This window comes from Lathamus discolor, chromosome 4, assembly GCF_037157495.1.
Source record: "Lathamus discolor isolate bLatDis1 chromosome 4, bLatDis1.hap1, whole genome shotgun sequence".
Taxonomy (NCBI): Eukaryota; Metazoa; Chordata; class Aves; order Psittaciformes; family Psittacidae; genus Lathamus; species Lathamus discolor.
Window position 1 is genome coordinate 15,267,419 of NC_088887.1, and position 144,179 is coordinate 15,411,597.

The 144,179-nt window shown below is 39.9% G+C and overlaps 2 long non-coding RNA genes across 2 annotated transcripts; one reads left to right on the forward strand and one right to left on the reverse strand.

Annotated features, from left to right (window-relative positions):
• Positions 1-46,016: 46,016 nt before the first annotated feature.
• LOC136012571 (uncharacterized) lies at positions 46,017-71,354 on the forward strand. The gene is made up of 3 exons (XR_010611826.1): positions 46,017-46,050; positions 62,833-62,920; positions 71,316-71,354. It is a non-coding gene; the product is annotated as an uncharacterized LOC136012571 (long non-coding RNA).
• Positions 46,669-85,345, reverse strand: LOC136012569 (uncharacterized). Its single transcript, XR_010611825.1, has 3 exons — positions 85,275-85,345; positions 48,046-48,120; positions 46,669-46,807 (listed from the first exon to the last, which is right to left on the reverse strand). It is a non-coding gene; the product is annotated as an uncharacterized LOC136012569 (long non-coding RNA).
• Positions 85,346-144,179: the final 58,834 nt, after the last annotated feature.

Below are 144,179 nucleotides of genomic sequence, written 5' to 3' on the forward strand. Positions count from 1 at the left end.
GATTTTCAGACCATATGCAATTGCTTACTGGTGAGAAAGGTTTTTATACTTTCCACATAGATATTATGCAATATAACATTTTAAGAGGGCATATTAGTACAAGCTGTGAGCTATTCAAATCAGACACATGCAGTGTTATAAAGTCAAACACTTTCCATTTCTAATTTAAAATTGTATTCTCATAGAATAAATAATATTTTACCCTTGAAGGGTTTTCTTCCTATGATTTGTGGAAAGACCAGATGGCTCTCACAGGTCATTCACAGTTATGAGAGAAACAACAATAACAAAACAAATCTCTTTTCAGAGGTGAGATCTTGTATTCTTTGCTGGAAAACAAATTATTTACTTGGATGAAAACCTTTTGTATTCCAGTGTAATTTCTAATATCTATGGGGTGTCCTGGAAAATGAGATGCTTTGCATCAAAGAGTTGTAACTTATCCCTGTGCATAAAATCTAAATAAATAAATTGAAGCAGACCTTAAGTATCATGCAGGAAGGCTATATAGGAATACAGCTGTGAAATCAGTGGAAAACCTCAAGTGATAACAAGTGGACAAGATAAAATTAGCTCACAGTGGGACTGATGTGGCTAGATGTTGGGGTTTTGTTATTGTTAAAAGACACAAGGGGAGAGACGTTTTCTCTGGACATTATATTTTATAAAGAATCTTAAACTACTTCCTGCTGTCACAATAAAAATAAATGCTATTGGAAGAGTTAATCAAGGATGGGTTATTTGTGTCAGCCTTCAAAGATTCTCCTGATTAGTTTTCTAAAATTAAAAATGTTGTTATTTTACATACATCAGAAGACTGTATGACCAAAAATATTAGTCTCATCAAGAACATTAAATGTTTCATTTAGGATGAAGGGGTGAATTCTTCCCCCACCCCAAAAGTCTCAGTAAGCCACTTATGGCCATGGTGAAAACATGACTGAAAGAAGTACATTTACATATTTTTTCAGGAATATTAGGAAAGCTCAGCAAGACTTGTCTGAGAACTAGCTTACACTTTCTTCTAACAGAGTATGTAATGCATGCGATTGATCAAGCTACCAGAATTCATGAATATTACCAGAAAACAGGTTTGGAGAATGGACCTCTGCTGTCACTGACTTCGGTGCTTTTATCTATGCAAAACTCATTTTCTTCAGAGAATGAAGGCGCATAGGAACATTGTCATTAGCATAAGACATGGGAACCACTGTTAGTGTTACAAGACTGATTTCATCAGCCTCGGCACAGGCCTGTGCAATACATAGAATCATAGAATAGTTAGGGTTGTAAAGGATCTCAAGATCATCTAGTTCCAACCCCCCTGCCATGGGCAGGGACACCTCACACTAAACCATCCCATACAAGGCTTCATCCAACCTGGCCTTGAACATCGCCAGGGATGGAGCACTCAGAACCTCCCTGGGCAACCCATTCCAGTGCCTCACCACCCTAACAGGAAAGAATTTCCTCCTTATATCCAATCTAAACTTCCCCTGTTTAAGTTTTAACCCGTTACCCCTTGTCCTGTCACTACAGTCCCTGATGAAGAGTCCCTCCCCAGCATCCCTATAGGCCCCCTTCAGGTACTGGAAGGCTGCTATGAGGTCTCCATGCAGCCTTCTCTTCTCCAGGCTGAACAGCCCCAACTTCCTCAGTCTGTCTTCACACGGGAGGTGCTCCAGTCCTCTGATCATCCTTGTGGCCCTCCTCTGGACTTGTTCCAGCAGTTCCATGTCCTTTTTATGTTGAGGACACCAGAACCGCACACAATGCTCCAGGTGAGGTCTCACAAGAGCAGAGTAGAGGGGCAGGATCACCTCCTTTGACCTGCTGGTCACGCTCCTTTTGATGCAGCCCAGGATATGGTTGGCTTTCTGGGCTGCGAGTGCACACTCGCTCGTGTTCATTTTCTCATTGACCAGAACCCCCAAGTCCTTCTCTGCAGGGCTGCTCTGAATCTCTTCTCTGCCCAGTCTGTAGCTGTGCCTGGGATTGCTCCAACCCAGGTGTAGGACCTTGCACTTGTCGTGGTTGAACTTCATAAGGTTGGCATCAGCCCCCCTTACAAGCGTGTCAAGGTCCGTCTGGATGGCATCCCTTCCCTCCAGCATATCAACCGGACCACACAGCTTGGTGTCAATACAAACTTCTGCAGATCAGAGAACAAGAACTCAGAACAAGCCAAACCTCATGCTCAGGACCACACCTCCCAAACTATGCATCTACTTTGAAACTACATGAATGGTGCCACAGAAGTATCTACTTCAGCCTATCACCTGCTATAAATTAAATCTACCTTCTTACACGTGTCTACATTCCAGATAATGCATTGATCAGATGAAACCCACACATGGTGGGATTCTCAGAGATGCAGAATAAGAAAATGTAAGAAAGAAGGGTAAGAGGAGCTTAGAGACCACCACCTACTACAAAAATAGATGAAAAGTTTAATGTGACAGATGTTGGACAGATGAGGAAGGAGCAAGAAATTATCTTTTGAATGTAGAAAAGAAGAACAAATCCCACAGGAATTTTGACCCAACTTTTGACAAAATTGAGAAGGCAGAAAAAGAGGTGATTTAGCTTCAAATATGTACATACAGCAATGTATATGATTCTTCAGGGATTCAAAAGTTCATGGTGTTCTGCAGGGATTTTGTCTTTTATTTCCACTTACTTTCACATAGTTTCTAGTGATTAGTACAAGTTAAGCTCAGGCTAGTGATGCCAAACATGCATTACTATCTCCTGCATTTCAGTAAGCTTATTGAAATTCACTGCTGTTCTTACCAGAGCCACAAAATTTCAATTTTTGGCTTGGGAGGACAAGCTTATATCTGGTAATACTGTGGTCAGAAACTTCACAGCACTTTACAAAGTGCTTTTCACATTTGATGCCACTGTACACATTTCAAAATAGTCTAGATATTTACACAACTGATACTTAACCTTTTTTTTTCTTTTTTTCCTGCATAAGCATCTTCTATTTTTTTCAAGCCTGTAAAATAAGTCCTAACTTGGATATAACAATTATGCTGACCTTCACTGACAGATTTCACCAGTTAGATATTCAAAATAGTCAAGATGACTGCGTAAAGCAAACACTGTGGTCAATCCAGTAAGGGCTCAGTAGTCAAGAGGCAAACATGTGTTTGTTACTCTGCAGCATATTAAAGAGATGACTTAATATTTAGAAACATTAACTACCCTGCATGCTGCATCTGGGAGATTACAGGATAGGATAAAGATGATTTTAATAATTTCCTCCAATACACATTTTGCTCCTTCAATTCTCTCATTTTCAAAATGCCACTGCTATAAATATACTTTGGTTGCTGCAATAATACTTGTATAAAACTTTTCACATACAGTTCACTTAAAATTTTCCAAAAGAAACTAACTGTCTATGGATTAGATCCAAAGCCCATTGATGTCAAAGTCTTCTGTGGGTTTTGCCTCAGGACTTAAGTGCATGGAAAAGCTCATGACAGTATCTGTCAAGAATAATTTGAAAGAAAGATTAATATTTGTAGGCTAGAAGCAACAACTGAGAACCAGTAGTTTGACCTCCTTCTATTGAACCTCACTCAGACATTGTCTGTATCAAACCCAGAACCTTGTGGTTAAAATTATAAAATACCTTTTGGAAGCTATCCAATCATCATGTAAAGTTTGTACAGTATGAAGAGTGCATGACCTCACTTGATATATTACTTTAATCATTAATTGTCCTTGCTGTTAATTGCTTAAAATTTAAAAAAGGTACAAGTTGCACCTTATTTTCCATTTCAATTTGTCTAGCTTCAGTACTGGAAATTAATCTAGCAGAAAAAAATATTTAGTAAAGAGCCCTCTACTGTCAAAACCATCCTTCCTCTGTAGGCATTTGGAGGACATGATTGAATTACCTTTTGCCTTTCTCTACAATAGGTTAAATGTATTGCAGAGTGAAGAGGATGTCCTTGTTACAGAAGGAGGAATGAAAGCATTTTGCACAAATAATTTGTACCAGAACACCTGGGAGGCTTATCAGCTTACCCTTACCTCTCAAGACAGCACACAAGCTCCTCTGAACCAACCCAGGATCACATGCAGTCACTCAAAAGGGAATTCTAGGAGCAATTGCGATGAATTTTTTTCAAGTGGCTACAAACCGCAAGGAGTAAAGGAGTAAACCCACAGAAACTAAACGTATTGAGGCCTTCCACTTTGACAACATTTGAGATGGAAAATAGCAGTAAAATATCCATTTACGCATATATATGTGTACATGCCTAGATATGTATATGTATCCTCAGATATATAAAAATCAGTTTTCATTACAAAGTAGAGCAGGTAGTTTTCATTACCAGAGTAGAGCAGATAGAAAAATTCTCTGTGTGAACATTTCAACACTAAAGTTATTTTTATACATGAAGGAAAGCAAAAGTCAGTTTTGATATAATAATCTGCATCACAAATATCTTTCTTGGTTCTATAATAATACTAGTACACATTGAAGTAACAATTGCAATATAATATGTCATAGTGTTTATCATCTTATAAGCAGAGTATTTTTTTAAAGAAGCTAGACATTTTTAGAGACATAGCATCACTGAGGACATTTTTATCTCTTAACATTAGAACTATATTTAATGTAGTGCATACGTTGTATGTCAAAGAATAAAAATATTCTTGGACTAAGAACATGACTGTAATTAGATTTTATTCCTAAGGACAAAGGGAGTTTTTGTAAGAAGGAAACATTCACTCTTGTTTTACCAGTGCAATGTTACTTCCAATATATTTATATTCCAAGAATAAGCAGAATAGAATAATTTAGCGAAAAGTATTATCTTTATCTTGGTGTTAAGAAAACCAAAATATGCTAATTGCTTTTTTAACACCAATGGTAACAGCAGCTATGGTGATAATATTTTAACAGAATTCTTATGTTTTATGTTAATATCAACATACCATAATAAATACTTAGAAAATAAATACTTATCACCCAAGCATCTTTGCTTAGATCATCAAACACTAATTTCTATTAATTTACAAGTCACAAAAATAAATAAATAAAAAATTTCAATTTTGAAAGAAAACCAGCCGTTTAATCATAAAACAGCTAACATGGTGTTATTGGAGTAATTTACCTAATTGATTTATGAAAGTATTGAAGAGTGCTTATTATTTAACTAAAAAATATAAGAGAAATTACAGTTAAAATTTAGGTCATGAATGCACTTTTCAATCTCTTCTATAAATTTTGATAAATGGATAGGTAGATTTACCACTAAAACATGTCTGCTCTGGGATTTTTGTTTGGTTGACAGTTGTGGGGATGGGGAGAGGAAAAGAGGTGGTGTACATCTTTATTTTGTGTCAAGTAAACATGAAGGAATATTAAAGAAGTTTGCTAAAGTACTCCTGATTAGCCTTTTTCCTTTCTGATAAATGGAAAAACCTCTAGAAGAAAGAATAAGTAATTTATGTCAATGGGAATTGAGCACTAAGAATTCAGCTCAATCAATTATCCATGAGGCTTTAAAAATGGACTCTACCCAATGTACATTTGCTGTACCAGCGAAACAGAGATGTGTTTTCTATATAAACTGAATTTTTCCTCACTGTTTCTACGGGAAATTGTCTCCAGGATAGAAACAGAAGGGTATCAATTAGTGTTAGAAAAGACATTTAAAGCAAGAGGAACCCTTCCTCCAGCTCTTTCTTTGATTGCTCGTACACAGATTTTAAACATCTTGAACAAATCATATGTAAAAATGTGTATCATAACCTCATGTTCTTTGACTATGAATTTAACTGCTAAGATTAATTGAAATGGCATTTTCATGTGAGCTATATATTAAAGTGTTGAATCTACTTATAATGCAAGCATCAAATTAACTATATGTCAATTGTTTTAAATAAATATTTTTGAGATAATTTAAAAATAATCTAATGGCTTGCTACTTTATTATTTTCACATTGCATAGACCCAAAGAAACTAACTGTTCAATGTTATGCTTTGCTAGATTATTACAAGTCCTGATAAATACAAATACTATTTAAAAATTAGTATGATGTGAAAGAGTTTTTAGAACACAGTAGCAGCATGGACTTGCAGTTCATTAGTCCAGAAACAAGGAAAATATTGCAAATTTAAAGCCACTGCTGAATTTTTTCTCTAAGATGAATAGATGTGGTATAAATTTATTATTTTATTTATGTTTCTTATGGTTTGACTGAGAAAGACAAAAGTTCATCTTAATATTTGGGGCATGAAGGATGGTTTTCATTACTTATGATTCCCCCACATCCCCATCACCTCTTCTTACAAATTAGTTTTGTACACCTCCATTCTAAAAACAGCTAATTATTTTGGTTTTACAGTCTGAATATAATACTAGTATGTAAGAAGGTCACTGTCACCTTAGCTCTACGTTTGGTCAGGGTGAAATACAGCTTTGGTCAAAATTCATGAAGAAAGCCAAAGCATCATCTAGCATCTATCTATCTAAAACTACTATTGTGGACATAATTACGCATTTATATAATATCAACGTCATGCAGACATGAAATAGAGAGACACACTTCATTTATAACTGTTCAAGAGATGCACAACATAGTTATACTGCTGTGATCATCTTCCTTGTAACATGTCTTGTTTTCAGTACCACAAAGCATGGCCAAAGGTAAGATAGGCAAATTGTAAGTTTCTGGTCTTCCTTTGTACTGATTCTATACATCTTTCAGGAGTAAACACTACAAATTTTGCTAATTACCTGAACAAAAGAAATACAGGTTGTGAGAAGAACTGGCAGACTGACTGTCAGCTGTTTGGAAAAGTCTCCTTCCCAATATGTGTGTTACCTAATATCATTTAGTCCAAGAATTTATTCACCAGCTCCCTTCCTCTTTCAGAGATGTGAATTTAAGAGGAAGATTACCCCTGTAGCAAGTTGCTTTTCAGCATAAAGTTTACTTTATTATACCCCAAATTCTCCTGCTTTTGGATATTGCTTCTTAGACCACTTGTTGGTATAAAAACTCACAGAGGGTCAACAAAACTTCTTTACCACATTAAGTTGAAAAGAATAGTTTGTATCTAGTTGGATACTAACAGACGTATCTGTAAAGCATCATCAAACAAAACTTCCACATACCACTGAAATCAATTATGCATTATATGTGGGACACACTCTCTTCAAAAAACACACCCATAGGTTCAAAAGTGTTATTTAGAGAAAAATACCCATTCACTCAAACTACTTTTTGAGATGTGGTCTGTATCCCTGCCAGAGACACTGTCATCATGAGGCCACCACACAGTGTAAGAAAGTTATCAGAGAGGAAAGCATTAAAATCCTGAACATCTTCCTAGAGCAGAGTTTTGCATTAAAATCCTGAACATCTTCCTAGAGCAAAGTTTTGAATTCTCAACAGATGTCACTAATGTACCTGATTTACAGTAACATGCACTTTTACATTTTGTCATTTATATTGACTTTCCATTTGACACTCTCTAATGGATAATCAAGGTCAACCAAAGCATAATCAATTAGTCTGCATTAATTGGTGGCCAGAACTACAATTTTCTTGTGATTTCCTATGTATCCGTGTACTGTACATCTTCCAACTTTCCCTGGGGTCCCTCTCAAGCATGTTGCTTTCAGAGCAATTAGAATGAGTTAGAATGTCTTTGTTCAATGATATTCCAGCAGATTATTCTCCAGGAGCACCAAACAGAAAGCAATTTTTCCTTAATATATTCCACACTCATTTCAAAAATATAATTTGCTCTTTTAGTGGCATTTTGACAGTAATGACATAAAAGATACCTTTACAATCAGAATGGCAGGTAGAAGACAGGCAGAAAACTCCCATCTCAGGAAATGCTACTAAATGGGGGAAAGGAGGCAGAAAGACAAGAGGAAATATTTTTGCTACAGCCTTAGCGGGTGCTCCTTTCATATACACCTGGGAAGGGCAGACTATCTGTAACTGAATCAGGACATGAATAACAAAAATTTGCTCAATCCTGCCTTACAAAGGTGTGCAAAAAGGAAAAGCATTTATACTTAAAAGATACATGATGGTCTTTAGTCAGAGTAAATCTCTCTTGGATAAGCCTGTTTACAATTCACATCTTTGGCTCTTCCATGCCGTTTCCTCTCTTCCCTTACCTACCTTCACCGACTAACCTACTCTTATCTTATCTGTAGTTAGTCCTAGCGTTCCTATTAATTTCAGAAGCATTGTGAATTTCTCTTTGAACATTATGAGAATCACAACTAAATTTAATTTGATCCTGAGAAAACATACATTCCTAATTTGGACTCTTTACAGAGTCAAGAAAACCTTCTGGTCTTCATTCTGAGTCCTCTGAAAATACAAGAGAAAGACATCTACATGTCTAACTTGTCACTGCCTTATTTTTTCCTGGACAGACAGACTAGGATACACAGTCCTGCTGCTACATTCCGTATATTCTGACCCTTCTCTCATAACAGCGATAGATATAACCAGAAACTTACTTCAGTTAAGAGGAGGTAGCCTTGTCCTCCGGTATACTGAATGATCATCTCATTTTGGTATTATCCACAGACTCTGAGCAGGCATTTTGTGTCATTTTCAAAATCATTAATGCAAATGCTAACTGTGATTTACCCATTTAGCAGTCATTAGGATGTATCTGAGAGATACCAGTAGAAACTAACTGCCAGCTGGAGTTTGTCCCATTGACTATAACTCCTCGAGCACAGTGGTCCACCCAATTTTCCACCCACCTATTCATCCATATAAATAGTCTATACCTCAGCAATCTGTCTCTAAGGATGCAATGGCAAAGTCTGTCAAGAGCTATGCTGAAGTCAAGGTAAACAATATTCACTTCTTTCCTTGCCTACACAACACAGATCTCATTATAAAAAGCAACTGGCACAGTTGGCTATAATTTGCCTCTATTAGTAGATTTGTGCTGACTGTCCCCAGGGACCTTGTCCTTTGTGTGCCTGGACACGGCTCTTGTCAGATGCTTTTTCGAAGATGACTGTGAGGTTTACCTAATTCCAGCAACAGGGAATCTCTCCCCTAATACCACTTTTCAAAAGTGACAGGGACCAGCCTTCGATGACATTATCCATCTTCTCAGCACCCTTGAAGGAATCCCAATGGTCTGCAGGCTAGGCTCAGAGACTTGGAAGACATGGGCATTACACTACCAGTAGAATCCACGGCAGTTACATCAATACCTCAGGCTTTGCAGTGTTGTCACTATGTCTACTGTACCATTAAGACCACAGGTTCCTAAGTCTTTCCTTTGCTGTCAGTTCTCAGGAATATCTTCATTTTAGTGGTGTTCCCTTTTAACTCAGTAAAGCACTATTGGCTTGTGTAGACAGCAGTAACAACTTGGGAACAACCAGCAGTCACTTTCCTAAAAATCTCACTCTACAAGTGCAGAAATAGCATGCTAACTTGGGACCTCTCAAAGAAAGCATGCAACTAATGGCCTCTGCAACCTCGTCACTCAAAGGTAGTCTAAGGTTCTAATTTAAGGGCTTCATACAAACAGAACAATTATTTATGTTGCTGCCATGGCAATACATACTGCTGAATGACTGATGACAGATATCATGAAGCTAATGAAAGTTTCCATGAAAAGATATTAACTTGACTGCTTTGATGACATGGGTCAGAGCATTTTGATTTTTGCCACCCATGGATATTCACATCAGATGTTCCAACCTATGCCCCAAATGGCTTTTTAGTAGGCTGTAGACCCTAATGCAGTGACATTTGTCAACAATTATCTTTGCGGGTTAATCCCCTTCCTTCTACTTCCACCACCAATATATACCATGCTTACGTTCCCTGAATTGAAATGTGTTCACATACAAAACCACTTAATGTCAGCATGTTTAAACACAGAGCACAGTAGGAGCAAGGCAATCTGGAAGTTACTTTGTTTAAAGCATTGTGTTTTGTTTACTGCTTGCTATTTTACCATCAACACTGCACTCCTAGGCCAGCAGCACTCTGTGAGGGTAGAGGATGACAGTCTTTGCAGATCTTGTCCACCCTCCCCTCTGTCAATTTGAACAAATGCTTTCTTTGCTTCTTAGCTATTTCAAAGTAATATCTTCCAGCTGAAAGACTGAGGAAGTTCATTATCATTTATTTAACTGTCCCCTAAAGCAGACACATAAACAGCTTAAAATGACAGACTTTACTGAACATACAGTCCCATCTGAGACATCCATCACCTTAACATCTCAAAATTAAGAGCAGGTGTCCTATTCACAGAAAGATAACGTGTGAAATCATGAGATATTTCCAACCCTCACTAAGAACAAGAGACTATGGGGTTCATATTTCCAGACTGAGGAAAAGAAGGATTTTAATTTGCTTGATTTGATCACCATAGCAACAATGACTGTTCACGGTTTTCTGCTGCTTCGAGTCTCTTATTCTGACATACAATACTGTGGTAGGTTGACCTCGGCTGGATGCAAAGTGCCCACCAGGCTGCTCTATCTCTCCCCTCCTTAGCAGGACAGGTCAGGGAGAAAATAAGATGGGGAAAAACCCTCATGGCTCCAGAAAAAGAACAGCTGAATAAAGCAAAAGCAAAGGCCTTGTGCAGAAGGAAAGGGAAACAAAATACTGAATCTCTACTTCCCATACGTGGACGATGTCCAACCACTTTCCAGGAAGTAGAGTTTTAGTACATGGAGTGATTGCTCTAGAAGACAAACATCGCAATAATAAATTCCAGTTGTCCCACTTTCTCCCTTCCTTTCTCTGAGCTTTTACTGCTGAGTACATATAAAGTTATGGCATATCTCTTTTCATCAGTTCAAGCGAGCCTGCTAGGTGTCCTCCCAAGGTCATGACCACCCCCAGCCTTCCCTCTGCACACAGCTACTCCACTGCAAAACCCAGATGAAAGCTTCTTCAAATAGTATTCTACACCAGAAGGAAAAGTTACTGCATGGACCACTCAAAGTGCCGAGAAAGACAAGTTTTATCATCACAGGACAGGGAGAAAACAATGACAACACATCTGGCCCCTGACTGTGACTATACAGTAACCTTTACTGCTCTCATTAAGGCATAGGAGAGCGAGCTTTTAAATCTTTCACAGATTAAAGCATTGTTATCTTCTTACTCATAGTTAGAGCTCCTGTCTAGCTACAACTTCTTTCCCTGGCAGCAGGAAGGAAGGGGAACCACAGAGCTTGGGAACTCAGTCAGTATTAATGTTCAGAGTCACCTGGACAGAAAGGTGTTGTATGAAGCTGCTCTACAAATAATTTCTCTTTTGACCATTTTTCAAGTGTCTGCTGTGAAAAAGTGCCAGCTTTGCTAGTTTACGAGTTAGGCCTAAAAACATTTACATAGGTGTGTCGCTTGTTCAATACCTGCCTATATGCTTCTCACAACAATGTTCAAGTTCACACTGTTCTGTTGTGCAATTTAGAGCTGAAAGCACTTAGGCAAAGCTTTCTTCAGATCACTTGAATAGGAAAAGGGAGCAAGTCTCTATCTGTCTTTGCGGCAGTAAAACTGTTTTTACACCAGAGTTGTTATTCAAGTCGAAGTTTGGTATTTGCACTTAAAGACGATGAAATAAAACAATTCCACAACAAATAGAAATATAGCAAGAAGGTAAGGAAGTGTTGGACCTGATCTGTACAAAAGTTACTGGTTTTATGAAACACTAAAACATCATTATATGACAAACAAAATTCCACCAATAAATTCACTGCTTAGAGACAAACTAGAACAAACTAGAATGATTAATTTTTAAGAAACTGGGGAAGGAAATGAAGTTGCTGTGTACACTAGCTGCATTAAGGTTCCCAAATCCAATAAAAGAAGCCATATAGTGAAGTGTTCAAGGCTGCATGCTCAAAGTTTTGGGCATCTTACTCCTGAGAAATAAAGCTACATTTAATAAAATCAGTTAATTTGTGGCATTAGGTCACACTGTGTAGACGACCTTTGCAAACAGGTTGAAAAGAATACAGGAAGATATGCTACATTTCCATAGTGCTGAATAGAAGAATGAATACCAGATCTGAGCTCCTTATTTTAAATGGAACGTGACTAAGGAGTTCATAACTTTGAAGGAGCTACTTGCCCATATATCGAATAAACCCAATATTTTGTACTCCATCTTTCAGATAATAGATTAAAACAGCAAAAAAACTTCCTGCAAGGTATGTTTCCTATGACAACAAGCTAAAAGAACCACCAAAGAACTACAATGGTGTTGGGGTATATTCATCTACATTATTTAAATACAGAGATCTTTCTGCAGCCATCTTTAAAATGGATCACATCATGAACAGTTCGTCGAAATGCATTTAAATTCTGCAGCTGAGAGTTAGGAACCACTTCTTGGCCTCTCCAGAAGATTGTGAAATTTTGTTTGAAGATGTCAGACCGAAAAGCATTTGATTGCTAGGCAGAGCAGAAGCGCCAACCAAAAGGAGAAGGATTGCTACATCAAGTTAATTTGTTCATTTAAAAGTGGAAGGCTTAATTCAGCAACAAGGAAAACAGTACTGAGCTTGTAGTGGCTTCATGTTCTTTTATATTATCAGTTTACCAAATGCTTGTGTGCACTGGTGTAAGAAAGCAGAAGGATGCACAAGAAAAGGTGAAACTCATTCCACTAAGCCTAAAAGATTGGATTGGGATTTAGAATTATAGAGGGGGATTTTCTGGGGGGGGGATGTTCTTTATTTTTAATCACTAAAGTTTCAGTATGATATTTTTCCTTAGAGAAATCTGTAAACTTCCAACAGCTTTACATCATCAACACAGAAACTGTCTAAAATGCAACTGTTCATTTTCAAAATAGTGTTCTTGCACAGTTCTTCGATTTCTTTTCTGTTACAACAACCAAATTCTATGGCAAGATTTTATTTTGAGTGATGGTTCCAGGCTGAAACTCCACATGTGGAGATAGCATACTTTGATGCATCACAGAAGAGAGACTGAAGATAGAACACGATTCCCATGTTAGAAGCAATCTGAATTATCAGAGTGCCACTTTGAATTACAGCATCCCTATTTTGAGGCAATCTGGCTTTTGGACAGAATGTTGGAGAGATTTTTCTAAGATGCTGGTTTTGTGAAAAATGTATCACTTCTTTGGGGTGTGGTTGAGGGGAAATTATTATTTCTTGGTCCTACCTAAAAGTTACATCTACCTACACTAATGCAACTGAGGAATAAGTAGATATATTATACACAGTAGTACTGGCTACAGAGATTAAGATGTGACAAGACTGCTCAAGTTATTACAAACAGGCATCTAGCAAACTGCTAAAGCTATTATCTGTACTGGCTAGCTTGCAACAGCAAAGGCATGGGTTTTCATTCTGCAGTCATAATACACAATTAACCATGTGGACAATGAATTTAACCTGAGGAATTTTGCAACCCCACCTCCAGTAAAAAAGACAATGTCTTTGTTCTCAGACATATACAAAACCCCATCATTATGCCGGAGCGTGCGCAAACAAAAAAATGAGTTACTCACCTTGAGACCAGTCAGGAATCAGAAGACAAAAGATGAAGCCCAGTATCTGCCAAATGGTAAAAGATAAAGTGCTGATCTTACCCTTTAAAATAGACTGTGCTTGAAAATAGGACAGAAAAAAAGCTTTTAAAACTCTGTCTCCCAAGAAAGCATCTATCATTCTTTCCTTTCCAAAGGGATTACCTTCAAAATGTAAGACATCTTTGATAGAGCTTGTTCTCATTTACTGAAAACAAATGAAAAAGGAAGCAACAAGGGAGAGGAACACAGATGCCCTACATTACATACAACTGATATTCTTTCCTAGCATAAGTTTAACTGAAAAATACTTTCTTTTCATGCTTTTTTCCCCAAGAGAATGTTCCTGATATGGAAAGAATAGCAACTGAAGATGTGTCAGCTACCAACCACCTGCAACTTGAAGTTCTTTAGAGAATACTGGCAATGAACAGATAATTACCTACTTCTGTGTGTCTGCAAATGCATATGTCTGTACTTACATCCCCTCCCGCCCTTAGTCTGTACACCTCTCATGAAGTTATCAGATCTACCCAGACAATCCTAAGCACTGTTTTCTTCTCATTTTTAGTGTGACACTGCACAATTGCCAAGCAAACGTCCATCCAGACTGATTTTCTAACTTGTATATCATACAATATTTCTGAAAGTGGCACATTTCGTGTTTATGGTATAGTTTTATTCCTATGGTTGCAATTTTTTTCATTCTCATGGAAAGGAAAAAAGTTCATGCTGAAGTTGACTTAGCACTAGTCACCTCACTCAGGTTTATTTCTATTGCTGCAGCTAATAAGGTAACTCTCCCCTTTAAGAGAAGTCTAGGATGCAGTTACATCTTGTTCTATATTTTCCTACACAGCTTGTGAAAACCTGATGAAGACAAAAATTTAGATAATTGAATTAAGTTTTAGAAAAATCTCAAGGCAAAGACTTGGGAACAGAAGAGTACAGCTACATCTACATCTACATCTACATATACATCTACGTATACATATATTGTGTGCATTATCCTTTTGTCTTACAGCAATGAAAATGTCAGACAGAAAACAACAGAAAGCCCAGCTACTCTGGAAGAAGATAAGCAAGTCAGGGCAGTTTATGTGACCCAGGGGAGAAATGGGGGATCAGCCCCCTCATCTCTGAATCAGAGCAGACTCTCCTATCTTGTCTTCTAATATAAGAAAAGCTATCATATGTCAAAGAAATTATGAAGAAGGGGGAGTTCCACCCTTTTATAAACATCTACATTTAAGAAAACAGTGAAAGTAAAACCTAGCCTTACTTCAGGTATTTAAAATGGATGAGTAAGTGTGAGAACCAAAACCAGCAAGTATTTGCCGGATCATCTCAGTTTGCACATATGTTAAGGATTTGTGATTTTGCTGATTTGGCAACAAAATGTGACTGTTCCAGAGTAAATAGGTGCTTGGTTTACTTGCATAATAGCCATAACATGAGACCTCCCTAATGCCACAAGTTCTTCCTTCTAACTTTCATTAATTTGTAAATTCTACCAGAAATGTGTCATTAACTACCATTTATAAACTATACAGATCAGGATTAGGAACAAAGTAAGTCATCTTCAAGCAGAAAATGCAGTAACATAGGAAAAATAAAAGGGAAACAAACGAAGTGCAACTGAGAATTTCAATATACCTGAAGCATTCTAGAACTGCAGAACTGGAAGCCATTCAAGTCACAATTCAGCCTTTTCATAAGCCAAAGTTTTAATAATGTCGTTACAATCAAATTACCAGATAATCACAGAAGTGTTTCCGAGTAAGTTTCCCACATGTGGTTCCCAGAAGACCTGTCCCAAACACGCAGGAATAAGAGCAAGGTGCAGGAAATATTTCAATTAGGCTGCTACTCTATTAACACAACCATTTTGGGAAATACTAGCAGTAACTTATTTAGTGTAAATTGTCATTCTTTAATTGTTTCAGCTAGTAAAGGACTGTCATCAGCCCCCAGCCTTTCATAGCTGCCCTACAACCTGTGGGGTGCCAACCTGTCCCTCCTTTCAAGTAGGTTAAAGGGCTGTGGAAGAGGAGCTGACTCCTCAAAGCTCTAGCGCTGTTGCTCACTTCCTTAGTGCATTCCTAAGCACTCGTTCGTATGTCACTGATATGACCTAACTTCCCAACATCATACTGAATCTCTGAGCTGCTAGGGAGGAAAGACTATAAGGACTGGATTAAGGGCAGGAGAAGGAAGAAAGAATATTTATCCGAGTTCACTACAAATGAAAGTGTTGTGCCGGGTGCTCTTTCACCAAAAAAATGATCATCAGAATGAGCAGAAAAGACAAAAATTATCTGACACTCAAACCACTGAAATCTCTCTGGCCAGAGGGGCAAGGATCCCTGAATACACCAATGCAGCGTTACTAGGAAACAGTTAATTACTAAACACTTGCCATTCACCAGTTCAAGCATTTATAAAACACTATCAGTCTATAGAAGAGCTTTGCTACCCCTCCTTGTCAATATGCACACAGATAGGTTAATAGAAATGAAACAAGAGACAAACACAAAACAAGCTCCTGGATATGTGTGTTTGTGTGTACAATAAGAACATATATTTATTATGGAGAGGTTTAAAGAACAAATCAAACATCTCAGCACACAAGGCAGGAGTCATCAGTATTCTCCCAGCAGCAGCAGCAACACACTGCAGGGTAGGAGCCTGAATTCCCTCAAGCAGTTGACAGCACAGTAGCACATATGCAAAGTCTTAAGAGGTATAAGCCTTGTTTTGAAGTTAAGAGCATACATTGCAGCTTAAGAAAATATACCCAGTTTATTGGAAATTATCATTGTATTAATGTTAAAAGTCTGTATAGGTACCCGCCTGTCTCCCAGAAAGCCGAATAGCATCAAGTTAGCAAACTTTAGCAGACCTCTTCCAACATCCATTATATGTGAAAATGCAGCAGTATTAAGGTAACTTTTAAATCAGTAAGTAAGTGCTGTGGCTTAGTATGGAAGAAGTGCAGGGAAGGTATCTGTTGTTTTCTAATCAACTACCTGTGATCTCTAAGATCTAAGGAGAATTGGACTGCAGAAATTAAAGGCTTAATCCAACTGTGAGGCTTTGATCTGCTAAAAAGACATTTTAGACCTGAATCTGAAAAGAATTAGGGTTTCAGTCTGCTGTTCTTTGTTCATCCTTGTTCTGTTGCCTAACAAAACACATACCTTGTAGCCTTGTGATGGATTTGACTGAAAAGCCTTTCTTTTACCAAACGTTTCTAACCTGCTACCTTGGATGGAAAACTGTTATACAAAACATTTTTATATAACAAATCCTGACATCTTCAGCACTCTAAGTTTTCTTATTCTATACTTGCAGAACAAAGAAGATGACATATAAAAGAAGGAATTAGCAGTAATATTTCAGTTAGTTGTTTTATTTCTCTCTTCCCTCTTTGGCTGCACTAGAGTCTGAAGTGGTTTGCTACTTTAAGTCACCAACAGATTGCAAATAAAATTGCTAAAGAGTCCTGTGTGTTACAATCACTTTCAATCTGCTGCTTTTTTTCCTTTTTCTCCCCCCAGAATGGAGCTTCTTTAATAGACACAGAGTACAGACTGTCAAATGATCTAGGAATACTTAGTATCCTTATATTCAAGCTACACTGAAGCTACTATAAACCTCTTGATTTGCCTACTTGAAATATCTTTTTTAAACAAACAAGCAAGCAAGCAAGCAAACCAGGGTTATCACATGCTTGTGACAATATACTGCTTCTGGAGATGAAGTGGTAATTAAAAGGTCATCTAGCTTGCTAACATGTTCTGACCCTTAAAATACTGTGTTTAAATAGATGTAGAAAAATAGTAAGTGTTCTACTGCTACTAGAAGACTTCAAATCACTGCACACTATCAACATTAATTTCCTGAAAAACTGATCCAGAAGGATTTCTTGACATTTAAAAAGACTTCATAGCCTAGACAGTTTAGTGGTCAACATGCAAAGCTGATAGATTTCCAAATAGCAAAAGAGAGGCTCAGAAGAGTTTTATTTCATGGAGGTAAACCTATGAGAGCAAGGCTTATGCAGGACAGTAGGGCAATACAGAATTAAAAGCAGACAACTGCAGCTGCTGCAGATGGAGGAGGAGGGAAATCCTGAATCTTCAGGTTCCAAAACAAGACAGATCACTGAAGGGGAAATGGATCAGAAAACAGCAACAGAACAATGCAAGGACTGAACCCTGTTGTTAAAAGGTAGTGAATTTGTAGGTTTTGTATAATATCCTTTAGAAACATGCCTTTGGTTTTGTACTGAAGTGTGACACCCTACAATGGGAAATAAAACTAATCTGAAGGCATGTTCCATCAGACAAATGCCTACTACAACAGGCATAACTAGCTGGCCATGTAAAGCACACATTTCCTTTCCTTGGTGGACAATCTAATTGTTAGTTTCAAGCTTCCTCTAACTGCCGCAAAGCTGTCCCTGCCTCTCTTCCCTCCTAAACTGTAACCAACCCATGTCATTAGCTGCTCAGTACTATATCCATTTGTATTTGCTGTCATTCCATAGCTTTCCTTGCATCTGTATAATTCACTCCCATTTTCATCTCTCTCCTCTCCTGCCAAGTTCTCAGACTAATACTACTCTTATAATTAAGGGATCTGCCCAGACATCTAACTTTAGTTAACATTAGCAACAAATTCTCAGGTTCTATTTGTATTTCAGCATTCTCTTTTTTTTTAAACAGTTGCTATGTGTCTCATTGAAAGTAATTAAAATTAAAAAGCCCCAGAAGTTAAAGGGCAATAACGAGCCAGGAAAGGATCATCATTAGCTTTATACCTAAAGAGAAGCCAGAGAAGAAGGAGGAGCAGATAAAATTTGAAGTGACTAAACATTATTTCAATGAATTAATAAGGACAATAAGAAGCTGCTCTTAAAATAGTACAGAAGTGCCTGGAAACCTTTCAGCAGTCTTTTCAGCTTCAAGGAATGGTAAAGATCAGAGAATACAGAATGAGACAATCCTACAGTAAGCACAGAAGCAAACACAGACTTAAAAATCTTGGGTATGTTACCATTTTACTAACTTAATTCTGTAACCTGTTCACACTTACCAGGGACAGCAGATAACTGCAGAAGAGGGTTAAAATCCTCAGATTACCTCTCCATATTCCTGCTGCCTTTCTAAACTCTCTCCCTAATCAAATATATATAGATGAATAAGTATCTCAGCATCCCAACTAGATACCATGTACTGCAGCTTAAATTATTGAAGGAGTATAAAGCCTTTATTGCTTGATTAAAATGAATGTCAATTACATCAAATGTAACTCCAAGGATACAGTCCTTGAGGAAGAGAGGAAACAAGACAACGAAAGAGGAAAAGAAAAATCTGTTGATTGACATTCCTCAGCAAAACCTCAGACCTTCTTACAGAAAGTTGATACCATAGGAAATCACTGTAGATATCGTTCAGCCTTGTGGGAGAAGTCATGCAGCACACCACAGACTGTCAGATGGACAGCAGGGGGCAAGTTCCAATCATCTTCCTTCCCTGGAACCTCCAGTGGAGGCTGAATGGAACTGGAGGGTTAAGCTATAAAACTTTGTTGATGCTTTACACAGATAAAGCACGTCTAGCTTTTCACACACTAGTTCACTGACAGGAATAAAGGTATAGAGAAATTATGTAATTGTTTTGGGGTGATCCTATGTTGAGGAATCTAACTTGAGACAACCATGGTACTGAGCTTATAGAAGTTCATTACAACCCAGAACCCCTGCAGCTCCAGCACTGATAAAAAGGAACTGCCAAGTACCAGCAGGTGCTTTTTGTTTGGGGTTTGTTGGTTGGTTTGTTTGTTTAGGGCTTTTTCGTCTGATTGCACATTCAATTGAATGAAAAAAAAATAAAATGAGAAGTACTGTAAGAGGTACAGTTCCAACTTGTTAAGGCTCCAGTGCACCTTAGTGTCTTCATTATACAAAAGTGTACAGGCTCAGGTCGGAAAGTTGATTTTTCTATACACTTACTATACAATGCAGGCCCACACATCATAATTTCAGATGGAAGAGGGGAATTTTTCAACAACATTTGTTTAGAATTTTTCTTAAATGTATGAATTAGTCAAAGTGTTATGGAGCCAAATAAAAAGGCATCTGTTGAAAGAAATGTGCGTCAATCATTTGGGTAACCTCCTAAAACGCTGGGGCTTCTCTAGAAGAATAAAGTAAATGAAACCCAGTGCCATCAAAAACTTGCCCAAATTCGATACATGTTATCTCACACAAACTGCTCTAGAGGAAAAGTATAGTTACGTATATGGTTTTAAGATCTCACAAGATGCCATGTATACCATCTCATAATGCTACACACTGCATTAAAGGGCTCTTTTTTAAGATCAGTAAAAATCAGAAGTTTCTATTCTGAACAGCTGTGCTTTAAAATCTTTGTAAAAAGTCTTATAGATGTCTGAATGTGTGAAGTTTAAGTGTGACTTATTTTATTCCCTCTACAGTTTAGCCACAACACAACTAGTTGCGGTGGGCAACAAATACTTAATATGCTGCTTTATCAGAGCCTTGCCATGGGAAATAAAGTAATTTATTTAATAAGATTGCCATGATAGCCAATAACATTTCAACAGGAAGGTTGCTCTTTGGACTAATTAAAACTAAAGCTTTTGAGACCTTCGCGCTCTTCCCCTCTCCCCTTCTGATGTGCCTTCAAAGTATGAGACATGAAGAATCTTTCTGAGGTTGTTTACTAAAGGTAATTTGATAGAGTTTTGAGCTCTACTAATGAGCTCATGTGTCTTGCATATTAAAATGATATGACAGAATAACTCTGGGAATACAGAGTCCTTGGTGTTGTGGTTTAAACCGATCCACACAGCTCTTCCACTCACACACACCCTCCAACCCTCCCCACTCCCTGAGGGATGGGGAGGAGAATCAAGAGAATGTAACTCCCACAGGTTGAGATAAGAACAGCCCAGTAACTAAGGTACAACACAAATCACTGCTGCTACCACCAATGATAATATTGATAAGAGAAAATAACAAGAGAATATGATACCACCGCCAAACAAGTTCGACCCCCCCGAAGAGAGACCGTGCCCTTCCAGGTAACTCCCAGTTACCTCCCTGGGCATGATGTGCTGTGGTATGGAATACCTCTTTGGCTAGCGTGGGTCAGGTGTCCTGTCTCTGCTTCCTCCCGGCCTCCCCTCATCCCCGGCAGAGCATGAGACTCACAAAGTCCTTGGCCAGAATAAACATTACTTAACAACAATTAAAAACAATTGGTGTTATCAGCTCTCTGCCCAGGCTGGAAGTCAAAACACAGAGCTTGGACCAGTTACTAAGAAGGAGCAAAATGGCTCCTGGTAAACCCAGGACACTTGGTTATTGGACCACATAAAGAACTGATGTCATAAAGGTCCCAACACTCCATTTATGCATTGTGACTTTGTTTATATTCCTACTATTTTTTCCTAACCACAAGTTTGGCCATTCTAGATGTGGCAGCAAGATTTAGCAAAGTGTGTTCCCTTTAATAAGTGTGTTTTACTATAGCTCTAGTACAGAACATTTGCATTAAGATGCAAGTATGGCCTTTACTTTTGTTTCTATTTGTGCCTAAAAATTAGAAGTTTGCAACAGTCATCAACAGCTTTCAGGCCAAAAAGATCTGGTTCCAAAATGTTCTTATGGTTGTTTTCCTAACTTGAGTGAACACAAAACACATTCTGCCCCTCTGCTCTCATGAGACCCCACCTGCAGTACTGTTTTCAGATCTGGGGCCCCCAGCACAAGAGTGACATGGACCCATTAGAGTAAGTCCAGAGGAGGACCAAAAAGATGCTGTGAGAGCTGGAGCACTTTTATGAAGACAGGATGAGACAGCTGGGCTTGTTCAGCCTGTAGAAGAAAGAGAAGGCTCCTTAAGGGGAGACCTTAGAGCAACTCCCAGTACCTAAAGGGGTGTCCTGGGTTTACCAGGAGCTGTTTTGCTCCTTCTTAGTAGCTGGTGCAAGCTCTGTGTTTTGACTTCCAGCCTGGGCAGAGAGCTGATAACACCGATTGTTTTTAATTGTTGCTAAGTAATGTTTATTCTGGCCAAGGACTTTGTGAGTCTCATGCTCTGCTGGGGACGAGGGGAGGCCGGGAGGAAGCAGAGACAGGACACCTGACCCAAACTAGCCAAAGAGGTATTCCATACCACAGCACGTCATGCCCGGAGAGGTAACTGGGAGTTACCCAGAAGGGCAGGCTCTCTCTTTGGGGGGATCGAACCTGTTTGGCAGTGGTATCGTATTCTCCCGTTATTTTCCCTTATCATTATTACTATCATTGGTGGTAGCAGCAGTGATTTGTGTTATACCTTAGTTACTGGGCTGTTCTTATCTCAACCTGTGGGAGTTACATTCTCTTGATTCTTCTCCCCATCCCTCCGGGAGCAGGGAGGGGCAGGGGGAGGGGGGGCGGGGGGGGGGGTGTGTGTGAGTGGAAGAGCTGTGTGGATCGGTTTAAACCACAACAAGGGGCTAGAAGGAACCTGGAGAGAGGCTTTTGACAAGGGCCTGTAGGGACAGGACAAGGAGGGGTGGCTTTAAACCTGACAGAGGGGAGATGTACATTAGATAGAAGGAAAAAATCCTTCCCTGTGAGGGTCTCGATCCACCTCACTACTTGATCGTCAAGCCCACACTTCCTCAGCTTATCTATGAGGATGCTGTGGGAGACAGTATCAAATGCCTTACTAAAATCAAGAAAAACCACATCTACCGCTCTACCATCATCCCTCCACCTAGTCACTTCCTCATAGAAGGCTATAAGGTTGGTCATACATGACTTCCCCCTCATAAAACCATGTTGGCTGTTCTTAATGACCCCCTCATCCTTGATATGCCTAGTGATGGAGTCAAGAATAAGTTGTTCCATCATTTTTCCAGGGATGGAGGTAAGGCTGACCGGTCTATAATTACCCGGGTCCTCCTTCTTGCCCTTCTTATAGATTGGTGTGACCTTTGCCATCCGCCAATCCTCAGGCACCTCGCCCGTTTCCCACGACTTACCAAAGATGATGGAAAGTGGCCTAGCAATGACCTCCGCCAGCTCCCTCAGCACCCGTGGGTGCATTCCATCCGGACCCATCGATTTACAGATGTCCAGTTTGCATAGCTGATCCCTAACCCAATCCTCATCTACCAAAGCAAACTCCTCCTTTGTCCTGACTCCTTCTGGGGCTATAGAAATCCGGGGCCCTCGGGGAGAGGCTGCAGGAGTAAAGACAGAGGCAAAGAAGGCATTCAGCACCTCTGCCTTCTTTATATCCTCTGTCTCCAGGGTACCCACTTCGTTCAGCAGTGGGCCTATATTGCCTCTTGTTTTAGTTTTATTTGCTATGTATTTGAAGAAGCCCTTTCTATTGTCTTTAACCCGACTAGCAAGATTGAGTTCCAAGGAGGCCTTAGCTGTCCTAATTGCCTCCCTACATCCTCTAACAACTGTCCTATATTCCTCCCAAGCGGCCAGCCCCTCCTTCCATAATCCATAGATTCTCCTTTTCCACTTGAGTTTGCCCAGCAGCTCCTTGTTTAACCACGCCGGTCTCCTAGATCCCTTACTTGACTTCCTACTCATTGGGACGCTCCGATCCTGAGCTTGGAAGAAGCGGTCCTTGAATGCTAACCAACTATCTTGAGCCCCTTTACCGCCTAGTACACTTTCCCATGAGACTTCCCTTAGCAGTTGACTGAAGAGGCCAAAGTTGGCCCTTCGGAAATCCAGAACTGTGGCTTTGCTAGGTATTCTATTCCTCCCACACAGGATCCTAAACTCCACCATCTCATGGTCACTGCAGCCAAGGCTGCCATTGACCGTCACCACTTCGACCAAACCCTCCTTGTTGGCGAGTACTAAATCTAGCAGCGCTGCTCCCCTAGTTGGTACGTCCACCATTTGCATTGAGAAATTATCATCAATGCACTCGAGGAACCTCCTAGACTGTGAATGACTGGCTGTGTGAGTCTTCCAGCAAATATCGGGGTAATTAAAGTCCCCCACGACGACTAAGGCATGTAGTCGCGAGGCTACTTCCAGTTGCCTGTAGAAAGCCTCATCAACTCCTTCGTGCTGATCAGGAGGTCTGTAATAGACCCCCACAACTGTATCACCCGTGCCAGTCAGCCCCTTGATTCGTACCCACAGACATTCCACTTGCTCCTCATCCGACCCCGGACAGAACTCAATACATTCTAGTTGCTCTCTCACGTATAGAGCAACTCCACCACCTCGCTTCGCTGACCTATCTTTCCTAAAAAGGACATAGCCATCCATGACCACATTCCAGTCATGTGAACTGTCCCACCATGTCTCTGTAATCGCCACTAGATCATAACCTTTAGCCCGCACACAGACTTCTAACTCCTCCTGTTTATTCCCCATGCTGCGTGCATTGGTGTACAGGCATTTCAGGGAGCCAGTCCTAATACCCTTTTTCCCCTGCGGGACAGGGTCTAAAGAGCTATCCTTTCCCACAAGTGAAACAAGAGATTGATAGTCCTCCTTAGCCCGCCATCCTTCAATCCCTAGCATGTTCCTCTTGGGCTTGTCCCCAACAGGCCCAGTTAAATCCCCTCCCCCCTTCCTAACTAGTTTAAAGCCCTGTCAATAAGCCCTGCTAACTCCTGCCCCAAAACCCTTTTTTTTCTCTGGGACTGGTGTATCCCGCCTGTCACCAGCAAACCAGGTGTCCCATACAGCAGCCCGTGACTGAAAAACCCAAACCCCTGCCTTTGGCACCAGTCACGTAGCCATACATTAACCTGCAGAGTCTTCTTATATATCCCTTCACCCTCGCTTGCAACAGGTATGGAGGCAAACACCACTTGCGCTCCAGACCCTTTAACCAGCCGTCCCAGGGCCCTGTAGTCTCTCTTCATTGCCCTTACGTTCCTCGTAATAATATCGTCACTGCCAACCTGAAAAACCAGCAGTGGGTAGTAGTCAGACGGCTGCACCAGTTCAGAGAGCTTCTTTTTAACATCTCTAATCCGAGCCCCAGGCAGGCAGCAGACCTCCCTGTGTGGTGGATCCAGTCGACAAATGGGCCCTTCTGTTCCCCTCAGAAGGGAGTCACCCACCACAATTACTCTTCTTTTCTTCTTGGTTGGGGAAGTTCTGAGGCATGTGGGTGAGTGACTAGCCCTGGGTGACTCACTAGATAGATTTGCCTCACCATCTCCATTCACCTGGCCCTGAATTTCCAAGACCTCGTACCTGTTATTCAAGGGCAACTGGGAGGGAGGAAGGGATTGTGAGGGTTTTCGCTTACCTCTCCGAGGAGGAACCTCCCTCCATCCATCCTTGTCCATTAAGCTCTCTCCTTCTGTCTGATGGTAGGAGGGAAGGGGATCCATAACTTGTTGAACCACTTCCCTCTGCCCTTGCCTTAGGGTGTGGTTCCACCAATCTATTTCACTTTCACACTCTCTAATGGCTCTCAACCTTTCTACCTCCTCCCTCAGTTCAGCCACCTGCCTGAGCAGGTCATTTATTTGCTCACAGCGAACACAAGCAGTGTCACTGGCTCCCTCCAATACAAGTGCCAGGCTCAGGCATTCGCTGCAGCCAGAGACCTGCACAGCTGCATGTCTGCAGGAAGGCTCAGTCTGGATACCCACATTAGTACTCACTACAGCTTTCGATCGTGTTGTAACCATGATCTATCTGGTCAATCAATCCGTCTACCTCCCTCAGCACTCCTTCCCCCTCCTGTACTCCAGGCGAGTCCTCTCGATGAGGCAGATGGAACGCTTCCCTGCCCGCTCGCCTGCCCGCTCGCCTGCCCGCGCAAACTGCCGCGCAAACTGCCTCGACCCTCTGCCTCGACGCTCTCTGTTTGCCGGCTCTGGTCGCCGCGCTCCCTGGGAAGGTTTTTAGCCACTCCCAGCTGGTGCCACTCCTCTTGGCTCCGCCCCCTGTGAGTCAGCCCCTCGCGGGAGCGGAGCTTCCGAGTCCTGGGCAAGTCCTGTTGAGGACTTGAGGCTCCCTCCTCAGTGGCTCTTGTCGCTCTGAGGTGAGGCTCCTGGACGCTGATCTCTCCCCTCTCCGCTCCGGTGTTGCAGGCGTCCTCTCTCAAGCTACTCACCTCAGCAACTGATCGAGAGTGGCCCTTGATGGCCGGTTTGAATCTGGAATATTGCGTCCAGTTCTGGGCCCCTCTGTTCAAGAAGGACAGGGAATTGCTTGAAGGAGTCCAGCGCAGAGCCACAAAGATGATTAAGGGAGTGGAACATCTCCCTTATGAGGAGAGGCTGAGGGAGCTGGGTCTCTTTAGCTTGCAAAAGAGGAGACTGAGGGGTGACCTCATCAATGTTTACAAATATGTGAAGGGTAGGTGTCAGGATGATGGAGCTAGGCTTTTTTCAGTGATATCCAGTGATAGGACAAGGGGCAATGGGTGTAAACTGGAACATAGGAAGTTCCACGTTAACATCAGGAAGAACTTCTTTACTGTAAGAGTGACAGAGCACTGGAACAGGCTGCCCAGGGGGGTTGTGGAGTCTCCTACACTGGAGATATTCAAGGCCCGCCTGGACAAGTTCCTGTGTGATGTACTGTAGGTTACCCTGCTCTTGCAGGGGGGTTGGACTAGATGATCTTTTTAGGTCCCTTCCAACCCTTGGGATTCTGTGATTCTGTGATTCTGCTAAGGCGCTGGCACAGGGTGCCCAGAGAAGCTGTGACTGCCCTATCCCTGGCAGTGTTCAAGGCCAGGTTGGATGGGCTTTTGAGCAACCTGCTCTAGTGGAAGGTGTCCCTGCCCATGGCAGGGGGTTGGAGCTGGATGAGCTTTAAGGTGCCTTCCAAACCAAACTATTCTATGATATCTGAAAACTGTAATGTACTTAAACAGGGAATTAGAGAAATATATTTGCCTTGTCACTCAGAAAAATGTTCTGTTATAAAAATTATATGAAGGGAAAAGGCAGCACAACTTAAAAAATAAGTAAAAAAAATAAATATAAACAAACAACAAACCAAAAAAAAAAAAAAAAAAAAAACCAAAACCAAACCAAAATCAACCAACCAACCAAAAAAAAAAACAAACCCAAAAACCCCAAACAAAATAACTTCAAACTTACTCCAGGGAAAATTCATAAATTGGTATATTTATGCTTGATTCCTTATATGCACATTCAGTATATTTACGACATTCATATTTTGAAACAAGGCAATGAAGAAAAGGTAAGAACTTAACTAAAGGCTTGACTCATTATGTCAGAAGGTACACAGCAGGCAGCTTCCTAATATGCGTTCTAGAATGAAATATATACTGCATGGAAATTTTCCAGAGGAAAAATATACCTTGCTGTGACTAGTTGTGATTCCTAAAGTTCTGAAATAATTTGTGTGTCATGTGGGACATAAACTACCTCTGATTTTACACTTTACTTGTAAGAACTACTCTGGTATACCAAATCATAAAGCAGAATGTGGTTTGTAAACATCTACCAGCATTTCAGAAATCCACAGAATTTAAATTGCCCGAAACCATCCTTCGGCAAATGCCTGGTTGAAACTCTAAGTGCCTATAACATCTGAGCAATAAAGGGGGATGGGAAGGAATGAGTATTTCAATGAAGAATGTTAGAAAACTTACACATTGTACCTACCGCAAATCTCACATTCCTGTTTGGACAGACAAATCCTCCCAATTTCCGTACTAGCTAAGAACCATCTGTTCACACCTCCTGCACAAGTCCCCTCTCACCTCAACCCCCCTTAAAACCAACCACCTAATCCCCCCCCCCCCAAAAAAAAAATCCCCATCAAAACCCATCCATAAAACAAACACGAAGCAAAACAACAACAACAACAAAAAAAAACCCCACAGAACTTCAATTTCAGCCAAATGTCTGAGGCTTCGCGTATATGATTAGCACAAGCTAAGAGTAGCAGAAAGCATATTATTCATTGCACATCTGACAAAGCATGAGCAACAGACATTCATAAATGACCAAAATCAGTTCTTGGATAACATTCAATTGAATGCATTATGGACACAATAAAAGTTCAGGATCTGGTGCGGGCAAACACATGGTCCAGCTGCAAGTGGCAGCTAGCTCTCATAATCCTGTTTCACAAATCTTTATTGCCTCAAGCATTACTATCTGTTCAGTCTCAACCAGAAAGTGTAGTTTCTACAGATTGTTTTGTAGTAGGAGTGAGGAACTCATGCTCCGCTTTGGACAACACGGAAGGTCATTCACCAGAAAGAGAAATAAATCAAGGAAACTTGACTTTTCCTGAAGTCTAAATTCAATCTTAATAAAGTCCTGTTTCTTTCTGCCACGCATCTAGAGTAGAATCTAAATAAGCTGTGTCTGCTCATAGTGTAAGAGGTAAAAAAATGAGGAGTTATTTTCTCCATTCACAGGGAGAGCTAACTTGTCCATTCCTATAGTATAGAGGGTGCGTCATCTATGCCATTTCCTATTTTAGTGGGCTTCAGTAGGAATGTCTGTGCTGAACTGATAAATAGCTGATAAGTTTGTCCAGACAACTGCAGCTGAATTTCTACATTCTTCTGTGTCTGCTACATAAAAATAAAGGACTTGGTGTAGCATTTATTAGTAATGATATATCCTTAAGTTACATGGGATATTAGCTTGCTTGAGTGTTTCTAGTTCAATCAAAAGAAGAAAACCATAGGAAATAAAAAAGCAAGAAGAATGTGATCTTGATAAACTGGGAATTTATTAATTTAGAAGTTTCAGGTTATTTTATAAGCTTTCTCTGTTACCTTTTCTCAAGCCGCTCTAACCATGACAAGAATGTTGATATATTAATGTGTGTATATGTATATTCATTAACATTCTAGCAAATAAAATATAAAAATAACTGATGTATTCTACAAAACAAAGTTTTGTCTGAATATTGAGAAAAGGAAAATTTACACAGCATGCATTTCAAATGACAGATTATGAGTATACTCATGGGAGACCTGATTTTAGAAGATATGACGCAATCAGACAGCAGATAGCTGTTGCATGCTCATTGATAGCATATGCAAAGCAAATTACAAGAACCAGATCGAGAATTAATCACAGAAACTGAAGTATATTCACAAAAGCATATATCAAATCACTCTGGGTAAACACATAATTAAAAATAAAGAAGAAACTATTATAAAAGAGGGAGCAGTTTGCGTGTGCAGAAACAAAGGTCATCCAAGGAATTATTTGTCAGCTTTAGCTGGAAATTCCATCTTTGCTTACAATGTAGTAAACTTGATCCAAATTTGTGTATTTTGAAGACTATTTCTGTAACTATTGCGTTATGCAGTTAAAGTGAGTAAATGCTGAATGAACACAGTAGATAAAAGAATGCTTTTTCAGAAGGTGATTAACAGTTGGGCTTCCGTATCATGGATGTAACGGACATGAGACATTGCAAAAGGCAGTTTGTCCAATCACTTTGTATGAAGTTTATCACAATAAACTTTATTGGTTTGTCAAATATCACATTGCCATGCCAAAGTCTACTAAAGAAAGAAAAGCAAAATGTCTCTCCATTAGTCACTTACCTTGCTTTCACAGACTTCTGAGAAGGAAGGTCAAGGAAAACAAACACCACCACACACCCCCCCCCAAACCCACACCAACATCATCTTACTCTTCTGAACAACTGCACTGACTAGTTGCTCAGAGCACCTCCTCCCCCATTACCAGGATATACAAGTAAGAAAATAATTACTTTTTTCTCCTCCCTTTTTTATTTGTGTGTGATGGCAGATAAGCATTGGCTTTTTACCTCATGTAATGCATGCTCCAGGGAAGTACGGTGCCTAGTTTCAGTTTTACCCCCCTCAGACTGAGAAGATTCAAACCCATTTCTCTATTTTATTCTCTATTACCTTTTTAAAAAGCTTTGAAATATCACTTTCCAGAATGCACTTCTGATCCAGACCTACAGCAACTCTTTTGCATATATGCCCCGCTCTCCAAATATACATGTGGTATCCAGCTTTTCATTTCAAAATGTATTCAGGAGAATAATCATACATGTACTTTCAGCAACTTACTCAGGTTTCTCTTCTGCCTTCTTATTGTTTTCAATTTCTGACTTCCCAGTTAATTTCAGAAAGAACAACATTTTTCCAAGCTTTTACTAGCCGAAAGTGCCTGCATTACCACAGTGTTAAACAGTGTGCGTAAAACTTTTAGAGCTTCTTTGTGAAATTCCCAGGCAGGAACATGTTATGGTTTGGCACTATAGTGGAGAAAAGCATGGAGCACTGCAGAAAATTCTCAGGTGCCAGGAAAGAACTAGGGATCAGTAGGAGGACATAACACACAAAGTCATTGCCCAATTGAAAGACTGGTGATACTCAGCTGCTGCTTTCTACAGCATCAGAGAAAGCCAGGTTCTTTCACTTTATGTACATAATTGACATTGACTGTCAGTTAAAGCCATGGCAGATATAGAAAAAAATAAAATAAAAAAAAAGCCAACAAAACCTGAAAACATTTATATGTTCGGGTTTTTTTTTTTTTCCCCCTGTTTTTCTTCCCACAAGGGAAAGGCTAGAATGATTCTGAATGATGAGTTAGCCTAAGAATTTCCTAAGTATACCTAAGTTGCTCACAGTTTTATCTTGTGTTTAATACACAGTCCATATTTGCATTGCTGATTTATTTCACTATTAGAATTTACTAAGTAGGGAAGCTAGACTGTCTAACTTTTACTGTATACTTCAAGCTATGGTTGTATGCAGCCGAACCCTGTGAAGCTGTCAAAAGAAGGAAAACCTTACAAGCTTATTTTCTGTTTAGTGAACTGTAAGCAACAGAAATATTAAAACAGACTGTGCACCTTAAATATATTATGAACAAAAAGATTCAAAACACTGAAATAGAAGCCAATCAGCACAATAGCTTTAAATATAACAGGACTTTTTTGTTTTCTGTAAATAAATTCTTTTCTTTAAATCAAACTAAGAAAAGACATTATAAAATTCTTAAGTAATCAAAATGAAACTCAGTTTAAGAGATCTTTTGTTGATATTTCATGTTACCTTCAAAGAATAACTTATAGGTATTTTTACAGGTCATCGTGTGAGCAGACAAACCATAAGACGTTTGCAAATCACCAACAGCAGAACAAAGAACGCTTGACATTAAAATGCCAAACCCAGTTACAAAATATCAATCTCTCAGAGAAGGACTCAGAAGAGAAAGAAAAAATAAAAATCAACTTTCACTAGAAATCTTTGAAATCATCTACTTAAGTCCCAGAAATTCCAGGCGGTTAAATATTCTGTAGAGATTTACTGTGGCATTTATTTATATAAAAACAAAGTTAAATAATTTTAGAAAGTCAGATTGGAATTCCAGATGCAAGTCTCCAATAGAGGGAGAGATTTTAGTGTGTTAAGTAAGTAGCCATATCTTTTAAGCTACTCTGACCCTTTTTGATTTGAAGTTTCTTTTACTGCCAGCTATTATATCATCCAGGTTGGAAAATGTTCTTGTATAGGCAGTGGCCAGAATGCTGATGATGTAATTCATGGTTATGTAAATGGAGGTTATACTTGCTGACTTTTAAAAATAACACTAGCTAATTCCCCCATGACCTATTCAAGCCAGTGGAAGCTGCTGAAGGAGATATCTTCACAGTTAGAGTAATTAGGAAGCTTGGGAATATTAATTTCTCTGTAGGGTTACCTTCATTTTATATTGTGCTATTTATACTGCAAGTCTTAATGCAACTAATAATTCCTTTTTTATACATCATGATATATCAGCTATTAGATTGCCTTGAGGAGAGAGAAAAAGAGGGGGAAAAAAAAAAGCAAGTGGACTGGAAAGTGTGGACCACCAGGACACAGTGAGACTAAATCTTCCCCTATTATGATCCAGGAAGAGAGTTTTTAGCAAGTTACAACTCCCAGCATGGCACCAAACCAAGTCAATAAACAAACTGATTAATAAAATACTGTATTTTTTGGTGCTCTCTATAAGCTAGAAGGTAAGAGTTCATTGTAATGAGGAAAGCAAAGGGTCACTGGTAAAAGTGTAATAGCAGTGAAATGGATAAAAGCCCCTATGGACTTTCCAAGAGACTTTTTCATCAGTGTTTCACCTTCAGTCATGTTGCTACCTCCATAATATTATCATCAGTTCATATTCCTTTGTGGAGTAGCCAGTAGTGCCTGAACCAAAGTGAGTTAACAGAAATGTGAGCCTTCCTCAGGTGATATTAGGATGATACAATTCTAATTATTAATTAAACCTATGCTGAAGTAACCCGCAGCAGTGAAATAAATATAGATGGACTGAGACCTGATTTATCCCATGCTCTTTCAAAATACCTTTTCTATTCCACAAGAAATACCCTTCTAAAGGATAGCTTCATGATCTTTTTCTAAACACTGTGTATAAGGTCATTTAAGGCTTGGAGCAAAGTGATTTTTTGGGTCATCAAGTCAAGCCCCGTCTTATGATGGGCATCAAATCATAAAACACCTTCACTAAAAGCACTGTGGTTCACCAAATGTGACTAGCTAGGGTTTTTGAGCATGTGTGGGTTTTTGTCTGTTTCTTTGGGGATTTTTAGGGCTTCTCTATTCCTTTTTGGAAAATTCTTTCATCAAGTCACTTGTGATTGTTTGAAAATAAGCAGTTTCCCAGCCTGAATCTGGGTTTGGTACCAAATTACTCCTACCTGCGCTAATGCAAACGTGTTCCTTAAGTTCTCTCTTAGATTCCCATACAGCTGTTAACTCATGTAGGTAGGCAGGGACAATCTTAAGAAGAAGGATGTCAGAGTATGTAGAAAACTCTTTATTTTCTTACAACCACCTTAGTTCTTAAATGAGATAAAAGCTCTAATAAGTCAGCATGGGGGTCTCTGCCATTAACTATGGAAGCCGAGAAAGAGTAAAGTATCTCAGAACCTAACAGATATTAGAGACCAGGTAGTTCAGATAGTGTCAGTTTCACATTCCAGATCTTTCTCCCATCTGTGTGGTAGTCAAAGAAATCCAGCCCTGAGGTGCTAACACAGGCTTTCTATTCTCACAGAATAGCTCCCCAAATTATTTTCTCAAGATATCATATGATAAGAGATGTCTGCCTTTCTATTATATAGGTCTTAAGAAGCAATCTATCTTTCCTTTCCTCCTTACCCCATGCTGTCTTTAAAAGAAATCTATTTTTGAAAGCATTCTATTTAGAAGTTTGATGTTTCAAAATTAAAGGGAGAACTCTGGGAGAGCAGTGAGGAGTTCACAAGGCAAACACCAGAGTTTCGGAGTATTTATAACAAACTCCTTAGAAGGCTTTTTTTTTTATTCTCCTTAGATATCCCTGAGTTTGATATCACAGTATATAATCAGAGGACAGTGTTTCTGGAAATTAGAAACTGCAAATAATCACTTGAAACATGTAAGACAGAGCAAATGCAAACTATGCTAGCAGAAAACTCATGGTTTTCTGTATCTGCCCACATCTGGACAGTGAATAACAAATACATGGTGCCACACAGCCACTTGTGTGCAGAGTCAGGCAGCACATAGGTGGAAAACACATTCTGCTGAAAAAACAACCAACCAGTGGTCTTAACCTCATTGGTAAGCGGTTCTCAAAGGGAAACTGCCACAGGAATAAGGGATAACCTAAAGTTAGGCATCAGTAAAATCCAGTCATAAAAAAAAACATCATCTCAAGAATTATGTGGAGCTTCCTATCAGCATCTCTTTGAAAAATTTCCTTTCATCCTCATGGCACAAACAAGACTCCAGAGATGCTTGTGAGCTAACTCTAAGGCACAAGCTATAGGGACTGAATGCCTTTAGTCTGATGCTTCCAGTATATACATGCTATTCTGAGGATGAAGAGAAGGTCTTTAGCTAGTGTAACATAGCTGTAGTTTTCTACACTCACTGAAGAGTTTGCCTTCTCTATATAATAGCTTGAAATGCAAGTTCAGTTAAACACCTACAGCCCATACCACACACAAACAATTTGACAATAAATACCAGGTTACATCAATAACACCTAAACAGCAGGCTCTGCTCATGGCTAAAATAAACAGCTGAGATGCAAATGGAAGTACTTTCAATGTACTGGAGAACCCAAGTGCCACACTCATTTTCACATTTGGTCTGATACATTAGAGAACGTCAACATATCAAATGACAAGATAATAATCTGTATCCAGAACTTGGATAGAAAATTCAGATTGGGGGATGAGGGAGAGGAAACCCTGCAATAGCAATAGCTAGAAGTTCAGAAGTTTCATACAAGGTTTCAAAAAAGGAGAGGTTTGTGACACTAGCCTGTTTCTTATAGGGACCTAAACAAACAAGTTAAGGCTACTTATTGTCTCCAGAGAAGTGTGCTAACTTAAGCTTCAGTGATGACAAATACAAAATATACTGCTCATATTTTTAATTTACCATAATACAGCTGTCTAGAATTATGTCAGAAATTACAGTGCAGATAAGTTTGGCCATCATATTATTTGCTGCACTCTTAGCCCTGGCAATACTTCAAGGTCTTCCTTCAGAGCGCAGCGAAAAATAGAGTTGAAGATTTTGCTAATAACCTCCAACTTCTTTACATACTTTCACACCATCAGTAAGAAGCTTTCTTTCCTCAACAAAAGAAAAAGAACAGAATCACCTAGTCCACTAAACATTTTCTAGAACAGTTTCATTTAAAAAGGGAAGGCATACTCTTGCATATATATACTATCAGTCAACACTCATGTTCATCTACTGTAATCTAATTATAATTTTTTTTTGTTAACAGAGATACCTACAAGAATTAAAATTAACCAGTTATTTTCCATCTCTATCTGCTTGTGTACACTGTACATAGCCACAAAAAAGAGTAAGTGAAGCAGAACTTTTGTTACAGAACAGGTTTGTAGTAAAATGAATATTTAACTTGTCAAAGTCAAGGTAAACAGCATCCACTGCTTTCCCCTCGCCTACACAGCCCATGATCTCATCACATAAGGTAAATACTTTGGACAGTCACAATTTGCCCAGGGTGAATCCATAAAATCTCACTGTACGTGAGCACATCCAAGTTGGTAGCAGTGTTAAGTTCTGCCAACAGACTCAAGAAAATGAAGGTAACAAGTCATGTCCAGGGACCGCCCTGGACACCAACTCAGGAATAGCAGGAAATGACGCAGGAGCAGCCACTAATATGTCCATGAACCAGCCAAGAGACAGGACTAGAACCAGGAAAAGACAACTCACAGCATAGGTCTGAGATCTGTACAGTCAGCAACTCAAGACAGCAGGGAACAGGACTGAAGATAGCCATCTACATGTGACACAGCTCAGAGGAAGACTTGTCTCCTGAGCCTGTGAGCATTTTAGGTGGGGTGTCACAAATGATGCTATTCAGAGCTCATTGGTGCACTCAAGGCCCTGAGAATTGATCAATTGACTCATTAAGCTGTGCTTTTCTTACTGTTTTTGCTTCTAGAAGCACTTCTTGCTTGCTACTTACAGAAGTACTCCTATTACCCATCACATCCCTCTGTTTCAAATTCACCTGAGCTTTTCGTAATCTTGTCCATGCACGTTGAGACAATGTGCCTGCAATTCTCCTGGGTAGCCTCTCCCTTCTTGCACCTTCTATGTACTGCCTTTCTGTATAGGAATCCAATCAGGAGGTGCCTATTCTTCAATGCAGGCTGCCTTCTACACGTGCACTGTGGAATCAACCATGCTTGTGGTTTGTGGAGGTCGTCCTACAAGATTAGCCAGGTCTTCTCTGCCCCTTGGCCTTCCAGAACCCTGTCAGAGTCCTCACATTCTTAAGACATGCAAAAGATTATCCTGCTCTCAACCCACCTAACTCTATAAACTTTTTATTATTTGAACTCCTTGGGTGATAATACTGGCCTCTTAACAACAATATGTAGCTTCTAGAGAAAATCTTTGCCGTTTTCAGGCTGGTTTCAGACTTTTGTCTGATACTGTTATGGTTTGGTAGCTCTACTCTGTCCATCATCTGGAGCAGACTGGCTACCAGTGTGACCTTGGAGCAAAAAAACCAGACATCCATGTAGGATATTGCTGAACTTGGCATACATAATGTTTTCTGGCTGATGTTGAGCTTGCCATCAATCATTCCTTTCAAAATAGTCCTAAAAATTAATGATAGACAACGTTTGTACCCTAAGCACGTCATTCCAAGAACAAACGAGATCTTTCAGGGTTCAGTGCTATCACAACTCTTAGTTCAGACAATGCACATGTAAAGTTTTGAAACTAAGATATGTGGTTTGCGGCATAGCTCCTTATAAATTTCTGGCCACTGAGGATACCAGTGAGCATATCAAAGAGATGGGTTTGGATGAAAACTGGGAGATACATAGTAAAACCCAGGTAGGACAGGAGAAATGCAAGATATAATACTGTTTGTTTGTTAGCTGAAAGTATTTATAAATCTCAAAACATTTCAATTTTTAAATTCTGTTTTAACTCTTCAGAAGAAGCAGCAAGCAAGTACGTTATACGGGACTTCTACCACTACACAAGTTCTTAATATCAATCAAATCCATTTTAAGGATTTTCATTGTGATACATGGACTTGATTACATAGATTCTGATAACTTTGTTTTGTCATCTGGCTTTGTTGAGATGGTAAACTGATACTCTGTGTTGTCAAAATGTTCCTGGTTTAGAAATAAGTTGTATTTCAATACTTGAACAGTACTTAGATGCTATAATGACACATGTAATATAAATATTGCATACAGAAATGACAGATGCCAGAGCCTGATGTGTATTTTCTATAAGACATGTTATGGTGTTCCTTTCCAGTTAAAGTATCACTACAGCCAGTGAGTTCTTGTCAAATATATTTTTTTTACAGCAATACCAGAAAGGTCTTAAATAATGCAATAATCTTCTTCAAACATGGTAGATCTTCTTAGCCTTGTTTCTCATCTGCCCCACAGAAAACTTAAGTCTTTAAATCCCCCATCAATAGCTAACTTGCTGCCACCTGCCAAGCCACCACAAATATAATCTAATACACTACTCCATTTAGGGAATCTTTTGATTTTTTAATTCTTACAAACTCTAGCAGTTTGTAGTTTAAATAGTCTGATGGAGAGTGACAATACAGGGTCCAGGTCATGAAAACACTGTTGCTGTTACTTACGGACACAAAAGAAGAGTCTAAAGGATAACTGAACACCCTTTTAAATATCACCACCAGCTAAGGGGTTTCAGCTGTTTTCCAGAACTTTCCAATTGTGGTGGTTCTTTTTCTGTTGTTTAAAGTCTCACATTTTGGTGGTGCTTTTTTTTCCCTTGACACCATTGATATTGCCTCTTTGAAAACTGCAGACAAAGTGAGATGAATGTCCTGAAAGTGTACATACCAAGTGAATAGTTTATCAAGAAGCTATGGCCATGCGTAGCTCTCAGGACTTTCCTCTGTCGTAGGAGATCTAATAATAATTTGCCTAATAAGTAGAAAAAATCAGATGCAAACTACTACATCTATCTGGACTCATTTGAGAAAAACACTGAGAAATAAATCCAAAGCAATATCAGTGAATCAGCAGGTCCACTACTTACTATGAGCTAACAAAATTTTCCAGAGTGCAATATCCTTCTGTGTTGCCCTAAGATGAAAAATAAGGAATAAGATATTATAAATGGTAAAGAAGGACATCATTTTCTGTCTTATTTTCATTTATCAGATATTAAGCGTCCTTCATGTTTTTTTCTTTTTCATTTTATGAGCAGGAGGTTGGTTTTTCTTTCAATAGAAAATGTCAGAACTTATGAATAAAGTAATTTTATTGTTAAACATAACTTTCTTTTACACTTTATTTATCAAAAAGCTTTTCTATGCTTTTTTGTATATCTGGCAAGTTTGAGCATATTGCTTATAATGTAATCAAATATGTGGTTATTATCCATATGGTAATGAACAAGGAAGAGCATATTACTTTGTTCTTCACCACTGCCAAGTCTAGATAATATAGAATCACAGAATAGTTAGGGTTGGAAAGGACCTTAAGATCATCAAATTCCAACCACCCTGCCATGAGCAGGGACACCTCACACTAAACCATGTCACCCAAGGCTTTGTCCAACCTGGCCTTGAACATCACCAGGAATGGAGTATTCACAACTTCCTTGGGCAACCCATTCCAGTGCCTCACCACCCTTACAGTAAAGAACTTCTTCCTTATATCTAAACTGTTTAAGTTTTAACCCGTTACCCATTATCCTATCACTACAGTCCCTCCCCAGCCTCCTTATAAGCCCCCTTCAGATAAAGGAAGGCTGCTATGAGGTCTCCACACAGCCTTTTCTTCTCCAGGCTGAACAGCCACAACTTTCTCAGCCTATCTTCATACGGGAGGTGCTCCAGTCCCCTGATCATCCTCATGGCCCTCCTCTGGACTTGTTCCAGCAGTTCCATGTCCTTTTGATGTTGAGGACACCAGAACTACACACAATACTCCAAGTGAGGTCTCACAAGAGCAGAGGGGCAGGATCACCTCATTCAACCTGCTGGTCATGCTCCTTTTGATGCAGCCCAGGATACGGTTGGCTTTCTGGGCTGCGAGCGCACACTGCTGGCTCATGTTCATTTTCTCATCGACCAGCACCCCCAAGTCCTTCTCTGCACGGCTGCTCTGAATCTCTTCTTTGCCCAGCCTGTAGCTGTGCCTGGGATTGCTCTGACCCAGGTGTAGGACCTTGCACTTAGCGTGGTTGAACTTCATAAGGTTGGCATCAGCCCACCTCACAAGCGTGTCAAGGTCCCTCTGGATGGCATCCCTTCCCTCCAGCGTACCAACTGAACCACACAGCTTGGTGTCATCGGCAAACTTGCTGAGGTGAACTCAATCCCACTGTCCATGTCACCGACAAAGATGTTGAACAAGATCAGTCCCAACACCGATCCCTGAGGGACACCACTCGTTACTGGTTTCCAGACAGACATTGAGCCATTGACCACAACTATTTGTGTGTGGCCATCCAGCCAGTTCTTTATCCACCAAGTGGTCCATCCATGAAATTGGTGTCTCTCCAATTTAGAGACAAGGATGTCGTGTGGGACAGTGTTGAACACTTTGCACAAGTCCAGGTAGATGACGTCAACTGCTCTACCCCTGTCCATCAGTTCCGTAGCCCTGTCATAGGCGGCCACCAAATTGATCAGGCAAGATTTCCCTTGGTGAAGCCATGCTGGCTGTCACCCAGCACCTTGTTGTTTTTCATGCGCCTTAGCATGCCTTCCAGGAGATTCTGCTCCAAGATTTTGCCAGGCACAGAGTTGAGACTGACTGGTCTGTATTTCCACAGGTCATCCATTTTCCACTTCTTGAAAATGGGGGTTATATTACTCTTTTTTTTTTGGCCATTGGGAACCTCACCTTACTCCCATGATTTTTTATGTATGAAGGACAGTGGCTTTGTTTAAAATCATTAACCAAAGGAGCCTAGCATGGGTCATTCTGCAGTAACATGCGAACCCTAGTGTTGAGGCCTTTTTAACAAACAGTGGGCATGTGAGCTATCCAGGACTCTTGCCATTGGTTAGAGTCTGTAGTAAGGATTAATGGCCTAGTTCAGGTTACTTCAGGGCAAAGTTGTGGCCACGTATGCGGAAGTATGCAGGAGGGAAACAACTCCCGGATGCTGAAGAAGGAACCAATCAGCTAGTGTTGCTCCCGGATGCTGAAGAAGGAACCAACCAGCTGTCTTTGCATTGTGTGTAGAAACCAATCATTCTAAAGCTTAAGCGTGGGACCAAGCTTGGAAGCTATAAAAGGCAGTGCTCTGAAGTGAATAAAGGTTAGTTTCTGATTATATTAATCAGCGTGCTCTCCGTTGGTCTTCCGCAAAAGGCACCAGAACAGGGACCCTCTTGCTGTTGCTTGACTGAGCAGAGAAGACAGCTGGAATATGAGGGGAGCAGAAAAGCTGACCAAAGGGGTTGCTGTCCCGGCAGCTGAAAAAGCAGAGTGCACTCTGAGGTATCCACATGGAAAGGGAAGCATGACGAGAGAGGGAATCTCACCCTGATCATGTGAGCGGTTGGGGAGGAGATGGGAGTCTCACTGTCGAAAGAAGAGGCGGCAGTAGTAAAGCTCCTCCAACATATCCTTTCTAAGAGATGACTAACATATGATGATGGTACCTTAAAAGCCCTTTTAAAATGGGCCAAGGACTGGGAGCTAATTTTGGGAGTGGGTGCAGCTTTTGAGCTAGGAACTAGATTGGATCTGCTTTATGGGAAGAAATTAGTAAGGGATCCAAGGAGGTTCAAAAATTAGCTACCTTGTGGCGACTGATTAAAGAGACTTCAGAAGAACTGAAAAGTGAAAGGGCAGCCACTGCGTCTGCGTTTGCTGCGCTTTCGCTGAATTCCTCTGGGACAGAATCTGCTTCAAATGAACTATTTTCCCCGATATCAGTGCCTGGACCCATGTCGGTACAAGCCTTAATCGTAAAGCCCCTTCAACCATCACAATCAACAGCTCCTGAAGTGAAAAATAAATAAATAAAAAAAAAATCATGGAACTCATTGTCCCCCCACCCCCCTACCCCCAACCCCCGAACCTCTGCCAGTAGCCTCCATGGCTGTGAAGACTGAGGACAGAGATGAAGATGATCCTTTTGACCTGGAGCCTATTCATCCAGAAAGGAGTCTGATTTATATCCCACAGATCCTCATGATAAATGGGCAGCTGTAGAGGGAGAAGCAAGATGGGTGGAGGATGCAGATGTATTGTGTGCTTTCCCTGTGATGTATGTGCTGGATCAAGACCCACGGTGGGAAGGTCTCTCGTATGCTCTTATCAGGGGTATCGGGCGTACTGTGGCGGACCGTGGACTTGGGGCCCCATATACAACTCATTTGATACAGTCTCTCTGTGATACTCATGTACTAGAAGTTGGCAAATATGTCTATGTTTCTATTGACACTTGGAGAACTTTATAGATATTGTTGGCCACTTCTTCTGACGTAAGCTGGCCACCTGTGTCGGAATGAGTGTGCATTTTGGTCAGTATAAAAGCCCAAGCCTCATGCAATGTGGGGGAGGCAGAGCCTCTGGGGGGACACTTGCTAAGGTTGAGCCTGCGATGATGCTTCTTGGAGCTGGTTTCCTGATAGTCTTCAGAGGGTCCTTGTGCCACATTCTGTACGTGGGACCATGTAGTGGGAGTAATGATCGCCTGGATTTTGTGTTTCAAATATTGTAGTTGTGTGGAGTGTGCTTGTGGGATCCTATATGTGTCTGTGTGTGCTAAGGGCAGATGGTGTTCTATGCATTTTTTTGTTGTCGGTTTCATGTAAAAGTTTTTAACAGGTAGCAGTTTAACATTTCAGGCAAGAAAGGGTTAATGCAAAAGTGCAGTTGCTGGCAGGTGTTTATGGTTGTTGCTGAAGCAGCCAGGCAGCTGTAACTGCTGTGGAGTAGGCAGGCATTTATAGCTGCTGCCGAGCAGGCCGGTGTTTGTACCCATGAAAAGCAGGGTGAAAAACTTTGGAAAAAAAACCAAAAAACCAAACCAAAACAAAACAAAACAAAAAAAAATACAACCCAAGAAACAAAAACCAAACCTCTCCATCTATTGAAGTATTGAGGCAGTTTGTAGAGACACCACAGACAAAGCCTAAAGAGTGCCTGCAACACAGCAGACGCATGGTAGGAGCCTTGCTTAGTGTGTTTAAAGTAACCTGGGGGTGAATCCAACACTTGGAGGAACAGATCACTTGAAACAAGAACTGCTAACTGGAAAAGCGAGAGGGGTAGTGCAACCCCAAGCTTTATCAGCCGTCACCTAAGCAGCATCAGGGTGCCAGAGAAAGGAAAAAAAAAAAGGGTAATGATGCAGCAAACTTCTTGACTGTTAAAAATGTGCAGTTTACTTCTGCAGCTGCTTTACATTCCTTTTGCATCAGAATGCCTCTCCTTTAAGGAAACACTTTAACCTGTCTACTTTTCAAAAACTGATAACCTGGAAGAGGGAGTATATTTGTGTCCTCCTACCTACAGGTCCATGGCAGCTGCCTGCAAAGCTTGTCAAGCCGTGCCATGAGTTGGACAGATGAGTGGAAAAACCCAATGCCTCAGCTACAGGAGCCGACCGTGAATACCCCAAGCAGAATGAGATAGAGGAAGAGAAAAATGAACTATTGCAAAACATCACTTGGAGGCAACTGAAAATTAACAACTTGAATAAGTGTACTTGTAAAGTAGCTATAATTAGAGGCTGTGATTTTGTGTATAAAAGCACCTGTATTTACTAGCCAGTTGCTAATAAGAAACTACACCTTGTATTGTGTGGATTTGTCACTTGCAAAAGAGATGTTAAAGCATGCAAATTTGCAGCAGCTGCTAGAAAATGCTAAGGCAAAAGCTAGAAAGATTCTAATATGACAGTACTGTTATAAAGCAGGTAATGGAACAAATTAAGAGGGTGGGAGAACTCTACTGGTAAAAAATTTCTTTGGCTAGTCCCTCGCTGCCATCAGCATCTTCAACATGCTGCTGCACCCTGTAATAGTTACTCTGCTAATGTAAATCTGTATGTGCTTTGCCATAGTAGTGACTTGTTACTGGATGAAGCAGGTGAAACTGCATTGACAACAAGGTGCAAGGACTGAGGTTGGCCAAATGCCCGCTACCACAGTCAAGGGCAAGACTGGTTTGGTCTCTGTGTTTGCCAACAAGAAGAACCTTTAGCTCCACTGTTGGCTGCAACCCAGCAGGCGTGGAGCGGTGGGGACACATGCCATGCCAGACCCTGATGTGAGGGATGGCCTCCCCTGGTATCAGAGAGCCATCCAGGAGAAAAAGGGCAGGCCCAGCACCCTGTGGCTGGCATATGTTGGAGGTATGATCTAGTCCAAAGCCCCTGCTCAAGTAGGGTCATCTAAAAGATATAGAAAACAAAAACAAAACAAACCAAACAAACAAACAAAAAAAAAAAAAAAACAAAAAAAAGGGGGGAATGCAAGGATTTTCTCCACGTGATGAACAATTCCTTGCCCAATCCACTGGTTCTATATAAAGACCTACACGATAACAAGGGGAAAGGACCAGTGCCATTGCTGACATGGAGTCAAGGATATGGCTGTGTACAGCTATTGACAGGACCATACTGGCTGCCAGCGAAATGTATAATGCCCCAGAACTCAATAACATAAAGAAATGGCAATGACAGAAATCTTTGTGATATCTGTTCTATTATGTGTGACCATGGGTAATGGACAAGTATACTGGGCACATTTGTTAAATCCCCATTATTAAGACCGGTTACATGGTGTGTAGGATTCACTGGTATGCCTCATGTTATAAAGATTCAAGTGACTTCAAATCAGACTAATCTTACTGAAATAAAAGGAATTGTAAACTCTCATCCTGCATGTCAACACGCAGGCTTTGGCCTTGGTATTGGAGTAAATCCTTGAGGCATTTTACCACTACAACTTTGGCAAATGGATGTCACTCATGTTCCAGAATTTGGATGTCAAAAATACGCTCATGTCTCGGTCAACACCTTTTCCATGGCAATTTGGGCCATCGCTCAAACTGGAGAAACTTCTCACCATGTTGTGAAACACTTTCATGCCTCCTTTGCCATTTTAGGTGTACCCCTATCTCTTAAAACAGACAATGCTCCAGCCTCTACTTCTGCTAGGTTTCACTGCTTTTTCTCTCTTTGGGGTGTGAAACATCTCACCGGAATCCCTAATTCACCCACTGGACAAGCAATTGTTGAGCGGGCTCACCAATCCCTTAAAAGCCTCTTACTTAAACAAAAAACGGGGGAGAGCGGTGTAGGACCTATTGAACGCTTGGCAAAAGCATTATATGCGTTAAATTATTTACGCCTGGCAGGAGAAAGGGAAGAACCTCCCATGGTAATTCACGGTAGTGCCTTAAAATCAGGGTTAACAAAAAAGGAAAAGATTTTTGTTCAATACAGAGGTCTCAAACCGGGAGAATGGAAGGGGCCAGTTGAGGTTTGTATGACTGGTCGAGGTTATACGTGTTTGATTACAGGAGAAGGCCCTTGTTGCATTCCAGCGCGATGGGTAAAACCTTGGAAATCACCGATCGAGGGAACCTCAGAATAGCCTCAATTATGAGTTTGTGGATGTTGGCTATGACTTTAGGTCAAGCATTACATACCATAGAACCCCGAGAGAACATGTGGATCACCTGGGCAAACCAAACGAACCAGTCATCCGTCTGTCTCTCCATGGCCACTCCTGGGGACCCTTTTCGTACTTGTTTAATCGGTGTCCCTTACCTGTGCCTGGCGGACTGGACCAATTGGATAAATAACAGGACGGTTTTAAATGGCTCTTTCATTAACCAGACATGTCATAGAATTTATGATTGTACTGTTCCAGAAAACAAACCAGCCTGCTGTTATGGGAAAGCGAATCAAACAGGGAAGGCTGGAGCAATGATCATTAATGCCTTAAATGCCACAATGCCTTTGGACCCTCAGGAGTTAGATCTCTGGGGATCCTTAGCAGGCAATGGGTCATGTTTTTATTTTGGGGGATCAGCACCTATAGGGATAAACTTTTATAGGAAATATATTTGGACACAATGGACCAATATGTCGAGTAATTATGATTATAAAAATTATAGAAAAACGGATATTGTAATGGAGCAATAGGTGCTGAGACCCTAGGTAGTAAATTTTCTATTTGGAATAATTTGACAAAACAATTTCCTAAGGGATATATTTTAATCTGTGGACATAGAGCTTGGCAAGGGGTACAAAAAAATGTTCAGGGAGGGCCAGGTTACATAGGGAAGTTGACTATGTTTGCTCCCAGCATGAGGGATATGCTATCATTTTATAAAAGTAAAACCGAGCAACGATAAAGAAGATCAATAGAACAACTAGGACCAAACTGTAATGATAATGTTAATATGTTAGGTAAAGTCGGAAGAGTTTTTATGTCCATTTTTATTCCTGGGGCAACGGCTGGGAGGGCACTAAAAGACATAGAGCGTTTAGCTTACTGGACTGCAAACCAGATTAGTATCACATCTAATGTCTTATCAGAATTATTAGAAGATTTAGGCATGCAGTTTTACAAAATCGTGCAGCCATTGATTTTTTGCTTTTAGCACAGGGCCATGGTTGTGCAGATTTTGAAGGAATGTATTGTATGAATCTATCTGACTATTCTAGTTCAATTCATCAACAACTATCCCAATTAAAAGATAACACAAAGAAATTAATGACCAATCATGTTTTGGATGGTTGGCTCCAAAATTTAGGTATTACTGGGTGGTTTGCAGATTTGTTTAGATCAGGCATTATGATATTATTAAGCATTATAGTCTTTGTTGTTATTATTAGTATAGTATGGCGTTGCTTAATGTCTGTAGTATCACTAATGATTAAAGGGGTCTGGATCGCTCAAAATAAAGAAGGTGGATTTGTTGAGGGCTTTTTAACAAACAATGGGCATGTGAGCTATCCAGGACTCTTGCCATTGGTTAGAGTTTGTAGTAAGGATTAACGGCCTAGTTCAGGTTACTTCAGGGCAAAGTTGTGGCCACGTATGCGGAAGTATGCAGGAGGGAAACAACTCCCGGATGCTGAAGAAGGAACCAATCAGCTAGTGTTGCTCCCGGATGCTGAAGAAGGAACCAACCAGCTGTCTTTGCATTGTGTGTAGAAACCAATCATTCTAAAGCTTAAGCGTGGGACCAAGCTTGGAAGCTATAAAAGGCAGTGCTCTGAAGTGAATAAAGGTCAGTTTCTGATTATATTAATCAGTGTGCTGTCCGTTGAACTTCTGCACCGTAGCATCTATTTGTAATGTGTAATCTACCACTTCCCTCACTGTGATTCATACAGGTAAGAAGAAATTAGTTTCTTTTAGAGAATTTTGAATATCAAAATTATAAGTTTAAAAAATTTTCTTTCCTGAATCACAGACCTAAAATGAAATCTGATAGCAGAGGAGTATCAAGTTATTTTGTGCCAACATGCATGCATTGACTTTATCTCATTAAGACGGAGAACTGCTATTTTGTACTATTGAATTTTAGGTTCTCTTTTATTACTTTTATTGGCCTGATACTGTCTTATCCTTCATATTATTTGGTTTTTAAAAAAAGCTTGCATTCTGGGCTCTGGTTCAAGCCAACCTGCCTACTAATCATCAGTCATCTTGTGCTACTGTTAGTGAGATGGAAAATACAGCTTTTAAAAGAAGAAAGTTTATATCTGACCCAATATTTGCAACTCAGAGAATTCTTCATATTTTTCAGAGCTTAGAAGACATCTCAGAACAATTGTCTCCTCAACTAGTTTTCTCTCCATGCCTTATAACTCCCTCCCACCCATTGCAAAATATCCCTGAAGCAACTAACAAGACTACTGCTAATGAATTGTTACCATTGTCAACATTGTCGTCAACTGTTCAATGTATTTTAAGCTAAGGTAAGATATAGAATCATGATGTCATTCACTCAACAGCTCTCTCTATCATGTGATATCACTATGCTACCCAATTTTATTCAACTCAAGAATCAAAACTATGATGGGCAGTATAAAGAACCAAAAAAAAAAAAAATCCCTAAAAGTAGGTATTTAAATTTATCCTTGATGCCAAGAGAGGATCCACAGAAACAGTGAAGAAGAAACATGAGGAGTCAAGATGTGGGCTGTGAAAGTAAAATTTCTGCATTAGTTTAAATACGGTCCTGACTTGAAAGTAGCCTGTTAAGAAGCTTTTAATTAGCTATGTAAGAATCGATAAGACATAAGGAATAGAGCAATTTAGTATAGGTCAGTCACCTTAGATATTTTGGTTAATCTTTTAAATATGAAGTACACAAACCAGCAGGTAAGTAGTGGGGTGATGAGGCTGGCCTTGTGAGAGAAAACTGGAAACATAGGAAGAGGACGGGGAAGAAGGCTGAGAAACAGGAAGGGAATGATAAATGATATGACATATGGAAGACAAAGGACAAAAATGTGCTGGTAAGGACAAAAATGTGCTGATAAAGACCAAGGAGAAGATAGCAAGGCTCAATGAGACAATACCTTCAGCCAGAAAATACGTAGCTTGGTATTTCGAAACATCCTCCAAAGTTTTTTGAATTCACATCCACTGGTGCCAGCTTGGAATTCCTCTAAAGGGAAAAACATTCTCCCACTCTTTGTTTTCAGGCAATTCTTTGCTTTCTTTATGCTGCTGGAAGATTGACAGGATGCATAAAGTTATTGTTAATTTTTCAATTGTGTATTAATATCACTGACTTCACAAGTTTTCTTTGTAGAGTTTTTTAGTGCTCCTTTGTGCTGCATCTGTAGGTTATGTTGTGGGTTGTCACTACAGCACACATACGTTCTGCACAGCATCCTGCCGCGCTTACCTCACTGCTATCATCTGGCTGACAACTTTATTGTAAGACATCAACAGAAAAGATGTAATTGCATACTTTTGGCTCCCCAAACAGGCCACATTATGTTAGGCTGTAAAATAAATACATGACATTCTTTGCTTTCCAAATTCAGGATTATCCGGCCTGTGCCTATGGCACTAACGCTACATCTGCTGGTGATATGCATGACAGCAAGAACAGAGGCTGAGAAGCAGTCTCAGAAGCTATCAAAGCTAGCAGCACTGAAAACACAGTAATTATATCAATTGGGCAATGCCTCTACAGCACAAGCTTTAGCTTTGCCTTAGCATTTAATAACTTATATTTGCTATGTCAAATACTAAGAAAAGTCTGAAAGTACTCCTTAATGTCTTGGCTTCACAGTAGGTACACTCTGAAGCAATCCAAGGTGGTAAAAAGGAGTGTTTTCTTGTCAGAAGACATCATTTCACCAAAATAAAAACATTCCGTAAAAATGCTCTGATTTTGACAATTCCAATTCAGTAAAAACATATTTGTGTTTTGACATCATTAGGAGGCATTAAGGCTTTTGTTTGAACATAATTTTAATTCAATAGCATCTCCTTTACAAAGAACGTACATGAAAAATAATAGTAAAAAAATACCAGTATTATTGAAATGGAATATTTTTATTGAATTAGCATTACCTTTTTGAAAAATCATAATGAAATGAGTTCAGAAACCACACTTTTCTATTCCATAGACCTGAAATTTCTCACATATTCCTCCAAATATGAAGTTTAAAATCTTACCTCACTCCACTATTCAGAAATAGATAAATAATTTTGTAAAGTACTTTCACAAAGCTTTTCCCCAGAAAAAATGACATTCATAAGCTGATGCTTCTACTAAACACTTTCTAGAACTCAGAGCAGGTCCTAAAGTGATATAAATCAGAGAACTCCACTGTGACCACAGCAGGCTGGGTTTAATGCAATCAATCATCATGAATGCTCAGGCTTTTCAGGTGCATTTGATGATGGACACTTACAGCATGTTTTATAAAGTTAGCACTTATAGAACTTACCATTGCAGTTCAGTTTGCTGTTCTGTAGTGTGAATTTTTGGCAAGTCACTTAATCATCCTTTGTGTGGTCTCCTTCTGTAAAATTGAAATAATATAATATCATTCAGTCTGGAACTAGACCTTATACTTTCAATATACAGATGTTTGCAGACTGTGTAGATCAAATTTGAAACGGCAGCATTAACATATACTACACAGTTAAGGGGGACATTCTTCAGAAAATATCTTCTAGTATGTGTTTATGGAGAAACTATTAGAAATAATTTCTTTGTCACTCCTACGGAATATACTAGAGTATAAAGGTATAGCTCGAGAGAGGACGCCTTCAGCACCAGAGCTGGGGAGAGATCAGCGCCCAGGAGCCTCAACTCAGAGCGGCCAGAGCCACCGAGGGAGCCTCAAGTCCTCGACAGGACCTGCCCAGGAGCCGGCAGCTCCGCGGACGCGAGCAGGGACTCGCAGGGGGCGGAGCCAGGAGCAGCGGCACCAGCCCTGACTGGGTAAAAACCTGCCCCAGGGAGCGCGAGCGGCCAGGAGCGCGGCGAGGCAGTAGCGGGTTGAGGTAGTTCGAGGGGCAGGCGAGCGGGATGGCGAGCACCCGTCTTATGGGCAGGGCCCGCTCTGGGAGCTCTGCTCTGGCTGCCCCGGATGTGGCCAGCGTAGGCACCCAGACAGAGCCGATGAGAGGGGAGGCTGCAGGGCAGAGCTCGGAGTATAGAGGGTGCCTGCACTGGGCTTGTGAGGGAAAGGTGCACGATGGGCAGGGCTGCACTCGGTGCTCCCTGGTGGAGGTCCTCCTGCAGCAAGGGCTGAGCTGTGGGATGCTGTCAATAGGCTGCAAGATGTCAGGGTAGCTGAGAGGAAGCAGGGCTGCTTGCTCCAGCCCCAAACTGTGCAGGGGCCTCAAGCTTCCCCTCCAACTCATGAAGGAAAGAAGGAGGCCATCAACCCGGGAAGTTGGGAATTAGTGACAAAGAAAAGTAACAGAAGAAGGAGGAAAAGGACAATTAAAGGCAAGGGGCTTCCTCCTAAATCTGTTGTCCCCACGCAGAACCACTTTGCTGTCCTGCAGGAGGCTAACGAGGAAACGCGCTTGCACCAGAAACAGCCAGCTGGTGCACAGGTAAAGATCTCTACTGGTGCTGCCAAGAAAAAGCAGCGGGTCGTGGTAGTAGGGGACTCTACTTTGAAAGGGACAGAAGCATTTGCCTGTTGGCCTGACCCCATCTCGAGGGAGGTGTGCTGCCTACCAGGAGCACGGATCAGGGATGTTACAGAGAGGCTACCTGCTCTAGTAAGTCCCACGGACTATTACCCGCTCCTGGTGATCCATGTGGGTGGTAGGGATATAGGTAGTAGTAGAATGGGGACCATAAAGAAGGACTACAGAGCCCTGGGAGAGGTGGTTAGGGGTTCTGGAGCTCAGATAGTCTTTTCATCAATTCTCCAGGACACAGGGGAGGACCAAGAAAAAGCTAGGAGGATTGGCCAGGTTAATAAATGGTTAAAAGGGTGGTGTCATAGTCAGGGGTTTGGGTGTCTTGAACACGGGACTGAAGTTTGTAGGCCAGGTCTACTGGGGGCTGGTGGAGCTGGTCTGATAAAGAAGGGGAAGAACAGTTTTGGTAGGAGGCTTGCCAGACTGGTCAAGGAGGCTTTAAACAAGATGTGTTGGGGGACGGGGGTCATAATTCCATCCCAACAGTCCCAGTCAGTTGCCAACACCTATAATAAATGCTCGGAACAATGTAGATATATTCCAGCCGCTCCAGCCAACGAGCTGGCTTCAATTGGAGCTCGTCTCAGATGCCTCTATGAAAACGCCCATAGCATGAGGAACAAACGAGGAATTAGAGATGTGTGCACGTCTACGGGGGTATGATATAATAGGCATCACAGAAACATGGTGGGATGGCTCCTATGACTGGAGTGTTGGAATGGAAGGTTACAGGCTCTTTAGAAAAGACAGGCCCGGCAGGCAGGGAGGGGGAGTTGCCCTTTATGTTAGGGATAGGCTGGAGAGTATGGAACTCTGTGTGGGGACAGGTGAGCAGTTTACAGAGAGTTTGTGGGTCAGGGTTAAAGGGAAAACAGCTGTGGGAGACGTTACTGTGGGGATCTGTTACAGACCGCCTGATCAAGGAGAACCTGTGGATGAAGCACTCTACAGACAGATAGGAAAAGCCTCACGCTCGCAGGCCCTTGTTCTCATGGGGGACTTCAACCACCCTGACATCTGTTAGAACGAAGGTACTGCCTGGCATAAGCAATCCAGGAGGTTCCTCGATTGTGTGGAAGACAACTTCCTTCTGCAAGTAATAGAGGAGCCGACAAGGAGAGGTGCCATGCTTGACCTTGTGCTCACCAACAGGGAAGGGCTCATTGAGAATGTGGTGCTCCAGGGCAGCCTTGGATGCAGCGATCACGAGATGGTCGAATTTGAGATCCCCAGGACAGTGAGAAGAGCGTGCAGCAAGCTCACTGCCCTGGACTTCAAAAGAGCAGACTTTGGCCTCTTCAGGAACCTGCTTAGTAAGGTTCCATGGGATATAGCCCTGGAGGGCAGGGGGGCCCAAGACTCTTGGTTGATCTTCAAGGATCACCTGCTACAAGCTCTGGAGTGCTGCATCCCAACTAGAAGGAAGTGAAGCAGGAGGGCCAGGAGACCTCCTTGGATGGATAAGGAGCTGCTGAGGAAAATTCAAATGAAAAAAGAGGCTTATAAAAAGTGGAAGCAAGGACAGGTGGCCTGGGAAGAGTACAGGGATGTTGTCCGGGAAGCTAAGGACCAGGTTAGGAAGGCTAAGGCCCAGTTAGAATTAAACCTAGCCAGGGATGTTAAGGACAACAGGAAGGGATTCTATGGGTACGTAGCAAACAAAAAACAGACTAGGGACAACATAGGCCCCCTGAGGAAGTTCTCGGGAGAACTGGCTGCACAGGATTTGGAGAAGGCTGAGGTTCTGAATGACTTCTTTGCCTCGGTCTTCACTGGCAAAGGCTCTGACTGCACCACCCAAATCTTAGAAGGTAGGCGCAGGGACTGTGAGAATGAAGACCTTGGGCCCACTGTAGGAGAGGATCTGGTTCAAGACCATCTTAAGAACCTGAATGTGCACAACTTCATGGGACCTGATGAAATCCATCCGTGGGTCCTGAAGGAGCTGGCGAGTGAAGTTGCTAAGCCACTGGCCATCGTATTTGAAAAATCATGGCAGTCAGGTGAAGTTCCCGATGACTGCAAAAAGGGAAATATAACCCCCATTTTCAAGAAGGGGAAAATGGAAGACCCGGGGAATTACAGACCAGTCAGTCTCACCTCTGTGCCTGGCAAAATCTTGGAGCAGATTCTCCTGGAAGGCATGCTAAGGCACATGAAAAACAACAAGGTGCTTGCTGACAGCCAGCATGGCTTCACCAAGGGGAAATCCTGCCTGACCAATTTAGTGGCCTTCTATGCTGGGGCTACAGAACTGATGGATAAGGGTAGAGCAGTTGATGTCATCTACCTGGACTTGTGCAAAGCGTTTGACACTGTCCCACACAACATCCTTCTCTCTAAATTGAAGAGATATCAATTTGATGGATGGACCACTCGGTGGATAAAGAACTGGCTGGATGGCCGCACACAATGAGTTGTGGTCAATGGCTCAATGTCCAGCTGGAGACCAGTAACGAGTGGTGTCCCTCAGGGATCGGTGTTGGGACCGGTCTTGTTTAAAATCTTCATCGCTGACATGGACAGTGGGATTGAGTGTGCCCTCAGCAAGTTTGCCGATGACACCAAGCTGTGTGGTTCAGTTGGTACGCTGGAGGGAAGGGATGTCATCTAGAGGGACCTCAACATGCTTGTAAGGTGGGCTGATGCCAACCTTATGAAGTTCAACCATACTGAATACACGGTCCTACACCTGGGTCGGAGCAATCCCAGGCACAGCTACAGGTTGGGCAAAGAAGAGATTCAGAGCAGCCCTGCAGAGAAGGACTTGGGGGTGCTGGTCGATGAGAAAATGAACATGAGCCGGCTTCAGTGTGCGCTCGCAGCCCAGAAAGCCAACCGTATCCTGGGCTGCATCAAAAGGAGTGTGACCAGCAGGTCGAAGGAGGTGATCCTGCCCTTCTGCTCTGCTCTTGTGAGACCTCACCTGGAGTATTGTGTGTAGTTCTGGTGTCCTCAACATCAAAAGGGCATGGAACTGTTGGAACAAGTCCAGAGGAGGCCACGAGGATGATCAGGGGACTGGAGCACCTCCTGTATGAAGACAGGCTGAGGAAGTTGGGGCTGTTCAGCCTGGAGAAGAGAAGGCTGCATGGAGACCTCATAGCAGCCTTCCAGTATCTGAAGGGGGCCTATAGGGATGCTGGGGAGGGACTCTTCGTCAGGGACTGTAGTGACAGGACAGGGGGTAACGGGTTAAAACTTAAACAGGGGAAGTTTAGATTGGATATAAGGAAGAAGTTCTTTACTGTAAGCGTGGTGAGGCACTGGAATGGGTTGCCCAGGGAGGTTGTGAGTGCTCCATCCCTGGAGGGATCAGGCCAGGTTGGATGAAGCCTGGGGTGGGATGGTTTAGTGTGAAGTGTCCCTGCCCATGGCAGGGTGGTTGGAACTAGATGATCTTGAGGTTCTTTCCAACCCTAACTATTCTATGATTCTATGAAAATAACAACTTCCTGCTTTTAGTATTGGGCAACTCTATTGTAGTTCTTTTACACTGAGATTAAATATCCCGAGTTGCTAATTAGTAACCCCTTTGTAATTTAGATGCCTACTAACTACGTGCTTCATTATCTCCATTATTTGAACTTTTGGCGAGTGGGAAAGCTCATATCTACGCACCTTTACATCAAGCAAGGGGTGTCTTTTAAGTCTGCAAAGTGAACTAGTCAGTGATGGTACAGATTCTGTATTGCAAATCCAAGCCTCATGCACACAGACTTATTTTTTAAAATTGCATTTCATGTATCCATGAGAGCTAGTCCATGAACCCTTGAGGACTGCAGAGTGAAAGCTATTGACATAGATGAATGAATTAGATTTTGACTAAAACCTGAAAGGAAAAACACCTTCACGAACTCAATAGTTAAAAAATTCCTTTATATTGAAGGATTTCTTTATATAGAGCAAGGTGGGCAAACCCTTCAGTGGCACACCAGAGAAGTGTTAGACAGTGACTGATTTGCAATTACCCTGTAGACAAGGTGTCCAAACAATATTGATTATTTCTGTTATGTACTGATTATTGTTAGATTTGTCATTACAAGCCATTGTTTGAATTTCACCTGGTCTGCCCTGTCAGAGGGACAAAGGACACTTACTTTATCCCAGGAATTATCAAATTATTATCCTTGGTAAATTAATTGAGTCAAACATATTAGGAAATGGTACATAGAGTAGAATTTGATGCTCTCCCCATTATCTATATTTCTGATTAAATGCAGTGTGTGGTTCACACCTATGCATGAATGTAAGAAAAAAGTATTAAGTATAGCTTAGAATATAACACTGTTAGTTGACAAGGGAGATAAATGCATGCCAGTTGTTGGAATTCTCTACGTGTGGTCTAAAATGCTCAGCAGCAGAGCATCTACCATTCTGACATTCATTAACACAAATTACCTTGTGATGTATCTGAGGAGCCTGTAGCAGCATGCCATATAATAATTGTCTGGTACATAGTGCTACGGATTCTGCAGTGTCTCCCCAGAGTCTGCCAACTGCACAGCGGAAAACCAACAGTTTCTGTGCAACAGCTACGCATGTGGCTTGTTAGTGAACAGGGCTCCTTAAACAGTCAGAAGTAAAATGACAGTCTCCATTAGACCATCACACAAACACTGGGTATCTTCCTTGCTCTCCAGAGCAATAGGAGCTTCTCTGTAACTCCAGTTACATGACCAAAGAGATATAATTGGCCCACTAAGACAAGCCAGGGTCTCCAAATGTTCTTTTCGTAACATTTCTTAAGGATGAAATAAAATATTTTGTTGGTAGGAAGTTTCAAAATTGTGGAAAGAGATTCAAAATAAGATTAAAAGACATTCTTTGAAAAAAAATATTTTATCTGTGCAATAGCCTTCAATATAAAATCTCACAGCCTGAATCTGTTTTCTCATAGGCATACCTATACAACTCAAACTCATGCTATCCTAAACTGTCGTGGTAGCTGCATGGACTCTAAGTAAATTCTTTCTGGTTTCATAACTAAATTTCCTTCTACACAAGTATGTTGAACTTCATAAAATGCCAGCTTCATGTTAGAGTTTGGTAATATATTCTATTACAGGTGTTAAATAGAAAACAACCTGATTCAGTGGCAATTCATGAGAAAAAAGAAACACTATTAAGTATATAATATATACATTATATTGTATATATGCATTGCAATTAGCAGTGAAAACAGACTTGGCCCACTGGTAACTTAAGAGAAGAAGTGGTTTTAATTATGCTTGTTATTATTTTGTCAGTCAATATATTTATGCCATAAAACCAAAATAAACATTTTGGGGTTTTGTTGTTTTTTTTTCTTCCATAGGTATGTATGTGTTGGTATATCTATAATATAGATATGAAAATTGTTGTCACGCTGTAGTATCATTAGGTCAGTATCAGTACCAGTTACATCACGTATATTTTTCCCTGCACGATTTAAAAATGAGAAAAACCTGGTAGCTAATTTCAGTTTGGACTTATCAGAAGCATCAGGTTCAGGATTTGATTTTCTGGAATCATAAAGATTGATCCATGTTATTCCAGTTCTTGACAGACTAAACCCTGAGGATTCAGTGGATTTCACTGAAGGCTGTTACCTTTATAATTAGGCTACTCACTAAACCTTTAGTGAGTAGTTTTTGGCACAGAATGAAAGATGTTTGTCTACACAGTCTTAAATAGTAATGATTTCAGCCAGTGCATTACTTCCCTTCCTAAGCTGTGCTCCAAAGATTGAAAGGTATCTTTACCCCCTACAGTAAAAGGAAGCTAGGTCTGGTGTTCAATATATGAGTACCTAACATAGACATATGCAGCTTGCAGTAAATTAATGAACAGGATGTTAAGCTGGGTTAGCCCTGTGTAATACAGCTATATTCTGCTTCCTACACCCACTAATTCATTAAATGCCATTGGTAGCTGTGCCGCTACATACCTCAAGATGTAACTTTGGTGCAGCAAGTTTCCAGAAAAAAATTTGAATACACGAAGATTTTAGTTACAAGTACTAGCGGTTTTTCTTTTGTTCACATGGTAAGAAATGTGCAAACAACCACTATAACTGGGAATTCAAAGAATAACAGAGTGGCTTGGGTTGGAAAGGACTTTAAGATCATCCAGTTCCAATCCCCCTGCCATGGGCAAAGATGCCTCACACTAGACCATGTCGCCAAAGTCTCTGTCCAACCTGGCCTTGAATTCATACACTCAAACTTTTGTTTGGAAGTCAGTGCTGCAAATGCAATTGAAACATGACAGAAAAATGTTGAAATTGTCAGAGAAATGTTATTTCACTTCCTTCTTAACCATGTCATTACATGTAAATAGTAATTGGAGCTATTTTTTATTTGGTATAACAAATATTCTTAACATCTTATCTAACAATGAAATGTTGATACGTTCAGAAACCTTTCTGGGCAAAAGAAAATACTCCTAAATAAGCTAAGTCCAGAATTTATTGCTAGTGTAATTGAAATCCTAACCATCTAATAAAAGGATTCATATCTCATCATTACAGGCAAAAGAAAACCAAATACCATTAGAGAAATGCATCTTAATAGAGTTAAAACTGTGATACAGACAATTCGTAGTATCTAGCCATTCCTCACTGTTAAGGCTTACCCTTCCATTACCCTTCTGGGTTCTAAGGTTGTTAGGTTATGTTCAACTCTGGGGGAACAAGTGGTCTGACAGCAAGCTCTCAGCATCCCAAGTCCTTTGGAGGGGAAGATTTGATGTTGATGGCAGGGGTTTCTTTCTCCTCTTTGGTGGCATGAGGCTGATTTCTTCTTCCTGCTTCTAGGATACATCTGGAGCTATCTTAAATGTTTATATCTTACCATTTTTTACAATTTGCTTTTTCTTGATTGCTACAATTCCACTTCATACTTAAATAAACTGTATCTGGAATGTCTTACATAGACGGATACTTCTTTGACACCCTACAATCTCTGTTGTTCAGCTCCCGTGCCTACTTCTCTTTAATTGACAGTAAATTATCATAGATGAGCTGTGCATAGACCTGGGGTTTTCAGTGTCACCATGTGCTAGTTTTCTTACCATGCCATTCCCACATTCCTCTGCACTGCACTCCGTTTCCACTTTTAAGCTTCTGTTATCATATTGTGCCGATACTCCTCTATCCCACTTTATTAAGAAAAGTTTGTTATATGCAGAAAAGAACCTCACTTGTTACTGGCATCTATGCAAAAATGAAAAGAACTTTAGGTAGATCAAAACAAGTCTGGACAAAGCCTAACAAGATTCATTCCAGAGGCCTGAACCATCCATGTCAGTAGTGTAGTTTTTGGGCTACAGTTGCAGAAAGCATTAGTAAGGTATGCAAAAAAAAGAAAAAAAAGAAAAAAAAAAGAATGGTGACAAGCTGGAATAGCGGCTAAACCGGGCAATAACAGCACTATCCTGGTAGTATCAGAAGCATTAAAGGAGGTATGAGCTGCCCTTCCTGTACACGAGAGGATGTAACCACATACCAAAACACAGCTAGGCATCCCCCGAAAACAGTATAGTATTTTCTTTAATTTCTACTATGAAGTAAAACCACATACATCATGAAATTGTGGAATTGCCAAAGTGGTTTGAGATACACATGCTCCAAATGAATATCTTCAGGAAATGGTTTGATATTTGACTCAACAAGATCAATGTGACATGTAATTACCAAGAATATGTTTACACAGCTTGGATATTTTTCTAGAGTTCAGAGTAAAACCAATTTTGTAATGAAATACAGTGCATGACAAAGGTGGAGTTCTGCCTTGTGAAGGTTTTTATATATTAACATTGGATGGAGCTGCTACCAAAGTGGAGAATAGAAAATAGTTCAAACAAGCCATACTTTTTGGCTTAGAGTAAAATGCTGATAACCTATCCTGACTGTGATTGTATGACTCACTTTAATACTGACACATATAGATCCCACAAACCACAGAAACATTTGGACTATTATTTTTAATGGCCTTTTAAAGACATTGACAATAAATGCAAATAATAAAACATCTTTATTACATTGCAGTACTTGGCAAAGAAACTAGAGTTGTTTTGGATGACAGATGTACTGGTTCTGGCTGGGATGGAGTTAACTTTCCTTGTAACAGCTTTTTATAGTTCTGTGATTTGCATTTGTGGCTTGAAAAGTATTGATAAAGTGCTGATGTTTTTGCTAGTGAGTATTCTTTGCACAAAATCATGGCTTTCTCTCAAACCATCCTCCATCCCACTGTTCTGCACCCCACAAAGGCCAGTAAGCTGAAAGTGGGCAAGAGGTTGGAGGCAGCTGAGACAGTTGACTTCAACTCACCACAAGGGTATTCCATACAATATGACTCCATGCTCAGTAGCAAAGACTGAGGGGAAGGCAGGGGAAGACTTCCAGTGTTAAGGCATTTGTCTTCCAAAGCAACCAGTATCTGTACTTGTGTTGTACTGTACTGTATTGTGTTGGAGGGAGTCAGTGATACTGCTTGTGTTCGCTGTGAGCAAATAAATGACCTGCTCAGGCAGGTGGCTGAACTGAGGGAGGAGGTAGAAAGGTTGAGAGCCATTAGAGAGTGTGAAAGTGAAATAGATTGGTGGAACCACACCCTAAGGCAAGGGCAGAGGGAAGTGGTTCAACAAGATATGGATCCCCTTCCCTCCTACCATCAGACAGAAGGAGAGAGCTTAATGGACAAGGATGGATGGAGGGAGGTTCCTCCTCGGAGAGGTAAGCGAAAACCCTCACAATCCCTTCCTCCCTCCCAGTTGCCCTTGAATAACAGGTACGAGGTCTTGGAAATTCAGGGCCAGGTGAATGGAGATGGTGAGGCAAATCTATCTAGTGAGTCGCCCAGGGCTAGTCACTCACCCACATACCTCAGAACTTCCCCAACCAAGAAGAAAAGAAGAGTAATTGTGGTGGGTGACTCCCTTCTGAGGGGAACAGAAGGGCCCATTTGTCGACCGGATCCACCCCACAGGGAGGTCTGCTGCCTGCCTGGGGCTCGGATTAGAGATGTTAAAAAGAAGCTCTCTGAACTGGTGCAGCCGTCTGACTACTACCCACTGCTGGTTTTTCAGGTTGGCAGTGACGAAATTATTACGAGGAACATAAGGCCAATGAAGAGAGACTTCAGGGCCCTGGGACGGCTGGTTAAAGGGTCTGGAGCGCAAGTGGTGTTTGCCTCCATACCTGTTGCAAGCGAGGGTGAAGGGATATATAAGAAGACTCTGCAGGTTAATGTATGGCTACGTGACTGGTGCCAAAGGCAGGGGTTTGGGTTTTTCAGTCACGGGCTGCTGTATGGGACACCTGGTTTGCTGGTGACAGGCGGGATACACCAATCCCAGAGAAGAAAAAGGGTTTTGGGGCAGGAGTTAGCAGGGCTTATTGACAGGGCTTTAAACTAGTTATGAAGGGGGGAGGGGATTTAACTGGGCCTGTTGGGGACAAGCCCAAGAGGAACATGCTAGGGATTGAAGGATGGCGGGCTAAGGAGGACTATCAATCTCTTGTTTCACTTGTGGGAAAGGATAGCTTTTTAGACCCTGTCCCGCAGGGGAAAAAGGGTACTAGGACTGGCTCCCTGAAATGCCTGTACACCAATGCACGCAGCATGGGGAATAAACAGGAGGAGTTAGAAGTCTGTGTGCGGGCTAAAGGTTATGATCTAGTGGCGATTACAGAGACATGGTGGGACAGTTCACATGACTGGAATGTGGTCATGGATGGCTATGTCCTTTTTAGGAAAGATAGGTCAGCAAAGCGAGGTGGTGGAGTTGCTCTTTACGTGAGAGAGCAACTAGAATGTATTGAGTTCTGTCCAGGGTCGGATGAGGAGCAAGTGGAATGTCTGTGGGTACGAATCAAGGGGCTGACTGGCACGGGTGATACAGTTGTGGGGGTCTATTACAGACCTCCTGATCAGGACGAAGGAGTTGATGAGGCTTTCTACAGGCAACTGGAAGTAGCCTCGCGACTACATGCCTTAGTCGTCGTGGGGGACTTTAACTACCCCGATATTTGCTGGAAGACTCACACAGCCAGTCATTCACAGTCTAGGAGGTTCCTCGAGTGCATTGATGATAATTTCTTAATGCAAATGGTGGACGTACCAACTAGGGGAGCAGCGCTGCTAGATTTAGTACTCGCCAACAAGGAGGGTTTGGTCGAAGTGGTGACGGTCAATGGCAGCCTTGGCTGCAGTGACCATGAGATGGTGGAGTTTAGGATCCTGTGTGGGAGGAATAGAATACCTAGCAAAGCCACAGTTCTGGATTTCCGAAGGGCCAACTTTGGCCTCTTCAGTCAACTGCTAAGGGAAGTCTCATGGGAAAGTGTACTAGGCGGTAAAGGGGCTCAAGATAGTTGGTTAGCATTCAAGGACCGCTTCTTCCAAGCTCAGGATCGGAGCGTCCCAATGAGTAGGAAGTCAAGTAAGGGATCTAGGAGACCGGCGTGGTTAAACAAGGAGCTGCTGGGCAAACTCAAGTGGAAAAGGAGAATCTATGGATTATGGAAGGAGGGGCTGGCCGCTTGGGAGGAATATAGGACAGTTGTTAGAGGATGTAGGGAGGCAATTAGGACAGCTAAGGCCTCCTTGGAACTCAATCTTGCTAGTCGGGTTAAAGACAATAGAAAGGGCTTCTTCAAATACATAGCAAATAAAACTAAAACAAGAGGCAATATAGGCCCACTGCTGAACGAAGTGGGTACCCTGGAGACAGAGGATATAAAGAAGGCAGAGGTGCTGAATGCCTTCTTTGCCTCTGTCTTTACTCCTGCAGCCTCTCCCCGAGGGCCCCGGATTTCTATAGCCCCAGAAGGAGTCAGGACAAAGGAGGAGTTTGCTTTGGTAGATGAGGATTGGGTTAGGGATCAGCTATGCAAACTGGACATCTGTAAATCGATGGGTCCGGATGGAATGCACCCACGGGTGCTGAGGGAGCTGGCGGAGGTCATTGCTAGGCCACTTTCCATCATCTTTGGTAAGTCGTGGGAAACGGGCGAGGTGCCTGAGGATTGGCGGATGGCAAAGGTCACACCAATCTATAAGAAGGGCAAGAAGGAGGACCCGGGTAATTATAGACCGGTCAGCCTTACCTCCATCCCTGGAAAGATGATGGAACAACTTATTCTTGACTCCATCACTAGGCATATCAAGGATGAGGGGGTCATTAAGAACAGCCAACATGGTTTTATGAGGGGGAAGTCATGTATGACCAACCTTATAGCCTTCTATGAGGAAGTGACTAGGTGGAGGGATGATGGTAGAGCGGTAGATGTGGTTTTTCTCGATTTCAGTAAGGCATTTGATACTGTCTCCCACAGCATCCTCATAGATAAGCTGAGGAAGTGTGGGCTTGACGATCAAGTAGTGAGGTGGATCGAGAACTGGTTGAAAGGAAGAAGGCAGAGAGTTGTGGTCAATGGCGCAGAATCTAGCTGGAGGTCTGTGACTAGTGGAGTTCCTCAGGGGTCGGTGCTGGGACCGGTGCTGTTTAATATTTTCATCAATGACCTGGATGAGGGAACTGAGTGCACCCTCAGCAAGTTTGCTGATGACACAAAACTGGGAGGAGTGGCTGACACACCAGAGGACTGTGCTGCCATTCAGCGAGACCTGGACAGGCTGGAGAGTTGGGCGGGGAGAAACTTGATGAAATTTAACAAGGGCAAGTGTAGAGTCTTGCATCTGGGGAAGAACAACCCCATGTACCAGTACAGGTTGGGGGTTGACCTGCTGGAAAGTAGTGAAGGGGAAAGGGACCTGGGGGTCCTGGTGGATAGGAGGATGACCATGAGCCAGCAATGTGCTCTTGTGGCCAAGAAGGCAAATGGCATCTTAGGGTGCATTAGAAAGGGAGTGGTTAGTAGGTCAAGAGAGGTTCTCCTCCCCCTCTACTCAGCCTTGGTGAGGCCGCATCTGGAATATTGCGTCCAGTTCTGGGCCCCTCTGTTCAAGAAGGACAGGGAATTGCTTGAAGGAGTCCAGCGCAGAGCCACAAAGATGATTAAGGGAGTGGAACATCTCCCTTATGAGGAGAGGCTGAGGGAGCTGGGTCTCTTTAGCTTGCAAAAGAGGAGACTGAGGGGTGACCTCATCAATGTTTACAAATATGTAAAGGGTAGGTGTCAGGATGATGGAGCTAGGCTTTTTTCAGTGATATCCAGTGATAGGACAAGGGGCAATGGGTGTAAACTGGAACATAGGAAGTTCCACGTTAACATCAGGAAGAACTTCTTTACTGTAAGAGTGACAGAGCACTGGAACAGGTTGCCCAGGGGGGTTGTGGAGTCTCCTACACTGGAGATATTCAAGGCCCGCCTGGACAAGTTCCTGTGTGATGTACTGTAGGTTACCCTGCTCTTGCAGGGGGGTTGGACTAGATGATCTTTTGAGGTCCCTTCCAACCCTTGGGATTCTGTGATTCTGTGATTCTGTACTGAGGCCCTACTTCCCAGTGGCTGGACATTGCCTGCTGATAGGACATAAATCTGATTTTATTTTGTTGCCACATGTGGCCATTGCCTTTTTCATTAAACTGCTTTCATCTCAGCCCATGAGTTTGCCCATCTTATTTTCTTCCCCTGTTGTGTCGAGGAAGGTGGAGTAAGACAGCTGCATGGTGGAAGCGTGGCAGTGAGTCAAGGTCAACCCACAGCAAGACGTGCATTTAAAAATAGTGTGGTAGTTGTCACTGAGTTCATGTATTTAAAAATATTGCGGTAGTTGCCACTGCATTCATGTGCCATAGAGTCAAAAAAGAATAAAATTGCACATCTGAGATAGACTCCCCAAACAGTAGGCATTAATATAAAATGTGTATTTGTAATACCATAATATAGAAATAACAACAAAGCAAGAAGAAAGAAAGAAACAAGAAAGCAAGAAAGGTAGGAAGCATTCTTCTAGGGCTTCTTTAGCAGAGGGATCAACAGGAAGTTATTTATAATTTCATTAAAATAAATGAAATAAACAACAAAAACTTAGCCAGGTCAAATACCAAGGTCAATTACAAAGCTCCCGTTCAGGTGCTAAATACAAGTATCTACAAGCCAACATTCCGAAATGAAGTAAAACAAAGTTTAGGAGAGAAATTACCCACCTAATAGAAACTTTCTCAAAACACTTTATGTAATTTCTCTTGCTCTCAAGTCAGCTGGGAACTGTTAGGGATCATCCATATAATAAACTCATAATGATTTTCTAGATTATGATTGTACTACAGTTCACAGGAACACACCATCACACTCAAAAGAAGATCAATTAAATGTGTATTTCTCTATGTTAGTCAAATGTTAATTAAAAGTGAAGGGTAAAATTTATAGCTTGAAGAAAATTAAGTGCTTGTTTTTAAATGATCCAAGTTTCTGCAAGCTCAGAAGAACTCTGTCTTTTCCTTTTTTCACACATCCGACAAACTTCAAAATTCTTGAGTATTTGATAGGATACTATAGCAAAAACCAGGAAGATACAAAAAGTAATAAACAGTATTATTATCTGATTCTTACCTCTTTATAATTAATGTTTCCATTACTTTAACAACAAGTTAGCAGCCTTTCTATTTTACAGATGGGAAATTGAGTCAGAAGAAAGTCACAATTTGCTAACCTAAGAGAAGACAGGATGCAACTTGAGTCAGGGATGGAAAACAAGAAAGGTACCCTGGATATCAAACCCAGTTTTTCATTTAAATTTCCATAGCATGTGGGTATGCACACATGCTACACAGATATAATTGCTGGTCTTTCTTTTGTTTTAAGGAAATATTTCTATCTTTTCAGGATAATGTTTTTTAAGCTTAGGTAGTTTTTCATGCCCTTTTTTGTTCTCTGGTCTTATTTTATGAGTTGAAGCATAAGTAATCAGATATATTTTCAAACCGTGTATATATGCATACATGTATATACACCAAAAAAAAGTGACAAGCAAAAGTGGGATACTGAAGGCCATATCCCAATTGCCACTTGTGATATCTTTTTCAATCTGAATAAAAGTTCACTAATCATGCTCAGTGTATTTTGTGTTGGCATTAGCTAGGTTTTTACTCCTATAATTACAGGGACTACCCTTAAGCTAGGCAAAATTTTCAAGTCACAGAATCTTTTAAGGGGCCTGCCACTGGTGTGACTTCAATATAATAAGTCCCTTCTGATTTGAGGTTGGTAGGGACTGGAGCTCACAACTCACAGTAACTACTAAGCGTACAAAAAGATAACCAAAACCAAACCCAACCAACCAACCAAAAACCCTCTAAATACTCACTTGTCAGAAAACAGTTCTGTAACTAGACATAGAAAGGATAATGTTTCAAAAACAGTCAGTAAAAACAAAACCAACCAACCAACCAACCAGCCAAAGCCATTGATATGCCAGACATATATCCACTTACAAGATTATTCTGGCGACTTAAGTCTTACAGAATTGCCCCTCATAAAAATTTCCGATCAACCCCAAAGGCATGTAGCAAGAATTAGATGGGAGAGAACTATATCTGTTGGGTCTAATTTTCCACATCCTCACATTCTTATAATAATTTATGCCTCTGCGTAATAAAGTTCAAAATATTTGTAAAAGATAATTCTCCATTCAGCTGCAAACCTAGAAGCACTGACATTTTTACCTACTTTACAGTAATATACATGAATATATAAGGTATATTATTATACTAAAGAGTACAGAAGTAAGATAAACTTCTGAGTGCTGTTCCACTAAAAGTTCCAAAATGTTGCAAATTTTTTTTCTACTTCACACTCCTTTACACAGTAACAGTCTGAAATTTCTGATTCCCTTTCCATATACCATTCTTGAATGCACATATGAATTAAACAAAATAAAACCGAGTGTTTCATGTGCACACATTGAAAAGAGACTAAAGGATGGGTCAGAGGTATTGCAGTATAAGGGATGTCTTGTAAGAACTTCCAGGTCTTTTCTTTTTTGAACTGGTTAAGTGTGTGATAAAGAAACACCCTTTCCCAAAACAAATACTTTTGACATTAATACTAAATCCTGCAGGGAAAAAAAGACCTATACAGAGTCACTTTGAGTGCAGGAGTACTGATTAGCCAGCTGAGGACAGGACAATACTATTTTCTCTAAAGATGTAAAAAAAAAAAAAAGTAAAAATAAATGCACGGTTAATACAAGCACAACAAAGGAAGCAGTCAAGTAGAACAGTCAGTGTCACAGAACATTGAGATAGCAGTAATCATAACAAAGAAGGTTAAAAAATGGGAAAGGAACTTTCCACTTTTCCATAAAATGTGATACACTGCAAGGGCTTATAAAGGAGAAGCTTTTTCTAATCAAACAAGAGCTCTATATAAACTTTTCTACTCAGCTTTTTAATATATTATATTGTTTCCAACTTAAAGATTTTCTCCACTGTTAGGACTATATTAGACAAGAATAATGAGTTATAGCATAGACTAGCCAGTAGCCAAATAAGAACTAGATTGAGACCATAAAATTCACATCTGTGATGAACTACAGGAATTAAAAGAAGTCGTGCTTGTTAGCGTGACGCCCAATAATGAACACAACTGATAAACCAGCATGTTTCCTATCTGAATGACTGAAAATGTCCAGCAAGGTAAAAAAGGCGATTTAAGTTAATATCTTCCCAGGTCCTGATGCTCATTCACTGTATATATTAACAATGGTAGCTAAATAAAAAGTATGTAAATAGACATGAATAAAAAGCCACTTACCTAATCTAAAGAAGTGCTCTATCAAATACTGAAGATCAGGTTCCTATATATGTACTCAAACAGGAGGCAGTGAGGGAACAAGACATGAGCTGGATTTTACTTTAGAATCACTGCAGCAGTGAGGGAGCCTTTAGTCAAAACCCTGAGAAACCAGCTTTTCTTCTGTCTTCCTCAGCAAAAGTTGCACAGCTACACACCTTTTGCATTAGAGCTTTTTTCTATTTGCAGCAGATAATATAGGACTCTGTTTTTTAGGTGCTCCTGAATCTAGCACATAGTTTCCACTTCTTTGTACCTCTAGAATTGAAACTTGATTTCTGTTATGGAGGACCTCGATCTGGGGATGTAAAATTTAAGCTCACTCCTACTGCCAGGTTTCTTCGCTACTGCTCATTTTTAACCAGACCAAATGTTTAACTGAATTTAACATGGATTTCTGCTAGCCAGGATCCTACTGATATTGTTTTTTTCTCATAAGATCCAAGAGATAGGATTAGATATAATATTTGAATGATTCTATTCAAATGTACTTAAATGTTTCTGCTGAGCTTTCCTTACCAGAAGAGCCGTACATGTTCACAATAAAGAACTTGTCTAGCATATTCTTCAGTTTCTTTTAAAACACAGGAAATTGAATAAAGTAATAATGTTTGAACTTCAAAAGGAGAAAGGTTAGAAAACAAACCCTGGGAAAACATTCCTTCCTCCATGCTTTATTATCACAGTTTGATGTCATAATAGATTTTACAACTATCTATGCAAGAAAAACATGGAAATTCATGAATTCTTATATTATTGAGGTCTGAAACCTAGGCAACTCTACAAAAAGCAATCATTTCTCATTTTATCCGGGAGTTTTTGTTCTCTCTTCTTTACCATATAATCAGACCCAAGTATTTCCATTATAAAATACATCCATAGTACAAAAACAAAAAATTGCTTTCAAACAGAAAAAGAGTACTCAAATGAGCGCCATTTAATATCCTGACTAGAATACCATGAACTACACAAATTTGAAAGCATTAATGAAGCAAAACTTCAAAAATAACTGGCATACCCATTTATATATGTAGTGATAGGGTGAGAGGTGATGGCTTTAAACTGAAAGGGGGTAGATTTAGGTTAGCTATAAGGAAGAAATTTTTTACTGTGAGAGTAGTGAGACACTAGAACAGGTTGCCCAGGGAAGTTTTGAATGCCCCATCCCTGCAAGTGTTTAAGGTTAGTTTTGATGGGGCTTGAAGCAACCTCATCTAGTGAAAGGTGTCCCTGCCCATGGCAGGGGGCTTGGAACTGGATGAGCTTTAAGGTCCCTTCCAACCCAAACCATTCTGTGGTCTCTATGTAAAGCCATAGAATTTACACTGTATAATGAAGAAATTCTACACCCCATCCCATCAGCCTAAATCAAGCCATGAAGCCTTGTTTCCTGAGGAGAGCACGGCAGACCTAAGCCTCTCGCCTTTATAGCATAAGGCCCAACATGGCCACTGGCTGATATAAAAATGAAGTCTTACACCTTGTCCCCTTCATTGCCCTTGCTGACACTACATAAATTTGTTATAAGCATCACAGAGAACTTCTTTTTCCCTGGTAGTATCTTGAATAAGATACTGCTTGAAGTATTTCAACAAGATGCTAAGCCATCAACAATATTCTGTTTCTCAAAGATCCTAAACATGTGTTAGCCTTCATAACAATACAAAAAATAGCTTAGTTATGTTGATAAATAAGGATTAAGCACATATTTCAATATGTTTCTTAATTTAGAAACAGATCAAGTATTATACAGATCAAGATTATATATCTGTGAATAAAATAACAAGGGTTTGGCCTGACATCAGTTTATTGTTCTATGAATGAGTATTTCTGAAAAGATTGTAGTCATTAGGTTAAATAAAATAACACTTATTTTGTTAATTATTAAAAAAATGGATTCTGTCATTACTGTATTAATTATCTGCATTGCTACCATATCTCTAAACAAGCACAAGCACTGTTCTGTGCTAGATGCTCAGAGAACTTAGAGTTATTATTTCTTGTGGAGATGAATCAAATGTAGCTATTTTACAGCCAGCAATATCAACCTGACACAAACAACTTCTATAAGAAAAAGAAAATTATATTCAATGTTGCATAATTTTTACCATGTATATATCACCTTCCAAAACCCTCCAGAAAACCCAAACCCATCCAACTTCTTATTCCAATTATGAAACAGAAGGAGCTCTACAACTCCTCCCTTTTTTTGTTTTCAATTTCATAGCATACCTTTCCTACTCCCAGGTAGGAGTCATTTCTATCTCTGGCACTGTAGCAAAAGGCTGTTTTTTGATATTGGTGTATCATTTTTCCACAGCATTACCACTATTTCTACTCTTCATAGAGTTCTGCTAATCCTTCCCATCCATTTACCCAAGCTGCTGCTTCTGACAGGTCTAATGAATAGCATCTTCTATAGCATGTTAACTGGTAAAATTAAAAAACAAGACAAGATCAACTGAGGTCAGTAAAAATAACTAGCTTATCTCTGTGATACATATCTTTTTACCTCATATATTTTACTTGTCAAAGACATCAGTAATACTTAATTTCCAGACTCACCATTTGGAATGTCACCCTTCATTACTGTTTGATGTGACAAAGTTTTCATACCACAGACCACCTCAGTAAGCATAACTGTTTATCACATTCTTTTTAGGAAAAGTATCAATTTTGTTTCTTAAATTATTTCTTTATCAGAAGCTATTTTGTTCTTGGTTACATATGCTATTAAATAGATCTTACTAGACTTAAAGTTCATCCAGAAAAGTATTTTATGTGTTTTTTGAAATGTCTTTTACGTGATTCACATTTAAATTCTGCCAGGTAAGGCCTTGATAGTTTTTCCCAATGGAAGCAATGGAGGTTAGGTGACACAGTGAATTAACTTTCAGACATTCAGAACCATATGCTCCCACAGTCTGCATGCCTGAAGGAGTAGTAAATCATTGCACCGCCAACCCTTTCTACCACCCCCCCCCAAAAAAAAAAAAAAAAAAGTGTGAGCTGCTGAATCTTCTTCCAAATTCAATGTGTGAGCTAAAAGAAAAACCCAAAACTCCAAACACCTTAATCAGCATCTTGCCAGGTATATCAGATTTTGCGTACTGATTTTGAGTACCAAACCGCAAGCTCCTTAAACACATGAGTTTCTGGGAGAGGGTGGGGTTGTCAGATCTCTTTCTCTGCTGATCTGTGCTCACCAGTCACCCCCAAAACCCAGACTTTTGGTGGGGAGGGGGCCTGGTGGCACCCAGGGCCGTGACTATGGGATCAGAGCTTGCTGACATCCCAACCAGCACCTTAGTGGCCTTGTAGCCTGATGGGCCCAATACAAAAAAGCAGAGGAGGGGGGACAAAGCCTGTTTGGAACTGAAAAGCTATACATTCTCCAATAGCACCCCTCTTCTTCACTGTCTCACATTCCTGTGTACCTCTGGGTCCCACTGCCCAGAAGCTATTTTAATGGCTGTTTTCTATTCACGCTTTGTAGCCTTAACAAGGGTGAGATGAGCAGTTTATTGTATCAATCTAGCTTCCCCAGAAAAAACAAGCAAGTCAAAACTCAGAAATGTCTTCTCCCAAACCGCATGCAAGGACTGCTCCTGCCCCAGATAGCCTGCAAGACAGTCCGTTGCTCACCACTTCGCTTGTGCCCAGCTCCTCTAGGCTGCCTTCCTTCACTGGTATCCCAACACCCTTCCAGGGCCCTGGTACAGGTCTTCCAATAAAACCCTTAATGGGTCTAGGATCATGAGGTAAGATACTTCTTCACCATGTTCCTCTCAGTCCCTCACAGCTTAATTCATGTTATATCCACCAGTCAGTATTCTTGGTACTCTTCCTCTCTTTCAGTATTCCTAAACCCTGAGATGCGCATTCCTGCTCAGGATCCCACAGTTTCGATGCCAAAACCTTTTGGATTATACAGATGGATTAAACCCCAAACCTTTCTGAATTCTTAAGATTATGATTAAAGCTGAGGGAGGATCTTATGTTACATAGTATGGTATTGTTGACATTTGCTGCTACTTTGTTCCTCACAAATATTAATATTTTGTATACAAACACTTTTAAATATCTGCAATTAAAGAAAGGTATATTGTGTTTGAGTCCATTATAGGTAAAGACATTTACTTTTTACTAAAACCCTGCTTGCAGTCTGTGGTTTGTTTCAATTTTTCTTACTATATTGCTTGTTTTTCAATAATTAATAGAAGATTAGAGAAGTATTACATCAAGGGTTCTTCCAGGCTCTCAGCCTTGTTTGTGGTATTCTATAAGCAGCATTATTAGCATTAGGAAGCTTTCCTTTTCCATACTTCTATTCTGGGGTGGTGGGGTGGGGGATTTTTTGTTTTGGTTGGTTTTTTGGTTGTGGGTTTGTTTTTTTTTTTTAAACAAAAAATCCTCTTGTCCCAGTAAAACTGACAGATAAATGCCTTGAGACTTTGTAATGCCTTAATTGTTCCCCAAGAGTTACATTACAGATTTAGGACCTGATTCATGCACAGTTTATGCACCATTTCCTTGACTTCTTTCACGTAACATTTTGCTGAGAAACTTAATATTGCTGAGAAAAACACCAATATTTCTTATTTACATAAATCTCTTGAGAACAGTTGCCATGCCTTCCCTCTGCACCTCATTATGCACTACATGCGCTCCAAAGTAAAGAAAGAATCAGCTAATAACAAGGCACGCAATAGTCCAAACTAACCAAATATTTACAGCTTTTGGTTGCTATTTCAACCTTTCAGAGTAATCTTGCCATGGGCTTCAGCAGTACACACCTGATGCATCTCAGAGAAGTCACTCTGAATTCACATCAGTGTAAATAAAACCTGATTTTGAATACCTATGCCATCAAAACAATGATCAAGAAAATGTGAGCACACATGGCAGTCGATTTTTCAGACTTCATACATATTTTATCACAAACCCTAGTTACTGTTATTCAGGGGTGAGCTGCTGAAAGAAGAGTTAAATAATTGGCTTAAAAGGAAGATACAGAGTTTGTAGAAGAGGTATTCCTTCTTTTCTCCATGGAAATGGGACTTTGAGACAGCAGTGGGACAAAGAGCTTCCTTCACAGCAAGCATAGTGCAGCTCTCAGCAGAAAGGATGCAGATGGAAAGGAGCAGTCTGCAGAAGTTAGCTCTGACTGGAATGAACCACACTCTTTCCAGCCCTACCATTGTGTATGGCAGCATTAAATTAACTATAGTGCAACACAGTTGGAAAAAGAACCCCAAACAGTCATAGCATTGTAAGACATCCTTTCATTCAGCATAAAAATGGCAAATTTACTTCCTCCATCTTTTCTGATAACTTGCCAACCACTTCAGTGTCCAAAAAACCTGTAGTCTGCTAGCCTACAGGGCACTGAACATGGCAGGAAACAGAATTGCTAGCTGTACTCCTCTGCCTTGAGATCCATTCTAGTTAGACAAAGTCTCCTTTCCTACTCTTACTAGCTGGATTCTTGTCAAAGAAGAAAATTGTCCTACAGAAGTCCTTTTTGTTGCCCTCTCAAACCCTTAATATTTTTTCTTTGTCAGAAGTATCAGGTAAAGATGTTGGTGACTGTTATGCTGCTCCTGAGACTGAAGTTCTTAAAAGATTCTATGTTCTCAGAACAAATTCTCAGTGAAATCAGTTCATTATGTTTGGCTGCTGGAATACAGTTAGGTCACACAAGGGTTTTTTTATATGAATACTAGCTCCTTGCTGTAAAAAAATAGCAGTGGAGTAGAATTTAATGAGATTTTCTTGGGTGGGCCATGAGTTAAAAAATCCAATAGAAAATAAAATGATTTTTCAGCTGCCCAACATGATATGACCAAAATAAAGGGGAAATGTACTAAAAAAAAAAAAAATTTTTCACATTAGAAAAGAAAAAATTACTGTTTCTTGTTTATGTCAGTGTTTTCCAAATTCCTTTCCTTTTCTTTCACTTTGCACAAAGTAAGGACAGCTCAAAAGAGTTTGTAACCCTGATGTTTGGGATACAGAAAAAGAACCAGTAAATCATTATGAGATTTTTTTCCAGATGTTCAGGGTAATATTTATATGCAATTAACAAAACAAAACCAAACCAAAATACAACCCACCCCAAATCTACATGGTTTCTATCCTTGCCTCCCATTCCCTTTCATCCCCCACAAACAAAAATTTACTTTTTGTTTTTCTCTTTCTTCTTTTCCTGTGTTCTTGTATAAAGTTGAAAACCCATCGGCTTAGTAAAGCTCATATGTGTGATATGTCACATTACAATGTTTCTGTTACGGACTTTTTTAGGGTCATGCTGCTTTAATGTCTTCAGAGTTCTTCCAGCGGCTTTAAAGAGAATGAAGCCTTATGATCTGCTCATCTAAGGACCATTCCAGAAGCTCTCAGCTGAGCTTTCACTGAACTAAAGCTGTAGAGAAAGTAGTGTTTTGTTGAAGAACCTATAAAGTACTCTTTACCTGGCCTTTTAGATACAATCCATAGGATTTTATTTTGTTTTGTAGGGCAAAAACTAGCAAATGCATGTTCAAAATTATGTGCTTGTGCATATATATTTGTGGATGAACACAGCTATTGGATGCTTAAAATTACCAGGTGTTCATTGTCTACTACCTTTGCTCCTGAAGCTTTTAATTCATGAGCAAAAGAGGGGAAATCAGTATTTCCTGAGGATGTGTACAAGTGTCTATAACTGTGAATAAAACAGTTATGAAAGAATCTGCAATGATTAACCTACAACTTAAGTGCAAGTCATTATAACCCCTTCCCCAGCCTCCTCCAAGATGTACACATTTATGCACAGTTCTTGCTGAGTTTAAGCTGCTCCTATCAAAACAATAACTTACAGAAGTCACCAATATCACTTATGCAGAAACATATCATAAAAAAAGTGACAGATTTACCATGTTCCTTCACAAAGAAATACTGAAAAAAACTTCAGAAGGAAAGAAAAAGGAGCTTGCCCTCAATTCTAGCAGGTACATAAGTTGAAGGATTACCAGATCTTGTAAGATGTTCTCACTGTAGTACTGTTCTGTATGAAAAGACCTCTGAACCATGTAGCTTTACAGAATATGCGAACGCTTACACAGATGATACCTTCAAGAACAGATATATTTGCTTAAATAATATACTGCAGTTACAGTCATTCCTATAGCTACCCAAGAACTGCTGTACTCTGGTGAACCATGATGACCCAAAGATACTTGCTTAAGGCAATTCTCCTAAGCTACTTAACTAGTAAAGACCTATGTCGTCTTTTTCTATTACCCTTCTTTCTCACTTTTACCCTTGACTCTCTAGTACAATGGTTTCTCAATGAGGAAAAAGAAAAACAATAAAAAAACCCCAAACCAAATATTTAGCCTAATGCACATCCTCTTGCAAGCAGCTCTGCTGTAGTAACTTGTTTGACTGCGTACAAAAGTCAATGTTATGTCTCACTAATGTCCTTAGGAAGGACAGTCTATTGCTGTATCTTCTAATGAGCGTGTGTGCACAGTCTCTGGAATAAAAATATTTTCTTCTTGGAACATAAAAATTTTCATGTTAGTGTTTATTTTTTGATAGAAACCCCACTATTTGTATACTACACAGAATCTTTAACTGAAAGAGATTATTTCAGCAGTTAATAATTAATTCAGAATCACATAAAAGCTGGAAGGGATTTTTTTCTAAATATTAAATGCTCATCTGATGCTTCAGAAAATGGCTTTTTCAGTAAGATTCTCAACTATGTTAAAGACACCTCAAAACGCACTGCTTAGAAGAACAGTCAGGAGCACAGATGTTTCAGAAGTTAAAATCAATAGTATTGTAGTAGTGTCTAAATGACCTCAAAGTGGAAGCTGGATTTCTAGCGTTCACCTTCTGGTAGTTACATGGCATTTTATTTATTTTACATTGTCTAGACAGTTATGGGGTTTTTTTTTGGGGGGGGGGTGTGCAGGGGGGGGGTGGGGGGTGGGGGGTGTTAGGCTACTTGTAATGATTCCAAGTCAATGAGTTTAAAGTGAAGCGATAGGAAAATATAAATATTGTATTCTATTTGTAGGCTTTAAATAGTTAAAATGCTATATTTACACAAAAGTTGAGTTTTAACTTATTGGGGTTTTAGTACATCTCCCATTTAATTAACCTCCTTCTTGATGTCTACAAAGAGAATTGAGATGAGTCTGCTCCTTATTTAGCTAATGAGGTTTGGTAAGTACTGCAATAATTTTACTTTTTTCTCTCAATACCATGAACCAAAATTTCTCTCTTTTCAAATAGCTTGCCATAGATTGAGAGGTTCAAAAGAACATTGTCCTGGGTTCAGCAGTAGCAGTCATTTTCCTCCTTCTTAGTAGCTGATGCAGTGCTGTGGTTTTGACTTTCAGCCTGGCAACAGCGCTGGTAACACCAATGTTTTTAGTTGTTGCTTAGTAATGTTTACTTTGAACAAGGACTTTCTGAGCCTCATGCTCTGCCAGGGAGGAGGGGAAGCCGGGAGGAAGCAGAGACAGGGCACCTGACCCAAACTGACCAAAGGGGTATTCCACAACACAGCACATCATGCCCAGTATAGAAACTGGGAGGAGTTACCCAGAAGGGTTAGATTGCTGCTTGGGTCAGGCTGAGTACTGGTTGGTGGGTGGTGAGCAGTTGTATTCCCTTCCCTTGTGATTTCCCTTATCATTATTATCATTGGTGGCAGCAGCAGTGGTTTGTGTTATACCTTAGTTACTGGGCTGTTCTTATCTCAGCCCGTGGGAGTTACATTTTTCCATTCTCCTCCCCATCCTTCCAGGAGTGGGGGAGGAAGACTGGGGTGAGTGAGTGAGCGGCTGCGAGGTTCTGAGTTACTGGCTGGGCTTAAACCATGACAACCTCTTATAGGTTTATATTTAACCTCTTGTTTATAGGTGAACCTATAAATCTTGATTGATAAAATGTGCTAATACACATTCCACTTGTTTCCATCAGACATCAGTCAGTGACAAAAGGACAAGCAACTTTAGGCTCTGTCCAAGAGCAGAGTACATATGTTTCACTCTAGACAGTCTGATGTGACTGTGTCAGAGTGTGTAGAAGATCCTAGAAACTGTGCTTTTCATAAATGCATATGCCTTCAGTTTACCTCTGAGAAAACAAGTATAGTTCATGGACCTCAATTTGAGATTCATATGATCTTGACAGGGAATAAAACCTTTGATTTGATAAGAAAACACCAATTTATACAAATAAATCATTCAGAAGGGAAAAAAAAGTCACTCTGACAAGTCTTTCAATTCACAACCATTTACAAGAAGTTTTGTAAATGTCAAGCTCACTCAAAACAGTAATTACTTTTTCTTTTTATAAGATGTTAAGACTTTAATTACTCCATAGCTTAAATGAAATATGTCTGGCCCTTATTTCAAGTCCATTTACTTAGGAAGAATTGAAGTGTTTTGCCTCACAAATATTTACTGTTATTTGACTGAAAGAAAAATGTTGAAGCTAAACTTCTACATAAATAATGAAAAAAAAATTCCATTGGCTCATACTCCATTGTCCCCTTTACAATAGAGTACTAGAATGCAGTTCCCATCATACCGCTCATTGAGATCACACTTATTACTGTAAGTGGCCTCAGATTCAAGTTTCCAGATCTCATACTAACAATACATTGCACTTACTGTTCTTAAAATGTTACTGACAATTCACTTTCAGTTAGAAATCAAGAGTATCCTATATTGTCTGATGTGTGTCCATACACACAGAAGTTACATCTGACATCTGTCTGAGTGCCTCAGTAAACTCTTGAGCCTGCTCAGCTTAAATGGGTAGCAAAACTGCTCAATTATTCTTCGGAATGATGTGCAGCTGCCTAGCTGGAAATCGGCTCCTTTCCCTCCAGGGCCTGCAAAGCCCAGCTGTACTAGCCTAGGCACAACTAAGTACTCCTCTGCTCTCATAAGGGAAAAACAGTGTTCACCAAGGATGCAGGAATGGGAGTAGTGCTAATTACTTTATAGTGCAAAGGTGTCTCCCGCTTCTCATTTATGATGTGTTATGTCTTCATTTAAAGAGGGATACGTGATCCAGTGTGGCACTGTCACAGAGATCACAAGGATAACCAAAACATGAGAAAGATGTTTTTCATAATATCTTTGTTTAAAAAAACAAACAACAAAAAACAAACAAAAAAGAAAACAAACACTCCCTTCATCTCCCCCCCCCCCCCAAAACAAACAAACAAACAAACAAACCAACCAACACCAAACCCTAAACCACAAACAAACCCAGACTGTGCTGTGTAACACTTGTTAAGGTTTGAATAGCCACTGCTACATTTCCGGTACATTTTTCTTTTCAATAAGGAATGACAGCTGGCCTATGGCTCCAGAGATAACCCATTCTAGGTAAAATTCACATTGGTTTTTTTTTTTTCTTCACTGTTTTTTCACTTAACAGCAATACCGGACTTCAGTTTGTCAGTAATTCTCTAAATAATAGCTCAACATTAAAGGTATTTCTAATGAATCTTCAAATATCTCTTTCTGAAGATAATTTTTCTGCTGCTTCTGGAAACCACTAGCTAACTATCCCCATTTTACACTAAATCTTTAGTTCCACCCAGATCCATCTGGGAAATCTGGTGAGATATTAGCACTGAGTTAAGTTTTGCACACATAGACCATTGAGATAGAAGACATACTTGATCAGATTTCCATTTTTTCATCAGTCCAAAAAAGAACAGATTTCAACTATAACTGCATTAACTACAGGGAAAAATACATTGAAAACCTCTCCTGCAACAAGTTAAACTAAACAAAATAAATTATACTTTCCTCATTGAACATCTGAACTTTTGCTCATGAGAGTTTACTATGTCCTAAAAGTAAAGGAAGCCAAGACAAAAATGTAGCATACAGCCAATTCTTTTGATCAAAGGGATCAAAAGTGGGCAGAATCAAGAAAACAGAAAGTCTCAACCAGGCAAGACTACAGTTTTGAATGCCTGTGAACCTACACAAAACAAAGTTGAGGTTTTGCTTATTTGCTTGTTTTGTGTGTTTTGGGCTTTTTTCTTCTTTTCTGGTGTTTATCTGTGAAAGTACAGAAGGTGCAAGTACCAGTATACAGCCATATGGAATTATCTCTGAGTAGACAAAGCACTAAGATGCTATTAATCACAGAAGATAGGCATATATTTATTTAAGGTTCACAAAACAGGACTGGGTCAACTTTTCCCATTGCTGCTCTTTCAAACGCATGATCTATTTTGCATGTGTCTTCACTAATGAGGTTTTATTTATTCTTTTCCTAAATCAAAATAACACATTCACATCAAATGAATTTCTTGAATCTTATGCTTATTAGGCTACAGCATATGGGTGCTCAGATCATGGAACTCAGCAAAGCTGAGGCATAATTCTTTGTGGTATAACTCATACATACATACAAAATTTTTCTTTTGTAGATATCCAAGACATTTTCATGTGCCTAAAGTAAATGATCTCTGTGCCTGGAAGTAGTTCAAATACCATAGGAAAAGAAAGATGGTTATTTTCTGGCTGTTGTTATCATGTCTGTAGCCCTCCTTCAGTATATTTATGAGTATTGTCTCTACTATATACAAAAGTCTCCCATTATATTTTATCTCCATTCTGGTACTTGAAAAATCATATGTTTTCTCCTTCAGATTCAAGTTTCCAAATTATAAGCATTCAAAGCATCATCAGTGTTCCATAGACTTTTACATGCCTGTGTAGGTCAACTCCACATCAACTCTGAACTACCAGAAAATGAATCAGCCCATATATTACAAGCATTGTTGCAGGCAAATCACTGTCTCAGGTTCCCCCAAAATGATAAGCAGATATGTTTCATTTTGATATCCTAATGAATGTATCATTACTGCTTGTAAACATTTGACAGGTACTAATAATACGTAGTTGGAAAAAAAAATCTAAAAAGTTATCTTTCTGTGCAAATGAAACATTAACAAGTAGAGCTGTTTATACATGCTATTATTTTTCTTTCGGTGAATTCAGACTTTGAAAATCACTTCTGAACATACCAGGTGCCTTGGACATAACAGACCTGAATGTAAAGCAGCATGAAATAACTGAGACTAAAATCTGGGCTGAACTATTCCCACTTTTTATGTGAGACTCATCATTTACCACCATGCTCTAACAGTACAAGAACGTGGCAACTATTACGGAAAGTTATGCTATCTGTGCAACTGTTTTAACTGCTAAAAAGCACAGCAGATGTAGCCATAAAGGTAACGGATCTAGATGCCGGAGAAAAACACTATAAACAAAAATCCTTTTCCTGATGCTAGGAGTATATGCAGTTTAAGAGCATTCCACATAGATCAATATTAGAGCCACATTACTCATCAAATCAGGATGAACAGCCGTTCCTGAAACTGTCAGTAGATGCTAGAAACTAAGAGAAAGATAACTGCGGACAGAAAAATTCATGCAAAGTGAAATGGACTGATCTGTGAACTAGACCATCCAAATGAAGATTAGGAGTCTAGAAATAAGGTTTTGCGATGAGGAGGCAATTTCTAACAATGAGTAATATCAGAAGCTGAGCTTTTTTTCAGCTTCAAAAGAAAGATAGGCGACTTGTGTACTGCATGCAATTACCCTTAGAAGACAGTACAGAAAGCAAATACAGTGAGGAAAGATATAGCAAGAATAAGACTTTGGAAACAGACAATTCAACTGAGAAATCAGGGTTTTTTTGGTTTTTTTTTTTTTTTGTTTGTCTGTTTGTTTTTTTTATTAGACCTCTAATAAATATGTTATCGGAATAAGCTGCTTAAGAAAGCAAAGGATCCTTATGGTTCTGGATGTCTTCAGTTCACAACTGCTCATTTTTCTGGAGCATCCAGACAAGTTGCTTTTATCAATGGGAATGCTCTATGTAATGTTGTAAGTGATATATGGAGATGAGACTGGATGATGTAGCTATGCCTTCTAGCCTGAAGATGTATCATTATCTATTTTGAGATTTGCTTGGGGAGGAGAAAGGAGGTGGTTGGTTTTGTGGGGTTTCCTTTGTTTTATTTTGTCTATTTACAGCTAAAATACCTATAGTGCAGATTCTTTAAAGTAGCTTATGCAAAGATTAATTATGTAAAGCATATTTTAGACAAATTAAAATTACCTCTTTTTCATAAGGGGAACAAATTAAAGAAATAAAGCCTCTACTTTAATATTGCTGTTCCTTTAGGACAGCAGTTCCTGGCTAAGTGCCACATCTGTCTTGCATGGTTTAATTTACTGATGATTTTACCTTTTTCTCAGGAAAACAGTATTTATTCACGTAATATGAATGTCACAATATTACAATGATTATCCTGTAGCTTTATGTATGGTCATAATACCATCTGGTATACAGCTAAACTTTTTTTGCATGTGTACCATCTGGAACATCTATCTATATTCTAATTATTGTACAGATGAGATTTTTGTTTTTACAGAAACACCATATTGGCTGTATCCTTCATTGATTTCTTAATTTTAAAAAATACAATGTAAAATAATGTAAAACAAACAAAACCTTGGCATCTTAAATTTGTTTTAGCTGTCACATTTGCCTATGCATTTCTTCTAAGGAATTAAATAAAAAAGAAATCTAAATGCATTATTTACAACTAGTTTCCTATTCATTTTAGTGGAAACAGGATCTGGTTATTTAGGCAAAATGAGATAACACTTTTAGTGTAAAGTAGTTTGGAAGCTATATATACAAGCCAAAGTTTCACATGTTGAACTGAATTCAGGGACTGGTGTTTTGCACTAGGATGGAAAATAAAGGGGAGAAAAAGAGAGGTGGAGTGGGGTTCTTTCTGGAACTCAAAAAAAAAGGCCTGACAAATGTAATAATAAAATGCCTGTTTGATAGGAAGTGCACGTTATGTCCCTTTAGATGTTGGGAACCCCACTTTTGTGCAGCATTGGGCAGACCCTGGGTGGATTATCCCATATCACGCTACAGTGATTCTGTTCATTAAGAGCTTCCTTTCTCCTCCCATGCTGTGGTCCCTTTTATTTTATAACAAGCAAAACCATAGATCTTCTCCTGACAAGCTGGAATGTCAGCTCTCTCATAACATCCCAACACAACTAGGTTGTGTTTAATTATTAATCTTTCATTCTAATCTCCAGCCTACCTTAAGTAACTTTAGGAAGCCTCATTTGTGATATTTAATAACTTTCCTTTTATGCTGGAAAGTGGAGCTCATAATTAATAACAGATATCAAATGCACAGAAATGTTAAAAACACTTAATAGGTCTATGACGTGAAATACATAAGTTTCACATCCTAAACTTAATTTACTTCCCCAAAAATTTGATGTATTTTGTAGGACATATACTTTTTACATTTGCTATAACTGCAGCTAGAAAGCCTATGACTATCTTATGCATTCATATTTGTTCAGATGCCTAAATTAGCACCCTCTCAGAAATATCCTTGAAAGAGTCATTTGACAAATGACCTGTGTCTGGCCTGTAACAGTTCCATTGTAAGACTAGGGAGTCAAGACTGCATTTGGTCATGCGGCATATTTTCAAAGTATGCATAAATACATTAAAAAGGGTGTTTAACTACTGCTGTCTATACAGTGTATTGCTATATGTCACCAATTATGCAGCTGTAGCAGAGGCTTCTTTTCTGCTAGCACACAGTAATTAACAAGAAAGAAGAAAGCAAGAGAACCCTTAAAGAAAAGAACAATTTAAATGACATTTACAATCCCTTTCATTATAATCAACATTTTAATCTAAAGGTAACTTGCAGTTTAATATAATCTGTGACCTTTAAGAATATCTTCCTGTGTATGTGTTTAAAACATGTATTGCATTGAGCAGGATCTCTAGTTTATTTATTCTGTTTCGTAACTTTGCACAAGATTTTTCCTTCTTGCAACTTGTATTTTATTCCGTTCACTTCACAATTTAGATATAATTAGACCTTAAATAAAACCTTAAGAATATAATGCATTAGGTAAGATCTTATAAAACTCTTAAACTCAATGCTGGACTTAAATGCACTATCAAATATGCTAGAGGCTATTGCATTCCCTAGTGTAATCTTGCTTGCTTTCAAATTGTTCTCTTCTGGCAAGAAAAAAAAAAATACAGAATTCCTTTAATTAGTTGGAATTTCAAACTAAGCATCTTATCCTTTTAGATTTAAAATCATTACAAAAGTAGGAAAAAGCGTACAGAAATTAATGCAGTAAAGAAATTATATACAAATGGCAAGATGTTATTTAATTCTCAGTTAATTGGATACAATATTCTCTAATTTTTTTCCTAGACTGAATTGTGCAAAGTGATTCTAAAAATCTATAGCTTGAATACTTCTTGAGTATGAGTCCAGCTGGTGTTTCTGTGTAGAATCATAGAATAGTTAGGGTTGGAAAGGACCTCAAGATCATCTAGTTCCAACCACCCTGCCATGGGCAGAGACACCTCACACTAAACCATCCCACCCCAGGCTTCATCCAACCTGGCCTTGAACACTGCCAGGGATGGAGCACTCACAACCTCCCTGGGCAACCCATTCCAGTGTCTCACCACCCTAACAGTAAAGAACTTCCTCCTTATATCCAATCTAAACTTCCCCGGTTAAGTTTTATCCTGTTACCCCTTGTCCTGTCACTACAGTCCCTGACGAAGAGTTCCTCCCCAGCATCCCTATAGGCCCCTTCAGGTGCTGGAAGGCTGCTATGAGGTCTCCACTCAGCCTTCTCTTCTCCAGGCTGAACAGCCCCAACTTCCTCAGCCTATCTTCATACGGGAGATGCTCCAGTCTGCTGATCATCCTCGTGGCCCTCCTCTGGACTTGTTCCAGCAGTTCCATGTCCTTTTTATGTTGAGGGCACCAGAACTGCACACAATGCTCCAAGTGAGGTCTCACAAGAGCAGAGTAGAGGGGCAGGATCACCTCCTTCGACCTGCTGGTCACACTCCTTTTGATGCAGCCCAGGATACGGTTGGCTTTCTGGGCTGCGAGCGCACACTGCTGGCTCATGTTCATTTTCTCATCGACCAGAACCCCCAAGTCCTTCTCTGCAGGGCTGCTCTGAATCTCTTCTCTGCCCAGTCTGTAGCTGTGCCTGGGATTGCTCCGACCCAGGTGTAGGACCTTGCACTTGTCGTGGTTGAACTTCATAAGGTTGGCATCAGCCCACCTCACAAGCATGTCAAGGTCCCTCTGGATGGCATCCCTTCCCTCCAGCATATGAAACGGGCCACACAGCTTGGTGTCATCGGCAAACTTGCTGAGGGCGCGCTCAATCCCACTGTCCATGTCAGCGACGAAGATGTTATACAAGACCGGTCCCAACACCGATCCCTGAGGGACACCACTCGTTGCTGGTCTCCAGGTGGACATCGAGCCATTGACCACAACTCTTTGTGTGCGGCCGTCCAGCCAGTTCTTTATCCACCGAGTGGTCCATCCATCAAATTGATATCTCTCTCATTTAGAGAGAAGGATGTTGTGTGGGACAGTGTCAAACGCTTTGCACAAGTCCAGGTAGATGACGTCAACTGCTTTACCCTTATCCATCAATTCTGTAGCCCCATCATAGAAGGCCACCAAATTGGTCAGGCAGGATTTCCCCTTGGTGAAGCCATGCTGGCTGTCAGCAAGCACCTTGTTGTTTTTCATGTGCCTTAGCATGCCTTCCAGGAGAATCTGCTCCAAGATTTTGCCAGGCACAGAGGTGAGACTGGCTGGTCTGTAATTCCCCGGGTCTTCCATTTTCCCCTTCTTGAAAATGGGGGTTATATTTCCCTTTTTCCAGTCGTCAGGAACTTCACCTGACTGTCATGATTTTTCAAATACGATGGCCAGTGGCTTAGCAACTTCATTCGCCAGCTCCTTCAGGACCCGCGGATGGATTCCATCAGGTCCCACGGACTTGTGTGCGTTCAGATTTTTAAGATGGTCTCGAACCAGATCCTCTCCTACAGTGGGCCCAAGGTCTTCATTCTCAAAGTCCCTGCATCTGCCTTCTAAGTACTGGGTGTTGCAGTCAGAGCCTTTGCCAGGGAAGACCGAGGCAAAGAAGTCATTCAGAACCTCAGCCTTCTCCAAATCCTGTGCAGCCAGTTCTCCCGAAAGCTTCCTCAGGGGGCCTATGTTGTCCCTAGTCTGTTTTTTGTTTGCTACGTACCTGTAGAATCCCTTCCTGTTATACTTAACATCCCTGGCTAAGTTTAATTCTAACTGGGCCTTAGCCTTCCTAACCTGGTCCCTAGCTTCCCGGACAACATCCCTGTACTCTACCCAGGCCGCCTGACCTTGCTTCCACTTTTTATAAGCCTCTTTTTTCCTTTGAATTTTCTTCAGCAGCTCCTTATCCATCCAAGGAGGTCTCCTGGCCCTCCTGCTGCACTTCCTTCTAGTAGACAGAGGCAAGCTAAGTTGGCAAAACTAAATCTGTCGCTGAACATAGAATAACTATAAAATAACTTAAGGACCAATATACAACTATTAATGAAGGTTCATTCAGACTGGTGATACTTATATTTTTTTAAAGCTAACTTTTTGCATATGACCTTGGTTTATAAGTCTTTTATGATTTAGAATTTAATTAGCTAGCAACTCCTTAAATTCTAAATTATTTCCTCCCTACACTTTTTAAATACTCAGTCTCCATTTCCTCAATCATATATTCCTGACATTCATACTATTGAAAATAGAAGTTAAATGGTCATTTATAGCCAGCATTCGCCTATTTATGGAGAGATTAACAATATTTGAATAAGATGGAAGCACTGAAGTAACCGGTGCTACTTCTTCAAGAATTTCAAATAGTAGTAAAAGCAATCTCCAAGACATTAGTGATTATTTCACATGACTTGGAGTGTAGATGATGTATCACAAGCCAGTAGAAGACAAAACTTAGTCTTTAACTTTTAAAGGAGGAAAATTATAGACCTGTCTGCCTCATTTCAGAATTCAGAAAGATGCATTTTCTTTAGAAAGATTAAACAATCTATTTACAAAGACTTGCAATGATAACAAAGTGACAAGAAACAAACTACATTAAGCCAACTGAATTTCCCTCTTTGACAGGGTAAGTGAATAAGGAAGAAGAAGTCATAAACTGCTCTGACTGACATTCTCAAAAAAACTAGGAAAACATGGTGAAGATGAAATTATTATCCACCATGTGTACAGGTACAAAAAAAGGAAAAATAGAAAAGCAAAAAACCCTAATCAAAACATTGTGTGCAGGCAATCCCTTGGTAAGTATTCTCAGTTTGACATCAAACGCTTCTGCAGAGATCTACTCTGGGTTCAGTCCTTATTGATAATTTATAAGATGTAGCTCCAAGTAGAGAGCAAACATTTCAGATTTACATATTATGCTATTTGCGTGGCATGACATTTTGGAAATAAGTGAGAAAATCTCATTCTGCGACCTATTAAGTGTTCATCTCATGTAAAGTGCACAAGCTTGCTATTCTATTCTTCATTTCCTGACACTTCCTTGCGTCTGTCTTTTGGGCAGCATACTTTAAAAATGTAGACAAACAGCAAGGAGCATAGACAAAGGCAGCAGAAAGATTTAAAAGATGATACATTAGAGAAGGTTCAAAATGAGATGTTTTTACACTTCAATACCATACAGCTACTGTCCCTGTGGACTGCAGGGACAGACATGGCAGGAAAGAGGTGATTAATGATAGTACCTGTCCTAGTGAGTAAAATGCTTTTATGGAAAGTGTGAAAAGTTTTTTCCTCCAGTTTCAGGGAGGTTTGGTCAAGGAGTAATGAACTTTGTCTGTCTAGCAATCTATATTCTCTTGGAGGCAATATTTCATGCATATGAGAATAGTAGCTACTTATCTAAAATGGCTGAAAAATCCCTGCCAATAAACAGCTCTTCAAAGTAGTTTAACTTATACCTGAGGCTGTGAAAAAACTGGGAGAAGTAAACACCAAATAAGTGACATTAAAATTGAACTAGAAAAGCATATTTGAAGCTGATTTTACTGTTGGGAAGCGATAAACAAAGACATTTTTGCTTGAGTCTCATTGGTATCACATAACAACTAAGAAAAGCAACCTATTAAACGTAATGCAGTTATAGAAAGAGGGAAACATTGATTTCTTCTCAAGATATTTTATCATTATATGGAAAGGGATAAAATTGTATATATAATTACACATATAGTTGCTTGAGAAATTCCTGTTCATCACCATGAGAAGGATATAAATATCCCAGCTAAAAAAAAAAGTGAGTGGATTAAGAATGCTAAAAATTGTATCAATGGTGGGAAGCTTATCACCTTCCTTTCTATCTTGAGTTAGTCACCTTTCTGAAATTGTTTCAGCAAATAAAGCAAAGGTAGCACTGAGTCCCAGACAGACCTATTACACTCATTGTCCATGAAGCACACAAACTAGAAGCAAATCAAATACACCTTTGTGACACTTTTTCTGAATCAATCTAAAAATCAAACAGACTTATACCAATGTCCTAAAATTTTACTCTTGAAGATAGTCTTCTGAATTAAAAAAACATCAAAAGAGAAACAAAACTTAAAGCTTGGCCACCTAAATGTTTAAAAAAAGACCAACAACAAATGTAATGCAAGTCCAGAGTAGATAATTGATATCAGGAGCAAATTTTGTCTTAACTAGATTTTGCTTTGGCTTAAATGCCTTCCACTGTTCCAGTGAAATACAGCAACATTCTTCTCTTTTAGTTCTGAACCAACTAAAAAAACCCACAAAGATCCAATTGTAAGAGAAGAAACATTCAAACAGGAAATACAACACTTGCAAAAAGTCATGAATGCAGAATAATGAATTTAGTTCTATATTAATGGAAATCGAATGAAGACCAGCATTCTGCTTAAGGGGCATAATAAGTATTCAGTCACAACAGTGACCAATCTCAAAGTAAAAGTTTCTGAAAATACCACAGCTTGGGGCCAAATCAACTCTTTCCACACCAGCATCTCTAGCTGGTTGAGATACTGTCAGTTATCCCATCTTGCCTCTAGCAACTGCTATGAAAAGGCATAGATCATCTGTAAGTCCAGTGTCACATCTGAGACAACTGCATGGGTCAAGCAGTAACTAAGACCTCCCTGTCAGGAATCAGTAACAGCAGGACTGCTCCATGACAGAAGAACAGGCCAGGAGCCAAGGGTGACCCCAGCACAAGTGGTACCCCTCCAAAGGGGCTCAATACCTGATCAAGACGGGCAGAGCCATGTACTTACAGTAACATGCGCCACCAACAGCTCAGTGAGCACCAGTCAAAGACAAGAGTCAGAGCCAGAGCTCAGTCAGGAGGGGACATGAACAAGAACAGCATCAGTAGAGTAAGATTAGAGCCCTGGCCTGAGCTGAAATGGGCCCATGGGTAGGGGTGTGTGTGGTAGTCCCAGGTGAGGCTTGTCTTAGCCATTAAAGCCTATTACTTAGGCATTTACAATCTCAAATGACACTAAATAGCTTAACCTGGGTGAACTGGGCCCCTAAAGTTTTACTATTAGTTAGATAATTTTGTCATAATAGCAATCAAATATTTTTATATTTTATTTATTATCTATAATAAAAAGTATTAATATTTTTATTCTTACAGATAACTTTTTTTTTTATTTTTTCCCTTTTTTCCTTGCGGCTCTAAAGATGCCATTAGGTATTTTTATTTTCTCCACCTCTCCCACATCCTTAGATAAAAGTTGCTTTATTTCTGATTTGCTATTCCTTCCCATGTCTTAAATAATTATTTTACGTGTCCTTCTAAAATTGAGTTGCCAGAATATTTACTGACCTTTAATCCATTTTGTTTCTACATTTTACTTTCCTTTTTAATATAAGAACCTGTTTATAAGCACAGAAATACATCACTATACCTGAAAATGCTTATTTTCTATTTTAAAAAAGGGATACACACAACAGTTGGCAAGCATTGTGTTCTGTGTATGCTACAATTCTCAGAAAGGATGATAGTTATTCACCACCAGCTGTTTATAGTGCAGCGATGACTGTGGACCAATTGACCAGGGATTATTGCTTCCTCCCTACTTAAGGTGAAGTGTTTATATATTCTATGAATATTGCTGATGAGGAGCCCTATGGGAAAAGGCTGAAACTCTGCTGGAATCAGATTATTTCTGAAGTTTTTGCAAACATTTGTGATTTTGGATTTTAATTTTGGTCTATGTATTGTACTACTCTAAATTGTTGAAAAATAGGCATCACATGACATTGCTTATATATTTAAGAGAGAAGAAGCTAAAATAAAAAGAAATCAATATATATCTGTCAAAAAAGTCCAAACGAAATAGTCATCAAATTAAAATCAGTTTGAACAGCCTCCCTCTTGTAAAAGATGTTGGAACACATCTTCTGGTGACAACAGAACTGTGTTTTCTTAACTGTGAAATCTACCCTTCCCCTCCATGTAATAAGCCATTGACCTCAGTGTAATTATTTTTAATATACATTGTATATTAAATGACAGAATTTATTTATACATACATAGAAAATCAAGAAGACTAACCCCACTTAAAAAAAAACCAAAACAAAATCACTGGAAAACAATTCATTAATAAGAAAATTTCTAACCAGTGGTAATAAAAAGATACCAAAAAACTTAATTCAAACAAATCAAACTTGATTACAAGCAAATTAAATACAAGCAGTCACATTATTAGAATATAATAAACATAACATCAAGTCACTAAGGGCTGAAAATTGATTCAGTCTCTGGTGAAAACACCCCACATACTTTATGTGATACATCGTTTACAGAAATAATTTACTAGAAAATATATTTAATAGAGTAAAAGAATCAAGATGATGTTTGGAGTGTATCAAAGTTCAATGCCATTAACAAGAGATTTTTTTGTATATGCTTTCTGATAAATACACAACTTAGTGCATACTTCAAGAAATCAGCTACACAGAGCACAGGTAGTATGTAAACTATAGCACTATATAAAGCAACTCATTTAAGGATTGTGTCTAACTGACCTAGTATCAATTTTCCTCAATTTACAACAAAAAATATAGTTATAACTTTCTAAGGAAGTATAAACACACACATAAAATTTACTTACAATGAATTCTCTGTGTGCCTCCCTTATTCCTTATTATTTACTTATAAAGGTTGAAGGTGCACAGGGACAGAAGAGCTTAAACCACTTTCATGTTATCTTAGCTATAAAAAGAATACAGAAAACATAGACAATGCTCAGTTTGTAACTGATACTGAGTGAAATTCTGTATGGATCCTCAAAAGAGCTACATAGCTTTATACATCTGTGGATGTGATCACCATACCTCATGTAAACTTTCATATAGAAATGTCATACAGAAATGTCAGTTACTCCAGGTTTACTCAGCTAGTTCCTGCTGGGTTTATTGATTTGGTTTTAGCTGCATGATGCTAAACCTGGCAGACACATCCACAATGGAAGGAAGAGAAGCAGTAAAAGCCCCAGTGAAAAGGAAAATTAAAGTAGCAAGGAGGGTGAGAAAGTAGGTCCAAAGAGAGCCCAAAGAGTACATTCCCACCTTCTATCATGCCATTGAATAACTGGCCTCAACTAGAAGACTCTAATGGCCAAATCTTCCATATTTTGAGAGAAGTAGCTGCAGATCATCAGTGGGTTATCATTGTTCAATCAATATACACCGCCTGGCTATGGTTGGATATGTGACTTTCCCCACTAATTGTGTCATTTTACTGTAGAAATAATACTCTTCTGTTTCTTAACAAAATGACTGGCTGTGGCACATTTTTATTATATCTCTTTCATTACACAGAGTAAGTTCCAGAAGTGTATTTTTTTTGTTTGTTTGGTTCGGTTTGGTTCTTTGTCTGTTTGTTTAACTGAGGCCTCTTCATTGACAATTCTACTGAGGAAAAAAACTTACAATGGTGAAACTCCAGACTGAGATCATAGAATCATAGAATGGTTTGGATTAGAAAGGACCTTCAGACCATCTAGCTCCAACGCCCCTGCCATGGGCAGGAACACCTCACACTAGACCATGTCACCCAAGGCTCTGTCCAGCCTGGACTTGAACACTGCCAGTGATGGGGCATTTACCACTTCTTTGGGCAACCTGTTTCAGTGTCTCACCACTCTCACAGTGAGATACCCAGAATAAAACCCTCCTGAACAGACACTATTATGGATGCCATTAGAACGGTTCAGAAAGTCAAAATGACTCAGATAAGAAAAGCATGTTGTAAGGCATAATCAATCGGCAGTAAGTAAGCTAATGCTGTTTACAAGTACCAGATTGAAGAACTATTCAAAACCCCTGAAACAACAAGCAGCTAACAATAATTTCCAAGCAAGCTTTTGCCATCTTTAGCTAGTTACATTTGCATTACCTCTTGTGCTGTCTACAGTGCTATGGTGAGAAGTCCTTCAAATGTATGCCTCCAAAGTTTCCCCATTTTTCCCATGAAATCCTGCCTCATTCTGTGAAGATTTTACAGGGATTGGCCATAGTACATTGCATTCATTGTCAGTAGTGCTGACCATACTGTCTTACCATTTCCAGGTCTCATCTTGCATAGTCACCGAAGTTTAGGGCTGTCTACAGCTCCATATTTGCACATCCGTATGTGACCATGGATGCTTACAGGTTAGTGTGTACAAAGAAATGATCCATGTGGCACAATCAACAACCACTTTACCAGGGGGAAAAGAAAATCATGAACAAAGGCCAAGAACTGCTTAGGACTCTTTAAGGATACCTAAAACGTGTTATTAAGCTACTGCAAAGTAGTAAACTTCAGCATGTCTCTCTCAAACAGCTGTCCTCGAACCAGTGGTTGATTATGAAGACCTGAGGTTATGTGGTCTGTAAGTGTTCTATTCTTACAGAAAACAGATAAACTCAAATTCTAACCCTGATTTTTAATGAATTTATTGGTTGCAGTCCCAGGGATGTTATGAGATTATTATTAAAAGGTATGCTCCATGCAAAGCAAAAAATTAAGAACACATGTCCTTGTGAATAAGGTGCTGAACAAGACATGTGGGTTATATATCTAAGACTCCAAAGAAATTTTTGGCCTCCATGAAGGCAATGGAATTTTGTCATTTTATAAAATTACATTTATAATAAAATATCATTGTCATTTTAACAATATTTTATGTCCCACCACTGACTTTCTTGAAAAAGTCTCTTTGCCTTTCTAAACATCCCATTCTTTGGCTATAAAATAAAGATAATAATGAATGAATGCCTTTTGTGAGGTATTTTAAATGATGATAAAAGTCATCATAAGGCAGCATTCTCAGGAATACAGATTTTACTTCTACCTGTCAAATATATAGCACCCAATAGCCAACAGTCTTCTTCAATAGAAGATTGGTTCTATACTAACAGTAAATTAAGAAATAAATTATCACACTGAAATTTTATAGTTCTGCATTCATTTGCAGTAGTTAATGCTCAGCCATTTATCCTGGTGTCGAAACAGGTATTTAAAAGTTCTATTACGATGAGAACAGAATCTGGCTCACACAAATGAGTGATCTTAAAATTACATTCATTTCTATCAAGGAGTGATATTTTCATGGTCCATTTTCCCACTGACATTTTGGCAGGTGTCAGAATGATAGTGCTAAGCATTGAGGAATTCCCACAGACTAGATTCTCAGCAGATGTAAATCAGCAGAACTAAAATGCATTAAAGCCACAAGAAATTATACAACCTAAGAATGTTCTCTCAGGTATCTGCTATCCCTACTGAAATATCTTTCAAGTCAGCAATGTGCACTGTTATTGCTTTAATGGCATGCTGTATTGAGACCTAAAAATTGTATGCCAAGCCTGTGAATCAATGTAAAATCCAGCAGACTAGAATTGATGAAATTATTGATGGGTCTGCAAACTGTCCATAATATTTTGTATTTTATATATTTTATATGTCCAGCTTTTTCACAGTCTGGTATTTTCGTTGTGGCCTATTTTGCTTTTGCATAAGAGTACATCTGTTGAGGGTTGGAGGGTAATGATTTTTTTCCCCATGACAATGCACCCTCTTTTTGTCATGCTTTGTTCTCGTCTTTCTGAAAGTATGGCAGTTTTGTTTTGAATAGGCGGTTCTGGGTCACTGTATTCATAAGGTGGCCATAATTCCTAAAGAACAGATTTTGCTTGCTGAGCAGCCATTGTTGGCTTGCAGGATGTCCATGAATCCAGGATAAGTGGATTCACAGGGTGCTGAGTCTGATAAAAACTAGGGGGATAGCACAGAATGTGAGTTCTCAGAGTTCAGCTAACCTAGAACTGTGCCCTCTGTCTTTGCTGGAGTTCAACAACCAAGGAGTCTTCATTTATCCAAAAATAGATTTGGACTTTTTCACTGTTAAATGAAAGCAAGAAATTGTTCTTCTTTTCTAGTTCACATAAACAAATTATAATCTTATATGTTATTTCCAGATGTGAAATAAAATCAATGCAGTAAGAGCAACATGTCACATGTCTGAGTACTTTTTAAACAACTCCGCGCTGGTGGGCACAGACTTTTCCACCCATGTCTTGAACCTCTGATGAACCTCCTGATGACCATACCTGGACAAGCTGGCACAGGGGCTGTGCTGCTGTCTGCAGGAGAAACCTGCCTCAACAGCCTCTTCTTCAGCAAGAAGAGTGTACCTGAGGACATGGTCTTGTCTCTGGCCTTCTGCATGGCCAGCCTGCTCAGCCTCTCCCAGTGCCTAATATTGGAGCCAAGTGCCCATGCTCAAGCACTGCACAAGTTCAAGGAGCTGTGAGATTGGCCCATAAGAGCTCTGATTAGATATTGAAGGAGGTCTTCGTGCACAGAGCTGTTTGTGGGGCTCACAGCTGACAGCAGATGATGAGCTCATGCCCCAGCGTAAAAACACAAGGGAGAACCACCATGGGTGCTGAGAAGTGCTCTGGCTGCTTGGGGACAACTGAATGCAGAGCCGTGGCTCTGAAAGCAAGAAGTGAATCCTATCACAGATCACCAAGGGAAAATGGAAAACTCCATGAGCATTTGGTAGTAGTCAGCACACAGAATTACTTTTCCATGTCGTATTTATTTAATCTATTGCCCTAGTATTATCCTCCCTAATTAGCATTGCTTTTGTGTAATTAAACTTTTGGTTTCTATAGTGAGACACTGCAGCTATGAAATTCGTAATTTAAAATGTCGCCAAATCATAGATTTAGCTAAATCCATGCAATTTTAGTGAATCCCATAGCTTTGGCAGTATGTAATATGAACAGATTTTAGATGGAGAATGCCACAGAAGGTGAGAGAATAGAAAATTGCTTTGGTGTGGTAGATATGGCTGCAAAACAAAGCCCACCACTGCAGAAACCACCAGCTAGATACTACAAACCATGCATTACAGCTTTTCTGTTGATATTCTGAAAATAATGATTGTGAGCTGTCAGGAAGATTCACTGCACCAATTATGTTCATCACCAACTGACAACCTACGTAGGCAAACCCTTTAAAATCTGAGCCTCCTACAACACTAATGAGCATTAAAGAACACAATGTATAGCTCCCATGAGTCAGAGACACAGCATCATAGCTTACCGCTGCTATAAACAGTAAATCTTCACATATGCCTATTTGCAGTGATGTTCCACAAATGCCAGCATAGACTCCTGTTTTCCAACTTCATCAGCAATGCTTCTCTTCATTACATTTATAATATGTGGCCTAAAAATCAACTGTACCAATATAAAGAAGCATGTTTTATGCAGAAAATTAGATTTGCTCTTGGGGTGGGAAGAAGTAGGGTGGTGTGAAAAGGGTTGCATATGACTTTCAAGAATTGAGAGTCCCCCTGAAGATTTCTAACTCTCTCTCTAAAGACAATACTACTGTTTGTTTCCAGTGAAAGTTTTTGTGTTTTAGTTTTAAGCAGTTCTGGCCATGCAACAGTGCCACGGTCCCTGTCATATTCTATGCTGCAGCTAGTCATTTGTCACTGTGTCATATGCACTACAGGATCTCATTGAGGTGTCATGCCCTCAAAACCCATTCCTGCTTCCAAGAATGAGACACAATAAACCAGGAGTATGTGCTACTAAAGAAAGAAATTGCTTTGTTTGTCAGGAGTGTTGAGAGCAGTAACTTCACTCAAAGGAGCACTCTTAGATTATTTTAGCACAGTTGTCACATGCACAGATAAATCCAGTGAAGCATTGTTTTCAGGATCATTATTTGTATACTATTTCAAAACAATTTGCCTTGACCTAATGCTTTCATACATACATGATACTTGGAACTCCAGGGTGTACCTACAAGCCACTCCAAAACTGAAGCCTAGATAAATGTAGCAATCAGCTGTGCAGTACCACATGCAGAATACCATTTCATTAAAACATGACAAAGCAGCAAACAACACATAACTAAGTAGGGATTTCAAATAACACACCAGAGAAAGAACAGACGAAATGTCTAAAAGGTAAGAAACAATTAATTAAAAATCTGAATTCCATTATACAGTCAGGTGCAAAAATACTGGGTGAAAGACACTTAAGCTGTGTACTCCAAAGCAAATTTTATTGCGGCATCCCTGACAGTGCTCTTCAGGACAGTTCCATGGGAGTCTGCACTGTCCAAAAGGAGATAGAGCTGGAATGCAGGCAGGGAAAACTTCAAGCGCAACCTTAAAGTGGAAAACCTTGAATCGTATAACAGAACACACTCATATACACCTTGGACCACACTGAATCTATAAATATATATCACTTGGTGATCTGTGGGCATGGTCCACCCACATACACTGTCTTACCCTAATGTCAAATTCCTACGCTCTTGGTTATCTGCACATAGCACTGAAGAAGGAATCAAATGATAAAAGTGACCAGTGAGTAAGAAATATGCTGGGGAAGGGCTCCTGCCTCTGGAATTGGCCTTTTGGAAAGGTTCTTGGTAGGACCTTCTTCCAAAATCATGCTTCTGATCACTGGGTAAAGGAGAAAGGTAAGAGAAAGAAAAATCAGTAACTACCAGAAAATAGGAGGGAATTCAGGCTTCCAGTTCAAGAGTTCCATAGTGAGAAAAAGACGAAACATCCAGCATGTCCACACAGCTGTGGGCTTCCTATCACCATGGGCACATCATCTGCTTAAAAAAAGATCTTGAATAAGCACTATTCTTGTCAGCAGTGAGATAACAACCTTCAGCACACAACTAGCCCTTTTTCACTGACAACCCTTGGTAGCCAAAAGGTGAATTCTATTTGTCCTTCTAATGGCCCATCTGGCAGCCAGGTTTACCCTGTCTGGCAATAAATCCCAACTAGTGATATTGAGTCTGCTAATCCTGCTCTTCTGATTGGAAGGGATGATGCTTATACAGCTTGCAACAAAAGGAATGGAGCAGGGTAGTGTCACAGACCTCCCACAATAATGGCTGCAACAGACTTGCCAATGCTCAATTTCAGTTATACAAGTTGTAGGAATTTGGCAAGTTTGACAAGGTAATCTTCAAGTGAGTTGTTCACAAGCACTTGAGAGTTACTGCAGCTGGCACTGACTGCAAATCAAACAACAAATATGTCTGTTTATTAGTCTGGTACACTTGATCATAGACTATATCTGAAATTCACCCAAGAACCAATGCAAGCAAACTGCATGGAACCTATAAAAAGTATTTCTTTCATGGGTTTAACATTTTCTGAGCTTTAATTTAATTAAATGCCTTCCTGCACTTCACCTGTTCAAAAAGCTCATATTTTCTGCTATTGACTGCATTCATTCAAGTGGATCAGAAGAAGAAAAGAAAGTCCAAATTTTGCTTCCAGGCAGGCTGAAGTCTAGTGCAGCTCTGTATTCATCTTGCTCAAAAAAATACGTTGTATATCTCTGCCTAATAAATAGTGGATAACATTTTTCATTTCAGACCATTATAATTATACAGTCCACCTCCTATATAACCTGCCTTTTCACAGATATGCTACTAAAGCGATGCTTGTAATAAGTTTTACCTACCATTCACCCTGCTGAAATCTGTTAATTAAGACTTTCAGACACACACAATAATCCTACCTTTTCTGTTCCTGGAGGACTATGCATATACATGAGTGATCTCTGCAGCTGGAATGTTAACACTGCTGAAGGTAATATTCTATATATGGAACAGTAGCCATATGCCACGCATTGCCCCTTTTAAATAAATGTAACCCAAATCTACATTCTGGGATAAGCAGTGTTTCAGAAAAGATAGCTTCAGGAAGGAAGGTTCACTGGGCAACAACATTTCTTCAAGCCCAGGGAAAAAAAGATAAATTGAAATGATACTTCTGATGCTTTCCAAAACTAAACCACAGCTATCAGAACTCCCTGGCTATTTGACACCTCCTCTCCTATGCAGTAGTAAACACATCTAAGGAAGCTTCTATTTTGACAGCCCCCTCTGAAGAAAACCTCCACTGTCTTCAATACAAGATTTTAAGTATCTTTTGAGATTATTGAAATTACTCAATCTTCCTTACTTCATAACACACAAAAATGTATTTTCTGGCTGAGAAACAGCAAACGTTCTCAAACACTATCCAAGCATTGTAATGTTATAGGATATAGGCTTCTTATGCAGTCCATCAGGAAAAGAAAAATACCTGAGGAAACAACTTATGAAGGATCTCACATATGTTGACAGCTGACGTGGTTTAAACCCAACCACAAACCTCGTTCACTCACTCCCCCCACTTCTTGCCCTCCCGCTGCTCCTGGAGGGACGGAGAGGAGAATCGAAAAGAATGCAACTCCCCGGCCTGAGATAAGAACAGTTTAGTAACTAAGGTATAACACAAATCACTGCTGCTACCACCAATAATAGTAATGATAAAAGAAATAACAAGAGGAAAGAATACAACACCTCAAAAACAGCAGATCAATAACTCGCCCCACTCCCCCCAGCCAAGCACCGACCGATACCTCCTCCAACCCTGCAGTGAACTCGCCCTTCCGGGGTAACTCTCCGTTGCCTCCCTGGGCATGATGTGCTGTGGTATGGAATACCTCTTTGGTTAGTTTGGGTCGGGTGTCCTGTCTCTGCTTCCTCCCAGCTTCCCCTCCTCCCTGGCAGAGCATGAGGCTCAGAAAGTCCTTGGCCAGACCAAATATTTGAGCAGCAACTAAAAACGTCGGTGTTACCAGCACTGTTCCCAGGACAAAAAATCAAAACACAGCACTGTACCAGCTACTAAGAAGGAGAAAAATAACTGCTACTGCTGAACCCAGAACACCCACTATTGTTGACAAGAAACAAAGTTTGTCTTGACATTTTAGCTAGTAAAACATTCACCGTACAAGTTGAAGACCGTAGTCTGATGCTCCGATTACCATGGGGATACTGACCCCTATCACTCACCTCCCAGCAATGGCCTTATTTCAAGGCACAGGACACTCCCAGTCTGCTTTGGATTTCCTTCCATATGGACAGGATAGGTGTCCAGTCAGAAAGACAAAATCCAAAAGTGATTATTACTGCCCTTCCATTTCCTCTCTCATAACTGCAGACTAGGACTCAGTTCTTCCCTTTCAAAATCAAATCTTTGAGGTGCTCCAAAATTGCTAAACTGGAGTTCAGTTCTCATTGTCCCTTTCTGTGAGAGAGATGCTGCCCACAATGGCTTAACAACATTGTAGAATTCTAGCAATGCATAGGAATGTGTCACTCAGTCTTTTCCGTGCTTACAGAAGCTCTATTCTGTAAATAAGACATTTACCATAAGTCTTGCACACAGAATCACAATTAATGTTAGTGTAGCTGTAGTAAATTGTGAACTTAAACATCACCTTGCATTTTTTAATGAACAGAAACCTTCCATTCATGGTGGACTTGGCTGGCCTAAGCAGATGCAGTCTAGTTCTTTTCTTCTAGATCAATTCACAGGATATTTTTTTTCCTAATATTTGAATTTCAGTAAGTAATTTTCTCAGTAAGGAAAGATGAAGACAAGGCAAAAATGTCACAGTTGTGGTAGGTCTTTGTGGCAACTCAATTAAATGAAAGCATTTTAATGTAAAAGCAAAATATTCAGGTTTATCACTGTGCATTCTTAATATAAAATAAAACCAAAGCTATCCACAGAGAGTCAATGTTAGAAAAAACAAACAAAAATCCCAAACCTCCAGACTTTGAAAAGACTCATTTTTCTGCTACAAATTTGGAGAGAATATTTTCAACCAACTGTAATGACTTTCCAGTAAATTATGCACTTCACCCACAGATCATACTCTTTCAATAAAGGTAATATTTTTTTCTTGTTACACCAAAGCAATAAAAAATTTCTTGTTAACCCACATTTAGGTGATAATAAATTAATACAGCATGTGACCACAGATTATCCAATAGAGAAAGTACATAAAGTGGTTAAATTCTATCTTTTATTCCCTAGAGATTCTGAGAGATTTTTCGTTAAAAGGGGAAAGCAAACCAGCAACAATAACAGATCTTACCTTCTATCTTCATTCTATTTCTCATGCATGCAGGTCTGTGAAAAACAGGAACCCCAGATATGTATTTAAATGAAGATGACAATTTTTTCACTGATCTAAATGAACTCAATATGCTAGACTTCTTATACTGAGGTGCTATTTGTGGAAATAACCCAGTTTAACATCTGAAGCCATGCATCTCTGGCAGCTATTGACAAGTGTTTCTTGTCAGAATATACCACTTGTGAAAACAGAATAGTTCCCATCCTCAAATGCTTTTAAAAGGTTGCTTAATTACTTAAAATATTTTTATTTCTAATTGGTACTTTCATGTTATGGTACCTAATTGATTGAACATTAGTTCCATTTTACATCGTGTCTGATGAGTTATTGATTGTCCTTTGCTTTCAGGACACTTAGGGTTTTCCTGTTGAAGCACTTAAAAGAAAATATACTCCAGCCCTGTTGTATCAGTAACTTGTCTTAGCAGGGCTGTTGCAGGCTTCTCTATAAAAGATTTCTACCATTACAGTCAATTGATCTAACAGTGTGGGATGCATTTCAATGTTGTAAACAGCTCCTATGGTTTGTGGGGTGGTTTTTGTTGTTTGGTTTGGGTTTTTTTAGTTCCTCTCATGGCTTCAGTCTTTGAAAGAAGAACGTTCAAAATTCAAAGAATTGACCCCTTCTCCTTTTGGGGCATTTAGAGCTAGAATCTTGCTACCATTTTAGCTATGGTTATGGATCTCAGGGAAGTGTACAAATCAGACCTAAGCTTTTCAAGAGCTTAAGAATTTTTCAAAAGATTACATGGTAGCCTCTAAATCTTAGTGAGGTATTGTGCTTCAGCTCAATGGACAGTTTAAAGGCTTTACAAACCACCTTTTCATTTTAATAATTTATTTTCCTTGCTGTCATTATAGTTCTGTCAAATGAAGGTCAGCACACACTGCAGGGACCACTATAAAAAAATAAAATTAAGATGTTTGTATTGTTTAAGCAAGTGAAAGACGACTCTCTGCAATGGTTCTGTTCTGAGGGTACTTAATCAAGCAGAACAGATGTTTATTATATAATTAGGGAACGCTTTGCCATCAGTATGAGCAAATCATGAAATCAAATTGCTCCATAATACTTTCCATTATTTCACAGACACTTGCTGTGAAGAATTGAGGGTGAGCAAAAATGCCAGATACTGTGTTATTCTCCAGCCCTAGGCACTATTTGATTACCCAGCGGGGGAAACAATGCTGCCTGTTAGCATAAAGCCAGAAGAGCTAGAGCCAGTCTAGTATAGAGGACTTGCAGAGGAGGCAGAGTTGTGTGTGAGGTGTGGCACAGCTCTGCTGTACTGTGCTCATCCTTCATTCATAAAAGGTATGAAGGTCAGAGGCCATAAGCAGTAGAGAGCCCAGGCAGCTTTTAGAGCAGGTTTGGGCAGATAATTCTTCTGTTCACTTAGCAGCAATGAACTAGATTTCTACACTGAGCTTTGTATAGAGGCATGATGTCCTACAGTAGATGTCAAGGAGCCTTAATTAACTGAAAGAGTTTTGAAAGCCAAGCCTATGCTATGAGCGCCTCTGGGCAGGGAAGCTGTATTTATGATAGTAAGTCGAACATAGCCAGGGCAGGAACCTCAACCTCAGCAGGCAATTGCCCATACTGTTAAGTTATTGGTACCTTTTGGCCCAGGCCAGCAAGCATTCTCCTGGACAGAGCTCAAGTATAGTTCAGGTGCCAGCATGGAGCCGTGACACGTCTTCCAGCAGCTCAGAAGTGGCCTCTCTGTTTTGAAGAATACGGAATTTAACTTTCTGGACATAGTGGCTGCTGGTGTACTCAGCCTAAGGCTTGAAAAATTGTTTCTGGCTCTTTTCACTTGCTAGGAAAGACTATGGCCAGCAAGTCCCTAATCTGTATTCTTTCTGAGGCCAAGGAAGGTATTTTGGTGCTCCACTCTGTGATTGTACCAGATCAGGTAGTGCTTCCTCAGGAAAAAGATAAAGAACATAGTAGCAAAATGGTGAGTGACTAGGGCCTGAAGCAGAGGAATACTCAGCAGAAATCAGCTCCAGGCCAGTCATCTACCAACCTTGCAGTTCTATCATCTGGAACAAACTATGTAAGAAAAAGCCAGCCCCAAAGCTGAAAGCTGTATCTTGGCTGGAAGCACTGCGTGAGGTTACTTAACTCAAGCTCATTACCAAGACCAGAGTTGAGAGACTTTCTTGACTGCATGCTTCCTTGAGGGAAGGTCTCCCTTGCAGAGTGAGCTGTGGGTATCCCACAGTCACTGCTAACACATGGATACCCCCGCTCACTGACAGTATTACCCTTAGTCTGTATCTGTCCATATGCAAACCAACTCAAACTCCAAATATGTTTGTTGACATTCCCAAATCATTCCATATAACAAGTGTTACAGCAGTGCCCCATATCTATACAGATAGAGTTATGTAACAGATAAAATGACAATAGATTATGGTTATGAATACATAACTTCACTCCTGAGGTTCACAAAACTGATTTACCTTTCCACATGCACTGCACAGGGCATCTTATGATGTGCTGTTATAAAGGTAGACCAAACTTAAAGCTTTATATTATTTTTTTTACTTCATGTGCAGAAATGTCCTAAACAGCACTGCAAGAATTATTATTTTTTTTAATAAAATAATGATTTACAACATGCAGGTATTATTATTTTTTTCAGGTCTAGACTCACGGTCTGATTTCTAGAGTTGCTCGGTATCATCTGTTCCTATGATATTGCCATTGCTATTGTTTTTTCATCTGCCCACCTATCTCTAGGTTGCAGCCTACAAAAATGGACAGAAAAAATTAATTCCTGTCATCTTTTTCTGATGATAGTCATTTACTCCATTATTGGTGTCTATGAACTTTGCTGAGATACAGGTATATCTCAGTTTTTAGATACATATTTCTGCTTCCAAAATTCTAAAATACTTATTCCAACCCAGAAGACTTTGAGAGGCTGCAACATGAAAAGTTTAAGACAGAGAGAAGACAGTTGATCTCTAGTTGATCTCTAGCTGATCTCTAGCCTGTAGATACCAATGGTAATTTGGAGCTGGAAGAGCTTTGTAAATAATAGAGTCCTCACTGCTTATGTATATGATTCATACTACATTTTTGATGAACCTCATAAATATGACATGAATATGTCACTGGTCTTTTCCTCTTTTTCCTTATGTTCATATGCACGAGAGATCACTAACAAAAGGTGACAGTCAACAACTGAAGCACTGCAATAGTAGAGTGAAAAACACAACTAAAAATCTACTCAAATAAAGATCTAAATTTAGATAGGCTTACTCCAGCCAATAACATCATAGTGTTATTTAGCATTTATAATATGCAATATTTAACTAAGAGTTTTCAGCATGTTAGCTTCTATCAAAAACTCCTAATACAAGGCCAAATCATATGATGACTATAAACCGTCACTACCAATTGCTTATCAATATGTGACTAAAATGAATATAAGATTAATTTTCAATTCATTGTATGTTTATTTTTTCCCTTTAACATGATATTTTTTTCATTCAATGTGGATCACAGTCCAATGGCTCTGCCATCAGAAAACAATCCTGATCTTGAAAAGGAAAAAACACTAAAAGACAAGTAGCCAAATATAACTCTAGCTTTGGTGTAGTCAGACTTCTAGTCTTTGAAAATATTTATTCTTCTACTTGGCATTTGAATGAATTTCTCTGATATCCTTTTACATTTCAATGAAATTAAAGTTTTTTTCCTCTCAAACTTTCTTTCTGTGTAGCCAACTGTAGCACACACACCATTCAGATGTAATTTTTTTATTTTACCTTTTGTTTATACTTGACCTGGTCTATTTTAGTTCTCTGGGATCTAACTGAAGAGGCACCCCTGTGTACCACAGTATGGTCTGTCCATAAAGAAAGGAAGGGAAAAAATTCTTTTACTACAGGTGACAGAACAAGTGTCATGAACTAACGCTGAGAAGGGAATGATAAGGGCTCTACATTTTAAAGGGAATTCAAGGAGCGTATATGCTGCTTTGAGGAACATTGGCCCTGTGGGAAAGGAACTGATACTGAGTCACCATGAAAGGAATTGGAATTGCACCAGAGCTCTTCCTGCAGACATGCTTTCTGAGACAGATCAAGAAGAAATGCTTATAAAAAAAGGGTTCCCTCTCTTGCAAGTTCTGGTGTCTACAATCAGACCTCCTAGGGGACTTTAGATGTGACATTTATTGATCAGCTTTCTTGAGTGAACTCTGAGGAGAAAAATGTTAAAAATAACAAACAAACCCCTTTGTGTTAGTAACCATACCCTTACCTACTTTGCCTTCCATTAAGCAAGTCTCTCAACAATGAAAGTTTCCTCTGGTTCTGTGTTCAACTTAGTTCAACCTATTTCCCCCATCTTTTAGTCATCTCACTATATAAAATTCCATTGAACACAGTTCTGTCTTGAATAGACCTAAGTGCCTTCAGTTAAATGCCAGATGGTAAGGCAGGATATCTGGCTTTATAAATAAATAATGTCCATTGGATCTCTGAGATTATGGCAAGTCCCTTTCTGCAACTACTGCCTTTGAAACGGAGATGAAGAATAGAAGTTAATAAGATCACATTAATCACATGATATTTAGCACAAAGCTATCTGACTACACAAAGTTGGACATGTTTCAACAGCTACTTAGGCCAAGAAAAAAATTGTCAAACTAAAATGTTTTTAAACATTTTTCCCTGGCCCCAACCCTATTATCATCATTAAAATCTTCTGCTTAAAATAGGTCATGACAAATGCAAATCACCAAAAAGACAGACTTCACAAAAGACGGTAAGAGATTTTTCATTAATACCATCAGTTCCTATAAGTCTATAAAATTTCTGTAGATAATTTAAATGATAGTGGAAATAGCTTGGCATGTCCCAGGGAAGGAAAGGATTACTTTACAAAAATATTGCTCTACAGTTACCATTTCTACTTCGATAATTACTGTTGAATTACTACTTCATTAGCTGTTGAATGAAACAGCTTTCTTTCCAGAAGCGAGATAGGCTTTAATGCCTATCACTAAAATACTGAGCAAAATCTATAACTACTTCCCAAATATTTACTATAAAATTTGATACTACAAATGTTGGAAGATTCATATGTAATCCAGTTATATTAATATTCAGTACTTGTAATCGTTGGGCCTGACTATTAGACTAATTAAGACTCTTTTTTGATAACACCATCTTCATTCACAGTATCTTTTTACATTAAAGATCTTCACCCTATGCGCTCATGAAATGTAAGCTGGTACATGCCAGCTTGTGCAGCCATAGGCACACAATAGGGAGCAATTCAAGTTCAGCAGTTTTAAACAGAATTGTATACACTGTTGAAGCTGTAACTGTAAAACCAGTTGTGCTAAAGGAAGGCACAGTTTTGGAGTGGGGAAGCTGAACTTGAACATTTGAGTTTTAAGAGAAATATCTCACTGCTTTTTCTCTAAAATGCTGCCACTGTGGCTATCATATATGACTAGCTGTTAATGAATGTATTAATAGAGATTCTTTGCCTGGGAGGTAGGCGTCTGTCCCCATAGCTTTGCTGCATAACCTTTATTATCCTTGCATTCCTTTGGTAGTGGAGCTTTAGAAAAGGCACAGTTCAGTCAAAGCTGAAGGCAATTTATTAGTCACCAAGACTACACAGAAAACAGACTACCGGCATTGTGGGTTCTGCCTTCCATTCTGGGGAAGGTTTCTATGAAGTCAGAGCTCTGCAGTTACAGAACAAGGCAAAAAGGAAGGTTACACCACACTGACTGCCCTGTGTTCAAACAGCTCTAATACTGTGGAAGAAAACATTCTGATCTTGAGCTGTAGAGTCCTTGCCATTTCCTAAGCTAAAATACTTTTCTATGGAGGTATTACATGTGAGGACTAGAACTTATCATTTTTTGTTGCAATGTGGTGAATAAAATCTCTAGAGGACTGCCATCTCCATTGCAATGGATAACATGCACCAAAACCCAGTGAGAGCCTAGGAAGTATTACAAGATAAAACAGAAAAATAGTTATGCATTCCAAGTACAGTGTCACATGACTGGGCAACTCAGAACATAATTCAGGTCACCCGAATGACTGGTGCTATGTCCAAAGAACTGGACAAAGCTTCCTGCCTTAAGCTTTTAATTGCCTTGTTGAAGAAAAAGCTTAGTGAGGATTTTTGGTTTCATCTGAGTTGATAGAACAGCGACTACAAGAACTCAGCAGTAATTCCACAAAGTTCTTTATATTCTCTGTGTGCATTGTGAATGGATTTTTTTTTTTACTTTATTTCATATTTAATTTATGACCTGCTGCAGAGAATCTACTGAGTTAATGCATATGTTTAACACAAATAAAAGAAGTAGTTTTAGTTAAAAGGAAAGCTATTTCCCCTTCAGTTGAAAAGATGATATCCAGTGGATGGCTGGTCACTTTTTCTAGCAAGTTAACATTTGCTTTCCCACATCCAAGGGGGGGTAGGGGTGGGGAACCAAAGTATATTATTCTTTGCTTTTCTTTTTTTTTCCTTGATTTTGAGATTCAAAACCTACACTACTGGGACTCTGAAAATATATTAGAAGTAGATTTCATTTTGTTTCACTGTACCACTATTTATTGCATCTCTGGCAATAAATAAATGCATTACCACAAACTGAAAAGAAAAAGAACTAGAATTAAAGATTTATGCATAGGTCACCTTTTCCAGTGTATGTTAGATTTGATTGCCATTATGGTTATTTCGTAGAGCTACTCCTGCAGCTGGTGGCTGTTGCACTGATTTGCAGTAAATAAATTATTTTAGGGATGTACTATTTTAAGCTATTTATACTTCTACAGAGAAATATCACAGCACCTTTGAGTTGCTAACAAATTTTATCCAACCTGTTGCAGGTTGCTGAGATCCTGCCACAGAGTGGTGACTGCCAGTGTTTATGCATCAGTAGACTGCATCTTGCTCATGGAGAAACTGAAGCTAGGGAGCTGCAGGCTGGGCCTCAAGACACTGTCTTTTGTATACAAACTGGGGACTTTTTATGCTCCAGAGTGTGAAACAATCAGACTGGTGTTTCCTGGTAACTTGACAGGTTGCAACACACAGGTCCCATTAAGATTTGGTCTAGCTAGGGCATCTTTACAGACCCTAGAAGAAGGCAGTCAAAGAGTATGATGAAAACTTTGGGATTTGGTTGAAAAATAGTATAGTCAGATGAATATCTGCTGCCAGGATATAGTATGTAGTTAGAAAATATATTTGTAAACCTATTTATGTCTAACCTTCGGTTCTCTCTTTGGAAAGTTTGGCCGTTATAGACTTTTATTTTTTGTAATGTCTGGGTTTATGCTTATATAGTTTGTGATCACATCAAACCTTGTTCAGAATAGAAAAACCTTTAGTTTTAAACTCTTGAACCCAATAGTCCCACTTTCTTACCTATAATTTACCCCTAGATGGATTTCTTTTGAAGATATTTAATACAGAACAGGGCCTAGACTCAAGAGAATTTAAAAAGAGTTCTGCTTGTACTTCACAATCACCTCAGTATTGAACTATTGCTAAGTGTTACTGGGGATTTCTAAACTTCAGAACAGATACATGTCACAGTCCTGGCATCCCACTTTGTTTAGCCTAAGCAACATGCTGAAACATGACAAATTCTACCTACTTTTTACTGGAAACTTGTGCCTGGGGGAGGATGAGGATAAAGGCAATAAATTCAAGTGCACATAATCCTGTGAGTCTTGGTTTAACCTTATCTAATATTAATGCTGTTAAAGGCAACAATGATCATATCAAAGTGCAAAGATTATCCTGTCTGTGAAGAAGCAGTGTGTAAAAAATGTTTTCCATTGGACGCTCTTATCAAAGCACCCAATATGTAGATCTATTAAAACATAGACATTTCATACCACCTTGATGCAGACTTGTGTTTTTTTTAAGGAGACAAACCCAGTGCTCTTTGGTTCCCTAGGAATTTATCAGCATCCATTACTGTGTATCTAGACTAGATAATCTGTAGCCAATAAAATATGTACGCATGAATTCAACAACAACAATTAAACAAATTTAGAAAATCAACTACTTTCCACATCTATATTTTTCATGTGTAAAATACAGGCATCTGAAAATATAAACAGCTGTACACACACACAAAAATGATCACAGGAAGAGCCAGCTGGATGCAGTTTCAGATACACACTACCGTTAACGAATAACACAGAGACTGGGTCCAGGAAAAACAAGGGCATAAGAAATTGGTGATGATACTGTCCTGGGTTCAGCAGTAGCAGTCATTTTTCTACTTCTTAGCAGCTGGTGCAGGGCTGTGGTTTTGACTTTCAGCCTGGGAACAGTGCTGAAAACACCGATGTTTTTAGTTGCTGCTTAGTAATGTTTAGTCTGACCATGGACTTTCTGAGTCTCATGGTCTGCCAGGGAAGATGGGAAGCCAGAAGGAAGCAGAGACAGGACACCTGACCCAAACTAACCAAAGAGGTATTCCATACCACAGCATGTCATGCCCACTGTATAAACTGGGGGCAGTTACGCGGAAGGGCTAGATCACTGCTTGGGTCGGGCTGGGTATCGGTTGGTGGGTGGTGAGCGGTTGTAGTCTCTTCCCTTGTTATTTCTCTTATAATTATTATTATTATTGCTGGTAGCAGCAGTGATTTGTGTTATACCTTAGTTACTGGACTATCTCAGCCCGTGGGAGTTGCATTCTTTCGATTCTCCTCCCCATCCCTTCTGGAGCAGGGAGAGGGAGGGGGGGGAGTGAGTGAGGGTGTGTGGTTCTGATTTACTGGCTGAGCTTAAACCACGAGAGATACTGATTCACCGGTACTTGGGTCTGTGGTAGACTCGCAGCAGTTGCATTATAGAATCAGAGAATAGTAAGGGTTGGAAAGGACTGTAAGATCATCTAGATCCAGCATCACTGCCATGGGCAGGGACACCTCACACTAAACCATGTCAACCAAGGCTCTGCCCAACCTGGCCTTGAACACCACCAGGGATGGAGTATTCACAACTTCCCTGGGCAACCCATTCCAGTGCCTCACCACGCTTACAGTAAAGAACTTCTTCCTTATATCCAATCTAAACTTCCCCTGTTTAAGTTATAAACCGTTACCCCTTGTCCCATCACTACAGTCCTTAATGAAGAGTCCCTCCCCAGCGTCTCTACCGCCCCCCTTCAGATACTGGAAGGCTGCTATGAGGTCTCCACGCAGCCTTCTCTTCTCCAGGCTGAACAGCCCCAACTTCCTCAGCCTCTCTTCATATGGGAGGTGCTCCAGTCCCCTGATCATCCTCGTGGCCCTCCTCTGGACTTGTTCCAACAGTTCCATGTCCTTTTTATGTTGAGGACAGTAGAACTGCACACAATACTCCAGGTGAGGTCTCACAAGAGCAGAGTACAGGGGCAGGATCACCTCATTCAACCTGCTGGTCATGCTCCTTTTGATGCAGCCCAGGATACGGTTGGCCTTCTGGGCTGCGAGCGCACACTGAAGCCGGCTCATGTTAAGCTTCGCATCAACCAACACCCCCAAATCCTTCTCCTTCGCATCAACCAACATCCCCAAATCCTGGGATTGCTCCGACCCAGGTGTAGGACCTTGCACTTGGCATGGTTGAACTTCATAATGTTGGTATCAGCCCACCTTAGAAGCATTTCGAGGTCCCTCTGGATGGCATCCCTTCCCTCCAGCATATCAACCGAACCACAAAGCTTGGTGTCATCGGCAAACTTGCTGAGGGCACACTCAATCCCACTGTCCATGGCACTGACAAAGATGTTGAACAAGACCGGTCCCAACACCAATCCCTGAGGGACACCACTTGTTACTGGTCACCAGCCAACATTGAGCCATTGACCACAACTCAATGAATGCGGCCATCCAGCCAGTTCTTTATCCACCGAGTGGTCCACCTATCATATTGATTTAGAGACAAGGATGTGTGGGACAGTGTTGAACGCTTTGCACAAGTCCAGGTAGATGATGTCAACTTCTTTACCCTTGTCCATCAGTTCCATAGCCCCATCATAGAAGGCCACCAAATTAGTCAGGCAGGATTTCCCCGTAGTGAAGCCATGCTGGCTGTCACCAAGCACCTTGTTGTTTTTCATGTGCCTTAGCATGCCTTCCAGGAGAATGTGCTCCAAGATTTTGCCAGGCACAGAGGTGAGACTGACTGGTCTGTAGTTCCCTGGGTCATCCATTTTCCCCTTCTTGAAAATGGGGGTTATATTTCCCTTTTTCCAGTCGTCGGGAGCTTCACCTGACTGCCATGGTTTTTCAAATACGATGGACAGTGGCTTAGCAACTTCATTCGCCAGCTCCTTCAGGACCCGTGGATGGATTTCATCAGGTCCCATGGACTTGTGCACATTCAGGTTCTTAAGATGGTCTCAAACCAGATCCTCTCCTACACTGGGCCCAAAGTCCCTGCGTCTGCCTTCCAAGACTTGGGTGGTGCGATCAGAGCCTTTGCCAGTGAAGACCGAGGCAAAGAAGTCATTCAGAACCTCAGCCTTCTCCAAATCCTGTGCAGCCAGTTCTCCCGAGAACTTCCTCAGGGGGCCTATGTTGTCCCTAGTCTGTTTTTTGTTTGCCTTTTCCATGTTATTTTGTTGGTGGTTTCCCACCTCCCTCCCACCTCAGTTTGGAGAGGTTTTAAGTAAGATTAGTAAATTGAATCAACATATTCATTCCACAGATTTAAAGTCAAAGGGATAAAATTCCTTCTCAGGCTTCTATCTCCACCTATAACTTAGAATCCAGAATCTACCAAGCATCTTACTAGTTTAAATCGTATTGCCATCAATATTGTTATAATCCTAAAACCTCAAATCACCAAGCTCTTTTCGTTCTCATTTGTGATTTAAACATTCTGGGAAGTATCAGAAATTAAAATTAAAGCCTTTATAATGAGTAATTAGCAGGCAAACTTCATATTTTGTGTTTAACTTTCTAAGAGAAACTTGTAAAATTCTCTTGCTGATTTTATTTCCCATTCAAATACTATTCCAAAAGCAACCCAACCTATATCCAGTAGAAGATCTGCACCAAACAATCCTTTAAATGTCAAACAACAGTTTTAATGTTGTATGACTAAACACTAAACCAGATTTAATTTTCTTAATGTCAGAATTCTTTTGTGGAAGAGATTTAGATACAGCTATTTGATATCTGCCTTACATAGTCAGAAAATACTCTCAAGTAAGCAATATAGGTTGGCAATATACGTTGCCAATAGATAGGGTAATCAAAGGTGGAATCTAACAGAAATCATACAGGTCAGTTCCTGATGCTTGGCAAAGGTCTCTTTGCCTAATATTATTCACGGAAGTGAAGAGCTAGGAAAGATTAGCAGGGTCAGACAGAAATGGTACCCTTTCAAACTGTGTGTGCTCTGTGCTGCCAGCAGGTGAAAAATGTCTGGACAAATTTTTTTCCTATAAAACCTTAGATTAATGCATAGAACTCCTTAAAGTGGGACAAAATAAAGACTGACAGGCATAGGCAATAGAAAAATATTTCTGTTGAAGTGACCAAAAGCCTATCTTAACAGACACCACTGAAGCACTGCAGCTCTCACTGTGTGACCAGAATCACTCCATATGAGTCATCAGGGTGTTTTCTGAACATGATAAATACTGTAAAGGAACACCCTTTCTGTCTGACCTAAAATTATGATGTTTTGCTAATAGAAGAAAACATCAGGTTCAGTTTGAGCATCAAGGGTGAAATACATCTATTAAAGTTGACTTCAACATTGCATACCAGTCAGACTGCACTGTGTGGATTTATGGGATATAAGGAAATGCTTTCTGTGACTGATATTCATAACACTTCATGTTATACCACCTTCCAGTCCTGATATCCTTTATATCGCCTTACAGGACATTTCCATCTAGAATGGATTTTTCTTATTTTGTACTTTTTGGGTATCATCTAATCTTGCATTGACATTTGCCCCACAGTCATGAGGTTTAGCAGATTGAATTATCCTTCTTGTAAAGCTGTAAGTTTGCACAGCAGATTTGGCACTCACATTTATTAATTTTTCAGAGTAACAGTTTGTGAGTGAATTATGCAGAAATTTTGTTGTGCATATTGTTAGAAAACTCTGTGCAGGCTGATACTTCCTTCTGCTCTCCAATGTATCTGCTAAGTACTAGGTTTTGTCCTCAGATTTCCTGTGATAGAACATAAGAAGTTCATAAACAGTGAAACTTTTCTCTGCTACTTGCTCAGATAGCAATAGTTTCATTTCTCTCTTAATCGATCTTAATTTCAGTTACTGGAGCAGACATTACTGGAGAGCAGCAACAATTAAACAATTCAAAACCAGAAGCTATGACCTAAAAAGACACATAAGATACTTAAGCTCAAACTTTAACCTGCAGTGCTGAAGGTTAACGATACCAGTTTCTGTCAAAATGACTGTGTTTGTGCCTTCACCTCAGTTAAAGGGCTATTGTGATATAAAAGTTACTTGAATAGGTACCAAATCTGCCTTTATAATCCCTTGAAGCTTGGACAGTCCCCAGAAGCCTTTTCACAGAGCAATGCTAGTAAGTTTTTGCCCTTCTATCTAGGATATTTTTTTACCTAAATCATTGTTTTTTGACTCAGCAACTGGGGTCCTCTGCCATCAACAGGCAGGTGCCCATCCAGGTACATGCAGGAGAACAGAACACACAGAAAAGAGTGTATTGGAACCGGATAGCACGCAGACGTTGTACTAGCAGCACCCACTGGGTCCTGAGTTCCATGTTTCCTGGGACAATGGGACAGTGTTTATTAAATTAACCTGGTGGTTACTGGAAGCATTTGGCTTACATGTGCTGTGCAGCACAGGAGCTCTGGTCACAGGGTAGAGGTTGTGGCCAACAGCACTTTTCTGCCTGCTGATTAAATTTTAGGGCAAGCCTCAGTGCAGAACTGGATATAAGCTCCTTAATCATATGGATATCTACTTTTATTTCTACCTTTACATTCAACACAGAATTCTATACTTGTATTAAACACAGACTTCTATATTTACATGAAATACAGAATTATGCTGGATAATCTGTACATTTGTAGCAAGTTTTACTTAGACGGTTGGCATATATTGTAAAGTTATAACAAGAGTACATATACACTATTATTACCTTCTAAGTCAAAATAACTACTTTTTAACTACTTGCAGTCTTACCACTTTTCCCACTCCGGAAATATTCTTCTCTACAGCAGTTTAAAGAGATGAAGTGAAAAGTCCTCTGAAGTGTAAGCACAATTTCTCCTATATGTAAAACCAGATAAAATACATTAAATGTGTTTCAAGTTTAATGAAAACATGAAGTCATCTTAAACTCTATATAATCTGCAACTTCATCACCAAAAAGAAACAACTTTTACCAACTGAATCAAGCAATATGAAGGACATCAGGAGTGAAAGCATTATTAGAAACTCCAGTGCTGCAGGGAAATGTTACACTGTGCTGGTTATCAGATTACTGTGGCAGATACAGAGCACAAGGTTTTGTCAGCAGTACAGAGTAAAACATAAATTCCCAACCATATTAACATTAATAAGGGGCAATCCCAAACATCTCATTTTGACCTCATGTGGTAGCCTAATCTCCCTTTTTACTGGGAATTCAGGCATTCCTTGTGGCTTGTTTTGGACAACAGAATATTCGGCTACCTTTTTGTATTATGTATGCATTATTAAGTTTGCCCATACTTAAACGTAAACTGAAAATTAATTTGTTTAACATCACAAGCTTTAATCTCCACTGTTATCTTTGGGTGTGAATAAGCCCTACTGGAAAGCTAAAATTTCCTTTGTTCTGTGATATGTCCAGTTGATGGACTGACAACAAACCAAGTGCAAATTTCAGGCTCTGAGGCAGTAAGTAGTGGAATATAATAAAGAACAGCTTGTTAAACCATCTCTCAGATATAAATGGGAATGTCTACCTTCAGCCAGTGCTGAAAGTGATTTATACTTTGATTTCAAACACTCCCTATGTCAAGCAACCCATGTTTTGGAAAATAATTACACTGGGTTTCACTGGCATGCATGCAACTAACCTCAAAACACTACTACTCAGGCAGTGGACTCCTCATTCTAGTGTGCCCATGTTCTTTGAATGCTCAGAGCGCACTGTGTTTCTGCGGTTGGCATTTTTTAGGTAGCAAGTCTCTGCTTAGTACAACCTTACAAAGTGCACTTTTTAGCTTGAATATGCATTTGGTTGCAAATTAATCAGCAAGGAGAAAATGTTTGCAAATAATGCAACTAGATTATTGAGACACAGAGTTGCTATTCTGGCACGAAGAGGTGCTGAAGGCAAAAGCAACAACAGCAGCTACTTTCCCTAACTGTAGGTCTTCATACAAGACTAAGCAAAATGTTTTCTGTGATAGTTTATTTTTTTTGCCTCTACAAAACAATTTCCACTGGTCCATTCAGAGTACAGAAGAGAGAATTCTTTAGGGAACACTGTGACTAGAGCTGCACCTGTCAGGTGAGAGTTTTACAGCTGACCCGCTTGTAAGCAAAACTGAGCCCCATAAGAATCATAGAATCATAGAATAGTTAGGGTTGGCAAGGACCTCAAGATCATCTAGTTCCAACCCCCCTGCCATGGGCAGGGACACATAAGAGGAAACTTTTTAGCTGTCCCACCATTTTCTGTGATTGGGTCAGTTCCAGCTCTGTGCCACCTGCCTTGTATTTCGTCCATAAGGCTGGCAATGACTGTAAATCATGAGGAAGAGCAAGACAACAAGCCCTCTCCCTCTACCCCCCAATCTCCTCCACATGAACTCTGCCAGTCACTGAAAATAATTTATTACCTTTCTGAGAGGCCACCCTGCCTTATTCTAATTAAGTTACCTTGTCCACAGATAGTTTAAAGGCAGTCACTGGAGCCCTGATAGGTCTGGTATTTCAATACCTGACTATCTCTAGCTAATAATGTGTGCTGGCAAGTTTTAATTTCATTAGAGATATCACTGTAGTACATGCTAAATGAACACCACCAAAAAGTAGCACAAGAGTGCAAGAAGTCATTAAATTATTACTCCCAAAGTCTCAACGATGATTATTGTTAATAGGGCAATCAAATCCTGCTGTATTGTTCCCTAACTACATGTCTGCTTAGTGGGTGGCATACATTTTCATTAAATAAAGACTTACGGTTAGAAGAAGAATGTAATCAACATTAATGACCTGAAGAGTAATTGAAAATACAGCCTCAGTCACCACCCCACCCAGCTATTAAAAAGGACAATCATTAAAAAAAAATCTAAACTAATTCCATTTTGTCTCTCTGCATGTTTGTAGACTATCATTCACATTCTCCCCACACTGTTATCTCTCCTTTCTGCTCAAATTAATTTAATGTAATTAGAATAAAACACATTGTATGTGAAATTGAAATTTTGCCATTGAATACTTCTGATAACAAGTACTGCAAGGAAGAGCATTATACATTCAACATACATCACTGTACATTACCATTTATGTTACCTAAATCACTTTGGGTGAAACCATTTAGCCACAGTGTGTGATAATTACATCCTCCTGCCCCACCAATGTTTACAATTTGATAGAAAAGGCCAGAAATGGGTTGTAGTTCAAACAAAACATAACAAAAGCCAAGCAGAATCCAAAAGTAATTTTAATTTTTTCATGAGACAAATGACGAGAACTTCATCTATTTCTTCAGCTTAGACTATGAGCAGTTTGAAAGATCAACAGTTCCAAAATACTTCAAGACTGGGGACTGACAAAACAAGGATTTAAAGTACCTGAGCATTTCTCCACATAATGACATTTGAGAAATAATGTCAATCCACTAATCAGCTACTACTTCTGCTTGCTTTTTTTTCTCCAATATGGGAAAACATTGTTTTTCAAGAAAGAGCTTCAGCTTTCCTCCCCTGACTCTTATCTGTAAGCAGGCAGATGTTCCTGAATTAATATATGTGAGTCATTGACCATTTATTCTTTAGTACCAAATGAAGTACATTTTGTAATGGTAAGCAAAATTACTAAGTGGAACATATAACACAATTTAATGATTTTTGTGAAACTGGAGGAGAAAAATAATTATTTCTGTAACTATGCATTTTTCACATTGAATTTGTTTGTTTTAACATAGATGGCATTATAATATATTCTTCAAATCCTTTTTCTCTCACATAAATCTAGCAGCACTTCAAGGAAGTATTGAAGATAAGGATGAAACAGTACATAATACAAGCAGACCTCATTGGATTTAAGAAATAAACATACTGATCTAGCCAGTAATCTTAATGCTGACCCAGAACTACTTGAACTCAAAACACCTCGCAAAAAAAAGTCTGGTCTCATTCCAATTAGATCATTGTAATTTTTTTCCCAGTGTTTAAGGATTCTGAATTCAAATGAAACAGTAGCTGGGGATAAATAGCTGTGGGAGAAAGGAGACTGGAAATGCACTATTTTATTCTGAACTTACCAGCCATGTGTTCCACTTTTGAAAGAATGCACTGTGGAGGGTTTTTTGCCCTTTTTTCTCCCCCTTTGAACTATTTTCCTCATGAGGTGATTTTCACTGTGTAGTCATTTATGTAATCTGTGCAAAGTAGGCTTTAAATTTCCCATAAGAGGATATTCAAGCAATAGAACTTTACACCTGGTTTGGGGAGGGACTGAAATTATTATGCACATAGGAGGAGGACTGAAGAATAAAAAATGCTGGTTTATGTTTCCAACATTTATACCAGAAGATAAAAACAGCTAATATAATATTGGTATTAATTACATAAGTAAGAGCTTCACAAAACTGTTAACCAAACAGACAAATTGCAATAAAAATATGCCAATTTGAAATGGTATTTGTTCATTTAAAATGTGAACTTCGGTCTTATTCACACAGTACACTCATCCTATATTGAGCACTTTGGTATATAAAGATCCCTTTTGCTATCTGACTGCACTCGAGAATCCCATCACTGTGAAATATTCCCATGTTATTCAGAAATCTGGCATTGCATCCAAGCATTAATCAGCCATTCTGCTGTTCTTGTGGCTTATGGGACTAAATATATGCTTATTTTTAGAATACAGACAATTCTGAACAGATCCATTGTTTGGGTTCCTATACAGGGATATGCTACTTACAGCAAAAAGGAGCCCATGTAGATCCACTGATGTAGACCCTAAACAGAAAAGTAGTAGGATAAGCAAAGAATCTATTAACATCTCATCTTTGTGACATATCTTAATGTTATCAATGGAATTTGCTTTCTAGCATCTGGCATCACAATAATGATGCATGCATACAGGTTAGCGCATGCATGCATCTAGAGGAAGGCAATACAAGTCACATCAAAGCAAGTGAAGATATAGATTTATAGCATTTTAGCAGCTTCACAGGAATCATCCATATGTATACTTGTATACATATAACAGCATCATGGGTTAACCCTAGTAGACAACTGCCCGCTCACTTCTGCACTCAGTGAGATGGGGAGAAAGTCTTCAGGGTAGAATTGTGTCTGGAATATCCCATTGAGCCATTGGGATCAGCTGTCCCTGCTGCGTCCCCTCCCAGCCCCTTGAGTTCCCCCAGCCTACTCACTAGTGGGCTGGGGTGAGCAGCAGAAAAGGCCTTGGCTCTGTGTAAGCACTGCCCAGCAATGATAAAACATCTCTGCATTATCATCACTGTTTTCAACACAAATCCAAAGCACTGTACAAGCTACTATAAAGAAATTCAATTATATCACAGTCAAAACCAGTACAAACAGCAAAAGTTATGTTGATGAAACTGAAAAAGAGAGGTCAGTTACCGCTGCCTGGCTAAGGCTCTGTAAATTCAGACACTGACCTATAAAACAGTAACACGTACATACAGCTGTAGCCTTAAAATGTCTTTCTGTCTGTTACATCCACCAGCTGGGCATTAACAGCACCAGGGCTTGACTGGAAGCCTGGGTTGGCTGCTCATTTCACGGTAGGAGAAATACTACACTGCATATGCATAGTATTCTGTATTAAAAGCTCCTATTCAAATCACAGACATAGGGACAAACCCTGTTGTCCATCACACTACCGCAGGCTTGTCAAAACCATGCTGGCTGTGATCCACTACCCTCTGCCCCCCACATAGTGAAATGCAACAAAGTCCTCTTGGCTCCTGGAGAGGGACAGATCAAACCCTGAGTAAAATTAGCACATTTGCTCTAAAAATCATTGAAGCCCAATAAACATTGAATCCAACAAAGACACTTTAATAGCAATCTTTGAAGTGTGAGTGCACTTTATAAGCCTGTTTTATTTGATTATACACTTACTTTTATGGTTCAGATCAAGCATATACAGCAGGTTTAATATTTGCCATGCCATCTCTGGGGAGTTTATCGCATATGCACATAACAACAGTTTCAGTCTTCAATAATTACCAGCAAAACCAGCAATTGCTAGAGGTGATCCAAATATATCATTCAAAACTTCAGATTTTTTTTTCAAAGGAGTAAAGTATTTCTGAACATTTACTGCTTTCCAAGAGTACTCAGTGGAAATAGGACAAGAATGTGTATGTATACATATATGTATATATATACATATGACCCCCCATTTTTCTCTAAAATAATCCTTAACACTCATGCCTTTCATTTTCTTCACCTTAAATTCTGAGTGGTTATCTCTGCCATAAGGAAGATCCTTGCACCTCACTCTTATTAAAAATGTCTTCTATATTAAAAGCTCCCGTTCAAATCATAGAGTCTAAAATCATTACTTTCATTATTAAATGTAACCTATTTATATGGAAAATAAAAAGTGGCACATCATATCCCCTTGTGCTTGTCAGAGAATGCTGAAGTTGAAGAGATACTAGCAAGGACCTAATGAAAGTTTAAATTAACACTACCCTGCTGTTGTTACTAATATGATCTGATTTCGTGTACCAAAGGCTTTTATATATATACGTAATATGTATATGCATATATAGATGTATATATTTTTATATTATACATATGTATTTATGAGATAGCCAAGGGCATCCAGATTCCACTGATACTGCTTGCTGGATAAAAATAATAGGATGGAAAGTCTGAGAGAATTCTCTTTCTAAATATCTAATTGGATTTCAGACATAGTAATCATAATTATGTACTTCTATTAAAAGAAGAAATGCATATACGCCCCTTAACTGCCACATTTTATATCATACAAAATGCTCTGTGCTTATTCTTCACAAATATCCATTTCTTTCCCTTCTCACTTACTGTAATAGCTCATCTTATTGTTTCTCTTTTAATTCTCTTGCATGTGTCAATTTCTGAGACCAGTCAAGAGTGCTGACAGTATGTAAATTAGATCCAGGAGAATACAAGAAGAGATTTCTCATTTCTCGGTGAGATTTAAAAGAGATAAGGAGAAGAGTGAAAAGATCCTTCTGGGTATCTGCAGTACTAAGATAACTTTTATTATAGTTAAAACAGATTAGCCTCTTAATACAAGGTGTGCTTTATTGTGCACATAGCTGTTCCAACAGATTGTCTTCCTGAGCAAAACAGGAAAGAAGGTAAGATCTAGACCTTTTTTAAGTGAAATTCCACTTAATTATTTCTTAATTAAGAGAACATTGTTCAATTAAACAAAATGACACTGTGAGGAAATGGGATCAACTGGCTAAAAAGATCAAAACACAAGACTGAAAGGTATTTTAGAAGGATATGCCAATAGATACAGTGCTTTGAAAGAGGTTTAAAGAGGACAAGACAGAAGATGTTATACTAGGTGAAAAAGTAGCTATTTTGGTTTATTGCTGTGCTGATATTAATTATAAATGGCAGGTCAGCCGTCAGCCAAGTAATGGACTTTCCCTGTGATCTGGAGCACAGTGCTCTTTATCCAGTGTATCTCCTTCTTCAGAATTTTGCTTTGGAAGTCAACACCACACGCAAAAAAATGAATTAATGGAAAAGAAGACACATAAAACAAACCATCTGTAATTTCAACTAAGCCAAATCAGTTTTTATGAAATAATACAAGTTCTGTCTGGATTTCAAGCTTTATTTTCTCCCTAAAACTACACGCAAATTTACCAGAACAGCATAAGATTTTTCTGTTGTTGCTGCTTTTTTTGCAAGGGACTCTATGATTTCAGACCAATTTTCATACAGAGAGAAATCACACTGAGTTCTTTAGAACTTTATGAACTTCAGCTGAAAGGGAGCCAATTTAAACCAAAATTTTAAATTATTATTTGTCCTCTCAGGTATGCAAATTCATGGTCAGTTCAGGAAGTGGTGAAGTCATTTCACCCAGCATTTGGGGAAATGATCAAAGTGTCATTGATTTCAAAGAGACAGTACTGGCTCAGTCCAACTTTCACAGCTCTTCTTTCACAGAAACGAAACTTGCTTCTCAGCGCTTGATATCTAGACTATATCTATTTAATTTTTTTACCTCAGATTAGCTCTAATTTGACTGAATGACTGTAAGAGGTCAAAGAGGATTATGAATGCCCCTGGGCTACATACATACCTAACTTATTTTCATGCAACAGAAACCTAGTCCAAAGCTTGTTGTAGTTTAACTCCAGCCAGTAACAAAGAACATAGGATGGGAAATGACTGAGATATTCACTACTAAAGCACATTTCCTATCTGAACTCAAATTCCTATGAAGACACATTCTGTGTGTTCCAGTTGGCATTTAATTATGCTAACTATGTCTGTAGATCCTACTCACAAAACTTACATTCCAGGCTGTATACATTAGCAGATACAGACAACAGATATTTGCCTGCAATTGGTGATAAAAAAAAACCTCTAAAAGATTCAGGTGAAAAGACAGCCAGTCCCAGGAGAGAACACACTCACACTACCGAGTCTGCTGAAACAATCAAAGTTAAGTTATGGAGTTCAATAACAAGCTTGAGACTTTGAGCGAAGCAGGAAAGGTTAACTGTTAATTGTGAAAAGGGAGAACAATTTGGCAGTTGCCCTTCAAAATGTACTTCAGTATATTTTAATATACAGGGGCTGGTTCATTGCTAGTCACCCCCTGTGAGCAGAACCATGGGATTCAATTCATGAGACTTCTCACAAATAGAGCCTCACAGTGTTCCTGCAGCTACAGTCACCATACTGTGAAATCCAAAGTAGGGACTTCAACCATTCTGATGAAAAATGCAAAGGGGGTGGGCCAGAAATTATTTTTGCCAGTGTATTTTGCAACTAATTTACAGACAGATTGTTTAATGTGCATTAAAGACTCAGAGAGGGAATTAGTGCACTATAGTGAATAAACAGAGTAATTGTGAAATCATTTCTACAGCTCAATCAGCAAAGCGCCAGTAGAAAAACAGGCATGCAGAGCCCCTTGCACTACAAAGGGGTATTTCAAAACCTGACTCCAATCCTGTTGTGTACTGTCCAGCACAAAGGGATTTTGCTCATGGTAGGAAAGAAAAGAGACAAAACCCATTTTTTGCAGCTTTAATTCTTTCTCCCCCATACGTTCATTCAAAGTGCGCTGCATGTGTCTAGTAAACTTGATAAAAATTACTTTAAACAGGGTTTTTCAAACCTCTTCTGCTTGGAAAAAGAAGATTCAAACCATCTGTTTTCTCCAATAGCTACAAGATCAACTTAAATCACCGGAGGGGTGTAACGGGTAGATTTCAGCAGTGACCCATCGGCCCTTGCAAATACTCTGACAGGACTGCAACTCTGTTCACCAAACCAGGCAAATATTAAAGAATGGAAAATAAAGCACTCAAGGGGCCTGCAAATGCTGGTGGTGTTACCTTGACAACATAAGTTAAACACATTCCTCTGCCAGATACTCCAAGGCAAGATTTCTAGTTCTTTATCATGATGCTCAAACCAATACCTCCTAAAAACATATTTCTATCTGAAGTGTAGGAAAAAATATTCTATATCATGACCCTATATTCTCCCTTCTTTCTTCTTGAATTGTAATGAAACAAAACCAGATCCCCCATGTTTCAGCTGTAATGCTTTACTGTTTACAGGCATTTAGATAGCTTGCCCACTCTTGCCATCCCTAAGCACAGGGGCTTAGGGCCTTAAAAAGCAAAGGTTACGTGTGAAAATTACATCTAAGAACATCTTTTCAAGCCCTAAACATTACCTAAGCATTTGGGGAAACCTCCAATTCAGGCTGTAGGAAACATCTTTAAGAAGTGGATATCAGAGTATCAGGTAGTGGGTGTATGTTATGATTTGTACAAGGTTCAGAACCCTGCAGCCCCTGTAAAGACAGTGGTGGGCAGACGGACATCCCTAAAGAACTGCAGCGTATGAGGAGCCCACACTGGGTGAGGGGAAAAAGTGTGTGAGGGAAGAAGCAACTCAGAGAAGCTACTATGTACTGACCATACTCTCTTTTCTCCACAGCACTCTCATCATCTTTTCTTCTCCGCCCTGCAGAGGAAGAGGAGTGATAGAATGGCCGGGCAGGCAACAATTGCTAAGGTTAACCTACCTCAGTGAAGAAACCCAAAATATATATTCTGCTGGGCTACACAGCATAAACAATACAAGCCAAAACAGCTTCAGTTCAACTTCTAACTTATTATGTCACCCTCAGGAAGCAGGAGAGGATCTATTTGATTTACCAGACATTTGGGTTGGAGTTTACCAGCCTGGGTTTAAGATTAGGAGTCCAGATTAGTTTGGAGTATCAGGCACAAAACTAAAAATATGGCTATGCGGAGTATTGGTCTGGGTACCAATCTATGCACTGATAACCAGAATAAATCCAGTGTGGGTGGAGCACCCTCTTACCAAATGGTCCTTTTAATCAATCTTGCTAGAAGTTACTTTCCTGAGTGATCGTAGGGGACTTATCTTCTTTCTCCTTTCTCCTTTTGCAAGGTTTATGACATGTTTATTATCAAGAGAAAACAGTAACTAGGAAGGCCTGTTCAGTCTGATGTGCAGCCATGCAACAACTACTGCATCACACATAAAACAACTAAGAAACCATGTATAAAATAAAATGTGCCTGTGAGCACATTGCAAACCTACAAGAAAAAAAAAAATCTTACAAACACATGGCAAAAGTTCTCTTAAAAATCAGTGGCAAATACATGGCAGAACACACTCTACATTAGATTATATCACATTACCAGTATGCAACGGAGTCTTAAAATTCAAGGTAATTAAAATGGCATTAAAAAAAACCAACCCCAAACTTCATATATTTCTCTCCATTCCTTCTTCTTAAAAGGTAATATTCACACACAAAAGGAATATTAACTTAAAATATAGTCATTTATGGCACTTTTTTTGTGAACATTTATGGCACTGATAGCAGCTTTAAAAGGCCTGTAGGGACTAAATTGCTTTTCTGTGAGAAGAATGGTAAACTGGAAAATCCATGAGCATTTAACCCAAATTTTACTGTTTGGTTTGAGAAACTTTTAACTATCTGTGGTACCCTTGCAGTTTATGTAAGAGAGCAGAATACACCCATTTCAGCATTTCCCACTGTATTATCAAAGCAACAGTGTAAGGAATGTTGACTTTTGTGTTTCCTCCAATTAGGGTAAACAACATGCCTCAACTAAGTTTTCATTTTGTGAAGAACAGGATATCATTATTCATGTGGATATATACTTTGCAGAACCTGGTGACTAAGATAAAACCATGGAAATACAATTTCTCTGCCTTGCTTCTCTGCCAGAAGCATTGCTTCTTGATATGCCTGGGAATGTTTACAAAACCAGAGCATCATATTCTAAAGGTTTGCAATAAATCAGTGGACTTTAATGGTTTACAACCTGAACATGTAATTATTTAGGCATAGGTGATTTAGTCAATAGATTTTAAAAGGACGTTCTGGTGTGTAGGGAGCAGATTATGATTGTGAGTGCTGGTAAATGATGGCAGTCTGTCATAAGCTCTTGTGTTACTGCAGACAAGTCATTTAAGATTATATTCTCAAAAGTGTTTAGGCAACCAAACACGCAGTTAAGCACATAAATGAATCGTCTATTTACTGGAACTGTACCAATGCAAGTCCTATGGATTTCAACAGATGATGTAGAAAACACTATTGACAACAATTTTTTGGCAATAGAAGCTTAAATGCCTTTGTAAATAGAATTCTTGAACTATGAACACGTAGAAACAATAATAATTAGTGATTTTCACAGAAACATAGAACGGTTTGAGTTGAAAAGGACCTAAAAGATCATCCAGTTCCAATCCTCCTGCCATGGGCAGGAACCTCTTCCACTAGACCAGGTTGCTCAAAATCCATCCAACCTGGCCTTGAACACTGCCAGTAATAGGGCAGCCAGAACTTCTCTGAGCAACTTGTGCCAATGTCTCACCATGCTTACAGTGAAGAATTTCTTCCTAATAGCTAATCTAAATCTCCATTCTGTCAGTTTAAAGCCACTGCTTCTTGTCCTGTCACTACATGCCCTTGTAAAAATTCCCTCGGCAGCTACTGGAAGGTTGCTATCAGGTTTTCCTGGAGCCTTCTCTCCTACAGCCTGAACATGCCCAACTCTCTCAGCCTGTCTTCATAGGAAAGGTGCTCTAGCCCTCAGATCATCTTCATGGCCTCCTCTGAACTTCCCTGATTGTGCAAACAATCTATTATAACTGAAAATCAATCTAGCAAATGGTAAAATAATACCTTCATAATTATATGAAGTTACAAGAGTTATCTGTCCTGTGGAGCCACACATAGTGTGAACAACGCAGCTCGTAGCTTGTTTGCATTCTCCTGAAACCAATAATTAATTTAGAAAAGCAGAAAGAAAAAACAAGTTTGGTTTGGTTTTAGCAAATTCACTCACACTGTTAGCAATTGTGGTTTGAGCCTTCATCTTTAACTGAGCAAATGGAAACTGTTTGGGCCACCTCTCCCTTCCTTTGCACAACTGCATAGCAGCCCCAAAATTCTGCCTAGGACACTGTTATGATCCTCCTGTAGAGTGGAGGAGTCACACAAAGGCAGATGTGCATTGATCGTATCATAAAGATATCACTAGGAAAGGGACTGCAATTTCAACAAATGGTGTATTTCTCAGATCCCATCTCCAGTGTCCTCTGCAGCAGCTCCATGTTTTCTCCTTTCTCCTAAGAGTTTCCACAAATAAAGGGCAGCCAGCTGCTTTCCTTGTCACCCACATCTATGAGAGCAGGCACTGCCTCCTTTGACAAATCCGACTACTTTTCAGGATGGTAAAGAATAATCCGTCTTCCTTCAATTAAATAATCACCTTGCTGGTTTCCTCAGCACCAGTTAGGAGCCACCTCTGGACCTGCCACTGCCTAATTCCACACAGGTTAGATCCATGAGAAGGGGTTGGTGCCCAGACATCATCTCTCTGCCTTCTGAAACTTTCCTTACACTAGTGGAAATCCTGCTGTTAATTTAAGAAAACATTGAGGTTTTTATTTTTTAAGAGAGACAAATTGAGAACTAGGATCTGATTTCTGAGCTGTAACTGCTACTTTGACTGACAGAAACAGCGAAACTATCATCTTAGGAATTTATTTCTGCTGCACATTATAAATTTTAAAATTTTATGGCTTTTCTTTGAGCCTAGTATGATAAAAATGCAAATACATTCATGTATTAAATGCTGTCTTCTACAGAGCATTATTGCTTAATATTCCCTCATACTTCATAAATTAAAACAAAAAAACCCTTAAATTTAACTTATTTTTCCTGAAACAAAAATACCAGTGGGCTTTATTAATATACAGATGCTTCATGCTTCTGGGACTGTGCTTTCCTTTTAACAGAGTAATATGTTCTGCTTATGCTCTTGCAGCTACATAGATTTATACATTTTGCATTTTAAAATAATATATAAAACTTAATATTGTTATGCAAAATGTGTGCTTAAAGTAAGGCATAGCACTTTTGTTCCAGACGGTGAAGGCAAAATGCACTGAATTTGCATAACATTTAGCAAAGTTAAATTTAAGAGTAGCATAGGTATATGTGCAAAAACCACATTCATCTTAAAGTCGCATTTTAAGTATAAGTAGGTCACAAACCAGGACCTAAAATTCTCCATCAAATTATTCTGCCCAGGTCTATATGGTTGGTTGTACCTGGTTATGCATGCTGCTAGAAGAGGAATCTTGAAGTGATTTGGCAGAAAATGAATACAAAAACATGTGTTGCCTAAAAGACATTAATAAAGGTATTGTCCCACATGGCTAGTGTTTTGCTTTACATGCCTGAAAACAGATACCATATTTGCTGGGCTAACTACATAGCCCCCAGCACACTGTGGGCACTATATAAACAGACTTATTCATTATATTGTGGATTTGCACTTGAACTTGTACACTAAGGACTATAGAGAATGTACTTAGAAAAAAGGAGCAAACCCCAAAAGATGAAGTGAATCTTTGTCAATTCATTATTAGCTTCTTTTTTTTGTGCTCATCTTCACTTACCTGGATTTGCATAATTCTATCTGTCATTAAGTAGATGTACCTCTCTCTTCATATACTGCAAATTGTCTTGCTGCTTTTGTCAGCAGTGCCATCCAAGTTGAAGCCTGTTCATCTGTTTCTACTATTTCTTTTCCATCGCTTCTGTAATTAGCACCCATGAAAGAACAGGACAGATATAGATATCAGTGAGATTACCAGTAAGATTCTTATGAATGCCTTTGCAAAAGGAGTGAGAAGTGAAAAGATTCATAGCCGGTTTTATCCTGGAGCTGCCCAAAATTTATCCCTAAATATCTTTGCCTACGAAAAAGATAAAAAAAGAAATTAATTTTAATCTTCAGTTTTAGCAACACGTGTCAAATAAAACCATCTACTTGTATACAGACAAGTCCCTGGTATTTACAGTAAAGGGAAAAACAGAAATTCAGTAATTACTTGTAAAACAAATCAGAATTATTGCTGGAACGAAGCCCATCAATAAAGTGAGGAAATACAATGTTAAAAAATTTGCACTGAGATCCCATGAGACCTGTGAGCTTTCCTCACACACGGTAATTTTAGAAGCACATCTGAACAAGGACTGTTCCCAGCAGGAGGGCTGCATGAGCAGAGCAGTTAACCTAGAAGAACATTAAAATGTGCTTGACATTGTTATAGATCTGGTGAAACCCTGAAGCAACACAGGATCTGCTTGAGAAGACCATTCCTTGGTTTAAACAATAAAAAGTAGATAATAAACAGCTTTTTGAGCCCTTGAATTTAGGCTACCGAATTCCTACAGACTTGTCTCCTAGCTGTTTGACTGTTTACCTGAACTATCCTAAGGCTTTCTCTGACCTTTACACACATACTCTGCTTCCACGCAGCATTTTAGCAGCAATTTGCAGACTACCATGTTTGACTGAAAAAATAAATAACCACCAGAATCAGAAATGAATATTTAAAACTCACTTTCTTCACTAATTGTTATCTTATATTTTATAAAGTGTGAAAATTGAATGATCCTGAAGACTTTTAGTCTCTTGTCAAATCTCTTCAAGTTAAGACAACGCCTTTGTAAATATGTATATTCAGTTTAACAGATTACTCTGCTAAAATAAGCTTGAGGCCATGAAGAAAACATATGAAAATTAAGAAGGAAGGAAGGACACTAGGCAGAACTGAATTTTCTCTAAATTAGCAAGTATTTGGGGTGGGTGGGCAGAAGCAAGAAACAGTGAGAAGGCAGTGAATGACAAATAATAACTTTCACAAGACTGCTTTCAATCACAGTTGTTAACCTCTACAGAGCACTAAAACACTAAACAACCTAACCTCCTCACTGGTCCAGCTTTATTAAGCTTAAAACAACATGTGCATCCTATGCAGACACCATATCACAGGAGAACCTATGGTTTATGTCTCTAAAAAACAGGTTCCTTACTTGTAGTTGGAACACGTATGTTTTATCCACCTATTCATAGAATCACAGAATCATAGAATGATTTGGATTGGAAAGGACCTTAAGATCATCCAGTTCCAATCCCCCTGCCATGTCCAGGGGCACCTTGCACTAAACCCTGTCACCCAAGGCTCTGTCCAACCCAGCCTCGAACACCACCAGGGATGGAGCATTAATGACTCCCTTGGGCAACCCATTCCAGTGCCTCACCACTGTCACAGTAAAGAACTTCCTCCTTATAACAAACCTAAACTTCCGCTGTTTAAGTCTGAACCCATTACCCCTATTCTGTCATGAATTCTTCCTGAAATCATATAATCATTCTGTTCTGGTAACAGGTTTTACAGTTTTCATATTCATGGAGGAAGCCATTGGACAAAGGGACTTAGAGCAGCAAAATACCTAGTACACACTCTTGTGCCTAAATATGTATTATGTATTATTTGTATTGTGCCTGCAGTGCTAGTTTCTCAGTCTGACCAGTCAGGTTTTGTCAGTACCCATCTGGACTGAAGTGTGAATTAAGGTTTATATATGCCCATAACAAAGCCAATGTGTACACTCATACATCAGAACATGTTCACTCATACACATGAACTTTTCTAAGCACCTACAAATTCAATTTTCAAACAATTTTCCTATGTATACAAGAAAAATAGTTATCCTGTAATAAAAAACACAATGGTAGGAGCAAAGAATTTAATGAATTGCAATTCTCTCGCTAACTACACTTAGGGGTTGGCAGTTTTTTGCTTACAAGATTAATATAAAGAAGCATAAGTACCTTATCAAGCCAAGTTTGAAAACGTACCACAACATGTCCAGATAATGTTAGGAAACTGTGAGAATACATGCAAAATCATGTACCAAAAAGAAGTAAGAAGTAATTGATAGGATACCTTGCCTGAATTTATAAATTCCTGCTCAGGTAATCAGGCCTTTGAGTCTGAGACAGTACCTTAACTGCAGTCTTTGTTGAGACTGATCCTACAATCCATCATCATTTTTCTTAGTCATTACTCATGTCTGAATCTAGACATAAGCCTTTCTTGGTAGTTTCTGACACAGTAGGTCAAAATCCAGACATTAAACTATGTCCGTCATTTGCTTCTTCAGAAGTCACTTGAAAGTGCTAAAAGCCTCTTTAAAAAAAATAAATAAATTATCTAACTAGGAAGGCTAAAACAATTCACAGTCCACAGCCACAACCTTGTACTGAGGATTTCACATAGCTCCAGTTATCAGTTATATATCACACTCCTATTTGATCTCTATTTCAGGATCACAGGTTTTTTGAACGACATAAATCATCCTATTTTCACTGATGTAAATGATACTGGATCCTGTTATTTGAAGTCAGAAGAGTGTTTTTCAGACCTGCTGAGAAGCTGAGCCACAAGTTTCTCAGTGTTATATGGAGTCCATAGAAACTCAGCAAAAATTACTCTGCCTGTAACTTGTCTCAGTAGGGTAAAAGTAGTTTCAAGTAAACAAATACTTTTTGAGAAATACCAATATTAAAGATGTACAAAAGCCTAAACTCTCAGGTTTTCTGGACTTGATTTTTCCTATCTGCCAGATTTTCCCCTACAGAAAAGAAGTAAAAAACATAAACCAACCAACCAAACTCACCCCTCCCTTTTTAGCCATAATTTCCATAATCTGTCTTGCTAAAGTAACTTTTATGTTTCATAATACCTTCATATTTATTTGGCAACTCTGAGATATACTGATACTTATGGCTTGCTAAATGTGATGTCCAATCCTCACAATAAGAATCAATGACAACCATCATGTCCTACTTTTCACTGCTACTTATACAGCTGCTTATTTCCAGTTGCAGTTGGCTAGATAAATTCCACTTGATCACAGGATAAATTCTGCTAAGAGAATTCGTAGTTACTCATAGAGCAAATGGGGAGAGACCATTTATACCGCTTCCCCTATCTTTTTCTCTACAATTTAATTCCTAGGAGCTGCTAGTGTAAAATAAAAAGTGACACTTCAGCTACTTTTAGCTCATGCCTTTCCAGAAGAATCTTGGGCTCCTGGTTCATAATTCAGTGAACATCTCCTCCAGTCTCTAATACACTCACCAAGAACACATCAGAGTAAAGCACACTGCTCTTGGTTTCAGCTGCTGTTGTTTCCTCCTTTGCTGACTGTCCCTTAAAGTCTAAGCTTGCACAGGAGGAACAGAATGATACCGACATGAAGGAGCAGATCAAAAATCACTTCTATGATAATTCAAAGTGCACGTGGCATGGTAGAACCAAGTAGCCATCATGCTGTGGTCCAGGAATGGTTGTGTCACTGACTGTGCTGCATGGAAACACTCCAGATGATACAATCGGTGAAGGCTATCTTGTCCTCAACAGGACAACATCTTCAAGCAGAGCAAGACTACTCCAGTCATCTGACATATAAGGATTAGTAAGAAAAAGGTCAGATAAGGTATAATACATTCAGAGCTGCAAGTTCTAGAGAGGGTTCAGGCAAGATGCTCCAATGACCATACAGTGGAAAGAGATCCTGCTATCACAGTTAAGATGGTTCAGGCTTACAGAGTGGGGACCAACTGCCATAGCATCTCAGCGGCAGAAGGACGCTCCTGCCTGCTCCTTCTAGAAAAAAACAGCCAAACAAACCAACAAACCCAAAAAGTAACTTTGAGATCTTAAAAAGTTAATTTCAGAAGATGGAATAAAAAAACTCTGGACAGTTTTTGTTTTGCTTGAACTGTTCCAGCTTATACTAATGAAAATGTGGAACATGACTGTGGGTTTGATTTTAAAAAAGCTAAAAAATTAATTATTTCATTTTAGAGATTTTTTTCCACATTCAGCTACAATTTTCCAATAAAATACCCACAAGATCTGTGTAGTTCATGATGCATATTCATGGCTGTAAAAATACTCAACAATAGATGAGGCCATAAGTACTCATTAGTGTTTATTAAGCCAAAGTCTGCTTTTGCAAAGTCTTAAAATATAAATTTACTTTCCCTAACTTATTATTTTCAATATACAGTGCCATTAGTTATGTAATTTTGCATGTCTTCACTTAGCATTTGGTGGTTTAGCACCTGCCTGTGTTGTTTTTAAGCCAACATTAGCAAGTGACATAGGAAACTCCAAGGCAACAGTCACTGTCTATTAGCAGAAGTAAAAACAGAGTAGGAGTGTTGGTTTGGTTTTCAGTAGAGTGAAATGTAGTCCATTTGGTACAAAACATAATTCTTTTTCTCTGTAAGAAAATATTTTTTCCTAAGAAAAAACCCAAAACATTGGAATCTTAGTTTTGTACTGGATTTTAGCCGAAGATTCTATGAGGGCAGTATTTCTTGCCTCATATACAGGTGTATCTTCTGGATTGTGACCATACCTCTCCTTTGTGCATGGTTACCACTGTGGAAAAGATTCTCAAGAGATGGCACAATTTGAGTGTAGGCTACTGAGAGAAACACAGTTCTATATTATCACAAAATTCTAAAGAAAAATCTCCCACAAATGAGCACATTGCTTACATGAGGACAGTCTATATTATTAGCCTTGAAAGTTCTTCGAAGCCTAGTTAATCTTAGCTAAAACCAAGAATTTCACAGTAGGTAAAATTACCAATACAATGCATATCATAAAAGCATGAACAGCAGAGGATGGATTATTTTCACTGTGTCCTATTCTTATCTAAATGAGTGTAGAAAATGTAAAAAAAAATAAAATATTAAAAAACAAAGTTATGTAGTGATAAATAATTACTGTTAGACCTTGGTACACTGAAAAGCACACTGGTTTTTTTTTTTTTTTCGAAGATAAAGCTTTCATGCCTTTTTGCTATTTACAGTGCATCATTTCATGGAGAATTCTTCTTTGCCTTACAGAAACCCAGAGGAAAAAACAGAACTCACTTCCTCCCTCCTCTCTAATTTGATATTTAAATACAGCAATGCATATCCAAAAGAACAGCATGAATTTGAAAGAATTAGACTGCTGGACTTTACTGCAATTTTGAACTCAGTATAGTGGTATAATGTTAGTCCTGTTTGGATATGGTCTATTGTGGCAAGGCTGAAGTGCGAGGCGTCATTTGAAACATTATAAGTTGAGAACAGTGAGCTTTTTAAATATGTCATTTCTACTGTTCATTTCAGTAAATGTTACTGTTAGGGGATTTTCAATCACACCTTGCTAACTTCCTTTTTAAAAGTGATTAAACATAAGTGCAATCCCAAGCATAGACCACAGCGTCTCAAAGGTGACCTCCATTTGTACTTAATGCAAGCTGTCTTTCATGCTTCCTATGCCCAACAAGCATTTGGTTTGAACTGCAATGTTATGGTACCATATGCTAATATGGTAACTTTGTGTTGAAAACAGCATAATGGAAAAATGAACTTACTAAATTTATGCTTGATTACTACACGGTTTAGACTGTGATTGGGAGGCATTACAATTTTAATTCTACTACACTACAGATGAGCATTAATAATATACTTACGCAATTGGATGTGTTCCCTTAATCAGAGCTGGGAAAACGGATAGTTCAGTAAATCAGTTTTGGGTTCAGATCTTTTAGAATTGAACATTTCTACATATCATTACAAAACTGTCTTGACTTAGAAGGTACTAAAATATAAAAGAAAATACCAACTCCTTAAAATTTCACTTGTTAGGAAACAGATTCTGACACCTCAAATTCAGGTTCAGTAGATTTTGAGCAGTTAGCTGTTATCCCATGAGTAAAACCATCAGAGTCAAAATGAGCACTTTATCCATCTCCCTGGGTAAAGGCAGTTACCAAGTCAATTTCTATGTTGCTGTCTTCATGGGCCCTGGAGCAACTGGCACTCTCAGACCAGACACATGAATGGGAGATCTCAGTGACCTGGCAAATCCCAAGCTATTAGATGATAAAGTGTCCAAAGTCCTGAGGTCACCCTAATTAAGTAGTTTGCCTGGATACTGGCAACATGGATCAGAAAAAACTAATAAGGGAACAAAACTGCTTCTCTGTGCCATTGATGTCAAATATAGTTGTCCAGGCATGACAGAAGGCAGCATTTTCACAAAGGAGTGAATATTAGAATCACAGAATAGTTTGGGTTGTGTCCTGGGTTCAGCAGTAGGAGTCATTTTTCTCCTTCTTAGTAGCTGGTGCAGTGCTGTGTTTTGACTTTTGGCCTGGGAACAGGGCTGATAACACAAATGTTTTAGTCTGACTAAGGACTTTCTGAGCCTAATGCTCTGCCGTGGAGGAGGGAAAGCCGAGAGGAAGCAGAGACAGGACCCCTGACCCAAACTAGCCAAAGAGGTATTCCATACCACAGCACATCATGCCCAGGATGTAATGGAGAGTTACCTGGAAGGACTACTGCACTGTGGGGTTGGACGAGGTATTAGTTGGTGCTCAGTGGGGTGGGGTTGGGCGAGTTATCGGTCGGCTGGTGTTGAGGTGTGTTGTATTCTCTTCCCTTGTTATTTCCTTTATCATTATTATTATTGGTAGTAGCAGTAGTGATTTGTGTTATACTTCAGTTACTAAACTGTTCTTATCTCAACCCGTGTGAGTTGCATTCTTTTCGGTTCTCCTCTCCGTCCCTCTGGGTGTAGGGGGAGGGCAAGAAGAGGGGGAGGGAGAGGGCGACTGCATGATTTATGGCTGATTTTGTTAAAACCACGACAGGTTGGAAGGGACCTTCAGGTGTCACCTAGTCCAACCCCCCTGCAATGAGCAGGGATGTCTTCAACCAGATCAGGTTGCCCAAAGCACACCCAGACTGGCATTGAATGTCTCCAGAGATGGTTCATCCACCACCTCTCTGGGCAACATATGACAGTGTTTTACCACCCTCACTGCAAAGAATTTTTTCCTCACATCCAGCCTGAATATCACCCTCTTTGAGTTTAAAACCATTACCTCCTCATCCTATCAATTAAGCTCTTAAGAAGGTGTTACCCAAGTCACATAGTAATGTTTGCTCTGTGTTTTTTATACTGCCTAGTCCTTTTCTCTCCTCTTTTTTTTTTTTTTTTTTTTTGTTTAAAGAGCTTAGATAACAGGCAAACCTTAATATTTATTTACAAATATAGCTATATTTCAAATTGGGTCATTTTCAATATGCGTTTTAAATACACCTTTAATTTAAATGTGCACAAAATTTCTTCTGTATGCCAGCTAGATTTCAGCTGACCATTAAGAACATAATTATTGTGAATTACCCATAGCATGCAAATGTGTACTTTTAATAATCTTCTCTCACATTTCACAATAAATGTTTCAAAACCCCAGTTATATTTAATGAGCATAGAGTAGCTCTCTATTTAGCCTGCATTTTAACACGTTCTGATTTAAATATGCAAAAGATATTTCTATTAGCCTTAAAGCTACAAATGAAATAATGGCAACATGCCAAAAAAGGTAGGTAATATAATATTACCTTTGCCCTTCACAATGCCTATTCAGCTTTTCAGTCACTGGATTTTGACACCCAGTGAAAATGTTATTGTGCACCGTGAACACACTTTATCAGCAGACCAGACTCCCTATCGATTTCCTCAGTGGCTTTCTAACCAAAGCTTGGAAATGAAGCAATTATCTACTGTGTGTAGAAATGAACTGAAAAACACCATGGTTCACCAGCTACCTGAATTACTATAGCTCACTATATCTCCAATTACAGTACTTCCATCTAATGTATTTTGTTTTATTTCAGTGTTCATTTTAACAAGATTAGGGTTGGTTACCATAACACCTATCTCTAGTGTTATTGACTGTGGATCCTACTTTCCTCCTCTGGAACTGGGGATTACTGTAGGCATTGCTGATCTTGAAAGTGGTGCTGCTTTACCCTGAACTGAAAGTATTCTTTGTGCCAACTGTTAGGAAATAAAGCAACCCATCTGCTTAGCAACACAGGTGGCAGAGAACATTCTGTCCTCATGCTCAGTTCCCTGCAGGCACTACCCACTGAAAGCAGAGCTCAAGCCACAGTCTTTGCATGTGGCATTGCGAGTTCTGATGGAAGCTGAGTGGGATTACTCTGCTAAAAGTTGGTATATTGTGTATGCACTGAGGCCACAACTTGAAGGTGGGGAAGGGACACACCAATAAATCATTTTCGGACATTCATTGTGGACCGATGCTTCTTGATGCTTTTCTGTTCTTCCTCCAGTTCCTTTCCCAGCCTGAGATCACCAGTGCAAAAATACAGCAGCCCAGTAAAAACATTATTATCTATTTTCTGTTGAAATTCTGCTCAGTTTTAAAATGGTGACAATTAGTGAAAGCTGCTTAATGGAGAGCTCCGAAATCTCCTGATCTACTAAATGTATTGTGTTTATTCTTCTAAGTACCAGTTTTACAGACAACTGATTTATCTCTGTTCATTTGCACCATTGATTCTCTTTATCCTAATGGATAAAGCCAACAACTTACCATTTACACCAAAGTCAAAAAGAAATGGAAGTCCAGTGGCAATAGGGAATTAAAAATTCTCCTTCCACACAATCTTTTCTTGATTAGCAATGAATGCAACATGATTATAAGGAATTTTTGCATTAATGCCTCATAATCTATTTGTAATGACTGCGTTTTGGAGGCACCTTTCTTTTTCACTGCACTGAAGTACAAAATAATTAATTGGAATAAAACCAACAGGAAAAAAATGTGAGTTAGACTATCTTACAGCCATAGCTCTGAAATAAAGCATTACATAAGTTGAATTGAGTGAGTAAAGCTATCATCATATACAGGCACAATATAAAATCACAAAAATTATTTATTTTCTGTGAGATTTTAATGGTAAGAAAGAATATTATATAATATTAAAATATTTAGGAAAGAATATCATAGCCACTTATCTTCTAAGCATTGCCAAAATATGAACACTTTTGCTGTACTGGACTCCTAATGTTAAATATTAGATGCCTGGAATTTCTAATTATTAGCATAAATCTATGTCTGGATTGGGATTTAGTCTTACTAAGTTAAAGCATTACTATACTTGAAATTTTAATATTGTAAGTTAAGGAAACGTCTCAGCTGCTTTACGTAAGATTATGTGGTTTGCATAAGTAAAATGGGAAAATTATGTTTAATTAGAAAAATATAGCAGCTTATTTCTCAGTTAAGTGAGGATCTAGAGCAAAGTTTAATTAACTCATCGACTGTCTAAGACTTTTTCATGGACAGTTTCTAAGAGGCTTGTTATAAGGCTGCTAGGAATTGTGCAATGAGACAAAATTTTATCCTGTTCATTTTAATCTTAACTGTGAAGAAGTTCTTGAAAATATTTCCAAATGACCTTTTGAACCAATGGTCTCCCTTTAGGGGGAGCATTTACTCCTCTTCACTTGGAATTAGGGGACATTGCTGGGTTGTGAGAGCTTCTTTTCCCACTACTCTGTCTGCCTATGGTGGGAGAAGAGCTGTTGTCCCCACCTCATCTAACAGTGAGGCCAGGGTGGCTCTAGACCACAGCAGCAAGGGCCCAGGTTTCCTCTGCTGTTGCCCCAAGCTTTGCAGGAGGGATAGTCTTGGGATTGTCTTCTTTCATCTGTTTCCAAGGGAAGAAGTTTTTCTTTTTCAACTCAGTTTTGTAGTGCTGGAAATACACTTGCCTAACCAACCAATACCAACCACAAAAATACGGAAGAAAAAGAAAAATAAAAGAAATTAAAATGAAAGTGACATTTTAAACATTGTGTACAGTTCATATCATTATAAAGAAAATTTGAATGTAATGTGCACAGAAATTTCAAATGCATCTCATTTAAAAACTGCAGTGTTATTTCCTCTTATACGGCCAGTTAGGCAAATCATCTTGTAAAAATCATGTCAAAGAATGCATTAGCACCAATGTATTCTCAAACCAGCTCAACTATAACTGCTTTTTGTGACAGAGAGCAGTAAAGAAGGAAACACATGTACAGACCCAGAGAAATCCCGTTCTGTATCTCTGGGTAGTTTACGGTATCCCCATAAGTTTCTGCTCCATGGGTCCAGTGTAGATGTAGCCCTGAGCCTTCACCTTTCTTCAGCAAAACAAATTCATTATCGTTTAGTATTGCTCAGAGCTGTTCAACCACCTATTGAGTGAATTCCTGCTGTTCCAGCTATGCAGGAACAGATTGTCTTTAATCTGCAGTTTTCACAGGAGCTGACTGGCTATAAACTGAATGGTTATGATGACCACTGATATTTGTTCAAAGCTTCTCTCTCAGTTCTTAAGGAAATCAAAATAGCTAGAGCTGGCAGATGAGTAATTAAAAAAAATTACATGAAGAATGTACTAGAACTTTGACAAGGAATATCTTGAATAATTAATCAGAATAATACCATTTGACTATCCTCAGAGCTGTTCAGGTAATGAAGAAAGCTATTTCAAACCCATTACTGGAAATGTCTGCAGATGTTATCGGCATGCCCAAGACAACCTGCTGTAGAGCTGCATTTTCAAAGTCAGGTGTCGTGGTTTAAGCCCAGCCAGTAACTCAGTACCACACAGCCGTTCGCTCACTTCCCCCCTCCTTCCACTTCTACTTACCCACTCCCGGAGGAATGGGGAGGAGAATGGAAAGAATGTAACTCACACGAGTTGAGATAAGAACAGTCCAGTAACTAAGGTATAACACAGACCACTACTGCTGCCACCAATAATAATAATGATAAAGGGAATAATGAGGGAGGAGAATACAATCGCTCACCACCTACCGACCGATACCCAGCCCGATCCAAGCAGTGATCTAGCCCCTCCGGGTAACTGCCCCCAGTTTAATATAGTGGGCATGACATGCTGTGGTATGGAATACCTCTTTGGTTAGTTTGGGTCAGGTGCCCCCTCTCTGATTCCTCCCAGCTTCCCCTCCTCCCTGGCAGAGCATGAGACTCAGAAAGTCCTTGGTCAGAGTAAACATTACTGAGCAACAACTAATAACATCGGTGTTATCAGCGCTGTTCCCAGTCTGAAAGTCAAAACCTCAGCACTGCACCAGCTACTAAGGAGAAAAAACATGACTGCTGCTGCTGAACCCAGGACAGTATCCACTCCTTATTCCATGCCATTTATGTCATGCTCAGATCCCACATTTTCAATATACCATCCCTCTTTTCTCATACATATATATATATATATATGTATATACAGAGAGAGAGAGAGAGAGGAAGATCATTCCTTAGTGCATGGACCATTCCCCATGAAGCTGCTGAGTCCATCCAGTCCATGGTGTCGGGCTCCATCTCTTGTAACAGTTTTTCAGAGCAGGAGAGGCTGTGTGCAGTGTTGGATCGTTGCCTGCTGATGATATCACATAACTCATCTGGTTTCATCAAAGTTCATTCGCTGTTGGGATGATGGTCAGAGGGAAGTCAGGGCCAGTCGCTGGTGACCTGAAGACATCTAGTTGATGGGCTATAAAAGTGCTACATAGCAGCCAACAGCATACAATTAAGTTCATTGGCTGTTTTCCCCTAAATTCAAATCCCCTTGAGGTACACATCAGGCTTCCCCATCTTCCTGCATTATCCACCAAGTATATCCGGGTCCCTGAGCAAAAGCAATCCCACAAGTGGGTTTGCCTTTACCTGAAGCAGGAATAACCCAGACTGTCTTCCCCAGCAAATCCTTTATGTGCGCCACAGGAACTTTGTCCCCCTCTACAATATGTAAAAGTTCTGACTGGGCTGGGCCAGCTCTGTTGGCAGATGCTCTGGTGTTGACCAACCAGGTGGCTTTTGGTAAATGTGTATCCCAATGTTTGAAAGTCCCACCCCCCATTGCTCTCCGTGTAGTTTTTAACAGCCCATTGTACCGTTCGATTTTCCCAGAGGCTGGTGCATGGTATGGGATGTGATATACCTACTCAATGCCATGTTCTTTGGCCCAAGTGTCTATAAGGTTGTTCCAGAAATGAGTCCCATTGTCTGACTCAGTTCTCTCTGGGGTGCCGTGTTGCCACAAAATCTGTTTCTCAAGGCCCAGGATAGTGTTCGGGGCAGTGGCGTGGGGCACAGTGTATGTTTCCAGCCATCCGGTGGTTGCTTCCACCATGGTAAGCACATGGCGCTTGCCTTGGTGGGCTGGTGGGAGTGTGATATAGTCAATCTGCCAGGCCTCCCCATATTTGTACTTCAGCCATCGTCCTCCATACCAAAGAGGCTTTAGCCCTTTAGCTTGCTTAATTGCAGCACATGTTTCACACTCATGAATAACCTGGGCAATAGTGTCCATTGTTAAGTCCACCCCTCGGTCACGGGCCCATCTATATGTTGCACCTCTGCCCCAGTGGCCTGAAGTGTCATGAGCCCACCAGGCCAAAAAAAATTCACCCTTATGTTGCCAACCTAAGTCCATCTGAGCCACTTCAATCTTAGCAGCTTTATCCACTTGTTGGTTGCTCTGGTGTTCCTCAGTGGCCTGACTCTTGGGTACATGTGCATCTACATGGCGTACCTTCACCACCAGGTTCTGCACCCGGGCAGCGATATCTTGCCACAGTGCCGCAGCCCAGATGGGTTTACTTCTGTGTTGCCAGTTGCTTTGCTTCCATTGCTGCAACCACACCCACAAGCATTTGCCACCATCCATGAGTCAGTGTAGAGATAAAGTACTGGCCACTTTTCTCATTCAGCAATGTCCAGGGCCAGCTGGATGGCTTTCACCTCGGCAAACTGTCTTGATTCGCCCTCTCCCGCAGCAGTTTCTGCAACTTGTCGTCGAGGACTCCATACGGCTGCCTTCCATCTCCAATGCTTTCCCACAATACGGCAGGAGCCATCAGTAAACAAGGCATACTGTTTTTCTGACAGTTTGTTATATGGTGGGGCATCTCCAGCACGCATCACCTCCTCCTCTGGTAACATTCCAAAATCTTTGCCCTCTGGCCAGTCCATGATGACTTCTAGAATGCCTGGACGACTGGGATTTCCTATTCGAGCTCACTGTGGAATTAGTGCAGCCCACTTACACCATGTAGCATTGGTTGCATGATGTGTAGAGGAGACCTTGCCTTTGAACATCCAGCCCCAGCACGGGCAACCAAGGTACCAGGAGGAGCTGTGCTTCAGTGCCAATCACTTCCGAAGCAGCTCGAACCCCTTCTTAGGCTGCCAGTATCTCTTTCTCAGTTGGGGTATAGCTGGCCTCAGATCCTCTGTATCCCCAACTCCAAAAGCCAAGGGGTCGACCTCGAGTCTCCCCTGGAGCTTTCTGCCAGAGGCTCCAGGTAGGACCATTTTCCCCAGCTGCGGTGTACAGTACATTCTTTACATCTGGCCTGGTCCAGACTGGTCCAAGAGCCACCGCATGAACTCTCTTGCGTTTAATTTGCTCAAAGGCTTGTTGTTGCTCAGGGCCCCATCTAAAATCATTCTTCTTCCGGGTCGCATGATAGAGAGGGCTTACAATCAAACTGCAATTCGGGATGCACATTCTCCAGAACCCCACAGCACCCAAGAAAGCTTGTGTTTCTTTCTTATTAGTTGGTGGAGACATTGCTGTTATCTTTTTGATCACATGTGCGGGGATCTGGCGACATCCACCTTGCCATTTTATTCCCAAAAATTAAATCTCCTGTGCAGGTCCCTTGACCTTACTCTGTTTTATGGCAAAACCGGCTTTCAGCAGGATTTGGATTATTTTCCTCCCTTTCTCAAAGACTTCTTCCACTGTATCACCCCACACGAAAATGTCATCAATGTATTGCAGATGTTCTGGAGCTTGCCCCTGTTCCAGTGCAGTCTGGATCAGTCCATGGCAGATGGTAGGGCTGTGTTTCCACCCCTGGGGCAGTCAGTTCCAAGCGTACCAGATGCCCCTCCAAGTAAAAGCAAACTGTGGCCTGCACTCTGCTGCTAAAGGAATTGAGAAAAATGCATTGGCAATATCAATCATGGCATACCACTTGGATGCTTTTGACTTCAGTTCATATTGAAGTTCTAGCATGTCCGGTACGGCAGCAGTCAATGGCGGTGTGACTTCATTCAGGCCACGATAGTCTACTGTTAGTCTCCACTCTCCGTTAGACTTTCGCACTGGCCATATGGGGCTATTAAAGGGTGAGTAGGTCCTACTGATCACTCCTTGGCTCTCCAGTCTATAGATCAACCTGTGGATGGGAATCAGGGAGTCTCAGTTAGTGCGATATTGCCGCCAGTGCACTGTTGTGGTTGCAACTGGCACTTGTTGTTCTACCTTCAGCAACACCACAATAGAAGATCCTCTGAGAGACCAGGCAAGGTGGACAGCTGCTCAATTTCCTCTATCTCCAGAGCAGCAATATCAAAAGCCCATCGGTACCCTTTTGGGTCTTTGAAGTACTCTCTCCTGAGGTAGTCTATGCCGAGGATTCATGGAGCCTCTGGACCAGTCACAATGGGGTGCTTTTGCCATTTCCTCCCAGTCAGGATGATTTCAGCCTCCAGTACAGTTAACTCTTGGGATCCTCCTGTCACTCCAGAAATATAGATGGGTTACACCCCTTGACAGCTTGATGGCATCAGGGTACACTGTGCACCGGTATCTACCAGAGCCTTATACTTCTGTGGAACTGATGTGCCAGGCCATCTGATCCACACAGTCCAGTAAATCCAATTGTCCCCGACCTCCACCTGGCTGGAGGCAGGGCCCCTCTAATAGTCATCACCTTGGTCACTTACATCGTATTGACAGGGATTAGTCTTTATCACAGGAGCTGGAGTAAAATCAGCTCTTCCACTCCATCTGGAAACCTGCTCACCAGAGACTGAAGCAGCAGCTTTCATGAGATTATAATCTTTGACCTTTGTTCTCTTCAGTTCATGCACCATTCCTCCAGACCTGAGGTAGGTTTTCCATCACACTTCCTCGTGTCTTCTCTGTGGTCCCGCAGGTAAAACCATAGGGTGGCCCATGGCATATACCTTCTATATTTTCTCTCTTGAGCAGTAGGATGCCTTTTGTTAATAGCTGAGATGTGGGTTGGTACACGTGGGGAACTGGATAGATCAGATAGATCATCTCTCAATTGTTTCAACTACTGGGACAGTTTTTCCACAGCTGAAATGATGAAAGGGGTGAGATTGTCTTCAGACTCTCAGAGTTTATGTATCATGTCATCCACTGTTGGTGGATGCTACGTCATTCCAGGTTATTGTTGCCAATGAGCGGGCATATGATGACAGTGCATTCCGTGTAAATTTCCTCCATATGGGTCATGTACATTAGACTTCATCTGGATCTGTGGGTCCTTTCCTGTCATCCTGCTTGCGATAGATCATCTCTACAATGGCTGATTCCCTCAGAGACTGAACACCTTTCTCTGGAGTAGTCCACTTGGCCGAATGACTCACAACATCGTCCTTGTATGGAAACCTTTCTTTCACAGCTGCCAAGAGCTGCCTCCAAAGGCTGAGGGACTGTTTCTCTTTTGCAATTGCTTTGTCAATTCCCCCTTCTCTAGCAAGTGATCCCAGCTGCTTGGCTTCTCTACCTTCTAATTCATGACCCTCAGCACCATTGTCCCATCATCGGAACAACCAGGTGATGATGTGCTCCCCTGGTTGACAGATGAAATTTTTTCGCATATTCCATAGCTCGGTTGATGTCCGGGGTCAAGAAATCGCCTCTTCTTCCTCTTGTTCTTCTGATTCATGTACTAATAACTCCTGGTCAGATGCTGTTGGTGGTGAGTACATTGTTTCTTCATCTTGCTTCTTCATCTTCCTTGCCTCTTTTTTTGCTCTTCCCCTTGCGTACAGGGGCAACCGATATTGGCACAGATTGCTCTTCTGGTTTAGCTGCAGTGATTATCACTGCTGTCGGAGTGGCTGCTGTATCTGTTGTCGGGGTTTGGGTAGCTGCTGTACTTGGAGCTGGGGTTGGCATAGCTGCTGTGCTTGGAGTTGGAGCAGCTGCATTATCTGTTGCTGTCAGAGTTTGAGTAGCTGCTGTACTTGTCACTAGGGTTGGTGTAGCTGCTGTATTTGGAGTTGGAGTAGCTGCATTGTCGGTTGCTTTGCCATCAGATCCAGAGACATTTTTTTCCCTTTGAAGGTGCTGGATGATGTTGAACAGGGCTCTGTAAGCATAGGCCAAGCCCCAGCACATTGCCATGATTTGTGCCTCTCTGGTATGACCAGGATGACAACGCACCTCATTTAAGTGTTTCACTAATTTTTCTGGATTTTGCACTTGTTCAGTGGTGAAGTTCCAAGGCACTGGAGGGGCCCACTGGCCTAGATACTTGCCCACACTATCCCACACACCCTGCCACTCATGACTGTCCAGCCTCAGGAAAAATCTCTTGGTCCTCCTATATCATCATCTAACCCTAGACAGAGCCCAAACCCAACTCTACTTAACTTTTGAGATCAGATGAAATGGTCATGGATAAAACACACTCTGTATGTGTGCCAACATGGTGATCCCCATCACAATCAGCAGGCAGGCCTCAAGGCTACTCAAAGGCCATTCAAAACCTTCAGAACTCTCAAATGATGCTGTAAATGGTCTGGTGGGGGAGCTGGGGGTGCAAGGGAATGTCTCCTTCACAGGCTGACCATCCGAGGGCCTTATTTTCAGATATCCTTAGCAGCATTAGCATCCACTGAAACTGCATGTAGTAACTAAGTAAGCAATGCCTGCAAACTAAATGCAGCTTAGCTGGAGTTTTCGCTTTGTCTGTCCCATTCGACTTACAAACTCAAACCACACAAGTGCAGTTCATGTGTCCTACAAATAATTTCTATTTTTTTATATAGCTTCTTTTTAGCTGTGACTTCTTAACTCTCCCCTTTAAAAGCACTTAATTGCATAAGATTCTTCTAAACTGCATTTTGTCCAAACTGCCTTGTCACCAGGACTGCTCAGACATATGTAAGGCTCAGTTTCTGGCTTCAGCTGAGCTTTCATGGGTAGCAAGAGGGAAAGCTGGGGCAGTGCTATCCCAAGCAGTCCCTACCACTCAGTGTGTCCCACCTTACAGGGCACATGTCCAGGTGTGTTGTCATGACTTTTCACTGTCACACAACAATTTCACACTTCCCAGTGATCAGCAGAAACCTTGGCACAAGCTCCTTCCAAGGCACCTTAATGCCACTAACAGCAATGAATTTAGTGGAGAAATGGCCACTGGTTTCTTAGAACTGGCAATGAGGATGCAGGATATAAATCAGATTTGAGCTCTCTCAAACCATATGTACCAACAATATAGGCACATCTAGCTATATCAGGCATTGCTCACTTCATGAATGCTACTTTGTAAGCTTGCACATGCACATACACATACACAACCCCCCAAAGCAATGTCTCCTCCTCCCACTGAGCAGCTTTTTCTTAACCATTATAATCCAGCAGGGGAAGCAATAAAAGGAGGCAGCAACAATGAGTGTAACAGGGCCCACATCTGATGCTTGAGACTGAGAGGCACAGCTGAAGGAAAATGCCTTCAACCTTCCCACAGCTCAACCAGATGCAAGAGATCCCTTTGAGGTGCAGGAACATGTGACAAGACTGCTGAAGTGTGACAGTGACATGAGATGTGTTATATTTGCCACCTGGAGACCCTAGCAATCTCAGCAGCGTCTGATTAGCTCCCAGATGGGAGCACCTCAGTGAACACTTTTGCTGCTGCCTAGGAATTAACTTCCTTCAGACCAGGCCATTCTCTGGATCAACAGATCCTCCGGGTTTATTACTTAGGTTTGACTGGCAAATTATTGTATCTCCTGCAGATTGCAGTATGATCCCTGTATGTATATTTCTTACTCAGAAAACAGAAGTATCTCACAACTGTTCTAGCAACCCCTATAAAAGTGATTCTCCACACTTGTGCCGCAGGATGAAGTCATTACACGCTTAGATGCTGAGTGAGGAACAGAATTGCATGTTCTCATTCTCAAACTTTAACTAACTTTCAGAATATAAAAGGGAAACTAAATTCAAATTCTGATTGACTCACATTATATTTTAGTCTGATATTAATTATAAGCACTGGAAGAAGAGCAAGCAGCCACTAACTTGATTAGAGTGGTAAAAGCTGGGCTAAAAAGCATATTTAGTGATCAAAGGTTAAAAATTTTCTTACTTACTTACTAAATGGATGTGGCCGCACAGCTGCTTGAATAATGAAAATAAAATTACATAAACATTAATTAAATTCCATCAAGTCTTGCAGCTCAGCTCATCTGTTCCTTACCAGGTGTGATTCTCTTATATGGGTAACACACGCAATATTAGCTACCGAAAGCAGATGCCTCTAAAAGGTAATGCTGCTAGGTAGCTACTCTTGGCTAAGAATGGCACAAAACCTGGTGGAAGTCAAGGTTGCTGCCAGGATCACAAAGCAGCAATTCCCATAATGTGAATATCAGGCCACAAGCTGATATTCATAGTTGCTACTATATTTATTTTTTTTTTAACCTCAGATGCAATCGTATTTACCACAATTGCAAGCTTTTGCTAATATTTGCTGCAATTTTACCAGCTAGGTGTCTCAGCAACCCCCCTACTAGGACTACAAAGGAAGTAGGGAAGCAGGAGGCTGCAAAATCCTAATTCTTAGGCTCAAAGCACTGTCCTCATGCCTGCAGAACTCTTGATCTGGAAACTGCAGTTTCTGCAGCCCTGCTCCCTCACAAACACTGTTCAAAAAGTATCTATTTTTCTCTGCCAAGGGAGAACCAGATGACCTTCCGAGGAGCAAAAACCTCTCCAGACTGGAATATATATGCCAGCTAGCAGTAATGAGCAGCCCTACTCTGTCATGAGCCGAGTACATTCCTTCAGTGCCTTGCAAAATATCTTGCATTCACAGCTCAGTAGAAAGATATCCAGGAAAAGGGTTGAAGCTTATATTCATTTTTGATTTCATGCCTACTTTGACTTAACTCAAAACATTTAGTATGCATCGTAAATTAGTCCAAACCTTTGTTCAAAGATACTATTCTATTAACTAAAGCTGGCAACAACAAAAAGACATATTTACACAGTAAAGGTAAGTATTATTATCATTGTTTTTTGAATATTCTTTTCTGGGGCATGCGAGTTATGTAGCAAACATCCTCCCCAGAGCTACAGTGACAACATCAGTGGAAATAAAAAAAACATGTCTCTTTTAAACTAAAATAGTAAATTCTGTTAGAATATATGGTATCTGTCTGCTTAATAGCAGGGAATAAGAGGACCCACTAGAAAGAACATAGACTGATGGAAAGTTTATTTTTCAAGCACCTATTTATAATAATGGACATAAACAAGACCTGTACAGAATGCTTGAACTGTCCCTTAAAGCCCTCAGAACAAGAAACTGTGGAAGCAAAACTCAGACCAGCCAAGCAAACAAGGTTTAACTTACCTCATTGAATGACATTAATTAATTGAATCACATTCCACTGAGAAACATCTAAAATAGATGAGCTAAAGTGAAGGAAAAGCCTACAGCTTTCAGAGAAAGTGTAATCTTCCTGCCTCTGTTAGAAATTAGATTTTCAGTGACGTGTATAGGTAGGTAGGCTTGGTATCAGTTGGGCGCTCTTCCTGAATACCCTAAAGGACTTGAAGCTTCTCCTCTAATCTCCCTAAAATTGGTGAGATTGCTGGAAATTCATTGCTGGAAATGAAGTCTATACCTCTTAAGCCTTTCTACCTGCTCCAAACAGTGACAGACAAAAGCAACTTCATAGTTTTTCTGTATATTCCTGCAGTAACCCAGGCTCTAGCTATCTACTTGCTAAAGTAGATACAACGGCATTCCTTTAGACCTGACACATCCTTTACACTGTGAGCTTGTCTAAAGATCCTAAACAAGACTTTTTGTCAGCCAGAGCAATTATACACTCCAAGGCTGCTTCTCTGGAAGCAGTTTGAGATCACATTAATGACTATTTATACAGACTGCTGTAATGGAGCTTTAATGTACCTCAGCATTTGCCTCTTCCCAGTTTTGTCTGTATGATGACTACTTAATTTTTAAGACTTAACTACCTATACAAGGTCATTTCTCTTTCCAGCAGGTTTGAACAGTTTTAATTTTCTAATTTTCTATTTATTTACCAGAACTTACTGTTTTCCTGGACTTTAAAGGAAATGCAGAGATATTTCAGCTTTGCCACATGCTAAGGGAGTTCACTAGACAGCAATCTGTTCCCTGAGAATTTAACCAAATATTTCCCAACAAGACAGATCAGCTGTTCCTGAGGCTTTAGTATTTCATGTCTCTGGGGAAAAAAATCACGTTTCTGAACTAGTGACAGAGGGCTCCCAGAGTCCACATTTCTATTTCTTTCACAGAGAATTAAAAAGAAATATTTTGATGCCAAATGAAGAAAGAATTGCCGAAAGCAAAATATTGAAATGCTCTGTAAAACTGAATCTTTCTTTTCCTGTTTTCAGTTCTAGTCTCTCTCACCTCCTCATTTATTACTATTTACACAGTAAAAATGAAACTTTTTTTTTTTTATAAGAAAAACAAAATTCTTAAGGTACTTTATAGCTTTTTAAGACTCATTTTTATAGTTCTGTCCTCAGAGAATGATTGTTAGGAAAGGAATATGGGAATAGAATAATAGGATGCTTTAGAGATACTCCTGTATGCAAATAAACAGAGCAACATCAGCCATTTCTCTCTGCCATCAGCACTCACCTGCAGATAGATACTCCCCTGTGGTTTAGGTAATGCAATGTACAACATGGATGACTGGGTTTGTCGACAGTAGTCATTTCTCTGTGAAGCTTATCATCATGCAGTGCAGTATCTTGAAAGGCAGAAACCAAGGTG